The sequence below is a fragment of the Varanus komodoensis genome, unplaced genomic scaffold, assembly GCF_004798865.1.
Source record: "Varanus komodoensis strain SLA01 unplaced genomic scaffold, ASM479886v1 scaffold1, whole genome shotgun sequence".
In the NCBI taxonomy this organism is placed as follows: domain Eukaryota; kingdom Metazoa; phylum Chordata; class Lepidosauria; order Squamata; family Varanidae; genus Varanus; species Varanus komodoensis.
In genome coordinates, this window is record NW_025335268.1 from 10,364,773 (window position 1) to 10,469,478 (window position 104,706).

The 104,706-nt window shown below is 43.6% G+C and overlaps 2 protein-coding genes across 2 annotated transcripts; one reads left to right on the forward strand and one right to left on the reverse strand.

Annotated features, from left to right (window-relative positions):
• Positions 1-17,173: 17,173 nt before the first annotated feature.
• Positions 17,174-20,878, forward strand: PCARE (photoreceptor cilium actin regulator). The gene has a single exon (XM_044421696.1). The coding sequence runs from the start codon at positions 17,174-17,176 to the stop codon at positions 20,876-20,878; it is 3,705 nt and encodes a 1,234-aa protein (XP_044277631.1).
• A 21,327-nt stretch (positions 20,879-42,205) lies between these two features.
• Positions 42,206-102,819, reverse strand: TOGARAM2 (TOG array regulator of axonemal microtubules 2). The gene is made up of 18 exons (XM_044450354.1): positions 102,792-102,819; positions 101,366-101,500; positions 99,191-99,466; positions 97,321-97,550; positions 94,549-94,715; positions 86,126-86,201; positions 83,607-83,769; positions 78,318-78,473; positions 74,754-74,895; positions 71,007-71,112; positions 63,745-63,980; positions 62,164-62,322; positions 61,584-61,701; positions 61,262-61,365; positions 60,067-60,265; positions 58,510-58,726; positions 48,359-48,445; positions 42,206-42,703 (listed from the first exon to the last, which is right to left on the reverse strand). The coding sequence occupies exons 1-18, from the start codon at positions 102,817-102,819 to the stop codon at positions 42,447-42,449; spliced, it is 2,856 nt and encodes a 951-aa protein (XP_044306289.1). The 3' UTR covers positions 42,206-42,446.
• Between the last annotated feature and the right edge of the window lie 1,887 nt (positions 102,820-104,706).

Sequence of the window (104,706 nt, forward strand, 5' to 3'; positions counted from 1 at the left end):
AGTTCACCAAAATAATTCTTCTACCAAGTTTTGGATGAGACACAAAAGAAGGCAATGGAGTAGTTTTACTAATAGAAAAGACTGCACAGCAGAGGAAGCCCACAGTCACAGGAGTTGTTTTATTCCCAGTCAACTCATCACAGCCCTGCATGTTAAGCCTACAAATTAGTCTCCTGTCATCTCCCTCTCTCTCTCTCAAAAGTTCTGCTAGCTCTCACATAGACAAAATAAGGAACACCTGCTGAAGACCCCAAAATCAAATGAGAAATTTGACAGGAAGAATGTTACACTCAGTACAACTTCAATGCACAGCACAGCTTCTCAGATCCCTATACAACTTGTGGCACTTTAAAACCTAAACAACTTATTCTGGTATAAGTTTATGTGGATACCAGTCATATTCTGTTTTCCTGTCCTATTTGACAGCATTCCAGTCCCTACTAAACTATTTCAATTCACATTTGTGCCAACTTGTCCACAATTTAGAAATCGTTTGTATAAAAGGGGGAAAAAGAGGTACCAAGAACAGTCCGATTTTTCAACTTATGGAGGAAATTAAACACACCAGTCAGGAACAACTTTGCCTTAGTAACTTACATTTGCTTTCAACAAAAAAAAGCACATTGACAAAATCCAGTTTTAAAATAGGACGTTAAACTTATTTTTTCCAAGCATAAAGTTCTAAAAACAAAGAAATAAAAATTCAAAGTTGATTGCAAGTTTTTCTTGGTGCATTAGAAGACATCTTGTGCTCTCCACAAAACTATAGACTGAAATTTGAAGCAGACTTCCAGTAGAAGGAAGTTAACCTGCATTTACTATCTCCTTGTAAGTACAGAGCTGTTGCTGTCCCCTGAAATCATTATTCCTTGAGGAAGATCTGGCAGCTGTTCCATGGGAAATTGCAGTATGGGCCAAACTAGCACACATACCAAGAAACAAGTACAAGGTCAATCTTGCATAGCCTTCAATCTGCTGAAATTGTTGGGGATTATTTTTTGTCCATGCACAAGAAATACCCATTTTAGATGCCACTACTGAGTGCACTCAGCACTGACATTTAAGTCTTGAAAAGTAGTGTTTCGGGCATCATGCCACCATGTAATTACTATGTAACATTGGCATGTCTCTGCAAACCCGAACTTAGAAGATTCTCCCACTGTGCAGCATAACCTATAAAACTTGACTGCATCTTCTATATAAAGAACACTTAATAAGGATGTTCTACAAATGTGCTGGCTAAGTTGCGCAGAACTGACAGTAATGCTTGGCTATCGTTTAGTGATAGCTTTGCCTGTTTTATGTATTGCAATGCTACTATGCTATTCCAAGCAAAACCTAGAAATAGGAATCAGCAGAGTTAGAGGGGATGCTTCCTCCAGCTACACAAACCACATACAATGCTATCCTGTAAACAGAATCCAAAAGGGACCCTATAAATGACATGTACCTCCTTGTCTACAGTGTCCTTAACATGCAAAAAGCCTCCCATTTCTCATTCATATCCAGATCATTAGAAAATCAAACCAACCATGTATGGTGTGCCATTATGTATACTTTTTTTTTAAGTCTTAGTCACATCTGGAGGGTACCAGGTTGGGGAAAACTGCAGTAGTGCTCAGTAGAAAGTACTAGAAAGGCAAGGCTTTCAACATTCATATAACTTATTTGGGTCAAGACTCCACAGGGAGAATGTGTAGGAACATATAAATTATTGGGTCAGGTTTCCACTGGGAGAATGTATAAGGTCATACACATTATGCATAAGGACACAGACATCATTCCTGGGGTGAAGAGAAAAAGAAAATACACATGATAATTAAACACACACACATATATCTCAAAGGAGGGACCAAATACTGAATGTTTCTTAATATATGCTATGGCTACAATACATAAGGCTAGATAGTATTACATTACATTTATACCCTACCTTTCTTCTTCTTGCAAAGAACTCAAAGCAGCTTATGAGGTTCTTCTCTGATTTTATCATCGTAACAGCCTTGCGAGACAGCTTAGGCCATGAGTCCATGACTGGCCCAAGGTCACAGTGAGCTTCAGAGCTGAATGAGGACTAGAACCTGAATCTCCGGAGTCCCAGTTCAGCACTCTCACCACTCTGCTACAATGAAGGGTGATTGGAGGCCCCTCTTGGGGAGCCATTGACTCTGAAAGCTATTTCTCCCTGAATTACATACAACTTCAGGACACATTTATCCTCATTTTGCTTCTTTTCAAACTACCTGCCTGCAGCCAAGTTCAAAACAATGGTTACATTTTAAAAGCTTGCCTGTCTGCAGGCTTGTGGCCTTGATTAACTTCCAAATTCATCAATGCACCCAGTGACATCTACAATAAAGCTTTAAGTGGCTTATCTCCTGCATGCCTTAGATCAAGGGTGAACAGAAAGTAGATCTCCAGGAGTTTTGTATGACAGCTTTTGGTATTCCTGACCATTGGTTACACTGCAAAGGCTTTTGGGAGCTGAAGTCCCAAACATCTGGAAATCTGCCTTCTGCATATCCCCTGCCTTAGATGATTCTTCCTATATGATAAATAGGTAAAAATTCTAAATAAGTTCATCTTCCTCATCTTTAGCATCATGTTACATTTACCGAATTAATTACTGTCATGATCCCAAAATGCAGATAACATAATGTTGCTTCATTGATGTCATTAACTCTCGCAGCTACCTGAACTGCATGTATGTATTAATATTATGAAAAAAGTGAAACAGAAAGTGTGATATTTACAACAGTACCTACTACAAAACTCATCATTGCTACTTCAGTGGTTAGTACACAGCCCAAGGAAACAACTTAAGTATGGCTGTAAATACTATGGGTATTCAGTGGTCAGACAGAAATTACACGGATAGCCTCTAGTCCAGTGGTGGCGAACCTATGGCACATGTGCCGCAGTGGACATGCAAAGCCCCCTCTGTCAGCAGGTAGGCCAAGTCGCCCCAGCATCGCCCCAGCAGCCAAGCATTCGATAACAGTACATATAGGGGCCATGCGCATGCTCGGAAAGTAGTGGTGCCAGGCGATGACATCACGAGCCATGACTCATTAGCTGCAATTCGTCCGAGCTTTTGCATGGCCAGTCAGTGCACTGCCAAGGATATATATATATTTGCTCGGACTGGCTATGGGTTGTTTTTCCTAAACTAAAACCTCAGTATTCAGGTTTTATTGCAGTGTTGGCACTTTGTGATAAATAACTGGGTTTTGGGTTGCCGTTTGGGCACTCGGTCTCTAAAAGGTTCTCCATCACTGCTCTAGTCTGTCCCTCATTCCTACACCATTCTCACAAAGTCTTCAACACAAGAAAGAAAAAAAAGCTTTAAATCTATTAATTTAGAAAAGCAAACAGGCACAAAGGTAGCAAAGGAAGTATAGCAAAATGCACACATGTGAGCTTACAAGAAAAAAATTGGCAAAACAGGGAAGAAAAGAGTGTTTAAAGAAAATGAGACCAGAGGAACATCAGTCATAATCATGGCAAGCCAGCTGACAAGAACTCAACTTAGTAGCGTCCATAGAAAGTGTGAATCTTTTCCCTTGATGTATGTGCAGTTAGGTGAGCTAGTGAGGACTGGTTGGATGAACTGTCAACAATCTGATGCTTCATGCACACTAGCTATATAAGTCATGTTAAGACAGGGAGGAGCAGGGCAGATTAGGTCACCATGGTCTCACTCTGTGAGACCACCATCTCCCCATGAGTCAGAGGCAAGTATGTCCAATGCTTGTCCAGTGCAGAACCACATAATGCTTGTCTGATCTACCCTAGCAGAAGATGGAGCTGGATCTATTGCCAGCTAACTCTAGAAAGAAAGGAGAAGCCTCCATATGTTCTGAGACAACGGCATTTGTCCATCTATGCAGACAGTGACGCAGCATGCCTACACTCACAACTCTCGAAAAAATGCCTCGCTATTCCTGAACTAAGTAGACATGGAATCTGAATGATCAATAAGACAAACTATACTATTAGCAAAAGGGGCTGTTAGCAAGACAACAGCCGGGCTAGAATTTGAGCTTTTGGACATTTTTCTCCTTTAAACGGTGCTCCAGATCACCCCTTCACTTTGCTACACTTGGGATGTGTGAAATGTGCTAACTATATATATGCACAGTCACAGCCTCTTCCAACTGTTCCTTTTCATCCACCCCACGCACTGCCTTTTAAAGTAACCTTCTGCTTTATCAGCCAGTAACCCAAAGCAGGTTCTCTGAAACATCAAGGAACAGGCAGGTTGGACACTTGCCCTTGGTACCAAGCTGCAAGAGGTGCTGAGCTAAGTTCAATGTTTGTTGACGGTTCTATCTGCAGTGAGCCAGGGTGAAAAGCACACCCTACAGTCCTATGCCCACTTACCTGGAAGTTAGCTGAGTACAAGTCATGTCTGCGTAAACATGCATAGGATTACACTGTAAGTGCTTTTAAACTCTCCTTCAGAGTTCCACAAGGTTTTTGGACACTAAGTGCAGAAAGGAACGTCCACCAATTAGCTTTAAAGTTCTCCCCTTGCTCATTCTTTCAATTTGGTGTTGTCGGTTGTAGATAAAAATCAGTAGAACATACCTTCACTATGGTAGGGTTTGTCTAGGCAACATTGCAAAAGTGACTGGAATCACCCTGAATGCATCCTTCATCCAGGACACTATCCTTTGGCCCACCCACATGTGATGGGGCCCAGCATATAAACAGGCTCACAGCCAGCACTCAAGCAATGAACTTCAGTGATCTGGCTTGCTCATAGTGCTTACAGATTCCAATATCTAAATTCCCCACGCCCCCCCACCCCCCCGAATTATCAGTGAATCTCCTAGGTTGATTTAACTTCCATTCCCAACTGCCGTATCCAAAACTTACTTATAAAAGTTTGCAGTCTATAGATGCTTTAGCAGTTATATATGTCCTAGGCTGAATTCATTATCACGTACTACTGAATCAAGAACAGGCTTTGCCAATCTGTAGCCAATTTTTCTACACAAATGTTTCAGCACAATAGCTTCAAATGTCAAATGTGTCTTTCAAATTGGATTTCCTTTTGAACTAAATAAATTAAATCACTAAGGTAAACATGAGAACTACAGAAGGCTGTAAGCAGCACAGAGTAACATGTCCTTTAAAATGAAATATTCAATTTGACATGGAAAGCATTAATCAGCTTTCACCTGATAGTAAAGGAAGTTTCTTTTATGCTAATGAGCAATGAATACTTCACTTTCTGCAGCTTTGGAGGCATCATGCCAAAGCACACACAGTAATTTTATAACACATATTTAACCTATGTAATAAGTACAAAAGCAAGTGAATGAAAATTATATGCATCACATGCAAACTGTACTTCACTCTTGGTCAGAATTCATAAAGATTCTGCTATTGAGGGTTTTGTTTTCACTATCTCAGAATAAATCCTGTTTTCTCTTAACCAGCAGCCAATGGAGAGACAGGTAAAACAACAAGAAGCAATAACAATGTCACCCTTTTTCTCTTCCAATTCTGCAATTATACAAAATTCCCAATTACTGATCCCAATGATGCAGTTTTACTAGGCTTTTTTTTTTTTGCCTTTTTTAAAACATCACCTTAAAAAACTTAAGATAAAAGCCATAAAGGTCAACGAATGCTTTATTTTCACCCTTTATTACCTTCCAAAATAAGCGGAGAGGAAAAGACAGAGGAGCACTCTGGCCTAAGGCCTGACACTCATATACTCCTAAGAATCAAAAGAGAGGAAAGGTTTTCTTACAAATTTACAAAGGAACAAAAACGGGTCAAAGTGACCGAATTCTTGAAGGTGAACACCACACCAATGCTGCAGGCTATGCGACACAAATCGGCCCACGAGGGTGACTTCCCTCATCTCTCCTTGCCATATGGAAAGTCCTGAGCCCACCCCCGCCAATGCATGCACGCCTGCCAGCCACAGAGCGCGGCGCGCAGCTTGCCGCTTCGCCTTGCCGCTGCGCCCACACCTCGTTCCCGTTCGCAGCTTCCGCGCCCCCTCGAAAAGCAGCTCGAAGTCACCTTTCGCAGCGCTCGATGCACTTTCCAGCGCCCAGATGTGCCACGGGAGCCCCCCACCCCGGTCGGTGCCCTCCTTATTGTGCAAGCCGCTCCACGTGCGCGCGTCGGAGACGCCTCCCGACGGACGCGGCCCGCCCCGCCCCTCACATCGCATCACATCACAAAGGTGGGCTGACATACCCCACTCCCCACTTTCCGCACGCGCAGCCCCGTCGCCTTCGGGGTGCGGGTTCCCTGCCTCACATTTCCTCCGAAGAGGCAGGAAGGGGGCAAGCCCAGGCGACCGCCGCAGCCCTCGTTCCACTGCGACTCCCTCCCCCGCGCCAGAGCCTTACCTGTCCTCCCCACCAATTGAGGCTCCCCGACTCAGGGGAGGAAAGAGGATGGCTGACACCCGCCCTCCAAGCGCTGCCCCCGCCCGCTGCACAGGCGCGTAGGGTGGGTGGGAGGCGGGAAGGCTCAGGCCGCCAGGCTCACCTCCCATGTCCTTCCCGCAACCATCTCCACCGCCAACCAGCCTCCAAGCAGGCGTGGTAAGCGAAGCTACTAGACCCCGCCCCCCTTTCTTCCCTATTCTTCTCCCCGTCTTTTTCGTTCCGTGCTCCGCCCAATCAGGGCTCTAGCCCCGCCCCCTACCGATGTCAGTCTGCCCGAGGCTGCGCTTGCTCCTCCTCCTCCGAATCGCTGAAGTCGCCCGATGGAATTTCTCGGGTCTCCGGCTCCTAGGAAACGGCGCGCGGAGCCACGCCCACATGCGAGGGGCTCCTCCGCCCTCCTGTCGTCAGCGAATCGAGGGGAGGAGGGCGCGCTGCCGCCTGCGAGGGCATCAGTGCAGCGTGCCAGCTGACGAGGCGTCTTTGGCGGGGTGGTCTTTTATTGGGGGCGAGGGAGCTACGTGGCCTGCAAACGACTTTCAAGGCGTCGTAGAGGTTGCAAAGCGTAGGATTATGGCGCTGCAGATAGGGAAAAGGCCGTTTCCAAACACTTTGGATGCGGGACAAAGTGTTTGCATGCATATACTTGAGTAAATTTCACATTAAAAAATCTTGTGATTACAGCTACAGTTTGATGGGGTGGGTGGGAGTTGTTTGCTTCTTTTTTAAATGGCATTGAGAATAGAAGGGGGTGATTCTGCAGCAATGTCTGTGGAATGTTTTGGGGTGCAACCATCAGTAACTTAGTAGGGAGTAAATTTCACAGAGGTTGATCAGACTTCCGAGTAAATTAGGATGTACTGTTAAGGCTGGACATTTGGGCCAAATTTTCCATTAGGTGGAGTGAAGCAGGTCACAGGCAGTAGGTGGTTAGAGGAGCAGTAGACCCACTCCCAGACTGCTGCACCCCCAAAGCTCACCTGAGCTACTGAGATGGCCTCCTGCCACCAAAATGTGTGCATGTTGCTGGGCTGAGCTGGGCCCCAATCCTGTGGACCTCCTAAAACATCTCAGCACTGCTGCAAAAGGAGCCTGAGCAAATAAGCATGCAGAGATGCTGCTATGTACTCTGTAGATACCAAAGTACGTATTTGTTGCGTTGTTCTTGTGTGCGCGGGTGCATTCCAGCATTGGTGCAAGTGAGCGGGGAGTGGGTGGCAACCAGAACAATGGACAGAGCTGTGTGTTCCGTGCAGACTGCCTGCACCACACAGGTTAGCATCCTGCCCTGGATGCCATGCTCCTTGTGGGACAAGAAAGCATTCCTTATAGAGAGCCAGCAGGTGAGGCACTCTCCCCTAACTTTTAGTTTTCCACCTGCTGGGATTTTTTGAGTACTTGACCCCAAGCTCATTAGAGAGAGTGAGATAAAAATGAAATAATGTGAACCTCTGCTTCTAGTCTGAAATGATACCATCCAGAGAGACAGGTTTAGCACCTATGAGAATGAAATTTTAATCCCAGGCTGTCTAGAATTACCTGCCCAGCCAGTTTAACAGCTGTCAGCACTTGGATAAAAAGCAAGTTCAGACAGGTAAGTTGCACAGCTAGTGAGAGCAGACATGGTTGGGGAAAAGATTGCATGGCATTATAAGAAAAATAAGGGTTGGGACTGCAAGCATAACATTCACTGCTAATTCTGGAACTAGATGTCATGAGTTGATACTAGGACATTATGAGACTGACCTGTTGAAACTAGCTGAGTTGTTTTTTGGAGTTCTGGGTTGGGGACCATGGATTCTGCCTTCTTGATTGACTATTGCACATGTATCATAGTCCCTTTAACACATATTCAAGATGACTTCCTTGATAAAACAGTGATCTTCTGTCACACACATAATGTGCAATGTAAAACTGTTATGAAATATTGTTTACTAGGTAAGGGCCCATATGTTTGAGAGGGAGGAAACCAAACTATTCTAATCCTTTCCCATCAGCACCACTCCATACCTTTCTAATTACCACTGCTTTTCTAAATTTGTCCCAATCTAGTTTAGCAAAATTAAATATAACCTCCAGGTGCCCAAGGAACTATGTTCAGAGTAGGGTTGGAGAACCTTTGCCCCATAGAACTCTGTGGCGGCAGCTGTAGTACAGCCCTGTACTGGTTTCAGTTTCTTGGTTGCACCCAAGTATGTGGAAATGTTGGTAACTTGGTTATAAGCACCCTTGGACTCCAAAAGTGGCCAGGTACCCTGCGTAGGGCAAAGGAAAACGGAGCTCCTTCCCCTGGTCTGCCCTGACTGGTAGCCATGCTCATTTTCCCAGCTGACCTTTCTGTTTTACTCTCATTCCCATGTCTTTTACCCTGTGAGCATATTTTTAATTTTTGTTCAACCTCTAACAATTTTAGGTGATGAATTAATTATTAATAGTATTGATAGATGGCTTGTACATGATGCTGAACTAAAAGTTTAAGGTAAATGCATTTGGCACTCTGGTGAAGTACACACATTCAAATCTGGTTTGCACAGAGTGACGTTCTGAGTATCAGTTGCTATTGGATTGTGAGTTGTTGAATCATGGGTTGTTGTTTTGTATGAACCCTGCTCTGTGGTTTAAATATGGGTTTAAATACCCTAACCCTAACCACAAATAACCCAAGTTTGCAACCCAGCAACTATTCATACCCATAGTGCATGGTTGCATAAGACATAATTCAAGAATAGTCCATACTTAACCTGTACTCTGGGTTGTTGCTACAGACAAATTTGTCCTTTTCCCACCACTTCACAGTGATCCTGTTATCAGGACCAATCAGGCTTCCCACTCCTGCTTCTGTGGTTAAGGATCATCATCCCCTCCCCCTGCCCCCGTTAACCCATAAGATGCCAGAGTGAAGGCAGAGAGCATCACCTTCACTTAGATTTGGCTGTGTGATATCATCTGAAACCAAAACTTGGGAAGGATGGGGGAATCTTTGTTCTTCTACCTTGTGGGTAAAAAACCCAAGGGGAAAGTTCAACAGAAACATCCAGTCTTCTTTGCAATCTTCAAAGCAGACAATGGAACTGTGGTAGAGGACAGGGAATTGGGATTAGGTCTGCTTCTACTGGCATGGTCTCAGTGGGATATTCTGTAAAGAAAACAGATTCAAGTGGCTGCGTTTAGACTGGTGCATCTACAACCAGTCTAGATTAAATGGTTGGTAGAAGCACAAGTCTGTTCCAGAGATTAATCCTGGAAAAATGTGGTCTTTCCAAATTAAATAAATAAATAAAAACCACTAAAGCCCTACTTCAGACTACTTACTAAGGCACTTACTAAAGTTGGGAGCATTGAACTAAATTTAAAAATAATAATAGATGTCTGTAACCTGCTAGAGTTGTACCAGAGTCCCCAATATGTTTACTTGAGCCCTGTTTTCATTTTTCCGCAATGCAAAATGCTAACATCGAGTCCACATTTTTCTTCCAGAGCTTGTGAAAAAAATGGCAAAATGTCACAAAAATGTGACTCACCCTCCATTCTGTATTGCTACATTAACTGGTGCTCTTCAAATGTGTTGGGGCAGTACCCAACTATGTCACTTAGTGCAAATGACATAACACTAGCTTCTATAGTGTGCACTAGAAGAGAATCCGGTTATCACTATATTTGTGCAAGTTCGGATGCACAAGTGGTTATGCATTGCACTTCTGCAATTCATCATGCAATGCTTGTGTAACTTCTTGCAAAGCATGTTGCAGAAATATAATGGGCAACCACTTATGCTGTGGAAAATTTGGTGAAACCCTGCTAGTGCAACTGTAGTTTGTAGAATGCCACTGCTAGATACTGCTCTTGGACTGCAACTCCCATGATTCTGAGCCAGCATAGGAATTGCATTCTAACACATCACAAAGTCGCAAGGTTGGGAAATGATGTTATAGATATTCTTTATGCTATGATGATCAGATCATTAAAGGTTACACACATGAGAAGAAAAAAAACACAGCTGTTTTTCTTTCTCCACCCAATTTGCATCAATATTGATTTTCTGATTTACCTTAAGTGAAACAAACTCTTGAAGGTGAGCTTACAGCTGCTAAGTTGCTAGTGGCTTTATTCTGTTCAAATCTAATGGACATGAGTGGCTAAATTCATTAGCTGGATACCCTGAATCAGCCTCTAGGTATGTACTTGCACAGACCGTGAGATCGCTTTGCAGCTCAGCACCTCGGCATCCTTTATTTGATTCTGTCTAGTTAAGGCTAGTATTGCTGACCATAACAGACCTGCATGAAGAGAACCCGTTAACCCTAGTGTTCCCAGCACATTTTGTAGCCTCCTTGAAATATACCAGCATTCTTATACTCTTCCTCTCAGGATCTCATCCAGACAATCCTAGCTCTTAAAACCAATCTATGGGGGATGGGGAAAGGGTGGCTCCACTGGTAACATTCATTATCTTGGGAGGCAGGAAGCAGACAGATAAAAAGAAGTAGTCTTGATATGACCCTGTGGTATGTTTTAAAGTCCCCAGGGGAGAGATCTCAAGGAAGTATGGAAAGTAATTTAGCTCTGGTGCTATCAATGTCATCAAGAACACACGGTCTGGGCAGAGGGAGAGTGATTAAGGATGTTTTTACTCCTTCCCTGACAAGTGTCCCTGTATTAAACCTTTGATCGTGTGATGTGTGCAGCACTTACAAGTGTTGGTTTAATTATGGGAGCTTTCCATTCATTCCTGCCCAAGCATGAAGCTTGCTGAGTAACATGTTTTCAGGGTAACACACCTCACAAAGTTATTGTAAGCACATAAGAGAACATGTGCAGGAGCTGTCCAAAGGTCTGTCTGGAGCAAGATTCCATTCCCGCACTGGGCAGCCAGATGCCCATGCGAAGGCCAGAGGCAGGAAATGGAAGCTTGTACCCTCTTGTTCATTTTCTCCAGCAACTGGCATGCAAGAGCAAACTGCTTCTGATGCTGAGGATAATGCATAGTCATAGTGACAATGCAGGGGACGCCACAGGAGGAAGGCACCTCCTTTTTCTGGCAGCTGCAATCAGAAGCTGTTGTGAAAGGGTTGTATAAACATTCAACTCTCCACAGAGCAATAAAAATAAAGTCCTTTAATGTTAATTGTCTACAAGATTTACAATACTATAGATAAGTTCCCTAATAGCGGTCCCTGCAGAGCAGATGTCAGTCCTATAATGGCTTCTCTTTCTGAGCCCACGTGGGATCATTCTCCCAAGTCCTGCCTTTCCTCTCTCTTACGCTGCCTGCTTTGTATTTGTTTAAATCTGCGTAAAAGACGTCTGTTTTCAGCTTTTGAGAAATCTATGACACCTATAGTGTCTTTTGTTTCTGGCTCGGGGAGATCAGCGTCAGGAGGGGAGGAGGCAGTTTGCTCTGCCTCTTTCTCATGACTGTCTCTGATAAAGGTCCAGGCATTTGCTCAATTTGCTGGGGCTCAGGGGAAGACGCAATAGCTGGTTCAGCTGCTCCTGCATTGGGTTGTGGGGGGCGACCCTTGGGTGCAGGGTGCCAAGTGCAAGGTCTCCTCGCGAGTCACTGTTTCTGTCGGGGCTTCATGCACGACAGAAGCTGATGTTGCTTCTTAGTGGCAGTCAGGGAATCTTTACTGTGCAAACAGAGCTTGTGACCTGAAACATAGCAAAGAGGATTGAGAGCTGATCAGGCACTCTGGCCTCTTGCTCTAGAGAAGACCTGGCACAACGCAACCAGCAGATGTGGCAGGGAGATAACCTAAACAGAGCATTGTTCTTTCTGTGGTTCTCAACCCCAGCGGCTGTGTCCACATGGAATGCTAAGCAATGCTATGTGGTAGGGTATCTCACCTTGTGTGTTAGGGTCACACATGCATGCGATGTCTATGCACGGTTTCCATGGCAGCATGTATCCCACCAGCCCCCATGACTGAATATCAATCCCAGGGTGCACTGCTCCTGCCTACATCACCTGCCTCTCTCATTGGCACATGTGCTCCTCCGGGTGTGGCCTAAGCAACATCCTTATCCTCCCTTTCTTGGTGCTCTGCAAAGCAACTGCCTTCTCACTAGAGCAGCATTGCTGCACCAGAGGAGCACTGCAGCAACGCTCCACACTGCTGCCCGGCTGTGTGATAATGTGCAAGCACACCTACCCACACGTGCGCCCCTCCCCATTCCTCACTGCACATGTACCCATGCCTCCTATGCGCGGGAGTTGCACATGCTGCCATGGGTTGCTTCCCCCCACAGCCAGGCATATGGGTGGCATCTGCACCTGCAGGCCATGCCAGGACAGAGGGAGGGCATCCTGTTGGGAGGATTTTCGCAAGGATGCCCATGTGGGCATTTGCCTGGGGAAGTCTCCTGGCCAGCCAGAAGGAATGAGCTTGCCTCACAGCAGTGGCAAGGGGGCAGCAGGGCTGCTTGGCCGCCCTCAGGAATGCCAGGGACAGGAGGGGAGTGGCAGGAAGGGTGGGAGAGAGTGTGAAGACCGGGGCTTCTCAGGGCCTGCGTGCCCCTCGTGGGCAAAACTGCCTTCTCAAACGGGGAGCACTGGCAAAGTGCAAGTGTGGCTGTCACAAAATGCAGCAACCGGGCAAGAGTGCCAAGCATGGCCGTCTCTGTGGTCACTGCTGCTGGAGATGGCCCAGCATGAAGCCCGCTGCTGCTGGTATTCCAGAGCTGTGGCTGGGCATTAAGAAGGCAGCAAGCAGACGGGGAAAAGCAGCACAAAACTGCCAATCAGAGTGTGCCTGCAGCTGCCTCAGCAGTTGCTAGGCAAAACAGGCGGGAACATCTGTTGTTGCCATGGCTACTCTTGCCACCAAACTTGCTTGCCCAGAATTGCAGAGATGCCCAGAATTGTGGAAATTGTGGAAATTGCCCAGAATTGTTGTAACAGGTCACACATATAATGACAAACCATGTGAAACATGGAAACTTTACAACAAGCTGCTGTTTCTCTATGTGAATTCATGGAAACCAAACATGCCATGCTTCACCATGGATGCTGAATTCACACATGATGACACACCACGCCTGTGTGGTTTCTAGCATGGTTTGTCATTTTGTGTGAATTCAGCCAATAAGTCAGAATAGTATATCGCCAAAGCCTAGATTTGGACGATATGACAAACAATTGTTGATAGCAATTGATGGTTGCTTGTCATGTTATAGATTCATAGAATAGTAGTAGCATTAATTCATCGAGACCAACCCCTTGCTGGTACAGGATGCCAAGTCACACCATCCCACTCAGACGACTCTCCAGGTCCCTCTTGAATGTCTCTAATGTGGGAGAACCCACAACCTCTCTTGGCAATTGTTTCCACTGTCATATTGCTCCAACAGTTAGGAATTTTTTCCTTATGCCTAATCTGCACCTGGTTTACTGTAGTTCAAATTCATTGTTCCATGTCCTACATTCAGGGAGAAGACTTTCCCTTCCTCTTTGTGACAGTTTTTGAGGTACGTCTAGAGTACTATGATACTCCCTCATAGTCATTTCTTGAGGCTGAACATGCCCAGCTCCTTCAGCCTTTCATCACAAGTCTTAGTTTCCAGATCCTGAATCATCTTTGTTTTCTCCTTTGAGCTCTTTCTAGTTTTTCTGCATATTTTTAAAACCCAGGTGCTCAGAACTGAACACAATATTCCAGGTGAGGTTTGACTAGTGCAGAGAAAAGAAGAATGAGTACTTCTCTTGTTCTGGAAGTGATACTTCTATTTATGCATTCCAAAATAATGTTTGCCCTTTTTGCGGCCGCATCACATTGCTGGCTCATAATTAGCTTGTTGTCCACAACTCCAAGGTCAGTGCTGTTGAGCCAAGTATTCCCCATCTTGTATCAATGCATTTGGTTTTTCCTTAGATGGAGAACTTGGCATTTGTCCCTGTTGAACTGCATTCTGTTGCTTTCCACCCAGCATTATAGCTTGTCTGGGACACCCTGAATCTTCTTTTTGTCTTCCAGGGTATTAGCTATTCTATTCAGTTTTGTGTCACCTGAAAATTTTTGTCTGTTGCTCTTAGACTGCCATCCTGCCCTTTCATCTTGCACATCCTCCTCTGTCACTAGGATGCATTTTCTCTTTTAGGAGAAGACTGAGCTTAAGTAAGAGCTTGAGCACCTCTGCCTTTTGTTTGTCATCTGTTACCATTTTGCTATTCATGTTGAACACCCCTCTTTTTCATTCGTCCTTTATTTTGGACATAACTGAAGAAGACTTTCTGGCTGCTTTTAGGAAGCCTTGCTAGCCTCAGTTCATAACTTGCCTTAGCCTTCCTGACTCCATCCCTGCAAGTCTTTGCTGTATGTTTATACTCTTCTTCTGTGGCCTGGCCTCCCTTCCACTTCCTGTGCATGTCCTTTTTTGCTTTCAAACTGTCATCCTAACTTTTTGTGGAGCCATGAGGGTTTCCTTTCATTGTCATTTGCACTTTCTTGTTGGGATTAGTTCTTGCTGTGCTTTGAGAATTTCTTTTTATAAGATTTCCCTCCCCTTTTGGATGAGTTGCCAGATGATTTTACTTATCATTGATTTGAATTTCTTAAAGTTGGCTCTCCTTAAGTCAAGCTTGGCTGCAGCTGACTTTTGCCATCTCCATAACTGAGCATTCAAGAATGGCACAGTCACTTTCTCCCAGGAACCTGTGGCTGCTACTCTGTCCACTTGAACCTCCCTGTTGGTAAGTACCAGGTCTAGTGTTGCTGTTTCTGCCATCACTTCCTCCACCTTCTTCTGGAGAAAGTTATTGGTGACACATGCCAGGAATTCTTGGAGGGGCCATGCTTGGCAGATCATTTCTCCCAGCAAATATCAGGGAAGTTGAACTCCCCCGTGATGACTACGTCAGGCTTCATTGCAACACTGGCAGCTTGTTCTTCAGAGATAGCATCCTCAAACTCTCCTTGATTGGCTGGGACAATAATAGATGCTGATGACAATGCTGCTTTTGTTTTTTGTTCCTCCTAGATTGAGCCAGATGCACTCAATGTGACTACGTAGCTCCTGCTCCTGAAATTCACTGCAGGTATAGGTGTTTTTAATGTATAGTGAGACTTCACCTCCCTTTTTATCCCTTCTTTTTTCCTTGAAGAGGTTGAATCTACTGATTTTTGAATTCTATTCATGAGATTTGTCCCACCAAGTTTCAGTTATTGCTATTAGTGGCACACAAACCATGTCTATATCTCCAATACTAAATTAGTTTGCAGACCTGGTATTATTAATTTATTTCCATTTCTATGCCTCCCCATGACCCTAAGGTTCTCTGGGCAGCTTACAAATGCTAAAACATCATAAGAACATGCATGGAATATATTAAAACAATTAATATTCAGATAAAATAATAGATAACATCTCATAATAAAATTTAACCCCACACCCCAAATAAATGCAACCAATAAATTAACCAAAATCAAATTAAAATAAATACTCCATAACATTATGGATTGTGATTCAATTGTGATTCTGTGGGGAAAATGTGGGGTGATAATTGTACAATAATCTTATACTCATAATATAGACATTATTAATAGCAGTCAAAACTTTACATAAAACTAGATCACCCAGGTCTGTGAAAACTTTCGCTGGAGTAGCGTATGTTCTGAATGCAAATGGATTGCATCTCTAGTTTGTACAGAAGGTAACCTGTTTTTGAAACCCATCCAAGATCACCTGAAGGATATTTTCATTAGACTAATCAACAGCACCCGCTTGTGTTCATCCACCCTTTGGGCACTGAATAGATTGCTAAGTGCAATCGTGATGCTAAGAAACATAACCCTGGTGAATAATTCATAGGCCATCTAAGGCTTGTTGCAGAAGGTCTTCCACTTTACATGTAAACACTTGAAGAAATCAAGTAGAAATGAAAAAGAACAACTGTGTACGCATACTGATTTTGGATAATTATTTAACTTGGTTGAAGTGTTGCTGTACATGTAGCATTGTAGGTTAAAAGGGAGGTAGCTGAAGCTACACAAAGTCCTCTTGGAGAAAGTCCTCAAGTGCACGCACATGATATGTCAGAAAGAAAGCCAAACTGCTCTGATGTTGCAGGTCAGAAAAGGCTGAGGAACTCTAGACTGGATAACCTAATAGGCTTTTCCATCTCTCACCTCTTTTGACTCTCTGTGTTGTGCTGTCCTCTTGATCAGTATTATCCATCCAAGGTCATGCTTTGTCCTTGTAGTTGTCTATGCACTGGCATTTTGCCATTCAAATTGCATTTCTTGGAAGAACTGACTTGAACTACTTTTTTTCTTTGGCTTTTCAGAGTGCCAAGTACTGTTTAGAATTAGGCAGAGTGGGGAAATGTGTTACAATACATACCAATCACATTTGTAAAATGCAGGGCATAACAAAAAAGGCCTGCTACAGGGCTACTTAGCCTAATGAGCTTAAAATCTTATATCTGGTTGACATCTGTCAAGGCGCCCGCAAGATACACAAGCACGAGTAATCCACTATCTTAGTCTAAATGCAACAGTTTCAGTTGCTGGTTGCATTCAGATAGAAGCTCTTAAAGGAAGAAAGCACTGCATACTTTTGTTAAGAGATGCACCGAGAAAGTTGGAAATTTAGAATGGCTAATAAGGAAATTTACAAAAGCGGGACTATTCAAGATTGGACCTCACTCAAAATCATCACATCCTAACATCAGCTGAACGTGTAAGTTCTCGTTCCCTTTTTTTATTCCTTACTTGATCAATTGGATATTTCTCAGCAGTGAGCTAGGAAGAGAGAGCACGATGGGCTGCACACCTTCTCGTAGTGATATTGCTGAGCAAAATGCAAATCATGGAACAAAATCATTGCATAAAGGTATCCTGCCAATTAATCCAGGGGGTGAAGGTTTCTCACTTCCATTGCTGATCAAAAGCGCTTCTTCTTACGATACTGAAGACTTCTGTCGGGGAGAGACTCGAATTAAAGATCACTCCATTGAAAATTCCTCAGATGACAAAAATGTCAATTTCCATTCTTCATCTGAGGATCCTTCACTACCTGAGCTTGACTTGGAAGAGAAGGAAATGGAAAAGGCAGTCTCAGAAACTGAAATAGCCATATCTGAACTGATGGAGACTGACAAGTATGTGGCAGAGGATATTACAATCAAAAAGCAAAAACCTTCTGCATTGGAAAACCATGGTTTTATTTTGGAAGACAAAAATGACATCCAGGAGAAGCAAAATGCAAAGAAAGGGAAAAAACGGAACAAGCAGGGTAAACAGGGTCGTCATGGCAAAACGAAAGAAAAATCCAGTCCATCTGAACATGAGGGTGAGAAAAAGGTAGATTTCCCAGATCTGCTTGTTAAGGCACATCAAAATGCTTATGCTTATCTAAACCCCAATCTTTCTAAATATGAAGTTATCTTGTGCATGGCCAACCAGGCCACTGAAACGCAGTTAATTATGCAACAAATGGTGAGCTTTTTACTTCTTCGTTTTGATGAAATAAACCATCTTTTGGAAGAAATTGCCCAAGATGGAGAAGACCTCGTCAAAGAAGTAGGGGAGAACCTGGCTTGGCCAGCTGGCAAAGGGAACCCAAATGAGCATCCAGATCTCCTACAACAGTTGCTGCAGTACACAGTCAACAAAATGCAGCTTTTAAATGGAACCGTGGCTTCCTTAACTTCTGATGCACTCCAGGAGTCCTGCAGCTTTTTACAGTCTGCAGGTAACAACCTAGAAGAAAAATTGAAAGCAAAACAAGTTTTTGATGAACGATTGCTCAGGATGATAAAACTCCTTGAAATATCTGCTGTTGGTCCCTCTCATCCTCACCCTGATGATATGACTCTTTATTCTGAAGACAGTGGAATAGGTATTGACACAGAATCAGTCAAAGACTTGAATTTAATGGATAAACAGGGACTACAAGCAAATTTTGCTTCTTGTTCACATGTTCATTCATCCCTGAATCAGACCAGGATATCAGGAGAAAGCCAGTGGCCATGCACCTCAGTATTTTCTGCATCCAGGTCCCATGATTGTGCACTAGAAAGACAATTTAAGGACATATTTTTCCCTCCTGCGCACACCAAGGATGCAATGCCATCTTCACAGGTAGTACCAGAAAATGTTAACACCCTTTTCCAACATCAAAACATCATGGAAACTCCTTCTCTTAACTCTGTGCCCTGTGATGTTGCTGATGAGAATGTGGAATGTGAATCATCCCATGCTTCTGCATATGAAGACAGTGATGATAATAGCTTGTCTGAGGAAGATGGAGACAATATAAGTCTGTCTGAAAACGATGCTTTACCTAAAAGATCAGCATCTCTACCTACAGCAACAGCCAGTAAACGGAGGCCTTCCACCAAGCAGACAGACAGCCAGGAAAATGAAGAGATTATACTCAAGATGAAAGATGCCATTAGTGAAAAGATCAAATTTGTCCCAGCTAAATCTGGTAAAAGGGAATGGATGGAAGATGAAAATGGAAAGGGACCTCGTCGACCTAGTACAGCAACTGTAAGTCAGAAATCTCAAGTTAAACAGAAAAGATCTCGGTCTGAGGAGTCTCTCAAAAGTCACAATGAGGACCCAACTCTTCTAGAACTTCAAAGGACTCAAAAAGGACTCAGCAAAAGGTTGGAAATGTTTTACACACTTAAGAGAAACAAGGAAATAAGTAACTTGGCATCCTTGAGCCCAAAAGAACCATCTAATTTACAGGATTCTGAGCATGTTACTCATAGATCTTCCACTAATAAACTGAAAGCATCTCTTTCTAAGAACTTCAGCATATTGCCTAATCAAGATAAAGTCCCTTTGTGTAGGCATGATCAAAATGGTATTAACAAACAATTTAATGAAAAGAAATGTAAAAAGACTGTCATAACCACCACACCATCAAAGGATCTGGCATCTAAGAAAGAAAATGACTCTCCTGAGACACAGAAACTGAACAGTGTTGGTTGTACTCCACCTCGTAAATCTGTAAAAAAGTTAATTGAAACCTTCAGCTCTCCTGAAAGTCAGCTGCAGCCTACAAGTTTAAGAACTCTGGGCCCAATAAAATGTATCAGAAAGTTTGGACTTCCCAGTATTACTCCTAGTTTCTCTCTTCCTAAAAGACTTGTGCCTTTAAATCACAAACATAGAATCTTACCTTTAGGGGACATAAATTATCAAAACATCAACCGAGCAAACAGTACTATTGGTTCATTGGCACTTGCAAGTGGAAGTGATACAAATGATGATACAGATGATGACTTAGAAAACCTGCCCCCACCACCTCCTGAAATGCTAATGGACATTTTGCTGGATTCAGCTGAACCTGTAGAAGGTGCAAGGACTGGAGAAAACTCTTCAGAAGTTACCAAAAACTCTACCAAGAGAAATGAAAATAATAGCACTAAGAAAATTTCCCAACGAATGAAAGCTTCCCTATGTTCTATTGACTTGTTACCTAGCAAGAAACTCAGCCGTCCCAACGTGATAGCCAACAAAGCATCAAAAACTGGTGGAGTGGATTCCATACCTAGAAAATCTCCCATAGAGATGAATTCTAGCCATTTGTCCAACCATCACCAAGACATTCCATTAGCATCCCCAAAGGATCTTGAAATGGACGAAACAGCAGTTTTGTATAAGCAGTCCCATAAAATCATTCCTCTTCAAAATGTTAAAGAAAGTGATCCAGGAAACAAAGAATGTACTGCTGCTCCTGCTTTAGCTCAACAGCAAAGCTCTCCTGATTCACTCCAGAAAAATGAAAAAAGAACGGGGTTTGTCAGACGAGTGTCTCTAGTGAGAACACCACCTTCATCACCTCCCAGTGAGAAAAGGCTCTCAAGCCCACCACTGCATCACAAGCATACTAATCAAGCTTCTTCACCCAGAACCCACTGGCAGCCTAGTCCCCCAGCAAACCCCAAGGCTTCAAACCCTCCAACACAAAGAAAACTGCCTTCCCCACCAACTCAACAAAACCTTTCTAGCCCACCAACGACACGCAAACAGGCCTCACCAATCTCTCGTAAGGTGCCCAGTCCACCAACCCACCACAGAGAAGCAAGCCCATCTCCTTTCTCAGTGACCCCATCCCCACCCACGTCCCCCTCCAGGTTGCACAAAGGATTACAAACCCACTGGGACTCTGGGGACGAACAGCAATCTCCCTCCCCAAAGATTGTCAGCAATGTACGCTCCATATTTTGTCCAGCCACTTCCTCATTGTTTGAAGCCAAACCGGTGCTTCCACCAAACAGCTCCACAGCAGAGGCCATCATGGGACATCCTGAGCTCTCAGCATTTGTGAGGAGAAACAGCACACAGCTCAGGCAAAATGGGGACCAACAGAAAAGGATGGGCTTCAGTGCTACCGGTCCCCAGCCTTTTGTTCGGAGGAGCTTCTCTGACCGCAGGCCAGGATTCCCACTTCCACTACCATCGTTTGCTGCAGCTGGCAGTGAGCCTGTGCTTAGCCAAACAAGGTAAGAAACAACAGGTTGTAGCCAATGTTTGTGTAACAGGAGTCTTGTTCATTTCAATGGGCCAACTTTAGGTAGGACCGAAATTGTATGCAACACATTCTTCTTTACATTGCATTTATGTAAACTCTGCAGGTGTATACTCTGCAAAGTAGCTACGTTGCCTCACAAACGGCACTCGTGTGAGTAGGAGTTGCAAAATGTGGTAAAGACTGTACTCTTCGGATGCATCAAGGGTCATAGCTACCACCCTGATTGTCCTTGCCTCTGGCAGCTCATGCCAGAGATGGAGAACCAATACAGCCTCAGCACCAACACTGGCTCTTCACATGGCACTGCAGTGAGTGCTAGAGCTGGGCATGGGTGTGGGAAACCCGGGATCCCAAATCTCTGACCACCTGTGAACCTCACTGGGTGGCCTTAGATGCCCTGTTTCAACGTGATGATAAAGCTAAGCACCTCTCTGAGCTTCCTGGGGGAAGGAAAGATGGCATGTTGATGCAACAACTGCATGATCAAAGGTGAAGAAGTCACACTTGCTTCACCAGGTCCGAACTTTCCTGTGTGCCAGGTTCTGCTTGGTAGTTTAAGATCTTGATGCCTTTTGGTCTCATTGTCCATGAAGACTGATGGGTTGTACGCCACCATTTTTATTATATTGTACTTTTAGTACTGTACATCACTCTGGGATACTTTAGGAGGACGTACAGTTGGATACTTAACAAATAGTAAAAGCTTGGCTTTCACACTTAGCAATGAAGCAACAATATGATAAATTGTCCCCTGTGGCTGTAACTTATGTGCCAAATTGCCACTTTTTGTTTTTACCCCAAGAACCATTTCCCCCCTTGCAGTTTAAAGCATGTGTATATTTCCATGTGTTACTTGAAAGGACTGATATTGGTATGATTAAATTAATTGTTAATAGAACTAGCTTATATAGGCATGTGAAGGAGAATTCTTCCATTGCACATGTGCGGTTGAGCAGCATGCACTAAGCCTTTTAGCCAAAAATATACAACCCTGAAAGTGCTCTGATAACATTATGGGAAGTGACAGTCAATTTAAGGGACAGTTTTCACAGCCAGGGCTCAGGGTCTTTTTATTCTGAGTTTATTAGCCTAAAACTTAACACAAGTACCCATAGATCCATCAGCCACTCCTCCCAAAGGTGACTTTTACCACACCGTAAATCTCTCTCCGCTGCTTGGCAGGACGATTATTCAGTTTACCAGATGGTGAGACGCACATTGTGATGAATAGTTGCCAGGATTCACTAGTCATTACAGGATCCATATCAGCAAAAGTAACATTCTGCATCTCCTCCTTGTCTTTCCTCCAGCAATGTGTCATGTTGCAATGTGCATGAAGTGGCAGCGCCGCATTGTGAGTCATTCTAGCTGTGACTGACAGCCAGTGAAGTTGAGAGAGATGTAATGCAGGGGCTCACTTCATGCATTTTGCTTTCCTAGCATTTCCCGGAAAAGAGACGCGAACGTAAGATTGCCGCTTCCACACTCCTGTAATATCTAGTTAAGTTGTCAGCAAGAGCCTAGCTAATCTCTTAGCCCGATAGCAAAAGTATCCCTGCGATTTTGTTACACGGACACTTATTCTGGGAGGTAAGAGAGGCTAGTCAAGAGCCTCTGATCTTGTCATGCTTTATTTTGGTTTTATTTTTAACGGGCTCATTCCACCCTTAGGTCCAGGCTTGCATCTTATAAACAAGTGTGAGACTGATGTTTGGGGGTAGTTAGCCCAGAATAAGTGATTATGTAAGCAGGCCCTGATATCAGGTTGCTGTGCATTTTGTGCTTCCTCCTAACTCCACAGTCTCTTGAAAGAGGTGTGTCACTGTCCCCAATTAGAGAGCTTGCGTCTGCTGTAGCCTCATAAGTATCCAGGGTGCTTTAAGCTATGGGAACCAGTAACCATCTGGTCACATAACGAGGAGGGTAAGTTGCTGTGCCTTTGGCGGGGAACCAGCCCTGGGGGGCACGTTTTCACAGCACGATCGCTAGGTTTAAACCAATCCTGCTAATCCATAATAGGATTTGTGCACGTATAATAGGGAAAAAAGTTTATTTTAGTTCAGTGATGGATATCAGCTTAAAAGCCTTCCCACGGGGCAGCAGCTGTGTTAAGAGCTTAGAAGAAATACTGTTCAAATATTCCACCTTACTCAAGGCTGTGGATTTGGTTTCGTGACTCATACCCAAAGCAAACCTTTAGATATGAATAGTTCCACAGTTGGGATAGTTTTTTTATTGGGTCTGGGTCACATGCATATTTTCCCCATATTGCTATTTTAAATGCTTTGGGCCACACTTTTATGTCCACTTACCTGGGAATAGGCTTCCAAAGCAACTGCAACTTACTTCTCAGTAGATAAATATAGAAGTATATTGTTACACTAAATGTTTTTAAAATAATGTCTTTATAAGATTGACTCAACCTAAACAAAACATACACAAAATTCAGGTACAAATTTTGTGTAGGTACATCTTTCTGTTTGTTGGTGTTCTGTTGTTTGTACCAAATCTTTCTTTCTTTTTTCAAGCCTTCAAATCTGTTGCATATGCTGAAACTCCTTTTTTACCATTCTGGCAATGACTTGATTTAATAAAGTAGCCCGATACAATATATATATATATTCTACTATATATGACTATCATCAATGACCCTATTTACACCCTATTTACAGGGCAGCATGTCCCTGCATAAAGGAACTAACGTATCTGTCTGAATAGATCTGATGGCAAATTCTGATAAACCTGTGCAGAATATTTGCAATATATATAGTTGTGATCAGAATGCAAGACTCTCCTCTCTCTCATTGTGTTTCCCATGAAACCCATGTGGATTTGCACTGCGAGAATCTCCAATGGCCAGGTTCCTAAAGCTTCTTTATGCATGTCCAAGGCTTGCCCTATTGACTAGGATATTTTGTATTTTTCTCTGAACAGCCACCTCCACCCCATGTTACATTACACATTGCTTTTGAAAAACAGCCTTATGTGGGTCTTTGACTTTTTCACATGACTTCTCTGGGTATTCCTGCCCAGAGAAGTAAAAGATGGTCGCATAGAAATCAGCGTGGAGTCCTTTGTGGTGTGGAATCAACAGCCCTCTGAACAAAAAAGTAGAATCTGGCCATTCCTGCTTTGCATAAATGATCAAAGTCTTCTTTTTGGTGCAGAATGTGGGTTAACCTGGAGGGCTTGAGCTAATATTCTTGGCTGTTGGTTTCCAATGGATTTGTATAGGGTTTTGTCTTGATGTAAGGCAATTGAAATTAAACACAGAATAGAGGGTGGATTTCACAGTAACAAACATCTGACAGACTCTCCCAATCGGGTGACCTCCAGATGTTTTGGACTACAATCCTTATCAGCCACAAGGAATGTTGGAAGTTGGTATCTAAAGTATCTGGAGCATACCTTGTATGAGAAAAACAGACCACTGGCTTTTCAAAATGTCTGGTAGTCCTTCTTGTATTAACACATTCTATTTCCAAATTGACTTCGTCTGACTTTTGTCTTGTATGTCTTTTCTCTTTGCAGCATGGAAGATTGCCCTCCGAAGGAGGGGGATGGATGGAATAGCTCTAGTTTCTCTGAGGGCAGGGCTGCAGGAAAGTCGTTTTCTCACCCTGAACTCTATGTCGTTGGTCAAGGACTCCATAAGGACTGAGAGGAAATGTTACGGATGGAAGATGGAAGCTATGGCCAAGGACTAAGGATCTATCATAGTTTTGCTTCACTAGCAAGACAAGAGAAGAGTGGGATGAGAAGATAATGGAAGGAGCCCTGATCTTTAGAAGATCATACAGACACCAAGGCCAAATCTCCACTCAAAACAAAGGAGATCATCCACCCACCATCATCCCAAGACCAGTGCTTGCAGCCCGGACTAACGTGACTCACAGGGCTGGTCCTACCATTAGGCAGAGTGAGGCAGTCATGCCCAGCAGCAAAGCTGGGGGATGCAGCAACGTCTGTGATGCAGAGGGCCGTCCTCGATGAGCCACAAAGAGCATGTCAACTGCAAAGAAGTACCAAAAGAGAGAATGCTTGCAGTTGACTCGAGAATGAGCAAAGCCACATACTAGAGAAAGGCAAGCAGAGAGGACCTTTCAGGGCAGTATTTATTTATTTATTTAAACAACTTATATGCCGCCCCATCGCATGAGTATTCTCTGGCAGACCTGTAGAAAAGTCGGTAGGGAAATTTTTGCAAGGATTTTTTTTCTTTTTTTTTGCTATAAAGGGAAGATTTGCTACAAGAGTTTATAAACTATTAAACTTGGGAATTTAAAGCAAGTCTTCAGACCAGTACACTTCCCATTTTCATGCCTAGTTCTAAATAGATGCATCGTGGATCACTCTTGCTAGAGCAGTAAAGAAGGAGACCAGAGGAATTGCTTTGCCCCTGCAATAGTATGGGCTCTTGATTCCTGGTATCGGCAATGACGGCTGTTTAGAGATAAAAATGGGTACGGCACAGGGTAAGGTGCAGACAGTTGTGTTCAACCACACCTTGGAGTAGCAAACCCATAGCACTTCCTGTGCCTGGTGATGAAACCCAGACATAGTATAAAAGTAGGTGGCATCTTATTGTATTGTAATTGGCTCTGAATGTTAGTTCTGCATTGTTCTTGCTCCAAAAATGAGATGGATTGACAGCCTTGAACTTAGAGGAGCTGAGCAGGGCTGTCACGGAAAGGACATTTTTCATTCATGGGGTCCCCTTTAGTTGGAGACAATTTGACAGTGCATAACAAGAACAACTTTGTTCTTTCTAGAGGTTCAAAGGCACATAATTTAATAAAAAACAAGTCACCAATGCAAAGTACTATCAATTACATTGAATAACTATTACATCCAGCTCTTTTCAAGATCTGGCTTTTCATACAATGCACCCTTAGCCATGGTGCAATCACAATGCTTCTGCTTCTCAGAGTGTAAAAATTTATCCCAAGTAAAGCAAATGCGCCCTGTGCTATTAAGCATTTTTAGAAACACAGGAAAACATGTGCACATTTAACACAAAAGGTTTAGGGTATCAACCAAACATCTTTCTACTCTGATGATGTTCATTTGGTTCATAATATGATACCATAGAAAGAACAGAGTCACTTCCCTCATGGATGCATCATCATCAGCATGATCATCATCATCATTTTGTTGAGATACATGGCTTAAAGCAGCCTTCTCAAAGCCTGCACCATCTCGGTGTGTTGGGCTATAATTCCCACCACCTCCTCAAAGCCTGCACCATCTCGGTGTGTTGGGCTATAATTCCCACCACCTCCTCAACCAGAATTGCTCTGCTGGATAGGAAAGACGGGAGTCATAATTCACCACATCTGGACAGCACGGCTTTGAAGAAAGTTGCTTTATGCCACAAACCTTTTTAAAAAGGTACTAGGTTGGGGAAGGCTGGCTTGAAGTTTAACAGGAGACTGTGGGCAGATGGCAGATGTATAAATTACATATGATTTGAGAATAATTATGTAACCACATGCAGTCCCCGTTTTTATTACCAAACTGTTTTATACAACTATACTGGTTTCTATCTTTTGATATTTCTGCAAAAATATTTTACAATAATCTGTATTTTTGTAAATACCATATCCATTTTGCTTGAAGTCTGTATATTTGTGAATATTAATAGTTTGCTTTTTATTCAAACATTACATTTGTTTCTTGTTTTTTTTAATCTATTCTGGGAAAACTTTCAGTGGAATAAATTCTACTTTTTAATCTGCATAGTTTTAAATTACATTTGTACTTATGTGGTTTTAAGACAAGGAATCCTCAAAGAGAATCTAGTTCTGAACTGAAAGAGATAAAATGTATAATCCAGTTTTTAAAGCTAATATAGTGAGACCTCCTCCCCAGTGTTGGCTCAGCACAGCTTTCCAACATCCATGTACCAACATCCTGCCACTTTGCTGCTGAGTTTCCTAAATTCCCTATCAGTGGGACAGCTGTCATTTTAGGCAATCAACAAACAGGCCTGGGACACCCATGGTCACCATCTTTCTGAGCAGATGCTAGCAGTCCATGTGAAGCAGTGGATCTCTAAGGCGGCACCCAGCGCTACCTCTGTAACTCCACCGATCGTGTGGTGCCAACAATGCCTGCTGCTGGTGCAACAGGACGTCCCGTCTTCCAAGAGCAGCACCAGAAAGGGACCAAAGCAGCACAGCTTCCCTGGGTGAGCTCTGCTGATCTGTTCCCTTCTGGCAAACAGGATTGTAATGCAATAATAATAATTGGCTCCACTGACATGTAACGTAGCAGGAACATCCATTGAAGCTACTTGTAAGCTTTTCATCCCATTTCTCTTGCAAGTGAGTTCAGGTGGTGTCAGCTTTCCAGCTATGAGGTGCCATTGGCCAGACACAAAGCAAAGCCTTCATTCAACTTCTCATCTAAGGCTTTTTCTGGACAACTGTTGTGTTGGCTCTGAGACCACAAGCACTGCTTGAATCGTTGACCTTGAACAACATGAAATCTCCATTCTGAGAGTTTACATCAGCTAAACAGTCTTGGCCCTCAGTATTTCTGCTTCTCTACCCTCCCTCTGCACACACTTATTTATTTATTTATTTATTTATTTATTTATTTAAAACATTTCTATGCCACCCCCATCGCAACAAAGCCTCAGGGTGGCTCACAAAGAATACATAAAAACGTACATAAATAATAATAATATAACAATTTTAAAAAATTTAAAAACCCCTGGTGCATTCTCGGCTAAACATTTTAAAATCCTAATTAATTCAATAATTTAACAATTAAAATAAGTTTTAAATAAAAAGGTCTTAGCCTGGCGCCGAAAAACAGGTGCCAAAACAGCCCTATCCTTCTTTGCATCTGGTCACCATATGTAACATTCCTCAGGAAAGTGAAATATGAGACAAGTTCATAGAATCATAGACTCATACACTTGGGAAGGGGCCTAGCAGGCCATCAGGTCCAACTGCCTGCTCAATGCAGGAATCAAGTCACCCATCCAGATTTCAACCCTGCCTGGCCCTGTTTAGATTCCAAGACTAGGCAGGATCAGGCACTTCAGGCTATATGGAAGCCAAGTTCAGCGGATGGGGATCTCACTATTTTGCATGTATTTTCTCAAAAGCACATACATCATCTGGTAAAGCATGCTCACAATTCCCACATGACTGGATGGTGATTGGACAATGTTTTTCAGATAGCTATCCAAGCATGGGAATTACGCTGAAGCCCAGCCATAAGAATGTGATGGTTATCTATACTGGCTCATTCAGTACCCAACATTTATGTTTTAGGAAATAACTGGGGCATCTGTGAGGCAAGAAGCAAAGTAATGTAAATAGTCATGGCTAATTTGCATTTATTTTAAACAGGTAACTGGTAATGCCTTTGCACCTCACACTGGTATCTATAAGGTTCATGGACAGCCCTGAAATATTTTAATACATGAATTAACGAAATGGTCAGATTGTTTCAACCATACTATAAGGGACTGTATGACTGTGATCAAGGGTGATGCATGGCTCAAATCTTCTGAATGAGACTTGTAATGGGAAATCACTTTGCTCATTCAATTTTACAGGGGTCCGGACAATGATGTCATCCATTTGTAATCCTCCAGAGTTTTCTCCCCACTTCTTTCATCTTTTTTCTTACCACAATATGATGTTCATCAATCATTTTCAATGAGGATCTTGACATCTAACGGGTTGTGAGTTGTCCATGGTGTGTCCACAGGTGGCTGATAAGGCCAATACGGGCACAGAGTGTTCTGCCACATGTCAGGCAGACATGTGTGGGCACCCCTGTTGCAAAGTTCGCAACTCTGGCTTTACGGAGTGCTCGCTTCTCTTGTGCTATGGTTGTCCTTCTGGCTTCAGAAGTTTGGCAGCCCTGGTGGATCAGCATGTGCCGTATCGATCGGTCTTGTGCCAGGGTCTCCCAGGAGGTGGTGTCGATAACCAGGGACTTGAGAGAGGCTTTCAGCGTGTCTTTGTATCGCTTCTTTTGTCCCCCGTGCGATCGCTTTCCTTGAGACAGCTCACCATAGAAGAGCTGTTTGGGGATGCGGTGGTCTGGCATCCTTGCAACATGGCCTGCCCAGCGTGTCTGGGCTTTCATCAGCAGGATGTGAACTGATGGCAGGCCTGCTCTGGAGAGGACCTCTGTGTCTGGCACCTTGTCCTGCCACCGGATCCTCAAAAATCTGCGGAGGCAAGTCATGTGGAAGTGGTTCAGTTGCCTAGCCTGCCTCCTGTATACTGTCCAAGTCTCACTGGCATACATCAGTTAGTATGCACTGATGCTCGGTAGACTTTAAGCTTTGTAGCAAGGCTTATTTCACGGCAGTCCCACACTTTAGTCTGCTGTCTGCCAAATGCAGAGCTTGCCTTGGTGATTCTGCAGTTGACCTCAATGTCAGTTGTCACTGCGCAGGAAAGGGTGCTGCCAAGGTATGTAAATTGGTCCACAGCTTGCAGCTTTTGTCCCTTCACTGTGATGGTGGGCTCTTGGCATTGAGCTTTCGGAGCTGGCTGATGCATCACTTTGGTTTTCTCTGTGTTGATTAGGAGGCCGAAGTTGCTGCATGCTACTGCAGATTTTTTTTTTTTTCTGATTTATATCCTGCCTTTTTCCTACAAAGAGCTCGAGGCAGCTTACATCATTCTCCTCCTCCATCTTATCCCCACAACAAGAACCCTGTGAGGTAGGTTGGGCTGAGAATCTGTGACTGGCCCAAAGTCACCCAGTTGGCTCCATGGCTGAGCGGGGACTAGAACCCAGATCATCTGAGTCCCAGTCCCAGGCTCTTAACCACTACACCACATGCTGGCTTGCATTTCCTGCTCTGATCCAGCATTCAGGGCACAGTCATCAGCAAAAAGGAGGTCACGTAGCCCAGTCTCCTTTATCTTGGTGACAGCCGGCAGGTTGAACAGTTTCCCATCGGTCCTGTATTTCAGGCTGACTCCCAAGGAGTTGTTCTGAAAGGCGTCTGTCAGCACGGCTGAAAACATTATGCTGAACAGGGTCGGTGCCAGCACGCACCCTTGCTTGACGCCATTTGTGACGGGAAAGGCCTCTGAAGCTTCTCCATCGTCCAAAACACCAGCTGTCATGCCATCGTGGAACTGACGTACCATCAGGATGAATCTGTCAGGGCACCCAGACTTCGACATGATGCGCCACAGACCTTCGCGACTCACATATACCACAAAATATATGTTTAGAAAGGAAGATGAAGAGGTGGACAGTACCTTCTGTTGGACAAGGCCCCCATGTTAGAAACATCCCTGGACTTGGCTTAGGCAGTTCGAGTTTTACCATCCCTCAGCCTAGTCTACCACAAAGGGTTGTTGAGAGGATAACAATGAAGACAGCCAAGTTAATCATTTTGAGCTTCCTGAAGGAAAGCTGGGTAATAATAGAATAAATAAATAACATGAACAAGGGTGACAGTTTTAAAGGAGAACATTATTCTAGTACCTCTGATAACACTGCAGAAAGTGGTTTATCAGAGCTGCACAGGACACAATGGCTTGGTTTAGACAGCACAACAGGCCATGGTGGTTTTTTACCATTGTTGGTCTGTTGTGCTGTCTGAACCCGATTGTGGTATTTCACTATGGTAAGCCTGGTCTTTAGAAACTATGATAAGAAGCAACAGTTTGTTCTATAGTTTCTCTGTACCACCAGAGCTTGTTGTACTGTTGGAACCCAGGATCATGCTTTCCACAGTCCTGGATGCCAACTACTACAGAGTCCTCTGAAAAGAGTGTCAACTGCAGGAGCCATTCTAGCCATCTAGCCTGTATGTGCAGAAAGACAAGTGACAGGCAGGGAGTGATGCATCTTGGGATTGAATTTGTCACAGTGGTTGATGGGACACATTCCAACAGTGGGAAGACTGAGCAAGGAGAATGAAAACCACAATAAAATAGAAACCACTTAATTGCCAGGAAGATCATGGTAAAGCAAACAAAAAAAACCATGAACCACAGTAACCACACAGGCTTGCTTTTTCTGTTGTGTGCATGCAACCAACATTTAGACTATTAAGTTTCCCCACCTTGTCATGTACAAAGTGGAGGCTGCAGTCCAAAGAAGAAGCCAGGCATGGGGAAGAGGCTTCTTAATCTCTCCCCTCTAGCAATTTCTTTTCTCCACTCCCTGCTTCTTTTCACCTTACAGGGAGGAAAGCTATTAAATATCAGTACAGATTATTTCCCCTGCAGGAGGGGCAGCTTAGAGAAGATTTGAAGCACACACAAACATGTCAGAGGGGAAGGGGTTCAGAGGCCTCTTCTCTGTAGTCTTCATCATACATTGTGGCTTTCACAGCTACATTTTGAAGAAGGGGATGAGGGGTAACCCATGGACAGAAAACTGCATGCCTGGGAGTGCCATGTACAGAACGGGCCTCAGAGGCAATAGCCTCAGTCATTCTCCTTGCATGTAAGCTGCACACATGAGGACAGAGCAGCATGATACACGCAGAGGGCTCCACATGTCTGTAAAGCAGAGCCTCTGGTGTTGCTGGCAACCTACGATTCCAAAATCTCAGGGAGAGCTTCTGTAACACACAAGTGTCTCCTCTGCAAGCTGTCGTCTTTCCCATGCGGAAGGCAACAAAAATAGGACCAGGGCAGGGGACAGAGGCAGCACACTCCTGGGCTTGGCCCCACACAAGGCAAATGACTGAATAAGGCAGCAAGCTGGTCCGCCAAAATCCCATCCTCTATAAAGTCGTCACAGGTATAGAAATCCTGCCTTCCACTGCCTGTGACATCCTAAACTGAGAGTTGGCTGTGCGTTTAGCAACAGGTGGGGAAGGATTGTTCAGATCTATTTATATTCCTCCCCTTCTCAAGTGGCCGCTTAGCTCAGAGGTAAATAGCCGTGGGTAGAACTGAGCTGGTCATTCCTTTTCTGGTAATATCTTTCTTTTGAAATTTAATGGACATCTTTGTACCTGGCACAGAGGAGGAGGAGGAAGAGAGGAAGAAGAAGAGTTAGTATGTTATCGAACTGGTTTCCTTCCTGAGTGGAAAACAGATTCAAATCCACTGTATTTGCTTTCTTTTGATATGAATGGGAAAGTCTAGCCAATCCATAGGATTGTTTTCTGTGCTACATATTTCTTTTCTTTTATCCATGTTACATATTTATCTATGTGGGAAGTCTTAAGCCTGCTGCTAAGCTTAATTATCATCCTCAAACGGTGGGAAAGCACACCCTGCGCGAACAAGAAAAGCTCAAAGATAAGCCAAGGAGGGAGTTGCTTGTTACAGAGCAACCTAAGGAGTGGGGTGTTTATAGCATCCCCCCAATCCTGGCTGCACACTAACTATTCATACCAGCTGGACACAAATACGGGTGAGTTTGAATCTTTTGCTCAGCTGGTATAAAGGAACAGAAGTAGGGAAAGGCACAGAGTGAAATGCTTGCTAATCTGGCAAATCTCTATTGTTTACTTGATTTTATTTTTGCTGGCATGTGGTTTGCTTCATCTTGAAACGGTAAGCTCTTGAAACGTAAGCTCCTGAAATGTGATTCCATGCTGTGATGGTGTCAAAATCCTCTCTGGCACTGGCAGTTTGTCAGGAAAGCATCCAGGACGCTCGCCCACATCAAAGGCTCCCTCCCAGTGAAACAGTTTGAAAAGTAATCACAGGAACGGTGCCCCTCGCTGAAGGGACCAGGTGGGCGCAAAGCTGACATGTAAAATGAAGCCCTGCAAATGAGGAAGGTCCACTTTATGCTCATGGAACATTCTGAATCTGTTTGGGCCTGTTCTCATTGTTGCCTGTTCTCAATCCCATGTGAACAAGGCTGGCAGAAGGAAGGCGATCAGTGCGTGGAGATGGCAGCCGTGCCTCTTGCCTGGTGCTGATAGATCCCTGCGTGTAGGGCCCACACAGAGCTGTGTGTTTGGCTATCTGTGTGAACAGATTCCTTGTTTCTGATATTATTTATTTTATTTATTTATTAAAACATTTTTATGCCGCCCCATTCGCCAAAGCCTCGGGGCGGCTTACAATATTAGTGCTTTAAGGAGTCTCTCTATGTGGACCAGACGCCTGCGGGGAGCTGAGGGGCTGCTCTTTTGCCTTATTTGTCCACCCAGGGAAGCAGTGTCTGTTCCAGCCTGCAGAGTCCTCTCCAGGGTCTCAGAGAGAGCTTTTTTAGTCAATGAATCAACTGATATCCTGGCTTTCTGCCCAAGCAAAATCCTTAATATCAAAGTAGTTTCATAAAAATGCAGCTGTAAATAATAGATGGTGAAAGAAACAGACAACAATAAAACAGACGTCTCCTGCTACCTGAGCCTTTAAAAAATAATCTGAAGGAGCCAAGGTTGAATGTGCAGCCTTGAATTGCTTTGTTACTGAGCTATGGGCCCTCCTCATAGACCTTAAGCACATGCAAACATTATGGACATGGAATTCAGAACCAAATTTGTATATGAAGAAGGCCTGTTTGGACAACAGACTGCATGAGTGTAGATAAGGGGCAGGGCAACCATCTTATTCTGATTTCTGCCCTGCCACTGGCCATCCAGCTTACAAAATAAGTTGCCACATTTTTTTGTCTGAGCTCATTTGGAATTGTAAAGAATGTTGTGGGTGCGCTCACAAAAATGGCCGCAGGAGAGGGGGGCTATTCATGAAACAGCTGCCATGGTGGTGGGTCACCAAAAATGCTTTTTCTATAAGACGTATTGCTAACACCAAATGAAATATGACTTGCCCAATAATTTAAGCAGAAGGCCATGCTGAGGTCTGAGCTCCCAGATGCAAAACCTTTCTTTTGAAGCTACATTAAGAAGGTGCTGAAGGAAAGCACTTCATTTTGCAGCATGCTGGTCTCTGAGGAGGAGGAGAAGGAGGAAGAATTAAAAGGAATTTAAAAAACCAGGAAGGTCAAGGATTCTGCTGGATGCCGAGAGAGTAGTCTATGAGAATACTGGTGCCAACACACCCATTTGGAAACCCCATACCTATACTAACTGAATGTCCAAACAGGGCTCTTCAGGATGCAAGCGAGACTACACCAAAACTCTGATGGGTTATAAACAGGAGAAGGAAAGCACTTCATTTTGCAGCATGCTGGTCTCTGAGGAGGAGGAGAAGGAGGAAGAATTAAAAGGAATTTAAAAAACCAGGAAGGTCAAGGATTCTGCTGGATGCCGAGAGAGTAGTCTATGAGAATACTGGTGCCAACACACCCATTTGGAAACCCCATACCTATACTAACTGAATGTCCAAACAGGGCTCTTCAGGATGCAAGCGAGACTACACCAAAACTCTGATGGGTTATAAACAGGAGAAGTCAAAATTTATCAACTTACTTGCATTTCTCAGGTGCAGAATATGAAATATAGATGCTTCCCTTATTACAAGAAAATGTCTGACTTGCTTATTTGCTGTCCTAGCATTCTTACATGGCTGATGTTCAAACCCCAGGCGCATTACTTGTACATTATTATTCTAAGATTAAGCATTTTACTATATTTTTACCCCAACTTTCTTGCATACAACTCAAGAAAGTGTAGATGGTCTCCTGTACTGCCACTGATGAGACTCAATCCTGCTTAATTTCAACAAATCGCCACTGGCTTTCAAACAGAGCCTTGGGCCAAACATATTCCAGTAGATTTTAGTCTGCCAAACTGACTGCCAGGACTCCCTAAGCCGCTACAACATGTTCCCTCAACAGTTCTAGAATATTCAGTTAAAGACATCCCTGGAGTGAAAAGTTTACCCTGAGACTTATATTGTGAAGCCAAACTAGCTCATGCTGCAAAATTGAGGGAGTGTTTTCAGCAAAGTCTTCTGGAGCTAGAGGAATTATTAACACTTTTGGCTCCTGGAGAGAAGTTTGCTTTCATGTGCTGCAAGGCTCTTTGTGGGTGTGTGCAATGTATCCCTCAGGGAGGGATACATTGAACACACCTTCTTTCATAGTCTCCATATTCACAAGACTCTAAAACCAAGCACAGCCGGTCCTCATTTGTGAGTCTTTGGCTCTAGTTACCACACTGAGACCCAGCCAGCCTAGAGGATCTTGTTCAGGGTAAAGACACATGCCACTCCTCCCCGATTCCTGGATTTACCTCCATAAAACGTCTAACTCTTGGCTTGAAGTACCTGCCTTCCTGGGGGCCCTGCTCCTTGGAGCAAGGCTTGCCTGTTCCTGTGGGAGAGGCTCCCCCAGCCTCTCTGGCTTCTTCGCTGCTTCCACACAAAGGTGTTATGTCTAGGGTTGGATATACCTGCAGTCCTTCTGTCTTTCTGCTGGGTACCTCTGCTGGGTAGAGATCCTTTTCTAGCGTGGCTTGCAGCAATTCTCTCCCTCCCTCCTTCTACCTCCCAGTACCTAACAGTCTGCTCCGGATAAGACCCAGCTGTTGAGCTGAAGTTTCACTCTCCCCCAGCTGGGCTGAGCCTAACCTTATAGACTTGAGGAACTTTCAGGTCCTGGTGGCCTGTTACACTGTGTTTTCAGTAACAAGCTGGTCCATTGTGTCTTGTGGTAATGGAGCTCCAAGTCAATGTTCTCACAACCTGCTCCGGTTACTTCAGAAAGGACACCATCAGAACAGAGCATCATTGCAGAAGCATTGCAAGCTTTAAAAAATGGTAGCCCCCATGGGGAAAAAACTGGCTAGCCATCATAGCCAGTGGTGAAGGATGATGGGAGCTGCAATCCAGCAAAAGATAGAGAGCTACATGTTCCCTATTCCACACCCGATGGAATTACATGCTGAACCCCCTTTTGCCTTGGTTCATAAAGGAAAAGTAATGTAGTGGCACAGCACCAAAAAAGCTCAAAGAAAGCACAATTAATTTAGGGTGGACTGTCCAAGGGTCTCCTAGCTTCCTCCATGCTGAATCCTTCTGTGTTCTCTGTATGAAATCCTAATGTCGCTTGCCCTGGTTCATAAAGGTCAAACTGGTGAAATGGAGTGGAAAGAGGAATCCTCTGTTTGTCAGCAGGGTAAGTGGAGTCCAGGCTGGTGCAACCTGAGCAGTCCCAGACCTCATACCACCAAACATCTGCCCTAACACTGACCTCTCTTTTTCCAGTAGGGCTAAGTTAGCATGATCATGATTCATATTGTCTCTGCGGCAGCAAATGCTGAAGATTATGACCCTGTTAAATGTATGCTTTAGGGAAACAGTAACTTTGCCTGGGAAAGACACATGAAAGAGTGGAAAAAAACAGAACAAAAGAAGGGGAAGCTGTTTTGAATATCAAAACATCCTGTCAAAATTCATGGTTTCATTATATTTCAATAGTATGGCGAATATGCATAATGTCTGGTTATTATGCACGTGGAACATTGAATTCACATTATGTCTAATACAAACACTCAGACATATGCAAACACTAATACCAAACCCAAGCTATGTAGCCCAGATGGAGCTAAAAGAAACAACAGGGATGTATCGGCATGCCTGGTAGAGGCAACATTAAGAGACCAAAGTCTCAAACCCCCAGGAGGCCATCTATCCCAACACCCCATGGACACCTGCTAAAATACAAATACAGGGTCTGCATGATCTCTATTGAATCTGATCTCCTTGAATTAGCTGGTTTTTTGCCCATATGTGTGCCCTTGAATCCTCCTGTTTGTTTTTGGTTTTTTTTTTTTCTGAAATCAACTGTCCTCTTATTGATTTATTACATTTTTATATGCAGCCCAAGGCTCTCTCCTCCCCCATCTATAATCCCCTTTTCCAAATATAAGTTCCATAGGGAACAAGGACATTTATGATAGACTTGTTCAGAGTATATCAAAATTAGCACTTGCAAATATGCATTCACTTTCCCCACTGGGCCTGAGCACCAGATTTCTTTGCCACTGTGCTTGGGGGAAACCCCAGAGCTTGAAGTAATACAAAAAGAAATCCAAAAAACAGTAATCCAGAGCAGCTGAATGAGAACTGACTATGATCAGCAACCGCAGAGTGCTGAAAAATTTGTTCAGTGGAGTAGAGACGGAAAAATAGGTCTAGGCTGGGATGGGTAGCTGGCTGAAATTCTGAACAAAGCACTCCATGTTGCAACATTTTGTTGCAAGTCATACTTCCATTTATAAATTGGTTTGTGCATGTATGTATTTTAAACTATGTTTTTATAAAACACTACTAACATTTTAATTTCATTTCACATGTTACAGTACTATACTGCCCAACAGCTAAGTTCTCTGTGCAATTCACATCAATAAAAGAACACATATTAATATACAATCACAGTCAGTACATTATCACGCTAAGAACAACCCAAGCAGCTCATTTCATGAATACTAACATTATAACATTTCAGGTTAGTTACTCAATAAGTAAAATCAATAATTACAACAAAATGCCAATTATTATTTACCTGTAATGTGCAAACCAGGGCCAAACACACCAATAAGCCCTTTCGATGAGGCATTAATAAGCAATGCCAACTGCAAACAGCAGTCCCACAACTGCAAAATGCAGAAAGTAGCAATCAGATTTCATATAGCCTGCAGCAGCTGATTTGTTCCACTCTGTCGTCCTGGTACGGCTCTCCAAGTTCCAGCAGAGACAAGGGTACTGCTGCTGGTGAGTCTCTTCCCCTAAGCCCTGAGTATTCCAACTGATATTTTCATATAAAATTACTCCACAAGAGCCATGTGCCAATATAGATAATACTTAAGCTTGGTCTTTCATTAGGCCCAAGAAATGCATACATTTGTGGCTTTCCATACCAAAATAACCTTCATTTATCGCTAGGATGAGAAATGCTTCTCCAGTGTCCAGCTGAAGCACGTATTTCCAACCTCTTTCATTTAAATAAGAAAAAGTTTAAATGAAATTACTATGTGGAATATTTGTATCAGTTTTTCAGTATCTTCAGGCAGTTCTTACATTTTATTTTCATTTGGATCCCAGATCCGCCTTCCTTTAAGAAAAGGGCTCTGCTCACAGTGGTTGCTTCTGCCCAAGTTTTAGGAATCCAGGGCGCTGGCGGCAGGTAACTATGGTCAGGACACTGGGACCAGGGTGCAGATGCAGGGTGGAGGGTTCGCGTTTAGGGTTTAGAGGGCCAGAGGGAGAAGCAAGTCTTTGAACTGCCAGGCTCAAGAGCCACTAAGACAATAAGATTCAGGCAAATGCACAGTCCAAAGGTCCAAGTACTGGAAATACCATCACATTCTAGAACAAGTGTAGTTAGGAAGGGTGGCTGCAGGTACCTGGTTAGACAGGGCCGGGCTGGAGACAAGGATGGAAGCGGGCAAGTGCAAGGATTCAGGAGAGGTGATGCCAGAAACCAGAGCGCAAAGTAGGCACCGGGACACCTCGTGCTGCTGTGGTGAGGAGCGGCAGCGCAGTGAAGCAGCTCTCCAGGGCTTCCAGCTCACTGTCTAATAGCCCCACAGCTGTTCCCTGCAAGCACCCAAAGAGGCGTTCCTGGTTCTGCAGGCACTTGCAGGGTGAGCCAGGCTCTGATGCTAACACAGGCCTCATCCAGTCCCTACCCACATGCATATAGGCTGTGCTCACACAACAAAAAAGCAACCCTGCATGGTTACCATAATTTGTGTGTGTGTGTGTGGCAGGGGGGCGGTGGGTGTTTGCTTTCTATCTGATCTTCCTGTCAGATGATCACGTGGTTTCTGTTGTGGCTTCCATCCCCCTCGCTCAGTCTTCCCATTGGTGTCATGTATCCCATCAACCACTGTGCCTGAAATTCTCTCCTATCGGGCCTCACTCTCTGCCTGTGCCTTGCCTCTTCCTCAGTGGTCCACACACAGAGGTTGCTGTGGTGTTTTCAGAAAGCCAGAGCATTCCAGCTATTCCCAATCTTTCCCCACATTCCAAGGAAGCTCTGGTACAATACCTTGATGGTTAGTGGGGAGCGGCAGATTCACAGGCATGCAAGGAAAACAGCAACATGCAAGATTTTAAAAGAGTCATCCCTATCAGACTGCATTACATGTGTGTGTGTGTGTGTGTCAGTGTCACATGCCTCCATATTTCATGCCATGACTACAGCACCTATGTTAACCCCTGTGCTCATAGCTACTTTCAAGGTGTGAGAAACAATCTAGGGGTGTCTTCTGGCTTTTACACCTGTACATCCAAATTTCATGTGACCAGAGGTACGGCTGTAAAGCCATCTTTTGTTTTTTTACATTTCACAAACTTTCCGAATCCTAAATTGTCTGAATATGGTTACTGTAAGCGATAAAGCAATTAGCCATGTTGATTTTCAGGACATACTGATCTTTTAATTCTTCCATATAATGTACTGTGTGATGTTTTAAGCAAAAGAATCTGAGCGATCTCTACATGAGAATGGCATCAATTGCGCATCCTCCAGATTGCCAGGAGTGAACAAGCACATGGGTGGCCACCCCACCCCAACAAGCAGCCGTGCATTGGTGTGAAGGGAGCCATAATCAACTGAAAATCAGCTCATAAAATAAAGCTCCCCATGGGATTATCCCTTATTCAGTACGGTTATGATCACTGGGCTTCCATCAACACAGTCATTCACTCATGTGCTTAGCCCATCATTCATTATCTCCTCTGCAATGATAGAGCCACTCAGTGGAGAGCTAGAAGAAAGGAGCTGGGTCTTGTTGAATGAAATTTCTGGGCTCCTATCAACTTATATTAGGTAAAATGATTGGATGCATATGTGTAATTAATTAGCAAGGAAATGGGGAATTATTTTAAATTGCCCACTATCCAGGTGATAAATCTTCTGGTGATCAGCCAGTTTACTTGCTGGTTGCTTTTGAGTCCAGAATATAAGTTGGATGCTGCTTATAATTCCACACAGAATGATACTACAGGAGAATCTCCCAATTTCCTAATGTTTGGAAGATGGCCATTGTCAGTCACTGATTTATACTTCCAAATAAAACTCAAAGGACAAAATGAAGTCACCCACTAGGAAAACAGGAAATATTTAAAATGCAAACTAGATTATCCTTATGAGCTCAGCACCAGCTTACTTTAAAAGAAAAAAAAAAAGGAGATGGAATGCAAATATCATGAGGGCTACCACAGAACCAAGACACAGAGCCTTAGTTTGGAATGTGACTCCCCAGGGAACACAAAAAATAGAAAGAATTATTCTATAGAAGGGAGTCATATACATACTTCAGGACAATTTTTTTATTTTATTTATTTATTAAAACATTTCTATGCCGCCCCTTGCCAAGGCCTCGGGGCAGCTTACAACAATGAAGCTGTCTCATTATTTGGAGTCCAATATGAACATGGGGCAACCATCATTCAGACTTTGCACAGAGGTATGTGGAGGAATTTGTCTAAAGAAAGAAATAACATGACAGAAAAATCAAGAGTATCATGTTAGCGAAAGAATTTGGTGGAAAAGTATCAATGTAGTGGTCCAAATGAAGGATGAGCAGCACTGTACCCCCAGCTCTGTCATTCCATTAGAAGACAGGAGAGTTCACTACAGTTCATTTATCAAAAATCCATGTAGCTCAGAGCTCTTGTGATGATCTTCCCAGGGTGTTTCAACAAACAGAAGGAGCCCCAGAGACAGAACTGGGTCACAAAGGTCACTTGAAGCAGCCTGTTTTGCATCAAAGCATCCCTAGTTATTTCAGAAGAAATCAAAGTAGTACTTCATATTTTTGGTTTTTTTTATTATATTTATATCCCGCCTTTTTCCTACCAAGGAACTCAAGGCGACTTACATAATTCTTTTCTTCCTCCTCTCCATCTTCTCCTCACAACAACAACCATGTGAGGAAGTTGGGTTGAGATCCTGTTACTGGCCCAAAGTCACTGGAGAGCTCCATGACCAAGCAGGGAATAGAAACGAGATTGCCTGACCCTAACCTCTTAGTCTTAACCACTTTACCACAATGGCTTTCCAAAGGTGTTCAAGAGCTACAATCATGCCAGCTAAGTTCAGTGATTACATCCTGAGCTTTCCAATTTTACCACACATTACAAATTCTAAGCAGATATTAATTTATTGTAATTGTTGATTAGTCTTAACTAATTCCATAATTCTCAAAATTGTAGCATACTGTCCAGCTGACAGTAGCTTAGCAGAGGAAAATACAACCCTCATGAATTGGTTGGTTTGGTCATGCTGTGAGCAGAATTGGATCATGAGGAGTTGAAGATTATTCTATTGGGGAATTGAATACCATTCTGGAATTTATCACTCTGGATGAACTGAATTGGAGTATGGGAATAGTTAAGAGGTCTTGTTTGTCTATCTGGTATTATTTGTTGTTATAATTGCAAAGCCACATCTTTCAAAATGCAATTTATAAATTTGGCATTTTGCTGTTAGTACCTTGTTATCCTGGAATTCAGCTTGTTTGCAGAGGAGCAACTCTGAAATGTCCATCTTCTTAGTACATTACAAAATGTTTGAACTGGTTGACTACAAGGTTTGCAAGCAAACATTATCCAATTTTCTTTTGGGACTCAGGGACCACTGGCTGCAACTTTCTTCTTCTGTTTCCCTAGACATATAGATCTATGTGAGCAACTGCTATATTCTGTATCATTGAGATTTCAACTAGATCTTTGCAAATGTTTTTCTCAGTTAAGCCCCATAGTCTTGTTTATATGATGATGCATTCAATCCTCTCCTGCAGTCCATGTTTACCACAGCAGAAGGAACTAGACGTCAGATGTAGCATGCGGATTATGTGATCTCCTGGGATAGAAACCCTGCAGATCTCAGATTTCAAGATTAGGTACTACCTCTACCCATGTTATTTTTAGCCCCCAACAAGCCCAACATCATAGGAATGCCACTATATCAATATGAGTGCTATCCCATTACGAAGCCATGGTAACCTAATAGAACTTAAAGGTGAGCTGGTTCTTTAATGCTCAAAACACTAATTGGATCAAAGAGCTGTTGATACAGTAACTCTGTTCTTTAGCTCTTGGCTCTTCAAGCCTCTCACACACACTGTCTTACAGAACTGGGTTGCTAATCATGCCCAGAAAACTGGCTCTGCTCTTCCCCTCACCCTAAAGCTCCTAGCATGACATCTCACCTGGTGAAAGGTGCAAAGCCTGGGCATGTGCACAAACAGGAAAAGTTTGGGCTAACACCCAAGATGGCATGGATGCTCATGTGATCCACACCATATTACGACAATCTGTTATGGCAGAAAGTGTCCACTGTGGTATAATGGTTTAAGGTTCATTTCTGTCACCCTCCAGCCTACTTTGACATATTATTTAATACATAAATAATGCTCTTTTTATACAGATAAGATTACAATTTTACATACAATTATTATAATAAAATATCTAAGTCTCTGTAGGTCAAAAGTTGAGGAAATTAAGCATTAGAAAAATAAGTAATTTAACTCTACAGCAAAATATATTATATACATTTTCCATACTGGATTATAACTATATGCTTTCCACGACTGATTATTACAGTTTAAAAATTGACATAAATAAGGGCAAAGTCTGTGTCATTGTCTGCCACTTCACTTCTGTCCTTTCGAAGAAGCACACTGTAAATTGTCCCAGAAACATTATGGGGCTCCCTTCACTGAAGTTCCATATCTAGAAGATCCCGGAAGTTTTTGCTCATGTGTTGTGATTGGCTGGATACATATTCCTCAAGTTTTGCTCCCATTTGCTCATGAAGGCTCTTGGCAAGTTTAGAAACCACAGTTCTCACATTCCCACTCTTTCCAGGCAACACTCCATTGCCAATCATGTTGCTCAGGAAATACCAGAGAACAGGAAGGACGTGACGTTCCGTGACCTGGGGTTTCCGTGGATAGGCAACAGCCACCAGAACTGAAAAGAAAGAAGATGGGGGATCTCTATAAATCCAAACACTGTCTGAACGTAGTCACAGCACAGATTCACACGTGTGTTAGGATGGCAACCTGTTTCTCTACAAACAAGGGCATTTCAGAGGGTATCAGCCACAGCCACACAAGTTTCAAGACACAAGAAAGTGCCTTGAAACATGCACAGGGATCCAATACCAGGGTTTTTCTCATTTGCTAAGCAATGCAAGGATTCATTTAAGGGCTGGGGATGACGCACCTGCCACCAAAAACTCCCTGTGCAGACTTTATGAGCTTTTGATTGACATTTGAGATTTTGAACAGCAGCAAAAGCAGGGCCTGCTGGTATTGAATGCAAAGGGGTTTCTAAGGCAAGATGTAGTCCTCCTCTCCCATAGACCTACCTGGGCCCCAAGTTTGCCTTCAGCAGTCTTTCCTAAAAGCCCCTGCAACGGAGTTGGGTGGCGAGTAAGAAGTGAGCCTTTTCTGCTGCAGCACCCCAGCTGCGGAATGAGTTTCCTAGAGAGGCTTCCTGCCCCTTTTTCTGGGCCAGATGCAGGCCTTTTTATTTTCCCAGTTTTTCATTTCTGCTTTAAATCTGGCACTGTATCTTAAATCTTTACGTTGCTGTTAGGTCCTACACACACACACACACACACACACACACACACAGGTACTTACTTTTTATTTTTTACAGCATAGTTTTAAACTTTTACATTTTTATTTTGCAGATTATCATCTTGTATTTTATGTTTTTAATCTCTGTGAATCACCCAGAGAGCTTCAGCTATTGGATGATATAGAAGCGTAATAATTTAAGTAAGTAAATAAATAAATAAATAAAATGATTGCATTACTGCACTTGTTCTATTGCTTAACCCAGCATAAATTACCCTCTGTATTCTAGCAGCTAAAGCTGTGTGTATTATGGAATTTCCTAGCAGAGGGCACAGTATTAGGTGAGCCCAATATTGCAAATAACTTCTAACATCCAAGGATGCCTTCATTGTTAATTACATTGCAAGCATTCCCTAGATAAACACACTCATTTAAGTAAAGAAAAAGATTGACTAACTCACTACAGTGTACAATGAAAAACAAAATAAACTGCTGCTTACTTGAAACTAGGAGGGCTCCCAGGCATGGCTTTCATCATGCCATTGCCCTGCCCTTTCAATGGAATTGTATTGGTCAAGGGGAGGTGTTACATCACTATTTTCTGGTGTAAAACTGGGGTTTTGGGGGAAGTGCACCTCTTTCTCAGCAAGATCCTTGCCTTTTCAGGTTTTCCCCCTTTAGTTTCCACAGTGAAACACTTTTTTGACTTTGTTCCAAAGCGCCCACAGGCTTCAGTAAGGTCAAAAGTGCTTTGTCCTGGGCTCGATGGCCTTCTTGGCCCCTTCCAAACCTACTATTCCATGATTCCCCCCTCCATCTTTTTTTAAAAAAATTGGTGGCTATCAAAACTCAGGATCCCTTAAAAAGGGGGTTTTGAGTAGCAGAGGGGTGGTTTGGACTGGTACATAGTTTAGGCAGCTAGCTTGTGCAAGCCACAAAATAAAAATAAAAATAAAGGTGAGGGAGCCATAGTGAGCTGAAAATGGAAGTCAGGGAGGGGAGAACACCCTGATGCTTCCATGATGTCCCCTGGGATACCAACTGGAGGACTGAGGAGGAAGGGGGGCATTACCCAATCACTGTGGTCTTTGTCCAAAGCCCTCCTCCAAGTTCTTCGCCATAACGAAGTTGGGGAGCGGGGAGACTGCAAGGAAGAGGGCCTTTTCAATCATGGCTGCCGCTCTCTGGAATTCAGTCCCGCTGGTTTGGCACACACCCTTCTCTCTTTTAGGTGCCAACTTAAGACATTTTTATCCCTTTGCTATTTTGACAGGTGAATTATTGGTTGATTTTTAAGGCTGATTTTAAGATTTTATATTATTAAATGGTGCATTCTTACGATTTTATTAATGTTATGCTACATATTGATTAATTATGTTTTAACTGGTTTATGGATTCCCTTATAGGATATTTATTTTATTCATTGTTGTCATCTTGTTTTACTTAATTTTGTTGTCATTGTTTTGTTTTACACAATTTTGTAGTTTTACTTCTGGATTTTTTAAAATTGTTATTGGTTTTATTGTGGATTGTGGATTTTATTGTGCTGTATGTTGTGTTGTATCTTGTGGATTCTATTGTTTTGCGAACTACCCAGAAAGCCTATGGCTATTCTAAATAGAATAAATAAACAAACAAATAAATATGTGAAACTGGCTGTGGGCTGCATCAGAGTAAGGCAGCATGCAAAGCTTGCTACACGGTGTAGCTGATCCTTCTGTGCAAACCCACCACTTCCTCAAACAGTTTTTGAGCAGAGAGAATTCGTTGTGAGCCGCCCCGAGGCTTCGGTGAATGGGGCGGCATAGAAGTTCCCTAAATAAATAAGAAAGAAAGAAAGAAAGAAAGAAAGAAAGAAAGAAAGAAAGAAAGAAAGAAAAGGGCAAAATAGCAGCAAGTGGTCCCTCATTAGTTGTAGGTGACCTCTACCTGCAAGAACCCTAGGTTTACACATGGTATTTCCCTATTTTGGTTTTTATGTCCCTTACAAGGTAGGAATTGGCTGTTCCTTATGTTGTTGTCTGTCCAACGGTTGGTCACCTCCGTACTGAGCTCTCTAGATGGCCTTAAGCAAGCTACTGACTCTCGGCTTCAGCTAGAGTCTGCAATGGGGATAACAAGCCTTGCCACCTCACGGGGTTCTTGAAAGGAATATTGAAGTAAAGTATACGAAGTACTTGGAACACTAAAAACAATATAAAAGTACTAAATAATTTGTGTGGCATCCCGTGGGTATATTTTTCTAAGCTGCATTCATCAGACTGGCTACTTGCATCATGATTTCATTGATAATGTAACTGTGATCTGCTTTCCTATTTCATATGTTACATAAGGAGTATTTTGAAGAAATACAATTATTGATTCAACTAGCCAGAATAAATTTTACACCAACATTAATGTAGCTCTGAAATTCAGGGTCGTATCCATAAGTGCCATTCTTTCTGTTGCACAAGCAGGTGCCCATTCCATTTGCACAAACAGTTGTGCAAACAGCTATGCAATCACGTGCAAAAGAGTTATGCACAACTGCTTGCACAACTGCACTTTCGTAAATGTAACTTTTTTTGGATTCTCCTCTTGCACATACTTTGAACCCTTTTTTGTTTTGCTTTCTTTTTGCTAGTGTAGCCATCATTTCCACTAACAGAATGTCATGGCTGGCTACTGCCCTCAGAATCAAAACCACAAAAATCAACCTATTGATTTCAGAACCACTGTGTTCAAGCCATAGTACATTCTTGTCTAGTCCATACAGACTAGAACAGATGCTGTCTATAAATGTTCTCAGCAGCAGTAAAATGAAGCATCACTAAAATGAATAAGTGGACAAGAGCACAGTGCAATCATAATTCTATTATTCTTTCAGCACCATTTGTTTTTACTGCATAAAATATGGAGATATCTTTTCTTCTTCTTCTTCTTCTTCTTCATCATCATCATCATCATCATCATCATCATCATCTCTATCCTGCCTTTTTTCACTTGCAAGGAGCACAAGACTACACAGTTCTCTTCCTCCCTTCCATTTCATCATGTTGTGGTGAGGTACACTAGGCTGAGAGTCAGTACCCTGTCCAAAGTCACCCTGTGAGCTTCAGGGCTGAGTGGGGGTTAGAACCAGAGTCCCAGCCCCACACTCTAACCAATACACCACACTGACTTTCAATGATACATAGAGATAGATAGAGATAGTTAAATGCTTTTTGGTATGTATATATGTATGTATTTACTGGGGATAAATCTGACTGAATGGAAGAGCTGCTGATCTTAAATGGTTTTCATTCGTGAAATCAGAGGCTTCAGTACTACAATTGGAAAAATATAGCTTTTGTACGCTGTTGGGTTTTAGTGACTTATGCCGTGACAGATGGTCTGCTTATTTATTTCATGCACTGAGCTGTCTAAAATGGCCATATCAAATCCCCAGGCTCCAATTCTAAAGGGTACATTAGGGTCAAACTCCAGTGACACAGTGACTTTTCAGTGGTATCTGAAGAAAGTGTATTCTGTATCGCTCTGTATGGTCTGTGGTTCATGAAGATGGATAATAGCAGCTATTGAAGTCAAAAGGTGATTCAAAAAATGATCATGTATGATGGCAAATTCACTGAAACTTTTGATACTGAAAGAGCTGATTTCAGATTTGTGGGGTTAGGCTGTTCTGTGGGACACAATATTATCATTCCACACTCAGAACTAAATTCTAGTTTCAGAGTGCACTGAAATGTGGTCGCAGTTCCCATGTCCTTTATCCACTACGTTACAGCAGACTTCCTCAACTTGCTGCCCACCTGACATTTTAGTTCTTGGCAGGTATGACCATAAGCATTCAAGATGGAGCAAAGGAAGTCAAAAATCGCTGGGAGCACCACCAGTCTTGGGAAAGGCTGGGACAGAGAAAGTGTGCCAATTGGTTCTTGGGTTAAAAGTAAGGGCAAAAATATAACTCTCAGGATAATTTCTATATTGTGTAAATGGATAAAAGTAGCTTGGTTCAAATAAAAGAACCTTGGTCCAGTAACCTCTGGTTTATGCAACTTGATATCAGCGTTGTACCCACATGTTTGCCCTTTCCTTTTCTCACACTTTCCTGGAAAATGTCTGATTTTGAATTCTGCTCTGTTTTTGGAGCTTAAAAACAGTTTCCTGTTTCAGTTGTAATGGGAAAATATGGTTTAGCGTAACCCAGATGTATTACACTAACTGTGCAGAAAATAAAGGGGAGGGTGAGAGGGAGCGGGTTTAAACATCAGATTATATTTGTGACATGGTTACATTTGAACTACAGCAGGAAAAAATGTGATTCAGTCAAAATCTGTGAAAATAACCCCCCCCCATGCCTTGTTGCATTGTTTCTTCATCATGTTTACTCAGTGGCATATTTACTCATGTGAATTCTACGGGGCTCACTTCTCACTGGACATATGTTAAGTTCAAATTCCCCCTCCCCATCTCACAAATGCAGCATGAGACATTTTTTAAAAAACTTTTGGATCTTTGTTTGAAAAAAGCACCTTTAGGGGTTTTGAAAGGCATTTGTATCTATTTTGACAAAAAATAACAAGTCAAGACAAGCCATTTTGATGTAAGTGAAACAGCTTCAAAATTACCAGGGTCATTTTGAGCCAGCCCTCAACTGAATTAAGCCAGTGTGTTGTGAAAGGTCATGTTCAAACACCTAAACAGAAGCATGGGGTTCTCTTATGCCAACAGGTTATGGGGACTTCTGAAAGTATGCTGGCTCTTTTAGTTTGAAGGAGAAGGAGAAGGAGAAGGAGAAGGAGAAGGAGAAGGAGAAGGAGAAGGAGCCTTCACTTTGAAAATGGAAATGCGAAACTGGAACCCTTGCCTCCCAAGATTATCTGAGCCACTATTTTGATCATTTGGAGGAAACGGCTAACCATAGAAACAAAATGAGTCAGAAGGGGCCTCCTGGACCATCTAGTCTGGCCCCTGGGTCCAGCCAGCTCTGCCCATGTAATCCCCAACATGCGGCTGTCCAATCTTTCCTTGAAGGAATGTGAGTTGAGGGGAGATTTACCTGACAGTCTGTCGGTGATATCCTGCAAAGCTCGGCCACTGATAAAACGCACCCTGCTGGCAAAAGTTTGAAGCAGCAGAAGATTATCTGAAAGGCACAGAAATACTTTGTTTGGAAATTATTATAAACCAAAGAAGGTGGGGAGAATTCTCTGTAGCACATAAAGGATCATTTAAGTCTGCTGTTCCATTTAAACAGGAATTAAGAAGAGTTTTGTTTCACAGTATGTTAGGCATTGTACAGGCATCATGCACATCCATTCAGAAGGTTATCCTTGCACCTGAATATGTGAACCAAGTCTACCAAAAGGGACTGAATTTGTAGCAGCAGGAGATTATTAGAAGTTCTCCTGTATGATACTGGATCTTTGATGGTTCACTTGCACATGCAAATCCTGTTCTAGCCTGAGTGGTGAATTTTAGCATGCACCCTTTTTAGCATGCTGGCATATAAGTTATCCACCCACAGACTGGTATATTACTTCCATTGACTGGACCATGTATCTATTTCTGCAGTCCATTTGCCTTAAGGCAGGTCCCCCATTTTTCTACTTTGCAATAAAACCACATCATGGAATAGGCATTGTTTGAAACTATTTTAAAATTAATAATCAATGACTTGATGAATGATTTTTCTAGAAAAAAACAGAAATCTACACCTCTTGGGCTGTTGTAGCATTGTCTCAACCAATGTGCAATATGTATGAAATGCACAATACAGTACTCCAAACAAACAAGCAAAATAACTCCCAATGGAACATTTATATACATGTAAAATGTTAAGACGTATTTTATTATTCAGAATAGATAAGTGGAAGTGTTTCTTCACATATTGCATAGTTAAACCATGGAATTCATTTCCTCTAGAGGTAGTGATGGCCACCAAACTGGAAGGCTTAAAATGGGGATCAGAAATATTTGTGGTGGAAAAGACTATGAATAGCTACAATTAGGACCATTACTAGCTAGAGTGGTTGTATATAACCTCTAGTTTCAGAGGCCAATATTCCTCTATATACCATTTCTTTGGGAACACAAACAGGAAGGTGCTTGTGTCCTGTTCTTGGGACTCTCAGAAACAGCTTGTTGGTGACTATGTGAACAAAACACTGGACTAGATTCACCAGGGCTCCTCTCCTATCCTTATGGACTAGCTGGAGGCTACAATCAGAGAGAGAAGCCAGCTTGGCTAGTCACAATGCACTACAGGTGCCAGCCGTTGTGCAGTTCTGATGACACCAGAGAAACCAGTGAGACACAGTAACAAGTGCTGTGGCAGTCCCCTTGCGGGTGGAAGCAATACAAGTCGGAGTGGAAATGACCACTGAACAGCTGAGCAGTCTTAGTTCTCAGTGCACAGTCAGAGCAGCTCACAACCCCTGCAGATCTTATCTCCTCCAAGCAGTCTGAGAAGCAGTAGTACCACAAACATAATGCAGAAGGAGAGGGGGAAATCCCACAGCAGAGGAGAGCAGTTGTGGAATGTCTCTCCTGTCAAGCTTCATGTAAACCTCACAAGGGACATTCCTGTTTAAGCATGAGGCTTTACTCTGCACATGGGGAAAATGGAAAAGGAGCTCTCAGAGGGGCAAGAAATGGAAGGCAGTGTAGACTACACATTGGTAGTACCTATCAAAAGTAAATGCAAAATACAACCAGTGCAGACAAAACACCTAGTAAATGGAAATGGATGCCTATTCCAGTTGTGCCATGCAATCAACTGTTCAACCATCCATTCACAAATGCAGCCCTTTCGTTGGGAAGAAAAGTTGATCAAATGGTTCACACCAATTTTACAGAAATTTCCGGTTTTGTTGGTTGCAAAAAGCTCAAGACCAAAGGATACAAGATGTGCAGACAGCCGTCTCATCCTGAGTCAGTCCACTGGTGTGTTGAGCTAAGTATGGGTTACTCTGACCTGCACCAGCAGCTTTTCATGGTTGTTCAGGCCAAGCATTTTTACCACACTTTTCACCTAAGCAACTTCAATCAGATATGCCAGAGTGGGGACTTTACAACATGCAAACATGTGCTGTGCACCACTGAGTTGTGGCCATTCTGGCCACAGCACCATCTTGATTATTACTCTGGTGTGTCAAGATTGGGTAAGCAAGGACACACAAGCATGACCATTCACGGGGTTGCCTCAAGATGAACGAACCTCCCTCCCTCAGATATTTACCAAAGTCCTTGGCACATCTTTTGGAAGGCATTTTCTATTTGACCTGGCTTTTGACATCCAGGATTAAATTTTTAATCTGTGTGATGTTTTCAAAGGTGTTTTATTACACCTGATTCTACCGAATATATAGCATTCATGCTGTTTTTAAGTGGTGCCACATTCCAAGCCCTAAATAATCTAGACCAAGGGTATTTTGTTTGGTTTTTGAAAGAGTTTTTGGCCCTTTGCAGGGTATGCAGGCAAGAATCAACTACTGCAAAGCTGAGAAAACAGAGAACAGAAAATCTATTTTCTGTTTGACACACTGTTTTCTGATGGTGATGATGTGTGCACTGAGCCAGAAAACACTGTTATTTCAATGATGAATGAGAAGAATAACTGCTTGCTTCAGCGTGATGAACCGTTGCTTTGAAATGCTAATGTAAGAAGTAAGGGAGAAGTGCATGGTATTAATTATTGATGATCATTCCCTTATTAGTATCCATAAAGATTTTAGTTCACCTTTTAAAACAGCCTTTGAACATTCATTTTAAAGCAAGTACAGTACCTGTGTACTTCTTTCTTCTTTGTCATCCTGAGGCGTGCTGTGCATTTTGAAACATCTGCTGTCTATGAAAGCACCAAATAAGCAACTGATAGGAGTTTAACTTCAGAGGTGTTTCCAAAGCAGGTGAAGAAAAGGGATGGGTGATGTATAACAGCAAAACTTCCCTTCATCTGCCTCAACATGGTCTGATAAATGATAGATCAGTTACCAGATGAGAAGCTCCGCTTTTGAAAGAGAGTGGAAGGACCTCCTCCCTTTGGGGGCACATCATCATTTTATCTACATGAGCAACACGCATTTTGCAAGTGCAAACTTGATAGAGTATCCTAAAACGTATCACGAATGTTCATGATTGTTTTGAGCTCTCTTTAATGCAAGTACTGGAAGAGGTATGAGAGGTTCTCAATACCATAACATGACTTACAAACTTACACTTCATCTTAGAGATCTACATGGACCAGGGGTGCAGAACCAGTTTCAGCACAAGGATCACATTCTGTTTCAGAGATTCTTTTAGGAGCCATATTCCAATCGTTGGCATGGCCAAAGACAAAAGGGCAGGACCAAAATACCAAAAATATTTCCAAGTAAAGCTCCTGCTGCCAGTAACGAAGCCTTAGGAGAGGCATTTCCAGATTTTTGAATAAGGGAATGGCTGCACAAAAGCTGGGAAACTGCCAAACAATCTGTGGTTGAGTGAAAGGGGTATTGACTTCTGGGAAAGCTATGGCAAATCTAGACAGCATACTAAAAAGTAGAGACATCACTCTGCCAGCAAAAGTTTGTATAATCAAAGCTACGGTTTTCCCAGTTGCAATGTATGACTGTGAAAGCTGGACCATAAGGAAGGCTGAGCGCCGAAGGATTGAGGCCTTTGAATTGTGGTGCTAGAGAATACTCCCGAGAGTCCCTTGGACTGCAAAGAGATCAAACCAGTCAATCTCAAAGGAAATCAACCCTGACTGCTCTTTAGGTCAGATACTGAAGATGAAACTCAACTACTTTGGCCACCTAATGAGAAGGAAGAACTCACTGGAGAAGAGCCTAATGCTGGAAACGATTGACGGCAAAAGGAAATGGGGATGGCAGAGGATGAGGTGGCTGGATGGAGTCACTGGGGCAGTGGGTGTGAGCTTGGGTGGACTCCAAGGGATGGTGCAGGACAGGAAGGCCTGGAGGAATGTTGTCCATGGGGGTCATGATGGGTCGGGCACAACTTCGTGACTAACAACAAAGAGGAGGTGATCCTGAAGCAACTAACTTGTCTCCCAGGCCTGAGGTTCTGTTCTCTGGACACAGATGAACTTATGAACAAAGCACTAGATCAAGAATTCTATTAGATGTAACATTTTTTCTGCATAGGAAACACAATCCAGTAAAACAATGCATATGTATTGCTATGGTGTACAACTCTGGGTAGGAAAATGTATGTAGTGTATGGAACTCTTTAGGAGAAAAAAGAGAATAGGATATGATGGAGGTGTATAAAATTATGCATGATGGAGTAAGACTGGACAAGAAATGTTTTCCTTCCTCTTATATTACTAGAACTTGGGATCACTGCATTAAGCTGAGTGGTGGGAGATCCAGGACAGACAAAAGGAAGTGCTTTTTTTCACATGGCACATAATCAGTATGGGATTCCCCTGCACAAGGTGTAGCAATGGCCACCAATTTGGGATTAGACACATTTGTGGAGGATAAGGCTATCAATAACTCCTAATCATGATGGCTGTACATTGACTCCAGGATCAGAGACCACATGCCTCTGTGTCCCTGTTGCCAGGGAGTGTAAGTGGGAGGGTACTGTCACACACACATCATGCTTGTGGACTTTCTATAGGCATCTGGTTGTAGGAACAGAATGCTAAATTAGACAGGACTTCTGTCTGATTCAGCATGGGTCTTCTTATGTTCTTAATGTGCACAATGTGGTAGTATAATGAATTAAACTACACCTGTAAAAACAAATGTCATGAGCTTGCCAGCTCATCATTAATATCACAAGATCTGTCCTGAAAAATTCAGAATGTAGAATGTCCACTGGGTTTTTAATCCCAGTCAAGGAAGGGGGACAACTTCATTCTAAACTCAAGCAAATAGAACCTAAAAAGCTAAATGGTCCTGACCTGTACAAAATTTGATACAAATTCTTAAACTGAATTGGGAATTAAATTAGTCAGGACTATCTTTCTGTGTAAAGAAGTCACAAATGTCCATGGCCAAAGAACTGAAGAGTCTAGATCAGTGGTTTTCAACCGTCCATCTGTAGACTGGCGCTGGTCCACCAGAGGTTTCCTGTTGGTCCATGAGGGAGGCCGCATCCTGCTCACCTCAGACTGGCACAGGGGCTGGCTGTGCTCCACCACCTCTTCCTCAATTGGCATCACATTCATGAGGGGTGTGCTAGTGCCATCAGGGGGGCCGGGGAGGGGAGAGACGGCCTTTTGTTTCTGCCTCAGCAGTCCCCAAGGTGGTTTTCCTGTTTTCGCTGTCTCCAGCTGTGGAAAGGTTGACAACCACTGGTTTAGATGGCTCAGCTACATTCTATAGAGGAACATACTCCATCCACTTGTAGACAATTTGAACTGAGAGTAAATTCACTTCTGACCCCAAATGTGGTGGTCATAATCTTTAATACAAGTAGAGTTTGTCCTTAGAAATACTAAGGACAAATTCTAGTATTAGTCAACCTACTGGGACACCTGTATATCTGCTCCAACTTCAGTCCTGATTCCTGAACACCCTAGTATGTCTGGCTTATTCACCCAATACCGTATTTTCTCTGCTGACATAAATCCACATGGCATGGGATTTACAGCAGTCCTTGGTAGTGTAGTTATTGGCAGCCACAATTTCTGCCTACCGAGAACAACGTTTGGAACAAGCCGTCATTTAGACCTAGATTTATGCTTGTTTGTTCTTCAGAAATGAGCTCAGTAAACCATAAATTTCCCTTGAAAAGAAGAGTGCAGTTTGGAGGTATTTATGGACTAGAGACAGGAGAAAGAGCTAACTGAAGCTCATAAGTTAGGGCTTCTAAGGAGCAAGCGCGGAAGAAGCTCATTTGGGAAAATGTTCCCCACATCAAGAGCAAACTGATTCACCAGATAGACCCAAAGGAAGCTCCCAGGACAAAATGCTTTTGGGGATGGATATAAATAACAAGGAAGCTACTTCGAAAGCTAGACAGAGCTAATCTTCTATACCCTCTGTCCACATGGTAAATGTAACATTTAGCACATCCCTTAGCCTCCACATGTGGCTAGATTACAGATGATGATCTGCCACATATTTGTAGATACTTGTTTGTGGTGAGTTCACAAGTGGCATGAAGCCCTCTATATTTAACTCTAACTCTAAATTCTGCAGACTACTCAGCTGTATTGCTGTTATGAAACAGAACAGGAACAAATATCCAACAACATTGTTACATGATGGTATCAACAAAAGTTGACTATTTTAGTGAATTTTTGTTTTCTCCAAATTAAATTTGTTTTGAGAAGATTTTTCAGGATGTGGCAATTTCCAGTCAGAGCCCATGTAGTATATTCACAAAACTAATTCATCACCCAAAACCCACTGACAAAGTCATTCTGTATGGATGTTGCTACATTAAAAAAAATTGCTGCTGGGATCCAAACTACACAGTTAAAGTATCTCTACTTTAATCTTCTTTTTAAGGATTCTGTATTCACATCACATAGTTCCATTTTTTCATACTGCCCAAGCACTCTCACTGGTAGAAACCCAAACCCACCAGACAAGTCCTAAGTATGTTTACTCTGAAGAAAGTTCCATTTTGTTCACTAAACCGTAGTCCCTGGTTAGCATGTTTAGGATTGCAGCCTAAAACTCTTCTCATGTTGTAGAATCAGTTGGAAAGGAAGGGGTAGAATGGGCTTGGAGTAGGTAACTATAGGGCATCATGTTTTTGAATGCTCAGCTAAATAAGATATTGACCTGGTTTGCATGATATGACAGCTCACTTTGGGTTAATTTACCCACAGGGGCCTTCATATTGTTTTGGGCAACTGCAGATGCTATCCCTGCATGGCACTCACAGGTAACTCGCTTATTGTGCCATTAGAACCCAGATGGTAGGGATTATTTGAGTGTTAACCATCCTCCAAATATACCCTACAGCAAGGCAAGGTTATCTAAAATTAATTTAAATGCTATCATGCTGAAAGGGAATGAAATGAACATAAACCTGGAAAAATCCAAGAAAAACACAGAAAAATAGAAACAAAGAGAGTCAGAAAGGGTTTCCTGGGCCATCTCGTCTGAACCCCAACTCCAGCCAGCTCCGCTCATGTCATCCCCAACATGTGGTTGTCCAATCTTTCCTTAAACACCCTCACGATGGGGCCTCAACCACCTCCCTTGGAAGCCCATTCCGTAGCCTAGGAGTCCTAACCATCAGGAGGTGCTTCCTGACATCCAACCTGAAGTCTGACTCCTTGAGTCCCATTGGAATGTGTCCTGTCCTCCACTGCAGGGAAGAACAGGTCATGGCCCTCCTCCACATGATATCCCCTCACATACCTATAAGTTGCTAAAAGATCCCCTTGGAGTCTCCTCTTCTCCAGGCTGAAAAGACCCAGTTCCCTCAATCTCTCCTCATATGTCATCCCTCCCAACCTGGCTACCATTTCTGTTACTCCAGGCTGAAGCAATTCTAACCTAGCTATGTCTCTCTGATAATGTGGAGCCCAGAACTGGATGCAGTACTCCAGTTGTGGGCACATAAGAATTGTGTAGAGGTATCAACACCTCCCTAGATCTGGAAGCCACACATCTGGCTATACATCCAAGGGTGGCATTAAAAAGACATGTCCTTCTGTATTTACACCAAGGTATACATGATCCTTTTCTTCCTGTACTCATACTGCTAAGTCCTCCCTTCATACAGCCCATTGTTAGACAAGGAGGTCTCTAACCATGTTTCCGATTTTACTGGAACCAGAATATGTCTTTATTAGCTCCAGAACAAGCCAGTTTGCACGAAGGTTTGGATATTTAATATCCTGACTTTTTGCTTTCAAGTATAGTTAATTGGAGACTCCTTGGTTTATGCCAGAGCAGCAGGAGCTATGTGAGGAGCAAAAACATTTGACATATTTCAACTAGCCTTCTCTAGTTTGCAACTGACAGGGAAGCTGCTTGGTACATTGTTGCTATTTATTTATTTATGTTGTAAGTTGTAACTTTTTATTGTTATACAGTACAGTGATTTTTAATATTTTTGCATGTTGACCACTTAGAGAGTTTATTATATTATACAATATATAAATAGTGCATATGTATATATGAGGGAATAAATTCTAATGCATGCATGGATCTGGCCTCCTCTGCAAAGCTGATTTTATTCTATTTGAAATCAATAATTCCTTAACATCCTGCCAAGAGCGATACATAAATCACTCTATTTGTGCTGAACACAGGTCACCTAGGACACATTTCCACTGCATTGTATGAGCTTTTAATGAGATGCGATCCCTCGCCAGCCTGCAACATTTTCCCCGAGTGACCCTCGCTGCAAAGGCCATCTCTCATTTTAGATCCAAGTTTGCCTCCATTCCATATACATAACATCTCCGTTCTTGTAAGAATTTAGCATGGGTGAAAGGTGACAGATTTACAACCCCAGCAATGAGTTTGAGTCAGAAAAGAACAAAGTAACATGACTTTAAAAAAAAAGCCAGTATATCACACTTCACTCATAAAAGGATAACCGGTGTAAATGACGGCCATATTAAACTTGTTGCCCTTGGAGCAGCCACAATGAAATTGGTATAACAGACGAGTCCCACCCTCCCTTATAAGCTCCTTAAACCAAGGGGGAAATACCAAGGCAAAACCGGGCATATAAGGACCTTCTGTGAAAAGTCCATAGAGAATGACTCCTGCCAAACAGAGCTGGAGTGAAAGCTCAGCACAGTCAGGCCCTTGTGAGGACAAGGCCCACTGAGAAAAGTCCCTGCGGCCTGCTTGTTCACTCGCTCCTTGCTCTAGCCCAGACAATCCCACTGGTGTGAGGGAGGAGCAGGAGATGCTCTGCCTGCTTGCTTATTGCCAGGGGAGTGCTAGGCACTAAAAGATCCCAGGCTCAGGCCCATAAGGCAAAAAAGTGCAGCTGGCAGTTGAAAACACATTCTGGGGCAAAGTACTGGCTCAAATGAAGACTATGTTCATATGTATACTTCCTTCTGAGTAAGCAATGATTTATTTCATAACCAAGATGCTATTTCCTTTTATCCCACCCTTTCCTGAGGAAGCCCAGGCAGCACACGGATCTCAAGGCATCCACACAGCAAACCTGGAACACGTTGCACTGAGGCAAATCCCCCCTTTTCCCTTTTTCCCCTCCACCCTAGAAAAGGCTATGTAACTGTCTGAGTTCTTCTCCCCATACGTGGCACTCACACCCTCTGGAAAGGTGGGCATATCTTTGGGGTATTTAAATAAATCCATAGCTAGGTCCAGCAGCCATGCCCACCTTCCTCAGCTGGGCAGAAGCCAAATCCCAGACTGCGCCAGCCATGCATGTGGGAATAGGCTGCCCCTTGTCAGGGAGGAGAGACGGAGCCTCCTCCTCGCTCTGATCGTTGCCGGCACGGCCTCCTCACCATCTGCAGGACAATGCAGCAGTGTTCGAAGGCCACTCGGGAGAGAAGGTGAGGCAGGAGCAGACTTCCCGTGAAGGTGCCCAGTTGCTCTGTTGCCACCAGTTACCTGTGGGGCCTCATGCAATCACCTGTCTGCTCCTGCCACCACTGTGCATTGCTCCTTGGCCAGGTAGAAATGACGAAGAGGAGGAGCAGCAGGTGAAAACATGTTGGTGAGCAGACTGTTGCTCTGAGTCAGAGCAGCCTATTGGAGGCGGCCCAAGCACCCTCCAAAACCCCTCCTCTCCACCTGTATTTGCATTTTCTTGATGATGATTTTAGAAAGACTTGGCGACGGCATGGGCAGTGGAACCAACCATCCTAACTGCGGACACAGAAATTCAGCAGCCATATTGTGTAGCAAGAGTATATCCAAGCAGACGTGTATCCTCTGAGTCCCAGTATCTTGGACACCACAGTCCATCCCTAGTGTTTCCACTGTTAATACACTCCACTAATAAATGGCAGCTACCTCTTCTATGCACATAAGGAAAATGGTGAGTGAGAGACAAGAAAGTTGGTCAGTCTTGGCCTATCCCCACTTCTGGGATGGAATTTCATTATTGTTGAAAACCTGTTTTAAATGGTTTAATTTTAAGCCTAGGAACATATGTCTGATTAACAGCTTCACAAGAAAGCATTCTGTGGAGGTATACAAAATCCTGCTCTCAGTGGATCCTGGTGAGCTACGGAGTATGATATGAAAGAACACAAAAGTTAATAAATGAAGGCAGTGAGGAAATCGCCTTTACCTAGATGAAGGATCATTGTGTCTAGCACCTTCACTGCTGCATTATAAATCCCAGAATTCTTTGAGTTTAAGTTGTCTGTGACTACAGTCACCATGGAGACCAGGACTGGATTTAAGCCATCTTTAAGAATGGGAATCATGGAGGCAACTGATTCTAATGCATATTGGTTCACCTTCTTGTTGGAGTCCTGAAGTCTCAGGGCAAAAGCGTCAAAGATCTGTTCATGTGAAAAAAACACACCAAGTAAATCCTGTCATAAATAGCATACTATATTGCACACATGGAAACATGAGAATAGAGACAATTGTGAATCTATTTATGAAAACATTTTCATGCAGCGCTTGCATAGTCAAGACATCTTTTGCATTTACCATCATTTCTCAATATATAGTAATGAGAGATAATTCCCTCTAGAAATAGGAGTGATATAAAAGCAAAAAATAGGAAATTATAAAACCAAAATAAGAGTCATACTGGTAGTGCCCCATGGGGTACTATCCTTATCTAGGTTTTGTACAGCAGGACACACGTGGGACTTTCACAAAAGTACAGCTCTGAGGATCAGCAATACATAAGAAGAGCTCTGCTGGATCAGGCCAAGGGTCCTTCGAGTCCAGCAGTCTTTTCTTACAGCCTCTTTGACATGATTGTAAAAAACAACTGCCGAAAAACTGGGATTCCTACATCTTACAGTACAAAGGGAGTACAAAGGTGAATCTCTGAATATTTTCTCAGGAAGCAACTACAAACTGGATACACAAAAGCAAAGGTAACCATGTTATCCACAAGAAAAAGTCCCAAATCCATTTTAATGCTTTTCTGAGACTAACATAAAGATACTAAATTGTATGTAGACTCTGTATCAGCTCAGGCTAGGTGGTAAACAAAGCAAAAGAAGAAGGACTGGGGGGTGGGGGGAGTGAATAATATTGATGCCGAAGAGTCTGCATTTAGTCACAGTCTAACATGGAACATGTGGGGAAGTTGCAGACATTCAAATCAAGCTAAGTGGAAAGAAGCAGAAGCAACCTTAAGGGTACAGTCCTATGGCTTGTGCCCCTGCTGCTTGGAAGCCACCAGTTTCAGAAGTTTCCAAGGTTCCTATATGTTGCCAGGCTGAAGCCAGGAGGCAGGAGCAACTGTGCAGATCTTTGCATCTTTTGCTACACAGGCTTTTTAACCTGTCTAGCAGGGGCCCTCTGGAACAGGGCAGAAGAAGGCTGGAGGAAATCCAAGATAAATCATATCTTTGCTGCTCCATCTAAACCCTTATCTACTCAGCAGAACATCCTTTTGGTGAATTTTTTGATCTTGTAGAGGCTACTGGTTTCCACTCTAACTGCAAATGGGTATAGGAGGAAAGTTGGAACTCTGACCCTCCCACCCAAGGTTGGAGCACTGAGAGAGAAGATTCCAACCCATCCTATGGCCCCTGGGATACCCAACTTGGGTGCACAGGATTGTTCTAAATTAATTAAACTGAGGAAAAATTTGCGACCTAATCCATCCTCAGCCTGTCTCAAGGACACTGGCATTCAGGTGGCTCTCAGTACCTACCTGGATGATATTTGAAGAGACAAGCTGAGGGTTGTTCTTGCAGTGCTCTGTCAGCAATGTTATTCCCTGCATTCGTATCTGGAATTCCTTGGCCATCAGCAGCTTGTTCAGCTCCTTGAGCTGCTCCATCACTTCAAGGCTGCGAAGGGATGAGCGACGCATCATGGGCTGTGGCAGAACGAGGGAATCACAGCTGGACCTGGTGTTGAGGATTAAAGATAGTCAAAATCAAGACCTTCTGTTAAATATATTTAACATAACAATATTGCATTATGCCCAGTGTTAAACTGAGACGCTGTTCAAAATCGATAAGGCAAAGGTATTTTGAGTGTGTTAATGACTTCATCTGCATAATAAACGCTGAATGCAAGGTTATTGGTTGTGTCAAACTGGAAAGGCTTGTCAGACATAGAGCTAGGAAAGTTAATGAAGGCTGAGGTGAGGAATCTGGAGACCAAGGCCAAGGTCGTTCATGCTATTGTATTTCTAATCAATGTGCATGGTGTGAAGACTGGACAGTGAAGAAAGCTGGCAGGAAGAAAATTGATGCATTTGAAACATGGTGCTGGAGGAGTGCTTTGCAAATACACTGGACTGACAGAAAGACAAACAAAGGGGTCCTAGACCAAAGCAACGCAGAACTTGTCCTGGCAGCAAAAATGATGGAACTTAAGTTGATATACTGTGGGCACATCACAAAAAGGAGACACTCACAGGAGAAGACAAGAATGCTCAGGAAAGTCACAGGCAGAGGAAGAGGAAGGCCAAATATTAAATCGATAGATTTCATAGGAAGCCAAAGCCTTGCATTTACGAGAGTTGAGCAGGGCTGTCAAGAAAAGGATATTTTGGAGGGCCACCATAACAAGCTGATGGACATTATGATGGTAGATGGTTTATGAAGAAAGTAAGGGACCAGGATTTCAGAAAATGAGCCATTTTTTCCAAGTAATTTTCAGTTACTGAATCTTCTGTCCTACAAGAGTCTTTTCAGCAACCATCAGGATTAGATGAGGGGAATGTTTACAGAAGGAAATACAGTGAGCAAAATAAGGAAGAGAAAGGACCAAGCCCTTGCCTTCGGTATGGGTAAAGTCCAGAAGCCCACCTGAAATAGCCAACTGGATTTGTTTAAAGTGTACACAAGCACATGGACTCTACCATAAATAGCAAAAGAGAAGAGGATACGTCATACCCTTCCTCTGAAGGCAGACTGCCCGGGGAAGTTGTCAAGCTGCTGTTCTTTGATCCTCTATGGCTTTTGGCAGAAGGAGCTTGGGATATCTGGTCCTCTGTCCCCTGCAGAGAAACATATAGACATTTTGACAGTGCTGAGAAATTCACATTTCATAAAGGACAAGTAGTAGCATTTTTGTAGCATGTCCCCTTTTTCTGCAATATTTGAAAAAGAGGCAAATGCACACAGATGCATTGCTCATTTCTACATGCCAAAGACTGCATCTGAGCTTCCGATCCCACTTTCAGTCCAGGTCTTTCCAAAATACCACTATACTCACTTTTTGCCTGATTGCAGCCATCACATCATGCAAGTCACGTGACGGTAGACACTGCTTCAAGTACCCATCAAATTTTGAATGGGACATAAGTATGTTCAGCATCTTCCGGCCATAAAATCTAACAATGGAAGAAAAAAATTAATCACTAGGAAAAATTGAGAGCAGAAAGTGGCATTTGGTTAATTAAATGCTATTCTGATAGCCACCAATTTGGACAGTGTTAAAAGCTAAACATGGCTACTAGTCAGGGTGGTTATATATTATCTCAAGCATGAGAAGCAGCATGCCAGTTGCTGAGGAATGCAGCCAGGAGGAACAGTTGTGTTCACCTCCTGCTTGTGAGCTTCCCATGGATATCGGGTCAGTCAGAATAGTACATTAGATAACGTCTTTGGTCTGCTCAGCAGGCTCTTCTTATGTTCACATATCTTTTTTGTGTGCCTGAATGTATGTGTTTGTCTTCCAAAGTAAGTCTTAACCTTATTTGTTTTTGACTAGCAAACTCCTTGGGAAAATAATGTCAACCATAAACAATGGAAAGTATTCAGAGGGTCGTGGGGGAGGAGGTATCTGCTCTTACCGTGTGTCTTGATTGCAGTCCTGAGCAAGCTTGACCAGTGTCTGCACCAGCAGCTCTGTGCTCTCCCGGTTGCCCGAAAGCAGTTTTTCAGCCCCGATCTGCTCCACAACGGTCAGCAAGTGTTCAGCAGCACATTTCCGAATGAGGGCATTGCGGTGGCTGAAGGACATTGATCAAAATGGTCAGAAACACAAGACTTGCCTTGACTAAGTCATCCCAAGCCCTCCTCCCCTTCCCTGCATGCTTTCCTTGGAGTAGGAGTGAACATTTTTCAAATGAAAGTCAGGAGAAATGTAAGTGGGGCTGCAGCCTGTGATGGGCACAGTCAGAGCCAGAAGCAGGTGGAATTTGCAGGATTTCATAGCTCTCTCTTCTCATTTCATCTCTACATCTCATGCACAAATATGCGAAGTGGAAGAACAAGCCATTCTCAGGTGGGTGGTCCAAGAGCAGCCCAAAGAAGCCTGTGCATCTAGGCTGAGGACCACATTTCCTGCCCAGGGCCAGCTCCCAGGGCCAGCTCACGGGCTCTTGCCTCCATGAATCTACCTTTCCATTGCCACTCTCCCCAGATGCCATTGCTCCTCAACCCTTTCTCATCATCACTACTACTTGTTTGCTTGATAGGCAGGGAAGCAGAAGGCAAGGAAGCAGCAGCATCTCCTCCATCACCATTGTCCAGGCCAGTGAGAGAAGCAGGGCGAAGCAGCAGGTTGCCATGGCCAAGGGGAGGAGCCACTTTAAGGGAAGGAGCCATGGTCTTTTCAGTGGGCCACCACTTCAGTGGACGCTCCAGAGGTGCCTATCCCTGATGCTGGCCCGGACCCTACTACAGCTTAGAGCAAGGATGTCATCGGGAATGATTCAGGGGCCTTGGTAGTCCCTTGACGGGCACCTCTACATGATACTTAATCCAGTGATTTACTGAGGCCTTTTCATTTTCCTTGTGGGAGAACACAAGGTGGCTTACAAGATTCTCCTCCACTCCATTTTATCCTCACAATAACTGCCCTGTGAGGTAGGTTTGGCTGAGAGTCCATGACTGGCCCAAAGTCGCCCAATGAGCATAGTAAACATTGGAGGACAGACTAACAAACATGTAGCATGTAGAAGTGGAATCTGATATTGGCCAGTGTCAGCAGCCATGTACTGAATGCAGAGGATGTGGGGAGCAGAACTGGGGCTGGGGCAGTAGTTTGGGCCAATTCATTCAATGCATGTGTTTACATCATGTGCGTATGTGAATACCTGTGTGCATTGTGACTGAGGATGTGTGTGTTGTGTCTGAGTATGCATGTACATGAATGCAGGAGGGGGGCTGCCCACTGTTGGTACATGGGCATGAGGAATTACAGCCACTGGGCTTAAAAAGGTTCCCCACTCTTATAATAACTCATCATATAGATTTTGTCAGCCAACACCACTCTCCTGTTCTTCCTGCCCTTTCCCTCACCACTCATAGGGGCACAGGAATCTCACTGCCAACAATTGTCCATGCCCTGCAAATGCTTAGTCTCCCTGTGGATGCCCATAACTCACTAAGGACGCAATGACACACAGGTGAAAAGGCATTTTACATACTTCACTCCATTGGCCATGAGGGCTGCCATTGTTCTGGAAGGCATTACACTCCGTGCCATGATGCCTAAGGATTGGTCAGCTGCTTTCTGGATGAAGTCACTAGAATCTCCTGCCTTCTGCAGAAGTACCCGAGATATCTCCTCAACTTCTTGATCCATGTGCTTCTTCATGGCCTTGAAGAGCTCAGCCAGTGTCTCAATAGCAAACCGAGATACTTTTGAGCGCAGGTTGTTAACCTGGTAAAGGAGAAGCTATGACTAAAGAGTTCACATGTCATATGTTCTCATTTTCTTTTGCAAATTCCAATACACAAAGCCAAGGCAAAATAGTGTACTTGTTAATATCTTTACACATGATGTCACTTTTCTTATCCTAGTGCGCCTGACAATGTGCCACTGAAATGCACAGATTAAGTAAATGCATTTCTGCCTAAAGTTGACTGTACATCTGTATTATGTTTCCATGATGCACTGGAACAATATGCAGTTGGTCCAATTTTGGGGTGCCTCTTTGTGCATGGGCATTGCAGCTTGCTGGTGAAATTCAAGGAAGGACCAGACCTGTAGACTTGAAAGAGGGCAATGCAACCACTCAGTAAAGGAGCTCAAATATAGCACATCAGTAAACGCATACCTGTGCATTCACAGAAGCCCTGTGCACCTGGAGACACTGGGGACATAGGTGGCAAGTATTACCCTGGCACTGCACCGCACTGAATCATTTTGCTAATGAAAGATTGAAGAGCCTGCTACAAACTGGAGATTGCTAATTTGATCTAGAATGGTTGAGCAGTCTAAATGAGGGTTTGGGGACTCCCAAGATAGTAAGATTCCCTGGAAGTCTCCAGACTCATATTTAAGATGACTCCAGGCTTACATTGCAGACCCCTGACCCATGGGCAAGAAGAACATAAAATTGTGACTTTATGCCAGTTCATCTTTTAGTGTTGTAATGCCTATATCTGAAACTTTAAAGAACTGATTTTGAAAAAGAGAAAAAGCAACAGCATTTTGCTAATGACTTTTTGCAGAGCGATAGCTGGGTAACACAAGCACTGACATGCAGAGCTACTGATAATAAGCAGTGGAGAACAGGACTGATTCATGTTCAGGTTTTAATGGTTGTGAAACACCCAGACAGCTCAGGCAGTATAGAAATGTAAAAAGCAAACTGCAGATGGAATACAATCAGCCACTTGAATCAGGGCAAAAATGAGCACCCACATTTTCAACTTCACTTTTCTAACTGTAAGACCAAATCTGACATAAGAGATGCATGAGGGATCTTCCAGCTTTATCTGCTTTCTGAAAGGCAGCCATGGGCTGCAGTTTGATTGGAATTACAGCAAGGCAAGGCAAGGCAAGGTGTGCTTAACCCTTTCTTCTCCTTATAATTTCTATTAAAATGACCTCTATGCAGCCTTCTACATCATCAGGGAAAATATATGGTGAACGTATGTCTTTTCCTATCCATCAGAAACAACCCCCAGCAGAAAAAGGACTTTGCAATCCCCCAACCTGGCTGCTTCTCTGATTGAATTCACAGCTTACCCTACCTGCATCATAGATCAAAGGGGCAAAGGATGCAGCAGGGCTCCCATTTCTTCCAAATCATACCCTACCTGGGATCTCTAGTCATGCTGGATGACAAGTTCCATCACTTCCAGAAAGCATGGCCATGATGGGAGTTGTATTCCAATACTTCTGAAGGGCACCAGGTTGAGTAATGTTGTCTTGAGCCTTTATCAGCCTTCTTCAACAGGGTACTCTCCTTTCTTTTTGGACTTCAACTCCAATGAGCCTCTGCTCATGTAATGATTAGGAATGATGGGATTTTTAGTTCCAAACATCCACAGTCACAGCTGGGACTACAAAATATCCTATGGCCATTATGCAGCTGTCCAGCAGCCACAGGATTATACCATTAGACCCTCAGCTTGGAGAATAACAAAGCTAGTTCTAACCTTAGGGACCTTTAAATTGAGCTCTTTTATAGGCCTTACTCCAATAATCTGTACAACTAACATATTTCCTCAACTTCTATATAAGGCTGAGATATGAAGCAGGGGCAGGGACAGCACTCTGTCACTGAGATCATCCAGAATGGTCTCCTGAAGAAGCACTTGGCCCTCCCTCCAGAGGCTCCTTCCACCTTGCTGAGCGTAGAAGATGGACTCCTGTCTTGTGAGACAAGAATCCAGAGCAGCACAATCCAGCATGGCTGCCTGAAACCCTCCGAACCCTCTGATGGAAGGTGAAAAGAGTATGGAGGCAAGGATTGTCTCTGTAGTTCCCTCACCCTTCAAAACAATAAGATGGGCAGTTCTGGCTCTCCACATGTCTTACACCAGCTCCTGAAGAATGGACCTCGACGCACTGCCAGCATTCCTCGTAAAGCAGTGGTTCTTTCCACCCACCCCCATGCCAGCTCCAAAGCCAGTTTTCCAACTTTGGACCTGTAACTGATCTGGAAATAACTGGTCCAGCTGTGAGGGCAGAGGGAGGGTGGTCTGATGTTGGAATCACAGAGGCTCAAACTAAATGATTTGTCAGAGACAAAAACTTTGTGATAGATCCTGAAAATGTATGTGGCAACCAATTTCAAGCAATATCCCCATGTTTCAGTCTTTTTAAGGAAGGAAGGACAACACTTTCAACGGTATCTTCAGGAGGTGACATTGTTTGCCCTTAGAAAGGCATTAATGGCCCTTCGCTTTTGAACCACACCTCAGCATATTTGGACAGAAAACCATACAGGGATCCCCTGTGCACAGCAGCTGTGTATCTGCAGCACTTGCTCTGTAGCCCCCAGGCACGCCCCAGATCTGCTCTAGAGGGTTCCCCAGCTCACTGAAGCAGATTTGGGGAGAATGGGGGCTGTAAAGGAAAGGAAAAATCTGTTTCGTTAGCAGCTTTTGTCAACTAGCAGATGGACATAGTTCTTCCAGCCCAAATTATTTACTTCCCTGGTACCTGAGGAAAATACAGCAGGGATTTAGTCTCTTTACAGCCACCCAGGGAAACAAGCCACATCAAGAAGGAAGCCTCGTGAGACACTAGGCCAACGTGGGTCATGCAGCATTCCCTGACCAGGTCATTTAGTTGACCGCAGCCAGGATGACGTTGCACTCCCGTTGAAGAACAAATTTGCCATTAGAGATGCTTACTGGACCATCATTGTCACCCATCTTCTCTGAAGGCCCTTTTGCAGATGCCTCCACACCCAGGTGTGCAGTGCAAAAGTGGCTGGTCCAGCACTCAACTTGATGGCATTTGGAGGGCAGGCTAATCTGCCCAGGCCATTTTACATGCCAGTGGGTCTAATCAGCTTTATCTTTACTGGTTGTCTTTATGCCATATTTATACATTCTATTGTTGACTGTACTACTGTACACATATTTTAATTCACTTTTATTCTTGGTGAAATTCACCCTGAGAACTTGATTTCAGGGCTGTGTATTTAAAACACACACACACACACACACACACACACACACACAACAAAAGTGCCAAAGTCTGGTTTTCATATTGATTTGCGCTACTGTTGCTGTCTTCTGTGTGAAAGACTGCCTTTGACTCATTTTTGCCTTCGGAAGCACCCTTCACAAGAGCCGCTGTTCTGACAGATGAGTAGGGGCTGTCAGCGATCAGGAAGTGGCAAGAATATCTCTAAATCCTAATTTCCTATTTTTACTTGTATGAGTGTAAAACAAAAACCAAAAATGAAAAGAACTTCTTGACTGTGAAGAATGGGTTTAGCTAGGCAACAACTGAATCTGAAGATGTCACTATATCTTCAATTGTATAGCTTGATGGAAGAGAAAAACATATCCTGTATTTTCTGTATGTGCGTATTCTCTCCCCTTTCCAAGCATGGCTCTTTATGCTCAGATTCTCAAATGCACTTGCCAAGTTGGAGAGTCTTAATCCCACAAAATGGAACCTCACATTCATCTGAAGATGCTCTAGCCTACCCACCACAACCTGGGAATCAAGTTTACTTCCATGATCATTTCAGAGAAAAGCCAAAAACCAGAAATTACACAAATATCCAGCTGTAGACAACAGAAGGCATGATAGCCTTCCCAACATTGCTATGTTAACAGCCCAATCAGCTGCTCAAACAATGAACAAGTGTAGAAATGGCCCCTGTGGCTTCTTTTCCCTCCTGCTTTTTATTAGAAGGGTTTTAAATGAGAGCAATAAAACCTCTCCATTAAGTGGTCAAATAAATAGCAAAGCTGCTTGCAGCAGCCATGGGTGAATAAGCACTCTGGAATCCGGGCACTGGCTAGCTCACAGGGTCCAGCACAGGCTCTCCAGGAATGCCAGAATGCAATTTGCAAAATGCGGGCAACCCAAATTAAACAATACTCTCCCTTTTTCTTGGTAAAGATGCAGGAAACTTCCAGACAATGAGATGCAGTTGGTAGAACGGAAAAAAGCAGCCTGGTTGGGCTCATAAAGCAGAGGAAGTTCCCCTGGAGATGATGGGAAACAAAAATGATCCAGGGGTCGGAAGCAGTGCACTGAGGGAACTGGGCATGTTCAGCCTTGAGAAGAGAAGACTGCGGGGGGACATGAGATCCCTCCACAAGTACCTCAGAGGCTGCCACAAAGGGGAAGGTCAAGCTCTCTTCTCGCTGATGCCAGAGTGTTGGACACGGAATAATCAACTCAGGTTGCGACAACCCAGATTCAGGCTGGACATCAGGAAGAGCTTCCGCACTGTCAGTGGAGCCAGCTGCCTAGAGAGGTCGTGGGCTCTTCCACATTGGAGACAGTCAAAAAGAAACTGGACAGCCATCTGAGTGGGATGGTGTAACTTGGTGTCCTGCAACAGCAGAGGGCTGGACTTGATAGCCTTCTTGGCCCCTTCCAACTCTACTGTTCTGTGATTCTATGGGTGCCTCATCACTGGAGATTTTTAAGCACGGACTGGATGGCTACCTCTCAGAGGTGCTGTAAAGTCTACTTTCTGCTTCAGCAGGCACCTAGGACTAGATGACTTCTGCAGTCCCTTTCTGTTCTTAGAATGCTAGGTTGAACTTGGGCTTCAGTATCAAAGTATAAAATATACATGCATCAAGTCAATTATGAAGGGCATGCAGAGCTCTAAATACACATAAGCATGGGAACGATCCTTTTCATAATCAGTGTGTCTGTCATAGGATGTGGACCCTCATGTCCCTCATAACTGACATGAAACAAAGGAACATTCAAGTACTAGAATCTGACCAGAAGACCTTTCTCCCCCACCCCTCTTTTACATACAGAGTTGGGCTAGTTGCATTTTACATATAGCATAAATGTATTATGTCACACCATAGCTGTATCCAAGTCACCCAGTTTATACAGTGTGGAACTGGAGCTTAATAGTAAAAGCCATGCTTTACATCAATCTCGTCCAATCTGGGGCCTTCCAGACTGGAGATGACAACATCCATGCTGGCTTTGGGTAAGGGGAGTGGTGGTCCAGCCTATCTGGAGGGCAGCAGGCAGGTGAAACTTGCTTTACATTCAGGAGAACACGCACTGTTGCATCGCTGGTCCTTAAGGTCTTTTCTGAAGGCTGCTTTCTTTGCAAATGGCAGAAGATGGGCACCTTGTCCACTAGCTTTTTTCTCCCAGAAATAGTTGGTTCAGTCAACCATTTCTGGGAAATAAATGTACAGTGAAGAATTTGCAAGGTATAAATATACTCTCTTCTACCCATTTCCCATCACACTGCTAAAGAGTAGAAATGCAAGGCAAGCAGCCTCTGCTGCGATAAATGGTTTTGACCTTTAAAGTTTTGACACAGGGGCTGTACTCAGTTGTGTCCTCTCTGTTGAATACAGCTCCTTTATCTAGCATAAGCTTCTGTAAATGGAAGAAGGGGGTTCTTCTAGCAAATGCTGCCATTTTTCTGCACCTCCTATGTTGTACCAAAAGGGTCCTTTGACCTTCTAAAGAAGATTGAGAGGGGAGTATGGGGGGGCTGTAACAGGAAGGGGAAACTGAAAATTACTTCCCCTGCCTCTTTTCACTTATGGAAGCCTCCGGCAGATCGGAAACCCTTCCTTCTGCCAGTGGAGGAGACATAACCCCAATGTATGCTTGAACTTGTAAGAACCCATCACTGGCCTAAGAAGCTCTGCTCTTTTGCCTGCCATTAAAATGGTGCCAGAGACAGGGCCTTTTCAGTGGCGCCCCCCTTGCATTTCCAGAATTCTCATTTCCCTTGAGAAGTACATATGTCATTTTCTATACTTGTCTTCAAGCTGACCTTGAAAATGGTTTTGTTTCATTCCATGTTTTACTGAGTTTTTAAAATGTTGCTAGTATGCTTAACTGTGCTGCTTTTATGTGGCTAGATTTGACTGGTTTATATATTATTTCAAAAATTATACATTTTATTGCTTTATCATCTTTATAAGTCAACCAGGGAGGGATTTTAACCTGTAAAAGTGCATATAAATCAAAGAAAAAAATAGGAGAAACAGCCCTGGTTAAAGTGTAAGTAGAATGGCTGGGAATAAGGGAGACATTTCCTTTTTAAAACTTACACAAGAGGTAAATGTGAAGAGCCTATAATGACTAGTCCAAGTGACAACTATCTGTATCCAAGCTGGTATCTACAACATTGTAGATTTAAAAAACTATTAAACCAAATGAACCTTTACAGATTCAGAAGTATATAATGTAGCATCTGCCTTTTGAACACTCAGTAAATTTCAGCCTTCAGTGTTTAAAAGTGCCTTTCTAGGTTTTACAGGTTGTAAACATCTGAGAAAGACTTCAAAGGATGGGGGTGGGGTTAGCTAGACAGAGCCTTGAAGGCCAAGATAATAGTACCTCTTGCAGCTCCTTCTCCTTCTCCCATGGATGAGGATCCCCATATATATGGAATGCCTGAAGCTATTATACATTCCATCCTCTCTTGTTTTGCTCCACCACCATCCTATTTCCTAGAATAGGGTGCACATTGCCTGAAAGCATAGTTTTCAAAAAGTGTCAGCTTTATACACAGTAAGTAAATACATGCCAGTTTGGTTAATTTGGATGATCTATTCTTTGCAGAATTTTGGTTTACTACCCCTGAGCAGATCATAGAGTTTATTAATTGCATATTTTTCAGAAGAGATCAATAGCCTATGGAGCACATATATTGGTGCAGACAGGTATAAAATAATCCTTGACTAAATATAAACAGATTGGAAAAGCATCAGGTAACCTGCAGGAGAAGAGAGATTGGACATGTGTTAAGTGCACGTTTCCCACCTCTTTTGTAGCTGCCAAGGAAACATCATGAAGTCTACACTGGATAACTTCTGAATGGCAGGTAGCCAAGCATCTGATGCTGAAGAGTCCTTTTTCCTTCAAATGCCTGAGAGGCAATTATCAGGAAGATAGAGGGAGAGAAAAGAGGAGAGAAATTATTGGTCTCACCTGGCATTTTGCAGAAACAGGGTTTCTCACAGCAGCAAGAGTGTCTGAAAATGAGATGTGTCATAGAAGTCACACATCAAGAATACAGAAAAGCAGAGGTGCCAAATTTAACAGAAGCCCTTATATACCATAGATTTAAAACTGCTATGGAGGGAAATGTATTTCACCACCAGCCTATGTGCCAGATAGTATCTCCTGTGAATTAAGCTGAATAAAAGAGTGTGATTGATTTACTAGTTCCACATGATAGACTCCATCCTTGGAAAAGGCTGAGACCGGTATGGCAGACGCTGTCCTATAAGGTCTGGGAGACAAAGCTTGCATTTCCCCTTCCTCCTTTTTTATTTTTGGCCAATAATTCACCGCGGCTCTGCCTTGCCGAATTAACAGCACCATCTGTTGGTAAGTTGGTGATGAAAATGAATGCAGGTGACAAATTCTGGAGCCATCACTTTCAGAAGAGAGGCAGCCATGTTAGTCCATCGCTGCAAAAATGAGAAAGCATTTCAGGTGAAGCAAAGTTCTAACAGATTTATTGTGGCATATGCTTTTGTAGAGTAGAGTCCATCAGCTGCATGAGGTGTTATCCTCAGTTAGCAAATACATACAAAGAATTATACAGAGAGGAAAACAATGCAGACAATGACATTAAAAGACAATAAATTGGACTTGGGTGGGGGAATTGGCCTGTTACAGTAAACACACACAAGCACAGACATTCTGGTGGTCTCTCAAAGACCAGAAACCAAGAGATCAGAAACAAAAAGTATCCTTCAGGCAGAAGATAGGGGCCACCCCTACCATTAGGCAGAGTTAGGTGGCCATCTCAGGCAGCACATTCTGAGTGTCCTGAAAGGGCAGCAACCTGCTAGTTATTTTAATTATTTAATGTGTGGTTATACTTTTACTGCCAGGGATGGGGACAGAGCTTGTGAGATTTTCTGCCTGAGATGCCAATTTAACTTGGCACCTTGAATGGTGAGACATTGTGTGTTGCTCTGCCTCAGGCAGCAAAATCTCATGGATCAGCCCAAGAAAATAATGTGGGCAGTGAGGCTAAAGATGCAGTTGTGACTGCAAGTGTCCATCTCTGCCAAGCGAAGATAACCAAGCATCTGAATAAACGGGCTATAAGCTATGAAAGCTTATATCACAGTAGATCCAACTATAGGGTCCCACTAGACATATCTCTGAGTGACAAGAAAAGCTCTTGGGAGTTTTCCCATGCAAGACTCCGATCAGGCTTTCCTTAAACAGCTTAAAACCCAAGTGTAAAACCAAGTTTGGCAAGAAGCTACATTCAATTCTATAACCTATCCTCCGCATCATTAACACATGGCATAAGACCAGAAAAGCCTTCATGGAATCTGATTAGGGCACAGTCCTATCTGTGATGCCCCTGGTACTCATACTTCCCTGAATTCAGAGGTTTACAGGCATCCAGTGCAGAGCAGAAATAGCAGAGACAATCTCTGTCTCCTTCACCTCTGCATTTCAGCTGGGTAGCCATTTTGCTCAGGTGCTTCAGATGGCTGAGAAGGAGGCTGGAGTGCCATACTTCATATCCTAGAAGCCTTTTCAGATCCCAGAGCAAGAAGTCAGTGTGGTTCTTTCTGAGCTGGCTGCAAGGTGGGGTGGGGGTGGGGGGATCAGAATCTGTCTCTGACCTCAGAGATGAGAGTCCCAATTATTCTATGGCAGCCCAGACAATGTCTAGGAGCCATAGGATTGCTCTCCTACTGTGTCTACTCTTAGACAAACCACAGCCCAGAGGAAAAGAAGAAGCAGAAGGGCTGGGGAGAAGGAGAATCAAAATGCTAGTGTCAAAAGAATGTTAAAATAAGAGAGATCCAAATGAGGTTAGTTATACGTTCCTCTGAAATCAAGGGGACAAGCCAGTCACCCTGGCCAAGCATTCCTCCTGAAGTTCACCAGTCATTCCATACACTCCTTTCTGCATAGCGCAAATTCACCAGAGAAGCTGTAGTTCAGGGGGCAATTTTATACTATTTTACAACGGGCAATACTTATATGAAGGTTGGTCTGATCCAAGTCTAATTTAAAGATGCAGAACCATAAGGAGGAAAAGCTGAGCCCCTGAAGTTGCCCTTCTCTACCTAGAACCCAGACAGCAGACTGAGCTGACACTCAGATATATTCTGTTTTTCTATTTAAATTATGGTCACAGTTTCTAAATTAGTGTCTATTAGCATATGCAAATTTAATGCAAAGCCATGCCTTCCTTTGACCTCTTTTTAGGTCATGCACTTCATCTCTTTTTGTGATTGGTGATATGGTAATAAAGCTTAGCCTTCCCCAATATGGTGGCCTCCAGATAGGCTGTTTTTCCATTCCCAGCATGCCCAGCCAGCATGGAACATGCTTGAAGTTATAGTCTATCACATCTGGACGGCACCAGGTTGGAGAGCGCTGCCCTCGCTGTAATGGCATAAATCTATATAGCTATGAACTTTGTCAGAAAGGAGGTGAGAGGATTTAAAATTCATACAGCATTCCCTCTTTTTACTACCATAAATTTGGTCATATAAAATTATTACAAGCATTCTTACTTTGCAGTTCCTTTCTTTCAAGGACTGTATCTATTTTGGCCTCTGTGGTAATTGAGAATCTTCCATGTCTTATTTTAAAATATAGGAGTTTTGGTGTTTTCAGCAAAATGCTTCTACTTTTTATTCAGCTGTAAGGGATTCAGTTGTGAGACATACCTGGCTGGCCAGCATTAAAACGAAGCAGGCTGGTCATGTGCCCATGATATCAGTGAAACCAGAGCCGTCACATAGGCAGGGACTAAGAAATCCCTTGCCGGGGCTCCAAGCCCCAACCTCCCAAGTAGTCAAGTCTCCCAGGTAAGCATGGGAACTACCTGGATTTAAATTTACCAATCAGCGTCTGCAGCAGGAATTTCAAACCAATGAAGCTCTATCATTGTTACCTGGTCAGCAAAGGTATAAAAGGGAACTGTACCATGTGTTCTGCTTTGAGTGCCCCTTGCTTATGATCAAACTTATTCTCAAGAATAAAACCATTTTCTCTCATCCCTGTCATTCTTGATTGGTTGTGTAGGATCCCTGGTATCCTACACAATGATGACTTCTATAATGCTACTGAGGTGTCAATTATATTGGCTTACAGTGCTGTGGTTAGAGTATAAGGCTGGGGGGAATGACAAGGAGTGAGGCCCAAGCAGCTCTGTCATGAAATTCTGTTAAAATAAACTCACCATTTTTCAAAACTAGGTTGGAAAGTCCAAAACAATTTTGGCAAAGTTCATTTCACTGTGTAAAGTTAGTTTCACTGTTGTGAGCCATTCAGAGTAATGCAGTATTAGAAGGGTAAGACAGAAATTCCTAAATAAATTAATACATTTGGGGAAGGGAAAGAAGGAAAGGAAAAGAGGATGAAGGGTATGGTCTGATTGGGAATTGGGGGAGAAGGGGATATGAAACAGCTTGTGAATGGTCTTTTATGCTGCAGCCTTTAGAGATTCGAGGGCACATGATGCAGAGGAGGACGGGGTGGAGGTGGGGGTGGTGGAGGCAGAGATCTTCCTTTCCTTACCAATCATTGCTGCTGAGCCACTTCAGAGCATCATTCAGCCCCTGCTCTGGGTGAGACAAGGGTCTTATCTCTAAGGCATCTCTGTTGACAAGGTCTTCCTCCCATTCTGGAGAATCCTGCAGGTTTGCTGGCAGAGAGTTTGCTGTAAATGTGAAAACAACAACAGCAATATACACACTATAACATTGGCAGGCTGCAAGTACATGCATAGTATAAAAGCATAATTTTAACTCTTCCCTCTTATCTGAGTCACATCCCATTGGAAGTGTTGCAGAGGATAAACCAGCCTTTCCCAACCAGACTGTGCTGACTGTGGATGATGGGAATTGTCCAATACATCTGAGGGGGCATCGGGTTAGGGGCAACTCAGACAGGCCATCTGCCCTGGAATGTGCATTGTGTGCATTCTGGGTTCACTTCATTCTTCTGAAGGAGAGGGGAGGCAGTTGGAGAGAATGTACACCTAACGGAAGGGATAGGCAAATGTGTTCATTCTGGTATCCCTTCTTTCATTTGCCCAAGCCAGATAATTTTGACTCATTTCCCCATCAGCTTATGAATGCAGCTAAAAGGAGTCTGAATGGGAATTTGTACATATTTTATGCACATTTTTACCAGATGCATTTCGAACTGTACTTTCCTAGTGTGAACACATTTCAAAAGTGGTTTTGCCTCAATAAAAGCATTTTTGTGTGCACTTTGCCTTAATGCAGGCATTTTAGTGCACGTATTTTCTTAATACACTCATTCCCATATACATTTTTGAGCTGCAAATTGCACTGCAACATTCTGAAAAGCAGTGATTTTGGAGCATAAGCTCACTGCAGTTCATGTGCTGGTTTGGGAAGTGCAATTAAATAAGCTCAAATGAAAATACAGAGGGAATGAATTTCTTGTCCTTCCTTATATAAGGCTGCAGAACATTCTCAGCCCTCTAAGCAGGTCAGTCACCCCCACAGCTCACAGAATAGCCCGCCACCTGACAGTCTCTCCCCTCGCTCACTAGGCAAGGTGATCCAGGCAGAACTCAGCCCTTGCAGAGACTGCACTGGCATGCAGTCTGGCTTTCACAATGTCATTTGGAGCACCAACCTCAGCCGGAGGCAAGCAGCTCCCCTGCAAGATTAACCCTCATCCAGCCAGAGAGTTTTGCATGCACTTTGCTTCACTGTGGACTCAGAAGGAGAACAGACTCCCGCAGACACATGTCAGACCAGCAAGATCTGCAGAGCTAAAGCGGTGCTGAACTAACAGCCATACTGCACTGCGCCGCATCTGTTTAAAGAGGTACTCGTTTCCTTACTGTTGGCCAGCAGAATTGGACAAAGTGCAGACATGGCATTACTATTGAGACATCCTGATAGCTTGCTTTGCTTGCAAAATCTAATCCTATCCTGGGACAAGGTGATACCATTGCAGGCCAAAGGAAATACACTAATTAATAAAGTTTCCAATGGACAAAAGAAGCCACTGAGTCATATGCTGTTTGCAGGGACCTTGGAAGTGGCAAAGTGCCCTTGGGAGAATTCTAGGCACCTGTCCCAATAGGCAAATGCAGGGCTGGTGCCTCTTTGCCAATATGTGGCTTGCTGGGCCAGAGAAGAAATAGGAGAGTTGGAGAGCAGGCCCTACTGGTCAAATCAAGGGCTAGCAAACTTCACTCTAGCAGGCATGAACTATTTTCTTCACCTCCGGCTGACACCAAATGGGGACCTGAGGCTAACTGAGCTCTCACAATGTCATCCTTTGCAGGATAATGCTCAGGTGTTGTCTCCAGGAGAAAGAACTGAACCTGGCAGTCAGGAGAATCTTAGGTTTTCTTCAATATGCCACGCAGACTGCAGGAGGGAACTGCGTACTCACATGCTTTCCCATCCTAAAAAGCATTTTCCACTTATTGGATGCCAGCTAAGTTAAAACTTTTCTCTCCCTGGCATACTAACAGTTCCAGGTACCGTTTTTCATGCTGAAAATGGCATTTGCTATCTGTACCTGAAGTTTCAATGGTATAGCCCAGGATAACCTTCACTGTGACACATTGCTGATTGTGTTATATTTTAAAAATGATTTGTCATCCTTAAGTTTTAAGTGTTAAAAACATGGGTCCCGTGGGGCAGGTGACATCATCAGAGGACTTCATGGTAGGTTCCCACCTTTGTCAGTTCCCACAATTTGCATCAACTGGACTGCTGGGCTTGGTCTGGGGGGCAATTCAACCCCCAGAGAAAAAGATGGTGTCTCCATCTGCCTTCATAAGGCAGGTGATTGAAAGAAATCTGCATTTACAACACAGTAGCTGGGTTGAGACAACACTACTAGCCATGGCAGAATGTTTTACCATTGTTGGCCTCTTGTGTTGTCTGAACCCAGTCATAGTATTTCACTATGGTAAACTTAGTCTTTAAAACCATGATAAGAAACCAGTTTATTCTGTGATTTCTCTATAAAACCATCTCTTGTCATGTTGTCTGATCCCAGGATCATGGTTTCCATGGTCCTGGTATACAACTACTGCAGCGTCCCACACAAACAGCAACAACTGCAGGATCCACTCCAACCGTGCAACCTCCATGTGTGGACCAATAAGAATGAGGCAAGATATATGGGCAGGGAGCAGTGTGCCCTGAGATTGAATCTCAGGCACAGTGGCTGATGGGATAGATGCCCACAGCAGGAGGACTGAGGCACACTGTGGGCCAAAAAGGTGTGCCTTTAAAGCTATGCCTTGCTTTCATTTTTACTCTAGAATAGGTACAAGGGAGGGATCTAAATTAGGACCCTAGTGTGGGGGTGGAGAGGCTCCAACTTCTCTCTGTTTATGTTCCTGATCCAGGCTGGGGGCTGCAGTTTCCATTGCAAAAGAAATTGGCTTTTCTGGTCCCAAGTGCAGCCTAGTTCACTGCTGATACTGGCTGGAAAAAACTGACATTAGCCTCTTCACACACCTCTGTATTCTGGGCAATCTCTTATCCACACTCTCACTTTTAATGGGCTTCAGGCAGGACTTAGATGTTTCCACAAACAGAGGAGAGGGACAGGGTAAGGTCACCCTGATGGCTTTGTGTTGTTGCAGAGCTGATTGAACATGAAAGTAAGTTTTAAAATCAATTCCGGTTTTCATATTTACTACACCAACCAGTACATGCTGGTTCAGCCAAAGGAAACGTAGTACCTGTTTCATACCACTCAACCTTGTGCCACATTTTAGCACCCACCGCTGGCATCCTGGTGACTAACCTCCAACGCTTTTCTAAGGGCACAACGCTGTGCATGTTCAGAGAGAAAAAGGACCTGCAGCTCTCAGTTTGTCTCTAAACAAACACAGGATTGCATTCTAGGCTACCTGAAGAGATTCTGGAATGCACCTTTTCAAAATCCCTAATGAGAAGAGACACAGGCATTGCCTGTTGGGCTGTGATTCTAATCTTTGGAGCAGGGAAACTCTTTTAAAATGTATTTCTACTGTAGGGTTGATTATGCAGCCCTAGTCCATGTCCAGCCCCCATTCCAAGACCGCAGCAAACCCAGAGCCATGTCAGAAGTTGGTATATTTGTATGGCTCACCTGAAGCATGCCTTAGGAAGCTACTGTCATGGTTTATGACAGGGATGTTGGGCAGGGATGGCCTGTTCACCCGCTTCTTTAAGGCTATTCCAACGGGAGCTCTGCAAGATTTGCTCAGGCTGAGTGTGGCCCCATTGTGGATAACTGGGCCAGAACCTGCAGAGAATAATTTAGGGGAATCAGCAAAGAAAGAGTGAAGAAGCAACACTTGAAGGAAGGCCACAAGAAAACTGGAACTGCAGAAGCGGTGTTTCCATGACAGATCTGGACCCAAACGTAACTGCATTGCTAACAAAAGCAACAATGTTAGGAACAATTGTGACAGAAAACAGTGACCAGGGAAACCTTTTACCTTCCTTCCATTCCACGTTAAAGATAGAAGTCCAATTTTGGTGCAGTGCTCTCAAGATTATTTTTAAAGGTGACTCAAATCACCTGTGCACGTTGAAAATGTTCCTTGAAATCGTTTATCCATATCACTGTTACAGAGCTAGCTCCCTAAGCAAAATCCTGTTAAAATCCTGTCAAGAGATCTTCCTTCAGAATCTTGCCTCTGGAAGTTACCGGAATAACAAGTTCTTCTGACTAGAGCTGACAGCTGATTAATAGCTCTGAAGGAGGGAGGGCAGGGGAGGAAGGAACTGCTGTTGTTTCTGCGCAATGCCCATCATGGGTTACTGCAAGCCCCATTTTTAAGGGGGCATTTCCGCCTGCATGAGGAATATCTCTTCAAAGACACTTGCTGGTTCCCTCAGTCTTTGGAAGTGCAGAAAATTAAATTGGATGCCTAATTAAACAGCGGTGCCTGGCATTGGTCAGTCCAGCCATTCTTGGTCAATTAGCCAAATCAATAAATCAAAACCAAACATTACAGCCCTTGCTGGAAGTGGGAGCACTTTAAACGGCCAAACCAAAAGGTATGCAAGAAAAGCCTTTCCACACAAAGCTCTGACACAAAGCTTTTATAATTCCAGGCCTAAAGGAAAGCGAGTCAGTAACCTTGCACTGAGCCTTGTCTTGGTGGCAGCGTGCTGACTTGCAAGTTTCTCTGTGCTGCTCCAAGTCTTCATGGAGCATCCACCGCAGCATAATCAGGGCATGTCACTTCCAATCAGATCAGCTGGGGTGCTTCTCCACCTCCACCATTTTAATAAACTGCTCCCTGTTGCAACAGCATTGCTTCTCAAGAGTGCATGTGGATGTAATTTAAAACAAGGAATCTCTTACTGGATAACTAAGAACTTCCTGTGAATGGACATTTCCTCCTGGCTGCACAATTTAGTTACAATTAAAGTCACACCTGAACTTTTGTGGGTTTAACTTTTGTGGATTTGATTATTCACAAGTTTGCCATCAATAATTAAATAGGATTTTTGTGGCCTACTGTGGAAATGATGTGCATAGACTGGAAAATGTAAAGAAAACTTTAAAAGGTTTAGTAAGTCACAAATGCATGAAATATATGTATTATTAATCTGTTTTATCATTTACTACCATAAATATATAAACAAATGTATTATGAAAGGGAGAGTTGTTCATGACTGGGTCTCAAGTGCCCGTTTTCCAGCTTAGGCTGCCCAAACGGCCAAACCATTGGGGATATAATAGGGGGAGGCCAGTGGTGAGCCAAACTAAGGTGGTAGGGGAGCAAGAAAGAGGGAGCGGTTGGCTTTCTGAGCATGCTAAGACAAAGAGAGAACCATGTACATGTAGGAAATGGGGGAGGAAGCAATCCTTTAGTGGAAGAAACTATTTTGGGAGCTGATAGGGCCCAGTATCAAGAATTAAGGTGTGTGTGGCGGGGAGGGGTAAAGATATTTGTGGATTTCCACTTTCACGGGGTTCTGTGTCCCTAACCCCCATGAATGTGAAGGTTTGACTGCAAATATTATTGGGAAAAATGCTGGATGGTAAGTGCTGCTGCTATTTTGATGTGGACTGGATGAAATTTGATCTAGAATTCAACATTGTCCAGGTGCTAAAATTTTAAGGCAACTCTTTCTTACAGGCAGTCCTACGACTTGATTTTTCTACAGCTAGGAAAGCTTTTTTTCAAAACTGAACCTTTACAAAGTATAACAAAACCTTTCCTGAAAGACACCATCTAGGCATAAAAAACATACAGTGTTAAAACACTTTGCTAAGAATTGTTCAGCAATAAGTGCATTATTTCAATGTTTTCCCAAGCTGTTAGAATTCATGCTTCATTTTTGGATTAAAGAATGAATCAGGAGAAGGACAAAATTCAACAAAGATACAGTGCTGTAGGAGTATTTCAGAGTCATCCAGTGAACAGTATAGGAGCCAAACTACAGATCACACTAACCATGTACGGAGTAACTGAACTGCATCATTTGCTTCATTTGTAAGTACTCAAGGCCCCAGTTTGCATTAGACCAACGCACTCTAGAAGAGGAGGATTAACCTTTCCTCCACCCACACATCTACTTCTACTTCCCCTGAAATCACCCACCCATGGGGGATTAAAAGAGGGAAAACGGGCTCCATTGGAGTCAGCGGAGACTTTTTATTTCATTTAATCCCCTGCAGGGTAGTGACATTTGGGGAAAAAAACTGGGAGGGAGGTTTAACTTTCCCTCCTGCAGCACAGTTGTGCCAGTCTGAATCATAGCCATGTATGCTTACTTGAGAGTAAGAACAGATAAGCCACTGCTACACACTGTGTGATTAGTGTAACATTTAGTCTGGCTCTGGAGGTACCCATGTCATGAATTGACGAGAAGGTAAACCTGCACCTGGACTGCCTCATTTCCCAATGATGAGGGAGTGTATGTGACTGAGGCTACAATCCACACATTGGGAGTAATTCCCATTGAAACAAAGGGGTATTACTTCTGGGTAGATATACACTGAGTAGACATTCCATATAGAAATAAAATCCCTGCAAATAGAAAAGTAGCATATCACCGAGAAAGCTAGGCCAGAACCATGATTCCTGGCATCTGGTATTTTACCTACCTGGTCCCTGAGATGAACTTCAGAAAGTTTTCCAGGTGACCCCATCAAATGAGGCAAAATGGGTGGCTACTAAGGAAAGGGTCATTTCAGTGGTGGTGCCCCTATTGTGAAATTCCCTCCCCAGAGAGGCACATCCTGTGCCTGTGTTGTGTTGTGTTCTTTTCAGTGCCTGAAGATCTCCTTCACTATGGCTTCTCAGTTTTAAAAACACAACTTAGTGTTTGTTTGTTTGTTTGTTTGTTTAGTTCTTGAGCAGTTCTGCTGGATGTTTTACTCTGGTGTGGTTTTAACTTGTTTTTAATCCTATATTTGCTCTATATTTGTATATTATATTATAGTTGTAAAGTTTTGCATACCATCAAGGCAACTTACCACCAATAGGCAGTATAAAAGTGTTGCAAATACTTCTGGGAGGGATGTTTCTGGCTGATGATAATGAAGTTTCATGGAAGACCCATTCAATCATATTAATCCCCACCTGTGGTCTTCAGTGGTCCATGCTGAACATAGTTTATGCAGAGATCTCTGATTAACTCTAAGGTTGCATTTTATACGAAACCACCCTGAGAATAAGCTACACCATGTGGGTTGTTTATGGAACAATCCTTGGTATGTCTGATAGACAGCTGAGCTCACTGTGGCTTGTTCTCCTTCTCAGTGCCTCTGCTGGTATTCCAGTGTCCTTCACAGCAAGCTCATTTTGTTCACTGCTGTTGTCTTTTTCATGACCCCAAAAACATACAATCGGGGTTGTATGGGGGCGGAGCAATAGTGGTCAGATTTTGGTGGTGGTGGTATTAAACAGACTGTTAAAAAGGTGAACAGCACTGCGAATGGTCAATTTAAGACTTAAAATCAAGAGGTTTACATGACCAAGGGGAGATACTTTCCCCACAGGCACACTTTTGGCCCACACTTTTGGTACCCTCTTTTGCCACTCCCTTCCCCACCTTTACGAATACCTTTCCTCTGACAACTTGACAACTGGACCCTGAAAACTGTGAGCAAGGGGGCCTATTTGCAGTCTCACCCTGTCAGTTTCCTTGCCTGTTGCTGAGCCGTGTCTCAGCTTCCTTTGACCACTGAAACAGACAAGGAAATGGATCAGCCAAGAGTATGCAGATCAAACGGCCATAAGGACTCACTTCCATAAGATTTTTTAAAAAATGCATTTGGGCAAATTTCTGGGACTGCTTTTTTAATGGTCACACCTCGGTCACACCAAAGTGCCACCTGGACTTCAGTGGAGGAGCACTCACTGGTGGTAGGGCAAGCAAAAACACCAAGACTGAAGGGCTTGCCACTGACTGACTCACAAGCCTGCCCCCACAAAGCACGATAAAATTGCTCTCGCAGGTTCAGATGACATGACAACCCATCATGGCTCAAACAACCACTAAAACAAGCCATGGATGGTCAGGGCATCTTCTTATAAGCCATCCTGAGGGAAGGTGGCTTGACAACCAATGAGAAGATAAGAAAAGCCATGTGGGATCAGATCACGGTTCCGTCTCATCCAGCATTCTGTTCACACCTTGGCCCACCAGCAGCAGTCCTAGTTCCTCTCCACTTGCACTGGTTAGGGCACATCTTGAGTAGGGCTCATTTCTGAACATCTCAGTTTAAGATTCAAACTGGAAAGGTTCAGAGGAGGGCAGTGGAGATAATCGGAGGCCTGGAAACAAAGCCCTGTGAAGAGAGACTGAAAAAACTGGCCATGTTTGACCCTGAGAAGTGGAGATGGGAGATAGGAGAGCACATTTCAAGTACTTGAAAGGTTGCCAGACAGGGGAGGGTGAAGATCTTGTCTTGATCGTCCCAGAGTGCAGGACATGGAATAATGGGCTTAAATTACAGGAAGCCAAATTCTGGCTGAACATCAAGAAAAACTTCCTGACTGTTGGAACAATATGGCAGTGGAACTAATCACTTAGGGATGTTTTGGCCTCTCCTGCACTAAAGACATTCAGGATGCAGCTGGAGACCCACCTGTTATGGATGCTTAACTCAGAGTCCAGCATTGAGAAGCAGGCTGGACTCGATGGCCTTTCTGGCCCCTTCCAGGGTGGATTCATCAAAATCTTAGCTCATTTCAATCTGTTGCAAATTTCTCTAACATCCCAGTGAAAACCGTCATTCAGGCCTGGTGTCAGCCCCCAGCATGGTGAGCAAAGACCCACCATGGGTTCTTATGCAGGACCCTTACAAATGAGACAGTGACCCTCATGCTATTGATGTGTTTGGATGTAATATAAAATACATATAACAGTTGATGTGTATTTGGTATTTTCCTCTCAGGCAGGCACATACCTTCCAGGGCTGTTCCGCCATTCTGCAATTGTTCTTGAAACTTCATTGATCTCTCCTTTTCTCTCTCTTTCTCCTTTTCTCTTTCTTTACGCAAAAGTTCTAACTCCTTTAGCTGCTTTTGGCGCATTTTCTCCTGAGCTGACTTGGATATGGTCACATAGATCTGGACACAGCAGAAATACACTGTATAGCATATAATTATAATAATAAAAGACAAACACATTCCTGTACACAGCAGTGAGAAACCTCAGAACATATTGTAATACCTTGAGCCTAAACACAGAGATCTACCATTTCCACATTTTTTTTAATAAAGCAAGTATAAGTTATAATTTTCTTACCTGTTCCTCAAAGTAACTGACTGAAATATGAGTGGGTAGGAACACTGGGTTTTATCAAGAAAAGTGGCAAGGGAAATGTCAGATGTGTTCAAAAGATATTTTGCTTGACAAACAGGAAAACACTTATTTCACTATTCAGCAATGATGAGGTCAGTAGGGAATTTATTTATGAGAGGCATTTATTGTGTGCTTGTTATTCCCTGCTCATGGTTGTCTTTGGGCTCTTCACAAAACATTCTGGCCCTCCAGTTTCACTTCTGTTTTTGTTTTCATTTTTTTTAAATAGCACTTCAGAGAGTCCAGAGCAAGAAAATTTGGTGTTATACATAAAGGTGAAAGAAAATGATTTTTCCATTAGTGCAATTGCCCTATTCTACTATACCACAGTGCACCTGCAGGTTATATAGCAGAACAACAGGGAAGGAAACCGAGAACTCCTGATATAGTTCTCGGATCTCAGTTCTGTGATGAAATATTTTAATTGTTAAACAATGTCTTGGATGTTATATTGGTTTTATCTATATGGTCATTGGCATTCTGTAATTGGTTTTATTCTTACATTATGTTGTTATTATTACTGTCATTCTTGGTGGCTATCATTATCATTATCATTATCATTATATTACCTTTCTATACTGCCCATAGCCAAAGCTCTCTGGGAGATTCACAACAAGAGGACTACGGGACTTGGGCAGAAAAGTCTTTAAGGGAGATTTGGGTACAATTTGGGTACACAGCTGGCTCTGCCAACTTCATTTCCTCTCCTGAAAATCAGATCAGGCTGACAGTGCTGGTAGATGGGTGTGAACTTCTATGCCTCCTAGTAACATCCTCTCCACGGAGGGCTCCTCTCTGAAGTTTTTTCCAGATGCAGAGATGAAAAAGGCACAGCACTTGCCCATGTGCCCCTCCATACTAGTAGCAGGTTCAAGGGACAATTAAGGGACCATGAAATAGTGCAGGAGAGAAAGCATGAAGCCCTTTCCCCAAATTGGAATGCCCACCTGGCCCAACAGGAGTCTTAGCAAGCCCCAGTAATAAATTAAATGTCCTGCAGTAGGAGACAGTCTTTACCTGGTGCCAAAAAGATAGTAAAGTTGTGGCCAGGCAGGCCTCGAATGGGCAACTCTTTCCATATCTTCCATATAGCCTGAGGTGCCTGATCCAGCCCAATCTTGAAAGCTAAGCAGGGTCAGGCCTGGTTGAAATCTGGATGGGTGACTAAAATGTTGCAAACCTTACAGAGAACTTTGGCTACAGGCAGTATAGAAATGTTCTTAATATTATAATAACTGGGAGGCCACCACTGAAAAGGCTCTTCTCCTTGTTGCCACCAACTGAGCCTCCCTCAGGAGCAATCAGAAAAAGCCCCCCAAACCTGATCATAGTGTCCAAGTAGATAAAGACTGGGAGAGGCATTCTGTGAGGTATTGTGGTCCTAAGCTGTGTATTGTCCTTGGTCACACTGCCAGGCCCAGGGGCTGGCTTACCAACCTCCTTCCTTCCGATTCCACATCCCTGTGCCCCCTTTATCCTTGCGCTATGTGGCATCATGTTGCATTTTGGGACTGTTCTTTTCCACCTGGGGTTTTACGTGCTAGTCCTGGGCCTGAGCGTCAGCCTTGCTTCCTCCAGCCATTGGCTCTGGGCTTGGTCCTGATGAGATGGCAGCACTGTAGTTCTCCTCCACAAATCCTGCTCCCAGCCTGAGGCTTGTATCTCTTACTCTCCTGCAGCCACCACTTCCCACTTCTTTCTTACATCCTAAAACCATAGGACTGCTCCTCTTACTTCCCACCCCATGATCTATTCTGTGCCTCTGCTGCTGTGCCTGGCCTAAGCCCACCAGCACTGCAAGATCTTGGAGCTGGTACTCCAAACAGAGCAGAACAGAACAGCAGTAGAGTTGGAAAGGTCCTATAAGGCCATCAACCCCAGTCTACTGCTCTGCCTCTGCATGTGGCCACCCATCCAACTGCGGGGCCATACTATTCCAGCTTAGCAAAGGTGACTCTACATGCTAGTTCAATGTACAGTTATTTCACAGGACTTGATAATCCTATGGCCTCCTGGACAACCTCAGGAGGCCACAGGATTGGATCCTTGAATACAAATACTTTTTAATGATTGTGCCAAAATAACCTTCTTAGAAGCAGAAAGAGGAGCCGTGGTACATACCCTTCCATTGCTCTCCGTCAGCTCATCATCTTTGAAAAGGTGAGGATTTGATAGCTGGCCTTCTTCCTCGCTTGGACTATGAGAAGAGGCGGTTAATGGCAGTAAGGACTCAGGGGGACACCCAGAAACTTTCATGGCTGCTGGCAAGCCATTTTGGAAGGCAGAGTCTGATGTGCCAGTTTCTGATAAGCCAATAAAATATACACATGTTACCATGAACAGCAAGTATCTAGGAAATTGTTTAAAGTGTTCCTGTAGAGAGTGCAAGCCAAGAAATTACGCAATGTATTAATGTTGATTGAGAGTTTGTGCCAAGGATATACTCCCGTAGATTGAATTACCTCCTGTATAAATGAATTCAAAGAATATAAAGTCTAGGGAGGACAAAGGCAGACTGGAAAAGCAGGCCTGCTTGCTACCATTTCTGTCAATAGCTGGTGATGCAAATGTTGCCTTTGCAAAGAAAAATCATATATTAGCTGGTTTGGGGGACCCTGTCATAACATATTTAAATCTGCAAGGGCGACATGAAACAAAATGTTGCCTTACATCCTGAGCTTTCAACAGCAGTATCCTTGTTCATAGTTCAGGATACTAGAGAGGCAACCATGCCTTCTTCCAGCAGACCAGTCCTTTCTCTCTACCCCAGGTTCTGTACTTCTTTTCTGGCTGCAGCATTCCATGGCTACTGAGTATGCTCAAGCCCCACTGAGCCCTCAAGGGTTCTCTGAGCATGCTGAGAGAGCTCCCTCATTTTTTTTTCTTTTGTTGAAATCCGTGGTCCCATTTGGGCTTCATTTCTGCCAGTACCAACAAGCCTGTTGGAAGGATGGTCTAGCCACATTCAGAATACTTTATAAAGTTTTGGAGTCCCCGTCTCAAAAAGACATTATTTGACTCATAAAAGCAATGAAGAGGTTGGAACAACTTAAGAAAAAAAGTTCAATAAAGGGAAGCATGATAGAAGCTTATGAAATTCGTAATACTATGGAAAACACCGAGTAAGGGTTTTTCCCCTTGCCTTCTCATGAAGCTAGAAGGTTATGAATTAAGGTGATTGTCAGCAGAGAGAAAACAAAGTAATATTTCACATATAGTTAACTCTGCCAGAAGATCTGCTGAGGGCTTAGAAGGCCTCAAAGCAGGAAGGTGGAGAAAACAAGTTCTTAGAGGCTTGGAACTATCAATTATTAGTTGGGATAGCTAAAGGGAACCTCCATGTTCAGAAGCACTGTACGTGTGAACCACAGACATGAGGTGCAGGCTATGACCCTCACAGGTTACCTGTGTGTTGGCTTCCCAAAGGCACAAATGGGAAGAATTCATGTTTGTGGGATCTAGTTTGTGAATTTCTTTTATTATTGTCTTCCCTAGCTTGGCACCTTCCAATTGTCTTAGAAATGGGCTACAACTCCCAGCATCCCTGTCAGCAATGATTAACTGGTGCTGGGAGGATGCTGGGAGGGAGTTGTAGTCCAGCACACCTGAAGGACATTGGATTGGAGAATGCTTTATTGCTGGGGCAACAGCATCTGCCAATCAGAGCCGCATACAAAAGACATACGTTGAATCATTAAAGACGATGGAGACTGGGAATGCAATGCAATGCAGTGCTGTGCTGTGCTGTGCTGTGCTGTGCTTGCTGTGCTGTCTGGATCTGGATCTGGTTCTGCTTCTGGTTCTGGTTCTGGATCTGGACTGAACTTGCAAGCCTTCTGCTACACAGATCCTCCATTCCTAGTTACCACGGGCTTTCTTCATTTCATTTTACAACAGCTGCTGAATCAGCTACTTCTACTGCTAAGCATATGGGAATCAGAAATCCTTGCCAGTCTTCCATGATAAATCACCCAGGAATCCAGAGCAGTGGGTCCACTTCTGCCTTCTACCCTCTCATGCCCAAAGGCATCTGACTGGGTCTTGAAGAAGCAGGTTTTTGGACCAGAAGGATCCAGGAGGGCTTGATGTAGCTCAGGGCTGTGGAAGGATCGCAGATGCAACGGCCCACCTCTGCAGAAAGGCTGGAAAAGCCCCAGCCGGAGGCCCTGTGAGATGCCACCAGTCAGTGTACATCAGCCTTGCTCAGCCTGGTGCCCTTCAGATGCCTCGGACTATAATTCCCATCATCCCCAGACAGCATGCCCAGTGGATCAGTAATGCTCAAGCTCACTGGAATTCTCTGAACTCTGCTTGGAGGCTTAGTTTGCTCTAGTTCCATTCTTGTTTGTATTTCATTTGAACAGAGAATGTATGCATTTCGAATAGGGAAAGTGCATACCTCCACCTGCATTTTTCAAAGGGGCATACTTCCCCTATTTAAAAAAGTTTAAAGTGCACCTTGCCTCCTGAATATGCATTTTTGAACACGAATGCAGGCTGAAGAATGCAGAAGGATTTTCTGAAAAACACATTCCCATCACATTTGCAAGCAAGGCAGGTTCTGCTGATTTGCAACTGGAATGAAATTTCCATGCATTCCCGGCTTCCTATTACTCTTCCACAGAACTAAACAAGTCAGGTAGCAACCAGCTAAATAGGATGGAGGAAGAAGTTAATGTGAACTTTCTAGAGGTGTATATCTTTGGGTCAATGCACCCCTAAGCTAGGATTTACATCACCCAAAGAAAATGCAACATTCTTAAATCTCTCTTACATTCTGCAGATCATCAAGGATGCTGTGTCTGCTTGAACCCCTGAACAGTCCTTGCATAAATCCCCAGAAACCCTATTTGAGTGTCTTACATTGCTAGGAGCCACTCTGAATGCCCCTTTGCATCTTGCAATATGTAAGAGCTGATCAGCCAGTGCACTTAAAAGTCTGGCTTGTCAGAGCCAGTGCACTTGTATGTTGGCCAATTGCAAGGCAGTCTATTCTCAGGGCATTTCTCAGGTTTCCTGTTAAAGTTCTGAGCCTGAAGTACAACAAACTGCTGCCCAGGCATCGGATTAAAGTTCAAACCAGCCCAAAGAGGAAGGAAAGGAGAGAGAAAATTAACAGGGGCCATTGGGAACCTGCAAAGGCCCAGAAGAAAATAGGGAAAAAAGTGGGGGAGTGGATAGTTTGGATCCTGGCCCTGAAAGCAAACACTACTGATTTCACTGAGGGCACAATCATATAAAAAAAGTCCTATTTTCAGTCTAAACATGCATACGATTGTGTCCTTAATGTATAGCATTGCCTCTACTTTTTTAGACAGGGTTTCCACCCACACCCACTTTAGCTGGGTCTGATTTATAGCAAGGATGGGGCACTGGCCCTCCCCAAACTGTAGACCTCCATTAATGTTTAGCTGCAGCAATGACCTTCCCCATCCATTGTCTATGTTGGGATGGGATACGGAGTATGAGGGACATCTGGAGAACTGCACTTTCCCTGCCCTCGTTTTACAAAGCAGTGTTTTTGCTTGCTCTGTGGCAAGGGCTGGCATCTAGATCCAGAGGAAATAAATGTTTGATGGGGACTTAAATAGCATTATAAAAGAATTTAGCTGCTTAGAATGGTTGCCACAATAATTCCCTCCCTGAGGCATCCCCCCTGCAGTGAAATAATGTCAAAGCAAGCAGCTTAGCCCCACTGAAGTTAGCACCTTTGGCCAGTCAGTCACTCTAGAAACAGGAGGTGACATTTTATTTTCACACACAAGGCCGGGCCTCTTCTCCAGCCCAGCTTGCTGAAGCATAAAGAAGCGGGAGGGGAGAGCCACATTGTGAATATCAAGGAAGTCACACCCAAGCTAGCTATAACTTACTCAACAATGTTTAAAAATCAATAGCAAATTTTCTATTATTCCATTCCATACCAGCCTACAGAATGCTTTTCCTATTAAAGCTCCCGGTAAAAGCAATTGCTTTCCTGCTCAGCCAATCAGTGAAACAAATCTGTATGGTTGCTTTCTACAATGACACAGTGCCCAGTGCTGTGGCAAGAGAATCTGACTCTGCTTTTTATTTTTTAATTTGTTAGCATTGTGTATTGCATTTGAGCTCTGCCTTTCTTCTAAGGAACTAAAAGATGCATTTTATAATCTCAAAACAACCCTCTGAGGTAGGCTAGGCTGAAAGAGAGCGTGACTGGCCTTCAAATGAGCTTTATGACTGTGCAGGAATTTGAGCCCGGATCTTCCCAAGTCTCAGCACAACACTACACTGCAGTAGGTTCTACTCTGGTGCAGGTAGGTAATTTTAGACCCAGGACTTAACGGCCTTAAGGATTTCTCCACAGCTAACAGTTCTCTTTCTCCTCCTCACCATTTCATGCTTCACCACCAATTCTACATTCCTGATATGGTAGAGCAAAACCCCCAGACAAAACCAAACCACATCTGCCAATTCTAAGGTTAAAAAGTGAAAATATTCTGAGCATGTGCAGTTTTGCATTTTGAACTCACTTAAATCATAGAGTTTATCATGACTGTATAATAAAACGGATCTGGCTCCGGTTGCTCTGATACTGTTCATTTATATTTGTGAATAAGCGCCATTTTGCTGTAGAATTGGTTAATAACTTTTAATGGTACAAATAATAAAATCCACTTCTGTAATCACGTACATGTCCAGGTGGCTGCTCCCTACCTCCAAAAAGTTTAAAAATCAGAGGAAAGGATGTTGCAGAGAGAAAGAATAGCCCTGAGAGATCCCACATGGTCATGCCAGGTACATTCTGGTAGTTTGGAGCCCCAAATTGATGTGGGGCTCAGTGTGGGTTCCACTTTCCTGGGGCTGCATCCCACCCAGTGTTTGAAATGGAGGCTGCACGAGAGAGGAGTTCCCAGCCCAGCCTCCTGCTTCCTGATGGAGCCGGCAGGATCAGTCCCATCCCATGCATTTTCTTGTTTCATATCATTGGGACCGTGTGGGATTCAGCTGCAGGTTAATCTTCTCAGGGAAGACAAAAATGTGAAAGGTGCTTTACAATAATCTGCCCCCTTCCTTCCATGTTCCTTGTCTACTTCTTTTCAAGGGTCCTTCCAAATGAGCATTTTCTCCCTAACTCATTTGCAGAATGTTATGGGTGCATCTGTCAAGATGTCTGCTTCCACAGGTAGCCTCCCCCTCCCCCATCTTTTCCTCATCATTTCTTCCACCCTTTTCTTACCATAGGAAATCCACTAAGGAGGGAAAGACAAAACAGCTGCATAGTGCCTTTGGTTTGCTGGCACCAGGACTCCTCCATCTAGAGGCTCTGCTCCAGGAACCCTCCCTGAAGGAGGTAAAAATGACATCTACTCGGAGCAGGGCCTTCTCTGCGGTGGCGCCCAGATTGTAGAATGCGCTCCCCAGAGAGCTTCGCCTGGTGCCAAGCCTATATTCTTTTTGGCGCCAGGAAAAAACCTTTTTATTTAAATGCTATTTTAAAAATTAGTAATTTTAATAGTTTACAGTCACTTTGATTTATTTTACTGGTTTATATTATTTATTGTAGTGTTTCATTGATTGTTTAAATTGCTGTAAGCTGTCCTGAGAGGATTGTCATAAGGACGGCATATAAATGTTTTAAATAAATAAATAAATAAATAAATAGAAGTGCAGCTCTCTGATTGATCACTTTCTCCTGTGTATATGACCTATTTTACACAATGCTGTTTGCTGCCAGTTAGCCCACTGTACCTACTTTCAATTTCATCACAGAAATGAAATCTGAGCATCACGTAGATAGCATTTATTTCCTACTTTTCCACTGCATAACCTCTAGGTGGCACTGTGGTAAAGCAGAATAACACATATCCAAGAGGAAATTGAACACTTTCACAATTTATTTCTCCCTGCTCTAGAAAACTTGCTGAAAATCCTGGGTACACAGAGAAGTGAAACCAGGGGGTGGGGGGGAGCATCACCTAAAGACCCATACATGACCATGAATTGGGGAATGATTAGCACTCATGCCACAAAGCATGCATTTCAGATACCATGATATTTACATATTGCAGTTTTTATACTGATTGACTATGAAACCTTGAATGCCTAGGCTGTTCTGCCCACCTCTCCCAACACTTTCTCCTGTGCTTTCATTTCAATATGCAGATCCTGACTGCCCCGATCTAGAAGCACCTCTTTGCCACTTAGGTCTAGTACTGCCTTATGGTGCTACATCTCAGTTTTGTTTCTTGACTGAAACATCAGATTTCATTTCCTACCCTGACATTGGCCTGCCCCCAAACTTCGTCTCAGAGAAATGACTTCGCACTGCATCTGGATAAACATCTGCCAGGGATGGTTAAGCGCAGTGACTCTCGTGTCAACACAGCAAAATTAGACTAGATGAACATCCCAGAACCTTCCAGCCCTTGCAATTCTTTTTCATCCACAAAGAACTGCCAAGGAGGACCATCAATGGTCTTTTCAGTTCTATCCTATCCGCAATGGGCACATGAATTCATGCGCCTGCTCACAACTGGCATGACTGCATCACTCTTTTAGGTTTCAGCTACATTTGCTCTGCTTGAGCGCCTTTTTCCAAGGGCTGCCCCTAAATTACTTAAGGCAGAGATGTGCAGCATGTAGATTAGGATATACTGGTCAATTGCTGGGTAATTTGCGAGAGATTGGAAAGGATTTCTGACTCCCAACTGGCAAAAGAATGACCTCTGCACAACAAGTTGAATTATACTGCTGAACTGAAGAACACTGGGGGTAAGCCTTTGGTGTGGAAGACCTGCAAGCTCCTTTCAGTTCTGCTGCTCAGAACACATTTCTGGGCTCAGAATTCTTTAATTGATAAAACACCGTCCTGTATTTGCCTATTTGGAAGTAGGTCTTATTGTACTCAGAGGGTTCCTTGAACTGAGATGAGTGAGTACGGGATTGCAGACTAAACGTGGGATCTAAATTAACTCCTCCTGTTGATGGAACAGCTTCCTCAGCAAAGCAGGTAGGGGGCAGTTCCCTTTCTTCCCCACCGCACCCAAAGTATCACATGTACCCTCCATATCTGCTCCAGAAGGCGGTAGAAAAACCTGGAGCAGATTTTTTTGCGGGGCAGTAGGCAAAGTCTTGTTGCACTGAGCAGAAGCCCCCTCACACAGATGCCCTCAGCTTTTGCCTTTTGCCCCAGGCTCCAGCTGGTTCATCCTGGGGTACTAATAAAAACTAAAATAAAACTAGAATTGCCCACCCCGCTGTAAGATGCATGTACATTTCGCACTGGACAGATGACAATAAATCAATTTTCCTACAAAGGTATCCAGCCTCCAGACCAGCTTGCAGGCTTTTTCTGAGAAAAGGGGGCACATGGAGCCCTTCTTGTGTACATCTGAAGAGGTGGGTGCATATACTTGTGTCCGCTCCAGGCTGCAGCATGAGCATTCCTAGCACTAGCAAAATGAGAAAGGTCTTTCATCAGGCAATTGCAGGATTAGGGTGCTTCCAGGCACAGGGCTCCTAGCACTAGCAGCCTCGAGTCCTTTTGCAGCTATTCCGTCTTTTCATCCTCAATGGATTTTTGTGGTAAGGAAAAAGAAGGTAAAATGCAGGAGGGTTACAAAGGACGATCACGTTGTCTGGAATTCTTCCCCTGCACTACTCCCCAGCTGCCCCAGTACATTTCCATCAACACAGAGGGGTGGTCACACAATAAAGCTTCACTGGAGCACGACTTCAGTCTAGTCTGGAATCCCAGCCCATGTTGCTCAAATTGCACCTACCCAGAAATGTGAGAGTCTTCTCTTCAGCATTACAAGGCTCTGACCACGACCTTAAGACAGTTGGGAAGAAAAGGTATGTTTGAAAATGCCGAAGGATAGAAATACTCTAACACAAGAAAGATAATATAGTAATTTAGCATTTAGATAATGTTTTGGTTTACATTCAAAGCACTTCATGCACCTATATCTTCTTGCTCTCTTTCCATGCCCCAGTAAAGTTATGCCTGTCCCAACAGCTTCCACATTTGTGGGGAAAGGCAATAGCACTTAAGACAGCTTCCGTCTTTTGAATGAAGTCAAACAGAGGTGATATTTGTAGAGTAACATCTATTACTGATATGTGCATTTAGAGAAATCTCAAGATATCCAAGTCTTCCATAAAACTCAAAATTTATTAAGATGACCAATTCATGAAAGGCTGCAATGAACAGGACATCCTCAGGTCAGGACTATTAAACAGTGAGGAAGCCATTGCTAGTGTTACTTTCAAATTTGCTCGGTGAGTAGGTAATTGCCTTCTTGTCCTGCTCATGAGCTTCCCAGAGACATCTGGTTGGGCAACGTGAGAAATAGGGTCTTGGCAAACTGGACCATTGGCTTTACCCAAATTGAAAGTAGACCATGCTTCCATTGATATAAGAATGGCTTGTAATGGCCTACCGGCTCATGACACTGGCAAGGGCAGATAAAGGGCAAATTATATTTTTTCCACATTTTTTCCACATCTACATTTCAGAGATGGCTTTGAAAAATAGTCTACAGAGACAAGCAGAAGAGTTTTACCTTGCTTTGGAAGCCTCCTCTGCAGCTAAAGGAGCAGGGTCTAACTGCAGTGAGCTTTCCTGTAAATCCTGAGAATTTTCTTCCTGTGCTTTCATTGACTTTGGGATGGGTGGGATCAAAGCTGCCCCTAAAGACCTCCTCAGATTCTCATCATTCCCACGTGGGACCTAGGGGGAAGCATGATAGGAAGGATTAAAATGAAAAAGCGACAGGAACCTCCAGTTCTTTATTGTGCTGATATTCCACCCCTCTTCCAAGGAGCTCCCAAAATCTGAGATAGGCTGGCTGAAAGAGTGGAAAGCACTGCCTGTCGTCCAGAACTTTGGCTTGGAGCGCCTACAGCCTGCAGCCCCCAGTTTGCTTGCATGGCTCCATCAGCTCCCAAGGGCTCTGTCTTGTTCATGAAGCTTCACAAAACTCTTTGGAAGCTGAAACAGGATGGTCTCTGTAGCCTGAAAGCTCTAGTATTTTAGCAGAAGTACTCCTTTTTCCAAGCTTTGAATTGACATTGTTCACATCACCGGTAGTGTGAGAGCTCCCTCTACTTGTCTTTCCTCCCCTTCTTTGCTAGGAAAATTTCAGCACTCTATTCTTTTTTTTTGAAAAATGCTACTGGAATAAATTTAGATCACACTCTCCAGGATGTATCTATTATTCCTGCCAGACAGCCTTGAGCTCCGGCCAATTTTGCAACTCCTTCGACCTTCCATCAAAATCTGCTTCTCAGAAGTCTATTAATTTTTTGCATTAGTGCTCCTCCTGCTGGCCCTCATCCGCTTCTCAGCCTAGATGATAAGGTGTGATCACCAGATCCTGGGTCCGCTCTAAATGCCACTTCATAATTTGTCATATCTAACTTGCTGCAAGTTATTAACTCCAGGGAGCTTCATATCTCATTGGTCGTACTTCATAAAATACACATGATCTTCCAGGGAAACGATTCCAGCATCAGAAAGAGATTTCTAATGCAATGTGCCTCACCCAGCTGCTGTGTCAATAAAACCAGCCTGGGCTACTCTGGCATGTAAAATTCATTGTCTAGGTTGACCGGGAGCCTTCCACTGGTGCCAAGAACCAGGTCCCCATTCGGCAGGGAGGAGCAAAGAAGAGCGTTGCTGTAAGAGTGGTCACTTATTGCCGGAAAAGAGGAAATGCCTCATCAAAACTGAGGGCAAAGGAGGAGGCCACCATTCCTGATGTGTGCACATGCAATTTAAAATAACTATGGTTCAGATAGAAATGCAGTACGTCTTGCCATAATTGAGAAGAATGACCAGGTCACCTGTGTAACCAGTCAGACTGCTTGGGATTCTCCCTGCTCCCCCACTTGACCTTAGACCAGACTTTGATGGGACACCTTCAAATAGAGGGCTGTCCTCTGCCAGCTGTCCGAATTATTTTTTTTCCAGAGAACTGCCACCTTATGTAGGCCACCTGGATATCTGAATCCCCGTCTGCCAGGCAGGCAACAATGGCATGAAGAGCAGAAGCTCCTTTTATATTACTCCTCTTATATACTATTCAGAAGTAAATATATAAATTAGTTGATTGGATTTTATGGCAAAATGCCATCTAGGCCATATATTGGACTCCTCTGTGTTTCAGGCAACCTTTTCAGCAATTCCATTCAATCCATGCAACAACAAAACATAATATTCTGTCAGCAAGCAGTTTCCAGCGATTCCCAAGTTCTTGAAAGAGAGAGACAGAGAGCGCAAAAGGGAGCAGGGGAGGACAGGCAGTCAATATTTTTAACAAAATGAAAAGCAAACAATGACTGAACAGTGAATTCAGAACATATGTGGTGGCTGGTTGCATACATAAATTCAACGAACAGTTAGAAAACAAGGGCCGTTGAGCAACGAGAGAGGAGCACTGTATGCAGGAGCACTGGTGGGTGTCACCTCGGCAGATCCTTGCGACTCCACGCAGGGCCAGTCCAACTGGCCTGAGCACCTGAGAGCATCCCGGAAACCGATGCCCAGAGGAGAGAGGGGCTCAGCAGAGTTGTATTTCCCAGGCAGCCTATGCTAACCTGCTACCTTCAGGTGAGGGGACGGATGCCGTCTCGTCTCATCTCCTCACTGCTGATGAAGCAAGATTCGACAGCCTGCCCTGTCAATTCCTGCAGAAGGAATGGAGGGGTGTCCTCTTGCTGAGGTAGCACGAGGTCTTCAGCCAGCCCTGACTCCATGTTCGGTTCACAACTGAGCCAGGCAACTTTACTTCCAGCAGTTCCTGAGGGATGCATCCAACCTTGGTTGGACTGTACTGGATGAGACCATTAGCACATCAACTTCCCAATGGAGCAGTGGGTGTCCCCCTGCCTAGCAAGGGTAAGCCAGCAGCCTCTGACTTTGCTCCTGTAGCTGTTGGGCTGTTCAAAACCAGATTCTTCTCCCTCTCCCCCTCTTTTGCACACAATACAGAGAACAGAACACAACTATGTCTGGCTTTCACACTCCTCTGAACTTCCCAGTACTGTTCTGGGCTCAAAAATATATACAAAAATACACACAAAAATAGGTTTTTTAAAATGTGTGTTTCAACTGTATCTTTGGCTTCTGCAGTGTCCTCTGCTATTTAACTGAAGACTAAATCAAGTGCATCTGTGTGCAACTGACTTTGTTGGCAGACAAACCTTAGCTCCTCAGGTTTGGCTTTGTTTTTTTAATAACAAAAACATAAAACGATGAGCCCATACCCTTCTAGAAGCACAAAATGTCCCAGGCACAAGCAAGACTGTATGTCAGCATCTTTGTTGGTCTCTACCTGTTGGGCGGCTGTGGACGATGCTGGGCAATTGCCTCCAATTCCCAGGGAGTCTGTGCCATTTTCCAGCAATTGCTGTTCTCCTCTGTGGGCTCCGACGGTCTCTGGGGAAGCGGGGATGCTCTGAATAGGTGGCATGGGCTTGGAAGAGATCAGCAGTCTTTGAGAGGCAGATCTAGAAAGGGCTGGCTTGAGGGCAAGTCCCTTGGGACCAGCAGATTCTAGCAAGCCTATAAATACAAACACACACCATCAAAGGGACATTTCTCGTTGGAAATACTAGCAGGCTGTTTTTGTGCTAGTATTTCTCAGTCACAATGAGTGGTTCATGTCAAGAATGGTTATCTATTTAGGAAAATCCTCAAAACTGGAAAATGCCCTTAGAAAATATAACCTTAGCTGGAAAGGGTGAAGAAAATCAGTTTTAAAATATCTTTGATGGCACCCAGCATGGGTGTCACCCAGTGGAAGACCACCCATAATAGCTGGGTGGCATCTAGATATTATGAAGTCGGGAGTAAACGAAAACTGAATCACATACTACATTTTGAAGTGTATCTGAAAACACTTTGTGTGTGCACCTCAACCACGCAATCAGTGCATGCAACAAGTATGTGCTTTCAACCACAAGTATCTCACAACAAGGAATTAATGTCAGTGAAGGCATCCTACTGCATAAACCCAGAAGGGCAGACTAGACTACGTTGTCACCTCATTGAGGAACAGTCTTGACTCTTGTTTAGGTAGGGCTGGATGGCTGAATGTGTGAGTGGCTCTGAGTTTCATACACTTGGGGCACAGTACTATGACCTCCATGTCAGGAGCTCATGAGCCTCTAAACTCAGAAGCTTAAGAAATCCAATGCGAAGTGAGAGGCCATTGGTGGTGATCCCTGTCATTATGCCTCACACCATGCATTTTATCAAGAGAGCCATTTTAAACTCTTTAGTTTTAGTGCTGCGAAGGGAAAAGAGGCTGGAGTGCCAACTGGAATCAGCATAACTCTGTAGCTCCTCTCTCTCCAGCCCCCAGCACATCCCCTTTCCTCCCCCTCTGGGGTGCAGTTATGAGGGGATGACACAGTTCCTTCTGTGCAGGCTGCAAGGGAGCAGGGCAGGGGCTCTGCATTCAGAGTCCCCACTTCAAGACTGTAGGACTCTGAAAAATCCAGTGACTTCTCAGACAATCCTGGGAGGCCATAGGATAGCAGGAATGATAACCTTGAACCTCTTTCAGAACCAAGGGCCAACATCCATTCCAGAGAAGCTCTTGGAAGTTCTCTGCCAGGGATGGGCAAGGCCAGGTGCAACAGGGGAAGAGGCCAGAGTGCAGCCAAGATACCAACAACCCATTCAAGGTTCATCACCCCTGTCCTACAGCATCACCCACTGGCATACTGATGGCCAAACTGAGCTTCGTAGCACGTTGTTTAATGCTTCAACTGAAACTATTTATTTATTTTATTTATTTGAAGAACATGCCCCTGCTCTTCAGTTGAAATAGGCTACTTTAGAGAAATACATCCACAGCTCTCATTACAAGTGCCCTGCAATTTATCTGTTGCCAGGCTGGTTGATCAGTTTAGGTAACACTGTAAGTTTTTAACCATTCTACCTTTGTTCAGTTTAACATAGCAGTTTACTGAGTGTTAAGCCTCAGACGCGGGAACCAGTGGTTCAGGTCCCATGGCGCCCTAGGCAAGCCTCTGCTTTCCATCTCTAAAATGGGGATAAAGCAACCTACTGCAAGGGATTGCTGTAAAGGTGCAAGCTATGTGAATTTAAAGTTTTTCACACAGAGGAGTCACAGTTATCCTCATCACCACCACCATTCTTTTTTATCAGAATTATCAGGAAAGCATCCACCATACCTTTATTTGTTGTGAGTATGCCATCGGACGTTCTTCTCTTCTTGAGCTTGTCTTTGATCTGTGCAGTCTCCATGGCTGCACTGCTTGCCTCCAGCTGACCAGAGTCCTGCTTGGGCTGCACTCCAGGCAGCTGTGAAGAGTCACCCATAGTTGCCCTGTCTGTATTCGTCTTTGGAAGGCTTCTGCTGTCCCAGCTCTCCAAAGGGGAAATATATGGAGGCTCTCCTTTGCCTCCCCACAGACATGCTTGGTTCTTTAAAATTGAATGAAGAGAAGCTAGGAAGCAATTTAACAAGAGGGGCACAGTTACTCAACCAGTCCCTGTACTGAGGAATCCAGCTGAATAGCTGTTAATCTGCAGCGTCTACTTCTCTTTTTCTCACAGAATTGAGATAGGCACTACCCTGGGAGTTTTCTGCTTTTCCACTGTATAATCTCTAGGTGGCACTGTGGCATAACAGAATAGTTCAAATGCCCAAGGAAATGGCACCTCCTTTTGCTTTCTAATTAAATACCACATTTTCCCTGCTCTGAAGTGATTAGTCATAGAAGCAAAATTGGAGGATCACAATAGCTTCTAAAGAATCCATAAACAACTGCGAATAGGGAATGAAGAGTAAATGATAAATGCCTCATGCAGAAAAATGGAAGCAAGAACATTAAAACCAGGGACCCAAATGCTGGGAGCTGAAGGACTTTTTTTCTGTCTAAACTTACATAGAATTGCGCCCCAAAAAAGTAACAACCAACACATGAAAAAGATGAGTCTTTGCCCTCTTCCTCAAGGCCTAGAGAGTGGGAGCAACTGTAGCTCTTGTAGGAGTGCTATTTATAGCTTGGAGACAACAGAGATGAAAGCCCTTTCATAGTGCCCAACCAGTGAACCTCTCTGGGTCGTGGTGCCTTCACGAGAGCCTCCACTGAAGATCTTAATGCCCAGATCATAGCAAGTTCATAGCAAGGCAGGTGCTTCCTTTTGATTAAGGTGGGCAGAGCCATGGACTGTAGGCTCACCAGGTGCCAAGGAGAAATGGGCTCTTGCATCCTTCCTAATACTGCAGAACAAGAATTCTGGCAGGTGTAGCTTGTCATCCAAAGGTGAGAGAAGCAGTGGCTGCTGAGATTCCCTCTGCTACCCATCCTGCCCTCCGATGCATGTGCTTACCCTAATATCTTAAGACTTGCAAAGCCATTGCAAGAGAAGTGAGAGAACTCCTCTGGCCTTTTTGTACACCAGCCAGCTGGTGTAATCAGCCCCACAATGTCCATGATTCTGTGAGGGATGTATTAGCTTCCAAGTACAGAGAAGTTTCCAATGTATCTCCAGAAACAACACCACACTCTCCTTGGCACGCAGGCAGTTAGGAAGCTGCTTTATATTGATTCAGGCCCTTAGTGCATGTAGCCCAGTACTGTTGGACACTGACCGGCAGCAGCTCTCCAGGGTTGCAGGCAAGAGCTTGTCTTGCCTGGAGATGCTGGGACCAAGTCTGGGACCTTCTGCAGGCCACAGAGATGCTCTGCCCCTTTCTTCTAGACCTTTGCAACATCAAGTGTTGCCAAGCCAATGGCTCGATGAGATCTGGAGGCACAAGCTAACCGGCTTTATTTCTGCTTTATTTAAAGGTGTGGAAGAGCAGCAAGCTACCCTGCCTCAGCTCCCACACTTGCAACGCATGGGCCAATGGAAAAGTCTAGCAGGAGGCTCCCAAAAGGCGAATTCTGGCGCAGCCTTCCTCAGCCTGGTGCCCTCCAGATGTCTGCGAGAACAACTCCTCAGTTACCTGACCATTGGCCATGCTGGCCGCAACAGGTGGGAGTTGAAGTCTAAACCATCTGGGGGGCACCAGGTGGGATGGGCAACACTGTTGTAGTAATCACGGATGTCACGGACTTAAGCCAGAGCAAAAGTCTGCCGCCTACAGGGCTGCAATCCCCTGGATGTTCGCTTGTGAATAAATGCCCCTGAACATGGTGGACCTGCAGTACTTCCAAGTCAACGTGCACATGTATTGGGTATCAACAACCAAATCTCTCTCCTGAGTGCCAGACAAATTGAGCTGTCCCATCTTCCTGTTTACCAGTGGGGTTAATAGTGGAGTTTTCCCCTTACCGAGATCACAGATCATACTCAGGCCTAGAACACACATCACTCCTGCTCTGCATCATCCTCACCATCATCTGCCGTCACCCATCCAGTCCCATGGAACGTCAAAGTAGAATCGAGGCTCCCCCCTCTCAGGGCTCTGCATCCGGGCTTCACTTTGGGGATGCTCCCACAGTATATTGCAACAGGGGCTTGGTATTTAGCTTGGAAAAAAGAACAGCAGCGCGGGTGAAAGAAAACATCATGGTGAGAACTAGGTGTCCTTGTGCAACGGTTTGGCGCTGGCTGCAGGCCACTTGTGACTGGGTGAGATGAGTTAGGATCTTTCATGCTCACCGATCACAGTCTGACTTTTGGTCTGAGATCTTGGTTATCATTCACACAATCCTGAGTACAGATAGATGACCATTATTTCCACTAGATTCTGTCTCCCCACCACCTCAATTTTTAGCAATTTTCATCTCTCGCTGCAATCCCACCATACCACATCCAAGACTTTTCCTGGATCCCCCCAACCTGCCGGTGAGAATCTTTGTACAGGTGATTTGAGAATTGCCGGAATGAGGAATTATCAGCCCAAAAGAAGACAAAAGTGGACATTGATTGGAATAGCATGCCAATATGCAAAATTATATGAATAAGTACAAATTTAGGAAACACTATAAGTTAAAAAATGCAGTACATCTCATCACAGTGAGGAATGACACAAGGCATTTAACCCAGCACTTTCCAGAAGACTTCTTCTATCCCTTTCTTTGCAGGAGGGTTGGAGCATCGCTCAGCTGATGTCCCACCACCCCACCACCAGGGGCTTTTCTCTCTGCTTTTGTACATGTTCCTTCATGTTACATCACACAACACAGGTGGTGTTGTGGTACAGAGCAGAACTGCAGAATTACACTGCATCATAATGGCAGCATCCTAGAAAATAGTCAACTTTTCTTGCTCCAAAAACTCTGCAGCTTGGCTAGAAAAGAAAGGGAGAAGGTTGCAGGAGGGGTGCAACAGCACAAGAAGGACCCACCAGTTTTGGTGAGTGAGGATCACAAGTGCACATTCTTGTCCCCGTTCTGCTTCTTGTCCCAGTGGTCTTTGACTTGAAGTTAGCCTTCCAAAAGAGGAACTCTGCAAACAGAAGACTGTCCTCTGCCAGGTCTCAAAAATACAGGACTGTCTTCTGTAAAGTAGGACACCTGGCTACTCCTGGTGTCAGGAGAGCCCCAGTGCACAACAAGAAAATCATCATGAAATCCTGCGTATCTATTGCAATTGATGAAACTATTTGGGGAGAATGTTTCCCTTTATTTTCCGGAGTATCTACCTCACCCCAGAGTCCAATCTTAGTGCAAGTGATCTCTAGGGATGTGATAACTTTGCAGAGAACTTCGGATAGGAATAGGAAAGGAATGAGGGAAGGAAGGAAGGAGGGAAGAGGAGGAGGAGGAGGAGGAGGGAGGAAGGGAGGGAGGGAGATAATGTATGCCAGATGCTTACCTGCTGCAAAATCATCATGTGCGGCCATGAGTACAGAAGGATCCAGGGCACCTCTAGAGCTAAGAGACAACTAGTTTTCTTTCTTGTTATGGATTGCACCACTGCTGTTGTTTCTCTCCAAGTACATCCAAAGGTCTGTGAGGAAGAACAACACAAACATCACAGGGGATGATATTCTCTGCACTGGTTGTAATTTGTCAGCCAGCAGGACTCCTGAGCGCTCCATTAAAGACTACAGACTGCTTCATACATCAACCATTTCCTCCCTAGAACTCATCTCCATGTAAGGAAAAAATGCAAACACCATCCTGAATGAAGTTGGCTTCATGCCATTTTTATCTTACCACAAATGCAGAGCTGGGGGATTGGGACACAAATATATAGGTGAAGACAAAGCAGGCCAGGACTGGCCCCTGTGGGGAGCAGTCCCTTACCCGAGCAAAAGCCTGGAAATGGCAGGGGTGCGAAGCTTGCATGCAATGCAAGGACCCCCTCCAGTTAGCAGAAGTCCATGTGAAAGCACAATTGAGCAATGCAATCCATCGCTGCTGGACAATGGTTTGGTTTGGTTTGGTTTGGTTTGGTTTGGTTTGGTTTGGTTTGGTTTGGTTTGGTTTGGTTTTTTAGAAAAACCAGCTACAATTTTTCAGCAACCCACCTATGAGGTCAGAAAAAAGCTCTGACCTTGTAGCGAGTCCTCCAAGCTTGGATCACCCTCCAAGCATCCAAGCTTGCACCATTACAATATAATATAATATAATATAATATAATGCTATAGAAGAATACAATGCAATGGAAAACAACAGCATGGTGGTGATCTGGCACTGACTTAAAAGACTGGAAAGGTGTGCTTTGCATCCTCTTTTCATTTGCATGGCACATGCATTTAAGCACTATTGCATGCTTGTTTTAGTATTAAAAATATTAAATTGCAAATTAAAAGGCTACCTTGAACAATGCAGCTAAAATGGGACCAACTAGAAACAAAGCTGTCAAGACACACAGATGGATGGTGATAGCCTTACGCACCTTATACATCAGCAAGGATGGATAGATCGCTCTTTTTCTAGTCTCTGTGTCAATTTTGCATGAGTTCATAAATTCATTCTGTCCGTTCAGCATTCACTGAACATTGTTTTAGTCCACATAAAACACCATTTAAATTGCATTTAAATACTTATTTCTTACAAAATGCTCATTTCTAATTTACTGATCCTTAGGGCACTTCCTGATGAGGCTTTTCTTGCACAATCACAGGGCCTCATTAGTTTTTATCACTGCTGCGAGGGGATGAGGAACAATTGGAGCTGGTGACACTGGTCGTGAGAAAGGCGAGGGAGGGTCCTATTGAGGATTTCTTCCCCAAGGGCCCTCAAAAACCAGGAGCCAACACCAAATGGACCCCACAACAGAATACTAGATTCCCCCCTAAAAACTGAGTGTCCATTCCAGCATAAATTGTGAGGCTAAAATTACCCTGCATCTATGGATATCTTGCTGAAAGGTCCATTTCGCTGATATTGCAGCTTGGGGTACAGTTCACATTCATTTCTGTGGCAAGGAAAATGAGTTATGATGATAAACACCTTTGACAATTCTACAGACAGACTGTAGAAGGGGGAGAGTCAGTTCCACAATAAACCAAATATGGCAAGGCCCCAAAGTGACTGATTTGTGAAGGAAAATGGGATGTATCACCCTTGGTTCAACCATGACAAAATAGCATGAGTCTGTAATGGAACAACCAGAAGTATTTATTCATTCATTCATTCTTCCACTAAAAATGAAATATTGAGAATACCTCTATATATGCCTCCACATGAAATAACTGTACAAGGATAAAATACCAGCCAATTAACTGTAAATTTAAATGAGCTGACCATTTATTAATTTATTTATCAATTTATCACCCTGC

Excerpts from the sequence above, each read along its gene's own strand:
- PCARE (XM_044421696.1), top strand. The coding sequence starts at position 17,174 with ATGGGCTGCACACCTTCTCGTAGTGATATTGCTGAGCAAAATGCAAAT.
- TOGARAM2 (XM_044450354.1), bottom strand. The coding sequence starts at position 102,819 with ATGGCCGCACATGATGATTTTGCAGCAG. Across the intron at positions 63,981-71,006 it reads CCTTGGCAGCTACAAAAGAG|GTTAACAACCTGCGCTCAAA; the intron begins GTGGGAAACGTG and ends CTCCTTTACCAG. Across the intron at positions 61,702-62,163 it reads GACTGCAATCAAGACACACG|ATTTTATGGCCGGAAGATGC; the intron begins GTAAGAGCAGAT and ends TTCCATTGTTAG.